Genomic DNA, 109566 nt, shown 5'->3' on the forward strand with positions numbered 1-109566 from the left:
TCAACATAAAAAGGACATGGAACTGTTGGAACAAGTCCAGAGGAGGGCCACGAGGATGATCAGGGGACTGGAGCACCTCTGGTATCAAGACAGGCTGAGAAAGTTGGGGCTGTTCAGCCTGGAGAAGAGAAGGCTGCGTGGAGACCTCATAGCAGCCTTCCAGTATCTGAGGTGGGCTATAGGGATGCTGGGGAGGGACTCTTCATTAGGAACTGTAGTGACAGGACAAGGGGTAACGGGTTAAAACTTCAACAGGGGAAGTTTAGATTTGATATAAGGAGGAAATTCTTTCCTGTTAGGGTGGTGAGGCACTGGAATGGGTTGCCCAGGGAGGTTGTGAATGCTCCATCCCTGGCAGTGTTCAAGGCCAGGTTGGATGAAGCCTTGGGTGACAAGGTTTAATGTGAGGTGTCCCTGCCCATGGCAGGGGGGTTGAAACTAGACGATCTTAAGGTCCTTTCCAACCCTAACTGTTCAATGATTCTATTATTAGTCAACACTAGGGGATCTGCCAATCAAACTAGCCCTTCCCAATCAAAACTATTACATTCTATAGAAGGAGATAAAGTTCCTGTAGCGTGCATAAAGAATGAGCTGGGGAAACCAGTCTGTGTTATTCCTGCTTCAGACAAAGTCAAATCCATTTGTGGGAGTGCTTTTGCTCAAGGACCTGGACGCACTTGGTGGGTAATACAGGAGGATGGGGAAGTCCAGGGTGTACCTCCAGGGGATTTCGTTCTAGGTAAGAATAGCCAATGATTTGAATTGTATCATGTTAATTGCTATATAGAATCACAGAATTGTTTGGGTTGGAAGGAACCTTTAGGATCATCTAGTTCCAATCCCCTGCCATGGGCAGAGACACCTCACACTAAACCACATTGTTCAAAGCTCCATTCAACCTGGCCTTGAACACTGCCAGGGATGGGGCAGCCACAGATTCTCTGGGTAACCTGTGCAACAGTGAACAACTTCTTCCTAATATATCTAGTCTAAATCTACCCTCTTTCAGTTTAAAATCGTTGCCCCTTGTCCTGTCACTACTTGCTTTCATACGGAGTCCCTCTCCACATTTCTCCAAGGTCCCCTTTAGGTAGAAGACCACTATAACGTCTCCCCAGAGCCTTCTCCAGGCTGAACAAGCCAGGCTCCCTTGGCCTTTCTCCATAGCAGAGGTGCTCCAGCCCCCTGATTATATTCGTGGCCTCCTCTGGACTCACTCAAGCAGGTCCACATCCCTCTTGTGTTGGGGGCCCCAAAGCTGCATGCAGCACTGCAGGTGGGGTCTCACGAGAGCAGAGCAGAGGGGCAGGATCACCTCCCTCAACCTGCTGGTCACGCTCCTCTTGATGCAGCCCAGGATACGGTGGGTTTCTGGGCTGCGAGTGCACACTGCAGGGTCATGTTGAGCCTCTCACCAACCAACATCCCCAAGTCCTTCTCCTCACGGCTGCTCTCAATCCAGTCTCTGCTCAACCTATAGTTGTGCCTGGGATTGCCCTGACCCGGATGCAGGACCTTGGACTTGGCCTTGTTGAACTTCATGAGGTTTGCACTGTCCCACCTCTCCAGCCTGTCCAGGTCCCTCTGGATGACATCTCTTCCCTCCAGTGTGTCAACCACACCACACAGCTTGGTGTCTTTGGCAAACCAGCTGATGGTGCATCAATGCCACTCTCCATGTCATCAACAAAGATGTTGGTCCCAACACTGACCCCTGAGGAACACCACTCATCACCATTCTCCACTTGGGTATTCAGCTCTTTGTGTGCAACTATCCAGCCAATTCCTCATCCATTGACTGTTCCATCCACCAGTTCCATACATCTCCAATTTAGAGACAAGGCTGTCAGGTGGGTCAGTGTCAAGCATAATAAACTACTGTATGTCACCCCTACTATAGTTGCTGTAGGCCATATCAATGGTATTACTGTAAAGATTTCCCAGATTAATGAGGAATGCATTTTGATGAAACTGGGAAAACTGCAGCAATGATAGAACCCGAGAAGTGCTTCTGAACTGGCTTCAGCATGCAACAATCCACCGCCATCTCTCTGCTCTGAAGAACTACTGTGACAGATGGAGCCCAAAGTCATGGATTAAATGAAACCAACATACATTTTAGATGGACGGCCCACAGGCAGAGGGAATGATATCTGTGTGTATCAAAAGACAGGAGAGGATGTACTGGAAAATGTGGGACCTGTACATGATGTAAATGGTATGGGGTAAGGGGTAGGTATTGTCCTGGTTTCATCTGTGATAGAGTTAACTTTCTTCCTAGTACCTGGTACAGTGCTGTGTTTGGATTTAGCAGGAGAATAATGTTAACCTCACAGTGAGCTTTAGTTGTTGCTAAGCAGTGTTTACACAGCGTCAAGGCCTTTTCTGCCTGCCACCCCACCCCACCATTGAGTAGGCTGGGGGTGCACAAGGAGATCGAGGTGACACAGCCAAGACAGCTGACAGTAACTGATCAAAGGGATATTACAGGCCATATGGCATCATGCTTGTGGTATAAGCTAGGGGAAAGCTGGCCTGGGACCACTGCTCATGAACTGGCTGGGCCTCAGTCAGTGAGTGGTGAACAATTGCATCACTTGTTTTATGTATTTTAACTCATGGCTAGGATGATGATCTCCCCTCCATTTCTGTCTATTAAACTGCCTGTATCTCAACCCACAAATTCTACTTTAATATTTTTACCATCTTCTCCTCAGTTCCACTAAGGGAGCGGGGAAGTGAGCAAGAAGCTGTTTGGTGTTCAGTTACTCACCACATTAAACCACAATGACAAATGCAACGAAATATGTATAATGCAGCAAAAGTGCTTTATCTGGTTTTAATACAGTTGTTCAGGGGCTACACTAGGTCAAGATCTGACAACAGTGCAACAGCTGCAAGTTTTGGTAAGGAGCAGATGGATCCAGATTGAAGATGTAGACTGCTTGTCACATGAATTGTCCTTACAGGCTCTATCAGTCTGGGCCATGAGGTGACATCCCAGGTTTAAATGAAGTGTTTGTGGTCCTTACAAGCACAACAACACAGAACTTTTTTTTGTTTTGAATGACAAACCACATGAACATTATAATGTACTACATTGACGTTACTGTAAAATAGCTGAACAATAGCATATTCAATCAGCAGCCACAAAGAGAAACAGTCTTAAAATAATTGATACAATCTGGGTGGATTAAGCCATGTAAATACTGAGGATGCATCCACATTGCAGCTGACCTTCCGTCTTAGCCTTTACCATTTGATTTAAACTTTATTGTTGTTTAAACTTTAATTGACTACGTCATCTAGCATTTCTGGACCTGAAGAGTCTTTCTAAATCCAGAATGGCAGTGGTCTTCAACAATAAACAGTGGTTTTAATTTATTGTATTCCAAAGTTTATTGCTGGCAGAAAGCTCAGCAATGAACCAGCTGTGTTGCACCTTTCTTGACCACTGTGTGCTCCCATTCAAAAACAGCATCAAAAGTATGAACAACCACTGGTCCAGGCCCTAAAGAAAAAGATTGAGTTATCATGGAAAATATACTATGGGAGGACATCTGCTTCACTGGAGATGGAACCAAGGGAGGACACCGATCCGGCGAGCGCCACATACATCTTTTCCTGACCACTAGGAAATGTTTTTCATTCTCTGTCTCTCTCAGCCTCCATACCCCATTTCTTTCTTGGCTCCTACACTTCCCTTCTCCTTTCTCTGCCACTCTGTCTCTCACTCTACTTCCTTGTGTGTTTGGCTTTGTATTGCTTTAAATTTTCCTAGAGTCACCATTAAACTGGATGTATTCCATTGGTTGTGGACCCCCCTAATAACTGTATCCCTATAAGTTAACAATGTTAGGTCCAGTTCATCATTGGATATATCTCAAATTTTTCTTTTAATTCAAATTAGTGTCTCAAATTATCTTGAAAAGCAATAGCCTTTAGAAAACAGTCATATTAAGAAAAATGTCAGCAAAACAACTATAAAATTAGTTTTAGTACGATTATTGGCATGGAAAGTAATAAGGAAAACAACTGCCTAAACTGGTTTGTTTGGATTTTTTTTCTTTTTTTTTAGGTAAAAGGTTATTCATCTGAAAAAGTCAATATTTGCAGCATTGAGAGGAAGGAATGGTTTCCTGGTATCACATGCTATTGCATGAATAACATTGAGCATTCACTAAATACCAGAAACTACATTTTATCAGCCAGCTGATTTGCAGGAGACCTAACTCAGAGTCTCTAAGGCTGGAACAAAACTGAAATATAGCCAACGGACTGTAGCAGAAAAAAAGATAGAATCATAAAGTCATAGAATCATAGAATCATAGAACAGTTAGGGTTGGAAAGGAACTTAAGATCATCGAGTTCCAACCCCCCTGCCATGGGCAGGGACACCTCACACTAAATCATATCACCCAAGGCCTTGTCCAACCTGGTCTTGAACACTGCTAGGGATGGAGCATTCACAACCTCCCTTGGCAACCTATTCCAGTGCCTCACCACCCTAACAGGAAAGAATTTCCTCCTTATATCAAATCTAAACTTCCCCTGTTGAAGTTTTAACCCGTTACATCTTGTCCTATCACTGCAGTCTCTAATGAAGAGTCCCTCTCCAGCATCCCTATAGGCCCCCTTCAGATACTGGAAGGCTGCTATGAGGTCTCCATGCAGCCTTCTCTTCTCCAGGCTGAACAGCCCCAACTTTCTCAGCCTATCTTCATACAGGAGGTGCTCCAGTCCCCTGATCATCCTCGTGGCCCTCCTCTGGACTTGTTCCAACAGTTCCATGTCCTTTTTATGTTGAGGACACCAGAACTGCACACAATACTCCAGGTGAGGTCTCACGAGAGCAGAGTAGAGGGGCAGGATCACCTCCTTCGACCTGCTGGTCAGGCTCCTCTTGATGCAGCCCAGGATACGGTTGGCTTTCTGGGCTGCAAGCACACACTGAAGCCGGCCCATGTTCATTTTCTCATCAACCAGCACCCCCAAGTCCTTCTCCACAGGGCTGCTCTGAATCTCTTCTCTGCCCAACCTGTAGCTGTGCCTGGGATTGCTCCGACCCAGGTGTAGGACCTTGCACTTGGCATCGTTAAACTTCATAAGGTTGGCATCAGCCCACCTCACAGGGTCCCTCTGGATGGCATTCCTAATCAGAAATAAAAGCTTATTTCTAATTTTGACTACCTTGTATTGCTAGATTTACACTGGGGAAAAGTTTGATCACAAGGAGTAATGTTCTAAATAAGGCTATACAAAATATTTTCAATGAAAGTGATTGAAAGTGATTGAAAGTGATTGAAAACATTAAGACTGGTGTGAAATACAGCATTTTCATATTTTGGAGATGTCAGGTCAAAAATACTTGTTATAGTTTTGAATACAGAGTTCATGGTCTAAAATCCAGTGACTTACTATTCAGGAATACAGATTATATTTTCATTATGTTAAAATTCTGATGAGAAGTTCCTCCTTTTCTTTACATTCAGGTCTTTCTCCCCCAAACACATTAGGGTACTAAACTGATTGTATTTAGCAGGCTACTGAGACAAACTGACATGGCAGTCTCCTGATACATTTTTTTTCTTCTTGGAAACTGTAGGCATTTTTAATATTTTCAGAATATTTTAACATGAGCATGTAACAGTCTACTGTATCATACTTCACGTCGTGTTTACATGGCATGCCAAAGACACTTATAGGACTGGGTCTGCTGTAGCCTATCTACTGCTCCCCGTACTTCCAAACTGTCACTAAATAATTCTGTTTTACTGTGCAGTGAAGCTGTCTACTACTGAAAACAGCAGGCACTTATTTAAACCTCCATATGTTTCTATATACAACAGAGGACTAATGACTTACTAATGTCTGTGCTGACCACTCCTGAAGTTTACCATTTTTTGAGAAACCTCTGCTCTTAGTAAAAAATGGTGCTGTATAAACAGAAGCTATGTCTGCTCCACTGACATCTTACTACATTTTAACATTTCTCAAAGTCCAGAGTTCTTACACTAAAAGTTACTGCAGTTATTCTTTACTCACTATGGCTTCCATAATGTTTGGTGCTCCTAGGAATAATAGACGGATGCCTTTTGAACCTGACATCACAAAAGATGTGCTCTCTTCACTTGCTAGGGGAGGCACAGGTCCACAGGAGGGGTTCAAGGAAAGTGGTCCACGGCACAGTAATATGCTGCAATACCCAGCAGTGTTCTAAGTCATGTGCTTTCACTCACACAGAGAACATGTAGGCTGTCAGCATATGTCCTTGGACTACAGTAGCTTCTCTTTCTTACGTACAAAATTGAGTCGCATTAACTTTGGCTTTAGCTCTTCTAATCCAGAGCAGAGTATGGTTAACTTCAAAAGAGTGGGAGTGACACAATGTAAAGGGATATTCTAGCTGTTTATGTTTTCATATTAAAAGTTACACAAAGAGAGGCCATGCTACCTCTTTAAAAACAGATAACTTTCTCTTTAGCTGTCATGATTTCAATGGGGACTTTCAATGAAATTCTGGAGAGGTTGTGGAGCCTCCACACTTGAAGATATTCAAAACCAAACTGAAAAAGGACCTGGGCAAACTCCTCCAGTTGACCCTGCTTTGAGCATGGAGGCAAAAGACCTCCAGAGGTCTGTTTCAAAATCAACTATCCTGTGATACTATGAAATTAATATTAAGAAAAGGATTAATTATTTATATAGATAGATTCATTTACTCTGACTTTTCTAAATCTCTTATTTGGAGATGTTTTTTCTTTGTATGTAGAGTCAAAACAGATGTACAGAAGAGATGCGGTTGGATGAGACTGAAGACTGTTAAATTTTAATAAAATTTCACTGATGGATTCCTACAACATTTATGAAAACCTTCCAGAACAAGCATCAGTATTTGCAGTTATCCAGAAATACAGATCATCCTTTTAATTTATACTTTTCAAGTATTGCCCAGTCTTTCCACTCTTCTTTGTTGATGGACCAGTATAGTAGGATACAAGCGTTGTCATGTATGTGTGTTCAACGTGCAAGGTGACTAAGCCCTACCACAGCTTCTTTTGTTAGACCTTCCTTTGTTACACCAGCCACCAGGCATAGTGACACGCAATGCATACTGTAAAACTGCTGATAATGTGAACATATTCTGAGGAGTTTGCTTTTTGCCTGTCAGAAGCAGACATTCATATCCGGGTGACTTCAGTTTTAGTCCTGGTCTATGATATGTCTTCTCAGATACTGTAGAACACGGTCTTTACAGTTAATGATTATAAAAGAACTGAAAGGGCACTGGATGGAGAAAATGCTACAGTCATCTAAAAACTGCCTCTCTATATACTTCAATGTCCATACCCAGTCTCTCTTAAAAGCTCTCTGCTACTGAAATTATTTCTTTTCTTCAGCAATGGGAAAGGGAAATAACTGCCATTTCTATACTACCAGAATAATGAAAAACAAGTTTCAGCTCTGCAATTAGACATACTAAAGTGTAACTGCAAAATCTTCCACAAAAATTGAACGTTAACTCCGTATGAAGCACTTTTGTGGTTGTCTTTCTTGTGTTGCACAATTACAGAGAGAGGAGTAAAAATGTACAGTGCTGATTTTCTAAGGAACTGAGGCTTATACAGTTGTGCTGTCTGTTGTCTCTCCTCTCCAATAACTTTTGAGCCTGCTGGAAAATGTTCAAGTTTGCTGAGGGAATGGAAGGAGGAAGCTCAGCTGAAATATCTTTTCAAGGTTTGTGAATATCAGCAGCTGAATAGCAGACAGGCTGACATACTCTGCTGAACAGAAAACTGCAACTAAATGACTCTTTGAGGGCGGTGGAATGATGATATCAATTTTTACAACAATACTATATTCTCCTCGAAAACGCTGGGAGAGACAACAATTTGAGCCATTCGGCCTTTGCATTTAAGAGGGTTTTTTTGTTAATTATTTTACATGTCTTCTGAGAAATACATACAAATGTCTGAGAATGAACATACAATCTCTTCTAAAATATAGGCAATGGCCACAGGCAATGCAAGGAGTTAAACCTGTTGGATTTTGCCCAGTAGTTTGTCTTACTCTGTATAGTATTTGTAGCCACTGGCTGTTCCTTTATGGTCTAATAACACTGATTTCAGTTTAAGAGCAAATGTAAAGGCGAAGTATAACTTTAGGGCACACTATAAAACCCAAATCAAGTTTCAGAAATAGATTAAATATTTACAGTATCAGTGGGTGTCTGTAGAAATTGTAGATGCTTTCATGGTTGGCATGAAACTGAAATAAAACTGAAACTTAAAACACTTGACTTTAGATCTCTGATTTTGATCTCTGTGATGTGCTAAGGTTTCCTCACCCAACATTCTTTTCAGAGGTAAAGGATACTGGTCAGGTGTGACAGGTCTCTCTATTCCTTTACAAGATCAGTCCCCTTTGTAAGCTGTATATGGAAGACTATTCTTCCCCAAACATATCTCAAATTTCTAGCTCGTGGTATACCTTTATCCACAAGGCATTTGCCCTTTTCCCTAACCACCTCAGACATTGTGGATAATAATCCTATTGTGAAATTTGTCATCTTTGTGATAGCATGAAGGCAGAGGGGCTCATTTAGTGTAATGTTCTGTCTTGAAGACAAGATATGATCATGCAGATCTACATTTGCAACTATTTTTATGTTAAAAAAGATACAACTCTACATGATGACACTTCACAAAAATTGTATACAAAATTCAGATGTATGGAGAGAAAGCAGAATAAGCTTCAATGAAGCATTAAATGCATCAGCTGTATTTATTCTGAATAACATTTTTTCTGATATATGGGTCACAGCTCCTGTTACTAATACAGCATGTGGTTACAATGCAACTCCATTTTATCGCTGTTACATATTTTATAACGTTTGTTTGCTTTTGCTCCAGCAATTATATCCTGGCTACTTCAAAATGGAGTCCCACCTTGTAACTTAAAGCATGGATGGAGTATGGTTTTTATTCAACAGTGCACTCATGTGGCAAAACTTAGAAAGAACATAGTGTATTACTGGATTGGTTATGAGATTACTGAAGATTAAGGACAGGCCTGATCTCAAAACTTGTGAGGACTTCTGGCCTTACATATTGTTAGGCCAAAGACTGACGGGAAAGGGGAAGCCACTGCTTGAGTGTCCTGTAGGAAGAGGCCCAAGAATCCTGCTTGGAAGAATTTTCCCGTTTGATTGACCTAGTGGTACCAAGTGGTAAGCAAGTGTTATTGGCTGAATATCCAGAAGCCACAAAGCTGCTAAACCTGCTGCCAGTCTAATCTGCTTATAATTAATTTCTACTAGAAATTCCCACTGTAACTTGGCTGGTTGCTTTCTATCATCTTAATCATGCTTTTTCCACAGTTGATTTACTTGGAGTATTGTGTACAGTTCTAGTGTCCTCAACATAAAAAGACATAGAACTGTTGGAACAAGTCCAGAGGAAGGCCACAACGATGATCAGGGGGCTGGACCTCACATATGAAGAGAGGCTGAGGAAGCTGGACTGAATTTAGTCTCTGTCTCAAGTACTGTAACTGTGTCGAATGTGTCTGTGGGATCCCCAGTGTATGTGTATGTGAAATTAATAATAGGAAATCAACAGAGTGAAGGAATCTTGAAAAAGAATCCTTTAGGGAGTATTTTGGCACATTGGAAAGAACTGGGAGGGTTTCCTGGGGGCTTGGTAAACAAGAAAACTTTGATAAAATACTGTAACCAATGGTGGCCTTTGTATACTTTGGAAGATCAGGAAAAATGGCCTAAAAATGGAACTCTGAACTATAATTCATTGTTACAATTGATATTGTTCTTAAGGTGACAAGGAAAATGGGATGCAGATATGTTTTTCACTTTAAGAAACCACCTGGAATGACAGACAGAATGCGAAATTCACATAGCTCTGCCAGATCCCCTAATTTTGGCTTTGGAAAAGGACAGGGAAAAGCAGAAAGCTAAGCTGGAGAGATGTTGTTCAGCCTGTGATATTGGGGAAAGATGTTTAAAGTTAAAACAAAAAAGAAAACCAGAAAAAAACCCAGAGTAATGGGGAAGATCTCTGCATCTGTCCTATCTGATATTGATAAGGAAGAATGTCACTGGCAACAAGCAGCAGAATCACATTCAGAGTTAAGAAAGGGTTAAAACAGAATGAACGCAAGGGGAAAGGAGGGGAGCTCGAAGCTCCTGTGTCTGCGTGTGGGATGAGTGCTGGGGCAGATGGACAGGTAGGAACAGACATGTTAACAGACAGGACTGAGGGCTTGTTTGGTAAATGTGGATGGGAGTGAAGGAGGAAGCAGGGAGCGCATATAGGAACTAGGAACAGGTAGAGAAGAAAAAGCTGAGTCATGCTATAGACATGGCTATGGTAGCTGCTTTGGGACAAGTAGAAACTGGTGGAGGGACTAATGTGAGATGACAAGGCAGAGGTGGAGGAGGAATGTCAGGCAGAGGTGAAAGACTGAATTCTCCTATGGGACAAGATCAGTGCACATACTGTAAGGAATCTGGATGTTAGAAGTGAGACTGCCCTAAAAGAATACCCATCAGGTCGCTTCGGTGACTGTATTAGAACTAGACTGACAGGGACCCGGAGAATCTACCCTAGCAGATCCACTGGTAAAACTAAAGCTAGGGATTAGAGAAAATGAAGTGGAATTTTTAGTGGCTACACGAGCAACATATTTGGTGTTAAATCAGAGGGAAAAGAATTTGTTACAGCTGTGGGAGCTACTGACTGCCAAAAAAAAACCAAAACCAAACATCCTTTCTGAAACAGTTGAAGTACAAATTGGGAAAACAAAAAACAAATAGGAATGTATAAATTTTTATGCATGCCAAATTCTCCAAAATCTTTATTAGGGTGAGAAGCAACATTTAAAGAAGGCAAAATGAAATTAAGAGTTAGAAACAATCAATTAATTACAGTTTTGAGTGTATCTTTAATTCAACAGAAAAGCAAACAGAAGGACCTCCCTGAAATAGAAGAAATCCTTAATCAGGTATATCTGGGAGTATGGGCACCTGAAGTTCCAGGTAAGGTGAAAAATGCTTTGCCTGTTAAAGTAGAAATAAAAAGGCAGGGCCTGTCCAATTAGAATAAAACAATATCCCTTAAAATTGCAGGATCAAAAGGAATTAAAAAATCAGTGATAAATTTTAAAACATAGATTATTAACTGAATGTGAATTGGAATATAATAAAGAAATCCAATGGGAAAAGTTGCAGCTTGGTTCAAGATCTCAGAGCAATCAACAAAATTGTGGAGGATATTCATCCAGTAGTAGCTAATCCGTATACCTTATTGACTAAATTGAATAATAATCAGAAATGGTTTGCCGTCTTCGATTTAAAAGACACATTCTTTTGTTTACCATTGGCCAAAGAAAAACAGAATTTATTTGCTTTCGAATGGAAAAATCCTGACATGGGAAGGAAAACCCAATTAACTTGGATGGTATTACCTCAAGGGTTTAAAAACAGCCCAATGATTTTTGGAAATCAGTTAGCACCGGAACTAGAATCATGGAAGCCACCTACTCAGACGGGAACTCTGTTACAATGTGTGGATGACCTATTAATTGCCACAGAAACAAATGAAGAATATGTCCAGTGGAATTATTGAATTTTCTGGGTCTGAATGGTTATCGGGTATCCAAACTAATTCAAACCTGAATCTCCGACTTAGGATATGAAATAACAGGAGGACAGAGAGAACTTGGAATTGCTAGAAAAGAAGCCATTTGCCAAACTTCATGACCGTCGACTGTCAAGGAGCTCAGGACGTTCCTGGGAATGACCATATGGCACAGACTTTGGATCCATGATTATGGTGTTCTGGTAAGACCACTATATGAACTGTTACAAGGAAATCCTCCCTCTATAGAATGGACTGATTCAGCAGAGGAGGCTTTTAGAAATTTAAAAACAGAGTTAATGAGAGCTGCAGCTCTGGGACTTTCGGATGTGACTAAACCCTTTTGCCTATATTCTTACGAAAAACGAGGAATAGCCTTAGGGGTCCTCGCTCAGAAATCAGGACCCTATAAGAAGGCAGTGGCATATTTTTCAAAACACCTGAATGAAGTGAGCAAAGGATGGCCCGGATGCCTAACGGCTGTGGCGGCAATTGTCATGAATATTGAACAGGCTTCAAACTCACCTTGGGACAAAAGATCACTGTATCAGTGTCCCATGTTGTATCAGCAGTCCTGGAACAGAAAGGAGGCCATTGGTTATCGCCTTCATGTTTTTTTTTAAAATACCAGGCCAACCCTTGTGGAACACGATGACATAGAAATTATAGTCACTAATGTTGTGGATCCATCATCGTTTTTGCAGGAAGAACTGACAGAACTACTAACACATGACTGCTTGGCCACTTATAGAGACTGTGTATTTGAGCCAACCATATTTGAAAGAGAAACCTCTGGAACATGCTGACTCTTGGTTTACTGATGGTAGTACTTTCATGAAAAATGGTGAACAGAAGGCAGGATATGCAGTTACCACCACTTCACAGATAGTAGAAGCTAAACCTTAACCCGCAAACACCTCTGCCCAAAAGGCGGAAATAAAAGCATTAATGAGAACCTTGCAGTTGCCTAAAGGCGAAAGGATAAATATTTGGACTGATTCATTCTGAATATACATTTGGTGTGGTCCATGCACATGGTGCCATCTGGAAACAAGGACTTTTGAACACAAGGGAAACTGATTAAACATGCTACAGAAATTCTGCGGCTACTGGAAACTGTTCAACTACCTGAGGAAGTAGCTATTATGCATTGTAGAGAACATCAACAAGGTGACTTTAATCAGGAAATTGGAAATAATTTGGCCAATTTTGAAGTCAAATGGGTAGCTGAACAATCTAAAATCATGTCCTTAATCCCCGATGGCAAACTAACAATTGAAAAATCTAAACCTAGATATTCAAAAGAGGATAGGAAGTTGATTGAAGATCTGAAAGGACAGGAAAACAAAGAGGATTGCATTCAGATACCTGATGGGCGAATTGTAATTCTCTATAATCAACTCTGGAAGCTAGCTATGAGGAACATAACGAAACTCATTGGGGTACTGTTGTGGTTTAAACCCAGTCAGGTAATTCGTTCGCTCACTTCCCCCCTTTCTTGCCCTCCCCCTGCTCTCAGAGGGACGGAGAGGAGAATCAAAAGAATGCAACTCCCACAGGTTGAGATAAGAACAGTTTAGTAACTAAGGTATAACACAAATCACTACTGCTATCACCAATGATAATAATGATAAAGGAAATAACAAGGGAACAGAATACAACACCTCAGCACCAGCCGACCGATAACTCGCCCCCCAAGCCCGACCAAGCTCCGACCGATACCTCCTCCAACCCTGCAGTCTCCCAGCCCTTCCGGCTAACTCCCAGTTACATCCTGGGCATGACGTGCTGTGGTATGGAATACCTCTTTGGTCAGTTTGGGTCAGGTGTCCTGTCTCTGCTTCCTCCTGGCTTCCCCTCCTCCCTGGCAGAGCATGAGGCTCACAAAGTCCTTGGCCAAACCAAAACATCTCTATCAGCTCTGTTCCCGAGCTGAAAGTCAAAACACTGCACTGCACCAGCTACCAAGGAGGAGAAACATGACTGCTACTGCTGAACCCAGGACAGGTACCAACTCTTTATATAAATACTTACACAAACAAATTGTAGTAAGGAATCTATCTATATACACCATAGTTCAATTGGTGATAACACAATGTCAGATCTGTTGTAAGAATAATCCTAAAACTGAAAATAGAAATCAAATAGGGACAATTTGGAGAGGAAGTAATCCACAACAGCAGTGGCAAATAGATTTTTCTGAATTATCGAGACAAGCTATTGATATATGTTGGTGTTAACGGACAGTTTTTCAGGCTGGGCAGAAGCATTCCCTTGTAGAATAAATAATGCAGGACAAGTAATCAAAATGTTATTAAAGGAGATACTACCTTGTTTTGGAGTACCAGTGGCAATTTCTTCCAACCAAGGCTCGCACTTTAGTGCAAAATTGTTACAAGAAATTAGTAAAAAATTAGAAATTGATTGGCAACTACATGTTCCATACAGGCCTCAGGCCAGTGGGCAAGTAGAAAAGATGAACAACAGATTAGTAAAATATGTCAGGAAACGAATTTATGTTGGTACTAAGCTTTACCACTGGCTCTATTAAGAATTCAAACTAAACCTCAGTTGAAAGAAGAGGTTAGCCCATTTGAAATACTATATGAAAGACCATATCAATCCCAGTCTAAAGGAGAAAGTCTTCAGGAAGTGGGAGAAGGCTATCTCCAGCAACTTCTGGTCAATCTGAGAAAACAATTAGAAGAAAGAAATAAAAGAATATTAGGGACAAGAGTGAGAGTTTTGGATTATCCGATTCACCCTGTCAGATCTGGAGACTGGGTTTATATTAAAAACTTTTCAGGAGATCCTCTACAAAAGAAGTGGAGCGGACTGTACCAGGTATTATTTACTATCTTTTCAGCACTGAAGACAGAGGAACAACCTGCTTGAATACATTATTCAAGAATAAAGGAAGCACCAGAGCCAGAGAAGATATGGTGGATAGAACCTTCAGGACCCTTACGTATGAAATTGCGTCGGTCATAATTTGGATTTATGTCATAATTGGAGTACAAGCCTGGGACCAAAATTTATACTTGAAATGAATTGCAGGAATATTAGTATTAATTGTTTCAATATTGATTACTTGTGGCATGATACAATGTTACTTCTGGTGTTGTAAACGATCTATGATAAATTATGAAGATTGGAAAAGGAATGAAATCAAGCATCAGGTAGAAACAGGAAAATATTTCAAAAAGACTCTAAATGGTAATGGAAGTATATAAAGTGTTGCAAAAGAATTTGCAAAAGGACAGAAAAAGGGGGGATTTGAGACAAGAAGGCACAAAGTCAAATGCAAACCTTTGTGAATAAGTAGAATCAGTTCTAAGTAACGTTAAGTTTGATGGCTTTGTAACAGTAGCCATGGAAAATAACCGAGGGACATGTTCCAAAGAAGAAAAAAAAAACAGTAAGAATGCAGCTAGAGAACGTAATGAGAATCCTTGTATAAGACAAACCGCTGTAGTTGGCATAGTTTAAGGTCCTTATGACCTTGGTACAAAAGTAAGTGTAAGAAAAACAGGACATGTAGATAAAGAGTATCTAAAACTAGCAGATGTCCAGGATGGGCTGCAGCTAAGCTAACTGATAAGTAGGACAGGATGATTATGTCTGCAGTGTTGCTGAACCAATTAAGCTGGTGTAAGCGTTACCTACTGTGCGTGCTTCAAAGACTGCCAAAAGTGATGAAGATTGTTGGAGGAAGTAAACAACCCCCAAAGACCACCACCACATTTTTGTACGTATGCGAGGAAACTTTCTAGAAGAATGATGTAATGCATAAGTAGTCTCATGCATATGCATGTATGTACATAATGACTATGTATGATTAGCAACTATATAAGGATGGCTCGTTTAGCAATTTGGGGAGACACACTAGGAGCTATCTCTGGGTCTCCTAGCGCTATAATAAAGAATACCTGCTTGTCAACATAAACTTTCTTGGCAAGTTCCTGGAGATTTCTCTGAATCACTGTTCAGCCTGGAGAAAAGAAGGCTGAATGGAGACCTCATAGCAGCCTTCCAGTGTCTGAAAGGGGTCCTATAAGGATGCTGGGGAGGGACAGCAAGCTCACTGCCCTGGACTTCAAAAGAGCAGAATTTGGCCTCTTCAGGAACCTGCTTAGGAAGGTTCCAGGGGATATAGCCCTAGAGGGCAGGGGGGCCCAAAACACTTGGTTGATATTCAAGGATCACCTGCTACAAGCTCAGGACTGTTGCAACCCAACTAGAAGGAAGTGCAGCAGGAGGGCTAGGAGACCTCCTTGGATGGATAAGGAGCTGCTGAGGAAAACTCAAATTAAAAAAGAGGCTTATAAAAAGTGGAAGCAAGGACAGGCGGCCTGGGAAGAGTACAGCGATGTTGTCCAGGAAGCTAGGGACCACCAGGTTAGGAAAGCTAAGGCCCAGTTAGAATTAAACTTGGCTAGGGATGTTAAGGATAACAGGAAGGGATTCTACAGGTACACAGCAAATAAAAAACAGACTAGAGAGAATGTAAGCCCCCTCAGGAAGCTCTCGGGATAACTGGCTACACAGGATTTGGAGAAGGCTGAGGTTCTGAATGACTTCTTTGCCCCAGTCTTCACTGGCAAAAGCTCTGACTGCACCACCCAAGTCTTGGAAGGCAGACGCAGGGACTGTGAGAATGAAGACCTTGCGCCCACTGTAGGAGAGGATCTGGTTCAAGACTACCTTAAAAATCTGAAAGTGAACAAGCCCATGGGACCTGATGAAATGCATCCGTGGGTCCTGAAGGAGCTGGGAAATGAAGTTGCTAAGCCACTGGCCATCATATTTGAGAAATCGTGGCAGTCAGGTGAAGTTCCTGACGACTGGAAAAAGGGAAATATAACCCCCATTTTCAAGAAGGGTAAAATGGATGACCTGGGGAATTACAGACCAGTCAGCCTCACCTCTGTGCCTGGCGAAATCTTGGAGCAGATTCTCCTGGAAGGCATGCTAAGGCACATGAAAAACAACAAGGTACTTGGTGACAGCCAGCATGGCTTCACTAAGGGGAAATCCTGCCTCACCAATTTGGTGGCCTTCTATGATGGCGCTATGGAACTGATGGACAGGGATAGAGCAGTTGATGTCATCTACCTGGACTTGTGTAAAGCGTGCGACACTGTCCCACACGACATCCTTGTCTCTAAATTGGAGAGACATCAATTGGATGGATGGACCACTCTGTGGATAAAGAACTGTCTGGATGGCCTCACACAAAGAGTTGTGGTCAATGGCTCAATGTCTGTCTGGAGACCAGTAACGAGTGGTGTCCCTCAGAGATCGGTGTTGAGACCGGTCTTGTTTAACATCTTTGTCGCTGACATGGACAGTGGGATTGAGTGCGCCCTCAGCAAGTTTGCCAATGACACCAAGCTGTGTGGTTCGGTTGTGTTGTGGTTTAAACCCAGTCAGGTAATTCGTTCGCTCACTTCCCCCCCTTTCTTGCCCTCCCCCTGCTCTCGGAGGGATGGAGAGGAGAATTGAAAAGAATGCAACTCCCACGGGTTGAGATAAGAACAGTTTAGTAACTAAGGTATAACACAAATCACTACTGCTACCACCAATGATAATAATGATAAAGGAAATAACAAGGGAACAGAATACAACATCTCACCACCAGCCAACCGATAACTCGCCCCCCAAGCCCGACCAAGCTCTGACCGATACCTCCTCCAACCCTGCAGTTTCCCAGCCCTTCCAGCTAACTCCCAGTTACATCCTGGGCATGATGTGCTGTGGTATGGAATACCTCTTTGGCTAGTTTGGGTCAGGTGTCCTGTCTCTGCTTCCTCTTGGCTTCCCCTCCTCCCTGGCAGAGCATGAGGCTCACAAAGTCCTTGGCCAAACCAAAACATTGCTATCAGCTCTGTTCCCGAGCTGAAAGTCAAAACACTGCACTACACCAGCTACCAAGAAGGAGAAAAATGACTGCTACTGCTGAACCCAGGACAGGTTGATACCCTGGAGGGAAGGAATGCCATCCAGGGGTACCTTGACACACTTGTGAGGTGGGCTGATGCCCAGTCACAGCTACAGGTTGGGCAAAGAAGAGATTCAGAGCAGCCCTGCGGAGAAGGACTTGGGGGTGTTGGTTGCTAAGAAAATGAACATGGGCCAGCAGTGTGCGCTTGCAGCCCAGAAAGCCAACCATATCCTGGGCTGCATCAAAAGGAGCCTGACCAGCAGGTCGAAGGAGGTGATCCTGCCCCTCTACTCTGCTCTCGTGAGACCTCACCTGGAGTATTGTGTGCAGTTCTGGTGTCCTCAACATAAAAAGGACATGGAACTGTTGGAACAAGTCCAGAGGAGGCCACGAGGATGATCAGGGGCTGGAGAACCTCCCGTATGAAGATAGGCTGAGAAAGTTGGGGCTGTTCAGCCTGAACAAGAGAAGGCTTCATGGAGACCTCAGAGCAGCCTTCCAGTATCTGAAGGGGGCTTATAGGGATGCTGGGGAAGGACTCTTCATTAGGGACTGTAGTGACAGGACAAGAGGTAAGGGGTTAAAACTTAAACGGGAAGTTTAGACTGGATATAAGGAGGAAATTCTTTCCTGTTAGGGTGGTGAGGCACTGAAATAGGTTGCCAAGGGAGGTTGTGAATGCTCCATCCCTGGCAGTGTTCAAGACCAGGTTGGACAAGGCCTTGGGTGATATGGTTTAGTGTGAGGTGTCCCTGCCCATGGCAGGGGCGTTGGAACTTGATGATCTTAAGGTCCTTTCCAACCCTAACTGTTCTATGATTCTATGACTCTTCATTAGGGACTGTAGTGATAGGACAAGGGGTAATGGGTTCAAACTTAAACAGGGGAAGTTCAGATGGGATATAAAGAAGAAGTGCTTTCACTGTGAGGGTGGTGAGGCACTGGAATGGGCTGCCCAAGGAAGTTGTGAATGTTCCATCCCTGGCGGTGTTCAAGGCCTGGCTGGACAGAGCCTTGGGTGACACGGTTTAGTGTGAGGTGTCCCTGCTCATGGTAGGGGGGGGATGGAACTTGATGATCTTAAGGTCCTTTCCAACTGTAACCGTTCTATGATTCTATGATTTCATATCCAGATATGTTGCAGGAAGACCTCCACAACTTCTGTTCCCCTGATGACAACCCTCCACCTTCATCTTGGAGTGCGAATTAGACTAACTGAACACTCTTTCTGACGTAAGCTATCAGTGGAAACACAAGACAGCATTCCCTCTCTTTTGCACCAGGACATGCTGCTCCACTGTGGGCCCAGTAAAAAAGGCATTCTGACACTGCAAAGTATAATTTAAAATGCAATTTATTAGAGTTAATGCCATAAATAGAGAACTGCTACCTTACAGCATTTCAGATGCGTGAACCACAAGCAGTGCAGCATCAAAAGGCCTCTGATCAGAGTACACCATGAAGACCCTGCCTGTGAAAAGGCTCCCCCATTATGACCATTAAATCTATTAGAGGATTTTCTTAAAAAAAACCCACAACTCTAGTCATCATTTCTCCCGTCAAACAGAAACAATATTCACACATTAACTTCTCACTGTTCTTTTAGATAGAGGCATGATCATCAACACGGAGTGGTGTAATTGCCAGTAAAACATGGGAGCTGCCCGCCACTCCTCTAACAGTGAGCTGGCTGAGTTTATCCTGTGGCCATGGGATACCTATAGCACAACACAGGCCTGCAGGTCACCCCGTTCGTGGGTACACTCAGTTAACTGTTGCACTGATCACTGAGGCGTCAAATGCACAATGGCCCTCCAGGCAGGATCACCTTCCTCCAGTGTGGAAGCATGCTGCAGCTTCCTATTCCAATACCACACCTGGCATGCTCAGGTGTCTGACTTCACAAGTTTGGAGTCTGCAATTCAAGAGATTCTGAAGGATAAAACCAGGTAGTTCTAACATCAATAAGTGATCAGGAGAGATGGCAGGACCTCAGGGGTCAACCTTTTTGCACAGGCTGTACATTGTAGACTGGGGCTGGAAAATGGGGCTAGAGGGGTCTTTTGCTAACCTTGTGGGTCCCAAACTTCTGTCATGTAGCCACAACCTGCAAGGAGGCGTAGCACCTGAGTGGTACCATCCCCACAGCCTCTGCTCAGGCTCCTTCCACAAAAGCAGCTTGACAGAACCATTTATGAAAGCCAACTGTGATCAAACGGAATGTAGGAGGTGGAAATTTCGCAGTGTCCCTAGAATGAGGAAGTGCAGTAAGAACAGGGGAGTGGTTATGCATTTATCTTGCAAAGTCTGGTTTGTTCCTGTCAAGATGTCATGCACAGGGTCTCCGGAGTGATCTCTGCACCAAGTTACCTTGCAGAATGTATGTGAATGGCCCTACAGCCCTGAACTTTTACCTCATACATGTTGATAGGATGAACTCAAAACTCGGCCCACTCATTACTGTTCCCCGGGTGCTTACTACTACTGTGCCGTCCCCTGGAGCCCTGCAACGCTCTTCAGTATGTCGTTGTAGGGGTGATCGGGGCTGGAAGATGCTGAAGAGCAAATGTGAAAGGGCTGCAGGTGCACCCCCAGTACGGCTCACCGCAGTTCCTCACAAACCCCTAACTCCTCGGGTAAGCGCTTCAGGCGGCAGAACCGAGAGCTCTCACAAACTCCCTCACATTAACCGCCGACCGTTTTTAATGCAACACCTTGAACGTTCGGGAAAACCGTTACGTGGGTGTTCGTGTCCTTCCGAGGCCGATGGCTGCCGCGATGCGCCAGCAGCACCACCACTATGCGAAGTAACACCCCCGAGCGCGACATTACACCGCCATCACCGTCCCGTCCCGTCCCATTTTCCCTCATAAACCCGCGCCGCGCCCCGCCCCGCCCCAGGCGCCCTTTGATGACGCCAGCTCACCTGGCGCCCAAGCCCCTCCGCGCGCCGCCGGTCGGGCGCACGCGCGTTAGGTGAGGCGCTGCGTTCCTTTCTTCGACCTGCTCTCCCTTCCCCCCTCCCGCCGACCGTTAAGTGGCCCCGCTGCTGCTGCGCTGCGAGGCGAGGACGGGAAGGGACGGGAGAGGAGCGGAGCATCCGCAGCGCAGACACGGCACCGGCCGGCCGGCCTCTGCGCCTCCCTTCAGGAGGCCGCGGGCGAGTGGAGGAGGGAAGCCCCGTCATGGCGGGGGATGGGCGCGGGCAGGGAAGGGGACGGGAGCGCGATGCGCGGGTGTCCACCGCGGGAGGCGGCCCCTGCAGGCGAGCGCGGTCCCCAGGCGGGCGGGGCCGCACGCAGGCCCGGGCGCGCCCGCCCGCCCGGGGCCTGGGGAGGCAGGCGCCAGGGAGAGGCGGGCCAAGCCGGCGGCAGGCCGCTGCCTCCGCCCCGGCAGCCGAGGCCCGCCCTCCCCCCGCAGCTGGGGGCAGGGCTGAGGTCGTCGCGGGGGAGCGTGGTGAGGGACTGAATAGTGTCTCTCTGCATAGGTGAGCCCGATGTCGATTCGCCGGCTGGGCGAGGGGGAGCGCGGCGGTCCCTAAGTGATGCTGAAGAGCCGGTCCCGTGCCGGTAGTCGCCCCGCAGCCGGCGAGTCCCCGTGCGTGAGCGGGGTGGGAGACATGGACTCGGCAGCGCCCGCGGGCGCCGCGGCTGGACACTTCTCGACGGATACGCCCGCGGTTAGCCGCCTTGGCGGGGAGGAGGAGCCGGACAAGGAGGAAGACGAGGAGGGAGGGAAGAGCGGCGGCTGCTCCTGGGAGCAGAGCCTGAATCCCGAGCTGCAGCAGGGATACCGCATCTTGCGTGAGTTTCTCCTGGAGAAGTACCGGCCTCTGACAGCACCGTTTTTGAAGCCCCTTGCGGATCAGGCATCCATCAGGGAAGAAGGAGCTGGCTCCCTCTCGGGTCGTAAGAGTAGTCACTCATTTCAGCAGTCGCCAGCTGGAATGTGGTTGTTAAAGATGGAAGAAAAATTTTCCAGTGGGCAGTACACGGGGATAGCAGACTTCGTGGGTGACTTCCGGCTAATGCTGGAGACTTGTTACCGACTGAATGGTGTAGATCACTGGCTCTCCAAACAGGCCCAGAAGCTGGAGATGATGCTGGAGCAGAAGCTGGCGCTGCTGTCCCGGTAGGTGTAGAAAGCATAAAAGGGGGCCAACCACGTGCTGTTTACGTAAAGTAGGAAAAGAGGGTGTGTTTGATTATGTAAAAAATACCATTTGCATGGGTTAAAAAAACCCAAACCTCACAATAAAATACTTGAGAACTCTCAGTGCTTACACAAAGAGGAATGTTTCCTGGTGGGAACTATTCAAATACAATTCAGTCTCCTTTGGAGATTCCAAACCTGAAAATACCAAAATATAAAAAAAGTGTTCAGCGTTTCTTGGTTAAGATTTTCTGAAAGAAAGTCTTCAGAAGCGTTTTAAAACTGGAGGCAGACTTGTTTAGACAAGATGTCAAATGCTCTTTTCTTTGTTTTGTTCTGCCAAAAGCAAGTGAAACCCAAGCTTTGCATAAGCATCTGGCTCTTCAAAATTATTTCTACAGTCTGAAATTTTTAATGTCTTTAAAACAAGTAGGAATAAATTCTTGAGCCAAAGTATCTGCTTTGAAATAAAAAGGGTTTGGTTTTTTTTTTCTTTTTAATAATCATAAAATGAAAGATAATGTTTGGCATGTTATCGTCTTAAATGGCAAAATGGAAATTTTGGTATGTTTAAATATAAGCCCGCGGCAGGAACTTGTTTATCAGCCAAAGCAGCTGAAGCAAGGAAACCTGTCAAGGTACATTGTAGAAAGTCCAGCTTAAATCATGACTGAAATGCAGTCTCTCAGGAGTTTAACATAGGCAGAGGGTGAAGGTGAAGAAGGAACAGTATTGAGAAATGCATAAAGCTGTGCATGTCCATCAACCTTAAACTTGCTACTGACACAGTATTGGCCGCCAGCTGGTAAACGGGACCTTGTTTTGTGTAGTAGGAGCACTTGAGAAGTGTGGTGTCGAACTCGGTAACTCGGAGTGAATGTATTCCGTATTGGTGTAGCAACACTATATTTGAAACTGATTTTGTTCAACAACAGTTCTGGGACAGTGTGGGACTAGAAGGGAAGGAGCTGAATCTAACAGAGCATGAATGTTGCTAGTCTGCTTGAGTAAAACTTGATTAAAAAAAAACAGGTCAGAATTCCTGGCTTAAGAGAATTACTGCTGGATAGCTAACCAGATGCAGCCTGAAGATTTGTGCCAGGTTCCCTTTATATGTTGTGCTGACTGTAACATCTCAACTGTATGGAATTGATAGGCATTTTGTGGAGGTCTCTGTTGGATTAGATGCCTACTCATTGGATTTAGTAAGACCTAAGAATGCTCAATGCCTTTTTATTAGAAACTACAGAAGAAAGTGAAGTCAATTTAGGTATTGTCATTATATCACAGTATATGTATTTACTAAATGCAGTTGTCATTCTTTCACAAATGCAGTCTTTATTCAGATAAATATCAAGAAATATTAAACAGGCAATCCTGAATTTTTGGTATTAACTCTTCAGAGATTTGTAAATATTTTTTGTCTGTATACACTCACTTGATAAAAGTTTCTAAGAACTAGATATAGAAAGGATTAGGGAATCTAGAAATCTCAAAATTCTTTCATAATTTTTGTTCAGACAGACTTGTTTGAAGTGTTTAACAGAAATAATTTTATTAGTAAAATGGAATTCAGGAACTACTTCTTGGAATAATCATTCTTGTTTCACTAGGGCAGTATTTTCCTCAGTGAGCCCCATCAAGTGAGTCAGGGTTTGTTGCATGACTCAGATACTGCAGACCATAGAAAAATCACTTTAGAGCTGGAGGTTGGACTTTTTTTGCCTCCTCACCTCAGATGTTTTCGGAGGTGTGATAGAGTGTTACTTCTCATGCCAGTTTTGCTAGAGTACTTTGAAACAGTGTAAGATACAACTTTACAGGCAAATTTATAGTGTTATGCTTTTTGATCTTTTTTAACTTTTAACAAAACCAAACTGCTGTTAAACACACAGCCCCTCTGACCCAAATCAACAAGTGCACCCCCCCCCCCCCCCAGTATTTTTAGATGTCTTCTAAAAATGATAGTTTCTTATCTCAAGTCTTGTGGAAGATTTTCTGTCTGATTTTTTATACCCATTAATATAGGAAGTTAAATCTCCAAATAATATTTACTTACTTGAGGTAAAGATCCACTGTTTTTAACAGATACGAAAATAATAGCTCATGTTAGCATGTTGGTTTTAATTTTTTAAATTTCTGAAGGAACTTTCAAAGTGGAAAAAATGGCAGGTGAAAACTGCTTTTTTTTTCTAAGTATGCTTGATATATGATTGGTAGTGTAGGCACTGAAGTGCTGTTGATAAGAGAAATTATAATTTTGAACTGGCTTGCTCTTCTAGGCATTTGAGAGAGAAAACTTCAATAGCTGTAACATCTAGAGGATGTTATGGGCTGGAAGATGAGAAAGGAGCAGCATGCATTTCAACAAGACGTCGTTCCATGCCTCGCAGTTTAGTAGGCTTGTCAACAGGCATGTTTGAGTCTGTGATGGTTCAGGTTCTAAGACAAGAAGAACACCTGAGAGCAAAAGAGGAAAAGAGGTAATAGGAAGAACTGTTTTGTTTCACTTTTAAATAATTATGTCTTCCTAGTTCTCTACAGGGACTAGCTCCTTAAGGCTTTTCTAGGTGAATAAATGCTGTAGTGCTCTTTGTCTGAAGTTCATGACTAGGACTTCAGTACAGTGCATCTGCAAAACAAGAGATTAATTTTTGATTTACCACATTTTTGAAAAATTTCTGAAGTCATGTAAACTTTAAAATAAATTGGCTGCTCTTATTTTAGGATTATAAAACTTCTAATAGTAACTGCAAGAACCTGCAGCAATTTCCTGTTACTTCAGTCATGGTGTATCACAGCTCTTCTTGGATTGTTTTCCATGCAACAATTAGATTAAAAACTGCCAGAATGCTTAATTACAGTCTAATTCTGTGATCTTGCCACTGCTTTCCTCGCTGTTAGCCAAAAGCAAATTACCACTGCCACTCCTGTTATCTCATTGATGTGGAATTTAACTCTCAGTAATAAATTTAGAATGTGTATAATTAACTTTGGGATTTTGAGGTTTTCATAAATTTAAGAGGTAATTAATTCTAGGCAGTGTTTAATGTTGATTGTGATACAGTTTACTTTGAGGAAACCAAAGCTTGTAAACTTGTATACTTTAACAGTAGCTTGGGGGACTGTGTTTGAACATGAAGCATGATGGTAAGACTGTATTAATTTTAGGAAGCAAGATCTTATCAGCTTTTTTCAAAGTATACAGTTTTGTAGAATTTTCCTGTGTATAACCACTGTCACTTTGCAGGTAGTCCTCATTTTCAGCAGATTTGAGGACATGCAGTTTTGGCTGACTTGACTGTTAACCAGTTATTTTTCTGTAGAAATGAGTGAATTTTGATTCATATTACCACCTCATACTTTGCAAAATCATTAGGATTGTTATTTCTCTGGTAAAATTCTCTTTATTTGTGCTCAGTTCTGTGCTCTAGATCTCTGAAATTCATAACAGTTACGAAAAAGGACATTTTGATTACGTTTTAATTCACCTGTAGAGTCAGGATAACATATTACCTCATGAAATAAAAATTTTGCTTTCGTACATCTTGTTTATGCACTTTTCTGCAAAACTGTTGTAATTAACAGTTAAATGCATTTATCTGGATATACTCAAAAGTCCCAGTGCAAAGGATACCCCCAGGTAGTTAATTCTACACATTAACAGAAGCTCGCAACTAGCTTGTGTCTTTATGTCCTGAAATTTTGTACTATAGCACGTATTAGGAAGCAATAAAAATGTGTCATCAGGTAGCTGGTTGAATATTTCTTTGATTCTGTTGATCTCCTCAGATAATCATGCTTCGGATACCTTCTTTTCTTATTTGCTAGTGGGATTTACCACATTTTTGAAAGTAACTTGAGCCTTTCTATACCAGTTGTTTGCCAATTCACCACAATGCAGATGTTCTAGAAGTACATTGTAGAGGTATTTTATGAAAAAGCTTGGAAATTGGGAGGCCTAGTTAGTAATACATTACCAGTGAAGATCATATCATACAGCACATACACATTTTTAGAGTGTTTTATATATGACTGCATATACTTACAACACTAAGATGGGATACTATTTTTATTAAAAAGTGGCTTTCACTTGCTCTTCATTATAACCAAAATGAAGTTTGCTGAACTGAAATTGCATTTATATCTGTTTAAATCTTGTACTAAATCCGTAAGGAAAATTAAATATTAGATTCTGAACAATTATCTCCATCTTTTTCAGGCCAGATATTGTTACTGCAGAATTCATATTTTAATGTATGCCAGTAGAATTCATGCTATAAACTGTATTCATAGGACTAAAGCACTGCTTTAGTGGATACATATTATTCTGTTGGTAATTAATATTGTTCTAGTTGGTCTTTTATCAGAGTTGTCAAAGAATTAGTGTCCAAATCTGTTGCTGTAATACAGGATATCCTGCATCAGGGTATAGTTATGAGTGACTGGGATGGTCACATCAGATGAGTCTGTAAACTGTTCAGGATTTTAAATTCTACTGTACTGAGCTTTGCCTTCCTTCTGCTCTTTCACTGCTGCTGTTTTTCCCCATAAACCTGTGTGCAGTGTTGTGGAGTAACTTGCCTGTGTGCTTGCTCATCAGTTTTGTTTGGATAGGCAGCACCTGCTGTTTACACAACTTGCAGATGGGTTATCAGGAGCATGCAAAAATGCTCACTTTGTAGCCATCCAGCTGACCACTCAGCATGCATCTACTTTCTAGCTAGTAATTATCTTAGTTTAGACTGCTTAGTCACCTGAGTAGGAGTTACATGCTTTCAGCCCCAGGTAAGTAAGGTTGCAAATATAAGTGCCTTTCTGCAAAACTTAGGCAGATACCTAAAGAAATTGCGTGTTGAAGTCCAAGTTAATCTCTAATCCTTTGCTTTAGATACGCAGATGCTCTTGTAAAGGACTGCCGTCTTATGATGAATAGAAAGAAATGCAGTAAATGAAATCGTTAAAATAGTTTGTGATTATTTCCCTCCCCCCCCCCCCGAATGTTGAAATTGATTTTAGAAGCTTTTATTCAGCTGTGTATTTTGGAAGACTACTTTGAGGTGTGATTTTTATCTTCTTTTCCTTAATCAACTTAATGGAAATCCTACTCCAAATGCTTTTGTTTCTGGTTTTGGGTTTTGGTGGGTTTTTTTTGTTATCTAGGTATTCTTTGTAGGAAGTTCTCTTCTTCTTCGATGTAGTTCATCTACGTCTTGCATAATCTATTTCACAGAAACATAGAATAGTTAGGGCTGGAAAGGACCTTAAGATCATCTAGTTCCAACCCCCCTGCCATGGGCAGGGACACCTCCCGCTAAACCATGCCACCCAAGGCTCTGTCCAGCCTGGCCTTGAACACCACCAAGGATGGAACATTCACCTCCCTCACAGTAAAAAACTTCCTCCCAATATTAATCTAAACTTCCCCTGTTTAAGTTTTATCCCATTACCCCTTATCCTGTCACTGTAGTCCCTAATGAATAGTCTATTCCCAGCATCCCTATAGCCCCCTCCAGATACTGGAAGGCTGCTATGAGGTCTCCACGCAGCCTTCTCTTGTCCAGGCTGAACAGCCCCAACTTTCTCAGCCTGTCTTCATACGACAGGTGCTCCAGTCCCCTGATCATCCTCATGGCTGTCCTCTGAACTTGTGCCAACATTTCCATGTCCTTTTTATGTGTCCTCAACATAATTGATTTCAATTTTTTCCTTATTTAGTGTTTACAACCTCCCCCAACTAATACATTTATCATGGTAGACTCAACATGTAAAAATTGTGAAGATGTCTTTGCAAAGCTAATTTCAGTATTTTGCAGCGGAGAGTTTCTGAAGTGCTTCCCCCCCCTCCATGTATGTATATAAGGACATCTTATTTACTATTCTTGTCAATCTTGTTGTTCTTTTCCTACAGTTGTTCTGATTATCAGAACATTGACTGTCTTACTTCAGTTATCAGCTACATTTCCATGGGGTTCTACTCAGCTGCTTGATTATGTGTTAATTAAGTAACATATTAACATACTAACTTCCATATTAGTTAACAATAAATAATGGTGGAATTGTTATATAATTCGAAGTGCTTGCCCATTGAGAGGCATTTATAGACATAGAGGTAGTTTCCTTCTGAAATTTTTTAAACAACCACTGAATGCTAGGTAATTAACTGGTTGATTTCAATGGGAATAATGTACAACTTTGATTTGTTGAAAATTATGCTAGGCAAAACTATGTCTTTACCACCACTGAAAACATGACTCTGGGATAAATTTCAGACATGTTCATTGAAACATTTAAAAAACTCAATTCTGGCTGTAAGTTAGTCATTTAAATTGCTAAATTGTGAAATGAGGTATGTGTATACAGTCAGTCTAGGCTTTTGCGAGGATGTGAACATGGAATGAAGTGTGTCCTATGGAAAAATGTATGTAAAAAAAGTATGTTGTAATACAATATAAGACATTACAGGTAAAGAATTAAGGTCACATGGGCATCTCCAAATTCAGTTTCTTCTAACCGTCAAATCTTGATCAAATTTAGAATAATGCATAATATTGCTATTTTTATACTTAGCTTTCTAGTATAATTTTAAAAAGAAAGTTTGTAGAAACAACTATTGTAGAATTAAAGCAGTTCTCTATACCTTGCCATCAGAGTTCCAGTACCATACCATTTACCTGTGAAAAATTACTCAATACTCTAGTAGTTCAGAAGTGATAATTTGGGGGCAGGGAGGAAAGTACTATCTAGTATTTGTCTATTCTGCCCTCCCAGTGAAACCTCTTGTTGCAAGTGAGAAGGAACTAGCTGGCTAGATGTGTCTGCTGTCTAAAGAGAGAAAATTACAGGTGGGGAATTTTCTGGACTCTATTCTAGGGGCTATCTCTACTTGGGCATGTCTGCTGAGTTTTAAAGTCAGGTTTTATCCACTGCTGCAGACGTTGTTTTAGGAATATGCTTGTCCTTTGTTAGTCTGGAAATGTCAGCTTGACCTTAAACCTTGTAATAGTCTTGTGTTATTATTGTAAACAAAATGTGTGCCTGGAAACATGTTCCTCATAAATGTAAATAAAAGTATGAACAAAGGGTTTTTACTGTTGCTGTCAGCATAAAAGCCAGATATGTTTGTCCAGAGAACTTCTCAGTGTAAGGTTATTTGTCCTCCTAAATATCAAATGTTTCTCTCTCTCCCACTGTCCTCTGCACTTTCTTCCTTGCTGCACCTCCTCTCTCTACTTCATCCCCCTCCTCCCTCTCAAAAAAGAAAACCAGCAAAAAATGCCCCAGAAAAAGCTATGCCTTTGAAAAGATAGGCAGCTGATAGGAAGACCTCAATAAGGAAGATGTGAAAGTGTGCAATTACTTGTACCGAGAATGGAATGACTACAGATACTGTGATAAAATGACAGCTTTTTTAAAAAAGGCAAACTTTTTGCAAGTGGAACAAGATACGTTCTTCTTTTAAAAAAGATGTCTAAAGTAGTATAATGATTGTCATGACACACATTTAGAATTTTACATTTATTTATATTACTAATTGATGATAAGTTGAAACTGCTTGTGAAGATGGTATTTTTAGATCTACGACCTGTGTTTTTATTAAATGATACTGACATGATTGTTTCTACAAATGTTCCATCTAACTGTCTTCATATTTAAGCATATTTCCGTACTATTTTAATAGTAGTCACAGCTTTTGAAGGCAGCAGGTTATTTGAAAATGTTTTATGTTTAGGAGGAAGGAGGGAATGGGATTTGAGAATGCTTTGAAATTCATTTTTACTTTGTATCATTTCTTCCTCTGTCCCGCTTATTTATTTCAATTTTTTTAAGTTATATTTATTTATAAATTAATGCAGTATTAACACATAGAAATAGAACAAAAATCAGAATTTAAAAAATGCTCACTTTATACAAGCAGTATTGTTGAATCTACTGGTTTATTCATCTGGAATGGCAAATGGGCATTTGTTATTAGACCACATTCATTGTATGTTTTTGTATTAGTGCTGCAGAGTGGGGTTTTATCTTGAGATCTCATCCATTATACAGTAAAATTAATGGTGCACTGAGAGGGTGAAGTTGAGAATTTACTGATCGGTTTGCTTTTACATTTTATTTTTATATTTTACATGAATCTGCTTTTCTGCATTTGATAGTTAACATAAAAAACTAGGTTGCATATATGTGGTATTAAACATTTCTATTCAAATTATATTCAAGCAAATACCTTGACCTTTATTTAAATTATATAAGGTAAAACATTCAGAGGAATCTTACTGTATTATGTGTCATTTTGCATACACAGAGGATGTACGTTTGAAGTTCGTGGTCATGGCATATTTCTCCTGCATCCATGCTAAAATGTTGGCTAAGCTAGGTTTGTCACATTTTTTGCACAGAGATACATAGTTAATGCTTCAAATATACATTCTTAATGCTAGAAGCCACTATTAGCTTCATGCTCAAAAGAAAGATTTTAATATACTATTATTCTTTGGCTAAATTTGGAAAGCTTTGAATGGATACACGACATTTTCTAGTTTTGTATGAAGAAATATAATTGGAGGTTAGAAACTGGGAAATGTAAATGCCAACAACAGGTCACATTAGTGATGTACACAGGAGTTTGTTTCTAACAGTGGTCAGTGACAGAAGCTTCAGAGAAAAGAATGTGAGAAAAATATATGAGAAGCTTTGAAAGAGCTCTAGAAAATGTTTCTTCTAAGTACAGCTGTATCCTAATCCTACCTTTTGGAATCTGGTTATGCCTTAAGGCAAAAATGTTAGTTTGCCATTGAGGCATTAAAGGAGAATCCCTCCTGTTACTGATAAACCTTGATACTCTTGTGATTCTTGCAGATGTCCTATTTTTCACTTTGGAACTAAATTAACATATTAACGTATGTCCTACTAAGTTAGACCTTAAGCTACAAATAATTAATTATCTAAAGTGGAAGCATTTTTGTCATCTTAAACTTGTTGCCTTTAAATTTCATGATAAATTTACAAATAAAAGTAAACAGAAGTACCCACTCTGTCATATTACTTTTGTATATTGCTGTCATGTTTCCTCTTGCTAGTGTTATGTGTGGATTCCCAGATCTTTCAGAAGTTTTTAACAGGCCTCTGATTACTGATGACCTCTTTCTCTGAATACCCACTATTTCTGCTCTATCCTTTTTTTTAGATAGGGGGACCAGAACTGAATACAGTTTTTCAGGTGAGGGCACACCATTTATTAACGACATTTTATTTCTGGTGTTATTTTCCATCACATTCTTCGTGCATTCTGATATTTCGTTCCTTTTTGACCACCATTGCAAATCAACTAGTAACACACCTGTGGGTGGGAGGGAAAATGGCTTCTATATGTGAATGAAGTACTTAACAGTTAGACAGTACACTTGTACACTGAGGGAGTTAGTTACAAGGTAGGTGACACAAGCCGCAGGACAACCGTTTGAAAGCAAGTCTTACCTGAAATTTGTTTTCAGATATTTTTATACAGATATTTGTTGGAAATACTAAATCTTGCCAAAAAACGGATTGGGGAAAGCAGTGCATTTAAAAAAAAAGTATATAAACCATATATTTAAAATATATAAACCATATATGCCAGATATTTTCTTGCCTTTTTCCTTTCTTAAATTAGTGGTAGAAGAAGTAAAAGGCTGTAATAATTTCCCATTTTGTTGCAGTGATGCATTGTGTAATCCAAAGTAAGACAAACTGAACTGTATTGTTATTTATTACTTCAGGACAAGTATGTTTGTCATGCTGTGGTTCTGATATTTTTCTCTCCTGTTTCTTTTTGTTCTCCTGATTCCTCAATTTTCATAAACTTTCTTTTAATAGGCTGAGAGAGCAAGAAAGAAAAGAAGCAGAAGAAGCTAGTCAGAAAGAAATAGAAGAATGGGAACAGTCACTTTTAGCCCAAGCAGCACCTACAAGGATGGAGACAATGTGGGAAATTCCAGCTATTGGTCATTTTCTTTGTTTAGCACAACAGATTTTAAATTTACCGGAAATAGTATTCTATGAATTGGAACGTTGTCTTCTGATGCCTCAGTGTAATGCTTTTTTGTCTAAAATAATGACGTCTTTGTTAAGTCCTCCTCATCGCAGATCTACATTACATCGCAGGCCTCCACTTTCTTACAGGACTTGGGAAGCAGCACTCAGACAGAAAGTACGACACTGGTATACTGTTGTAGGGCAGACTGACAATCCTAATAGCTCCGCAGAAAAACTTGGATTATGTCCCCAGTTTTTCAAAGTCCTTGGAGAAGTTAATCCCTTGGAATCAAAACCATTTCATGAGCTACCATTCTACCAAAAAGTGTGGCTGCTAAAAGGTCTCTGTGATTTTGTGTATGAAACACAGAAGGATGTTCAGGATGCAGTGCTAAGTCAGCCTATACATGAATGCAGAGAAGTAATTCTTGGTTATGACTACTTGGAGAATGCATACGTTCATTTTCCACAGTTCTGTGGTGCAGATGTTCGGATTTACAAACAAAAGCCTTTTCAGGCTCCTGAATTCCCATCTCCTCCCATCAAAGTTAGAAAAGTGTCACGTATTAAATTAGAAAAAGTAAAACGTGAATATGTGAGGAAAAGTAATGGGGAGGTTAGTTCTGGTGTCAAAGAAGAGCTGCTACATCCTTCCAAGGCGGAAGCAGAGAAGACTATGGATTCCATTGTTAGCTGTCCAGAAAAAAAAACACGTTTAGATAGCTTTAGAGTCACTACAGAGGAGATTAACTGTGACATCAAGCCCTCAAGATTCTGCGACATCAAGAAAACTGGTTGCTATAAAGAGAACTTGGGGAGTTTGAGTAGTTCAGGAGAAACTGTTGGTATGGGTGGTCACCTTAGTTCAGGAGAAGTAAAGACTGTGGAGAATGGCCATAGTTTTTCTGAAATGGCTAGAATAAAAGCTGAGATGAGTCCATTCAAGGAGAATACACTGAAAGCTTGCCAAATGCATGTCAATGGCACTCATAATGACAACCAAGACGTAAATTACCAAGAATCTGCTAAAGAAACAATGCTAGAGAAGTCACTGCGAAATAATGAGAAACTAAGTAAGTTGCGAGTGAAAAAGAAGAAAAAGAAAAAAAAGAAGTTGAAGGATATTCTAAATGCAAATCTACAGAGAAAACTTGATGACTTGCAAAAAAAACGTGAGATTCATCTTCATCCATTCAAATCTTACAAAACTGAGATCCAGAACAAGTTGTTTATAATTAAAAAGAAAGCAAAACACAAGAAGCACAAATCTGGTAAGTTAGCATTTTTACCTTTAGTAAATTTAGGAGGATACAGATTTTGTTAGTTGATTATGTTTTATTTTGTGCAATAGAACAGCCTTCATGGATTAGGTTTTTCTGTTAGTGGGAAGATTTCCCATTGCAATAACACAAGCACGTAAAATAGATTAATTGGCTGATTAAACCATGATTCATTTGCAGAATGTATCTTTAGAGAGCATGTCTCATTGGAAGAGTTTGTCACAGAAGTATTTAAGAAAATCTGACTGAGTGGTTAGCATCAGAGAGTGTAGCTTGAAGTTGCTTTATGCTGTCTTGTAGCAATTGTGGAAATATTTCTCCCCTTTCTGGTAATGTTAGTTTATATAAATCACAAAGAAACACAGAGTAATTACATAACATCATGAATCTAAAATCATTTCTACTGGAACTGTACAGTCTTAGGTCACCAGTCACCAAATAGTACTGCTTTTTGACTGCAGGCCTGATCAAATTTCTGCTTAGTCCAACAACTGAGATACAGAATTTATGTAGATGGCATTTGTATTATGGATGTTGGCAGCATCTAGTTAAATGTTTCAGGTAGGTGATACATGATCCAAATTCCAGTTAGCTCACTGGAAAATTTTAAAATTAGGAGAGTGAAGTTGGAAGTCCTTAAGTCAGTTTCCATTGTCGGGTAGTATTTTAATGCTGTATAAAGCACCATAAAGCTTGGTCTGCTGTCCTGTTCATTCAGGGGCTAAGCTATCTGTGCTAGATTTCAGCAGGCTGCTTCAAACATATTTTTCGAAGCAACAGGCTTATTTTCAGAATCAGTGTAGATTGACAGGTAAATACTGGATTTCAGTTAAAAGCAGAGAGCCAAAACCAAACATCTCTGTAACAAAACTTCTTCTAAACGTAAGGGAATTCAGAGATCTGATGCTAATGCATTTTACCTAGAAATTCAATGGAAATTTAAAGCTAAGAAAAGTAATGTTTAGATCCCAAATATTTGTGCAGAATACTCGAAGAAGTGTCTTACCATATAAATCACAACTTCCTCCCTCCAAAAATTTTCAATGCCCACATCTAAACATAAATTTTAAGAGTTACAGTTGAAGTTCATAGGTGCAGTATTCAGCAAAAGAAGTTTATTTTACATTCACTTTTGTGACTGTTAGCTCTGGAAATATATCGCATTCCATTTTTTAAATCAGACAACCACAAAGTGAATAATAACCTAAATTTAAAATAAGGGCTCTCTAATTTATAGAAATTATTAGGAAAAAAAAAATGGGACCAAGTGACTTTTTTTTTTTCTGTGAAAGTAGTTAAAGTTGGCCTTAGTCTTTGTTGTAACCCTCATTTTATAGCACATGCCTAAAAATGTACTTCCTATAAATGAAGCAATGCTCATAGAACAGCATGTGTAATTTTTTAATAGATTTTTGTTTTGAACCACTGTTCTCAGTATTTGAAAGTAGCCTTTGAAGTTAATAGAGATGATATTCACTGTGATAATGGCTTTTCTTACGTGTGTCATAAAAAACCCCAAAAGTTAAAAAAAGTTGCCTGTTTGCCTCCATCTTGAGGTATTTATAGCTAAAAGCTATGTTGTGTTTTTAGAGATGAAGAGACAAATTTTTGAGTGCTCTTAGAAGAACTGTAGATACTGGCAGTGTGAATTTAAACTTTATTCTTACAGAAATGCATCATAAACACCTATCACAGAATGATTGTATTTATAATAAAAATATATCCTATAATCACAGTGAAAATTCTCATATTTTTAATTTCTAATTTTTAGTTTGTAGCGGTTAAAAATTTTTGATCTTGAGTAGGTCCCTGACCTAATCCTAATGTATTTTAGGAACCAGATATGTTTCAAAAGATTTTATGGAACACAAGCTAGTGTTCCATACCCCTAAAACCATGAGAATTAAAACAGTAGTTATTTTAGTTTTAATTTGTGTTTTTTACATGACTGAGTAGTAAATTCAACAGAAGCCAGGAACCGCTGTTTTTTCGAGTTCCATATTGTGTCATAAGAAGCTTAATGTTACCAGATGTAATTTAATATAGAAAATAATTACTGTCTATAAGAATATCTGTAGCTGTAGACCAGTATAAGATGCCATTAATCATCTCAACTTGGTTTTAATTATTTACATTTTCATCAGAGGTTACTGCAGGTACAGCATTACTCCCATTCGTTTGATTTTAGCCAGGAAGGAGATGTGTCAATGCAGGTGGAAATCCAGAAAAGAGTAACAGTTTTCTTTTGGCTATTCTGGTGGTATTTGCACAGTTTTGCAAACCTGTCTGCACATGGAGACGTGTCTCTTCTGTGAGAAATTACGGAAGTTCCTACGGTTCTCTCTACTTGTACTTCTCCTGTGTCTCTCACTACTTGATCTGATGGATCTAATAGTCTCTGCTAGTCATGCTCAAATGGTGTGTTTGCCATTCAGGTGGAGGACATAAAACATTCCTTTTCATCTGCAGGTGACAGACGTTGTCCTGGGCGTGATACGAAAGGATCTATTTCTTTTGGTACTTTCTTTTCCTTTATCTCTTAATATATGTTCAGGCATTTCCCTTCTTATTCTGACTACTGTTTCATTGCAAACTTCAACATCACTGGAGAAAATTTTCCGAAGACTTTGCAGTATTACAAGAAAAGAGCTTTTCTTCCGATGCTCGTTAAGTCTGTTAGTCCTGTAGCTGTTAGGCTGAAATGGACAGGATTGGATTGAATTCATAGCAATGCCGTATTATTCTGTAATGTTTCATAATGTTTAATGCTAGGTAGTATTTCTCAGAGCTGTTCTGCAGTTTTATCTTCTGCTTAGAGATAGACTTATAATGTAGAACAGAGAAAGCGATTTGGTAAAACTTGTTCTGGATTCACAAAAACATTTGATTTAAATGTGATCATAGCCATAATTGCTCTTTATAATGTTCTTTAAAAGTACAGGAGGTAGAAGAGAGCATTAGGAATGTAAAATTTTTTAACAAGCTTGACTGTTGTTTCCTTAAGGCAGCTAAGTTTAACTTTTAGTCACAGTTCGTTTTCTTGTTGAGATAATTTACACACTCCTGATTGCTGTATCAGAGGTATTCAAAAGATACTGTTCATGGATATAGACTGGTTGTGTGGTTTTTTTAGCTGAAAACTTCCTGTAACTATTTTGAGCAAAACTGACTGGAGAACATAGCCACATCAATGAGCATTTCTTACAAGTTATGAAAAGGAAGATGTAATCACTGTATTCAGTCTGTGACTTTGGAACAAGGTCGTGGTTATTACTGTGGCAGCATACTGTGCCAGTTACTGACAGAGTACTGAGTATAGTGAAAAGACAGAATCAGAGTAATTATGTAAACAAGTTGGATGCTACACATTAATTTTAAGTGTTAGATAAATTAGTCTGTAAGTTGTTGAATTAGATTGTGACAGTGGTGAGGGGCTTTTTGGGTCTGGAGTATAACAGCTATGCTGAAGTAAATCATGGAGTACAACAAAGACTGCAGTGCAAGATATGGTACAGAAGCATGAGAATTCTGTGGTTGCATGCTTGAAACAGTGATTGGATGAAATTCAGAACATCTGTAGGGTTGAGAAAATAGGAGGACTGTTTCAAACAGCCAGAGACTGCTTGAAATAACTATGGTGTCCTGAAGCAGAGGTTGAAGTAAGTGTAAGTTGAATCTCTTTTATTCCAACTGGTGTAGAAACACTAATACAGTGCACAGCTTTAGAAGAACCTTGGTGTAAATCTGATACCCTATACTTATGCTCTGAAAGATTCATAGCAGTCCACCTGCTCAAATTCTGTTTCACACTATATTTTATACATTTTGTGAAATAAAAAGTTGCTTGAATGTGAAGAAATCAGTTTAACAGCCTAGCAGCAGTTTTGTAGTGTCTGATGTACTGTGCTTGGTAGTTTAATATTTTGTCTTCAGAGTTGCAAAAAACTTCACTGTAGTGTTGCCTAGCCTCTAGGTGTTGAACAAATAGCCTGGTAACCCTGTTGAAAACATTGAGGTATTCTACCAAGTTGTAACAATGTACTTAATGCATTAAGCTGCAATGTCAGTATCTTCAGAAACATATATCACTGAGGTTTTATTGGGTTTACTTACATTGTTCTGTAAATCAGCTTTACTAATGCTCTTGTTCAGATTTGCTTTGCTATTTTGACTGTATGAAAGCATATTCTGTGGCAGTGCGGAACCTTCAAAAGTCATTAGCAATGCTTTGTTTTCCAGATCACTGTAAGTTGTATTTTCTAAAAGAGGAACTGTTAGGAGCAGGAGAGAAGATTAGCAGAATACAGAGAAAACAGGACATGCTCAGTAGTTGCCAAATCTTTGAAAGCCATGAAATGTGTCTTACAAGTTTGTGAGGTGGAAGCTGTATGACCAGCTTTTCAATTTGAGAACTTTTGAGTGGAGTTGCTGCTAGAATGTAATGAGAAAATAGGAATTCTTGCAGTTGGACAGGGCTCACTTTTTTATCGTGGCACATACTACTGATTTAGTGTTTTATATCAGAAACGTCCGTTTCCCCGTTGATGAATGGGGCTTTACTGCATATGCAGTAGAAATTTCATTTTTATTTAGAATTATAATTAAAATATTTTTTATTAAAAATTGTTTTGTTTTCACTTTGTAATTTAATACATGAATTGACATTAATTCCTCGAGGAGCCACAAGGACTCAAATATCATAGTTCATAATAAACTTACTACGTCTGTGAAAATGTTCCTGTTTTCAAGTCAAAATTATTTGTTATGAGAACTTATAAATTGGTTGTATTGTGTTTGCTGCGGTAATTTACAAGTGTCAAGAGCATTTCTGTGGCTTAGTGCTTTATTTGTCTACATTTCTATGTGCCTAAAATAGGACTAGAAGAGATCTGAAATGTCATTTATTTGTTCCTTTGTCTTCACCTTTAGATGGCAGGACCAACTTGAGATGCCTTCTGTTTAGTTGCATCTGATCTCCCTAGTGTGTTTTTGGATGCTCATAACTAGTGTTGGGACCTAGTTTGTATATTACCTTGTTAAGCCTGCACATGTGTTCAGTGATCCCATCTGTGGAACTTGTTTTGGCTTGAAAGGGAAACCTAGGGCAGCCAGGCATCTTCTGGACCTGCTGAACTTAAATAACGTCTAAGAATTTTTGCAAAGCTGGCTAAGGGACTCTCGGGTAATAAAATGTCGATCTCCAAGGAATCTTAGAACAGAAGTGTTCCATTGATGGTTATTTAAAAGGAATAAATTTGAAAGATCCGTAGATCTGGGTCTGTTTTTATTCCAGTTCAGTTACCTTTAAGCAGAAAAATCCTTGAATAAAATTAATCAAGGATCAGATTTCCAAAATAAAAATGTATCAAGATTTGCTAGTTTAAATTCTCAGACCAAAAGCTGACACATTCAGCAGAAACAAAAGAAATGGTGAGGGATGTCTGCTTCTACCAGTTACTGGCCTTGTTGCATGTAGCATAACCGTACAAACGCTTCATCTGTGCTGCTACAGAGTAGTCATATAGCTTCAACTTCCAGGCTGAGGCAGGCATAGATTTTGTGTTGAGGGTAAAATCACTAAGGGGTTGGACAGACATCAGCTGTGAATGACAACTTCTCAAACCACTCCGCTGAGGTCTTCAAGAGCTCCGTTACATGTAATCCTAGGTAAAGAGACCATTTAAAATGGCTTAATTTACTTCAGGAAGTGATGTTTCTGACAGCAGCTAGATGAATTTTGAATCGCAGCACGTGGTACCTTTTGGAGCAGACAATGTACAAATGTACTTGCTGACTAAAAGCAATCAGAGTTAGGAAAGCACCCCTAAGAAATAATAAAGAAAAAATATTTCTGATAAGGAAGCTTATATGCATGATCTCTTCAGGTCATCTGTTCAAATTTAGCACATCCTTGCTTGCTGCCTCTTGATCCCTTGTTTTTACTTGCCATAATTTATAAACCAGTTAAGAGTTCTACATGTAGACAAGCCAATAAAGTAATTTCAGTACAAAAATTATCAGAGGTAGAAGGGAAACAGTGGCTCAGTAACTAGATTTCCATCTTTACAGTTCTTCAAGTTACATCTGACCTGATCTGGTATTCATGGCAGTCCTGCTTTGAAACAAGGAATCAGACTAGGTGACCTCAAGCTATTCCTTCCAGCCGGCTTTTCTATAGCAGGCCTGTCAGGCTGTCCTCAGTGCTACAGAAGGCCAGGGAGCAGGTCATCCTAAGCGTGATCACACAGTATGTGTGGGAAAATGGAGGCCCAGTTGCATGGGTTCATGAAGGGCAGGTCCTGCTTGAACAACCTGATCTACAATAAGGTGACCCGCCTGGTTGATGAGGGAAAGGCTGTGGACATTTTTCTGCTTGGAACTTAGTAAAGCATTTGACGCTGTCTCCCACAGCATTCTTCTGGAGAAATTGGCTGTTCATGGCCTGGATAGGTGGATCCTTTGCTGGGTTGGAAGCTGGCTGCATGGTGGAGCCTGAGAGTAGTGGTAAATGGTATCACATCTGGTTGGTGACTGGTCACTAGTGGTGTCCTGCAGGGCTCAATATTACGGCCAGTGTTATTCAGTTGATTCACTGATGATCTGGATCCGGGAATCAAGTGCACCCTCAGTAAATTTGCAGACAACACCAAGTCGGGTGGGAGTTTTGATCTACTGAGGAAATGAAGGCTCTGCAGAGGGATCTGGACAGGTTGGATCGATGGGCTGTGGCCAGTGGTATGAGGTTCGACAAAACAATGTGCTGGGTCTTGCATTTGAGCCGCAGCAGCCCCATGCATTTGAGCCGCAGCAGCCCCATGCAATGCTCCAGGCTTGGGGAAGAGTGGCTGGAAAGCTGCTTATGGAAAAGGACCTGGGATGCTGATTGATGGAGCTGAACATGAGCCAGCTTGTGGCCATGCAGCCAAGAAGGGCAACAGCATCCTGGCCTGTATCAGCAACAGTGTGGCCAGCAGGGCCAGGGCAGTGATCGTCCCCCTGTACTGGGCAGTGGTGAGGCCCCACCTCAAATCCTGTGTTCAGTTCTGGGCTCCTCGCTACAAGAAGGACATTGAGGGGCTGATGCGGGTACAGAGAAGGGCAGTGAAGCTGGTGAAGGGTCTGGAGCACAAGTCTGATGAGGAATGGCTGAGGGTTGTTTAGTCTGGAGAAGAAAAGGCTCAGGGGGGACCATATTTAACACTGGAACAGGCTGCCCAGGGAGGTTGTGGCGTCTCCTTCCCTGGAGACATTCAAAACCCGCCTGGACGCATTCCTGTGTAACATTATCTAGGTGTTCCTGCTCTGGCAGGGGGATTGGACTAGATGATCTTTCGAGGTCCCTTCCAATCTCTAACATACTGTGATACTGTGATACTGTGATATTGCTGTCTACAGCTACCTGAAAGAAAGATGGAGAAAGGAGATGTCTTCCTAAGTAGAAGTGATGGGACAAGAAATAATGGCCTGAAGCTGCACCAGGGCAAGATTAGAAAAGATATTAGGAAAAATTTCTTCACAAAAGGTTAGTCAGGCACTGAAACAGGGTGGCCAGGGAAGTGGTGGAATCACTGTCTCTGCAAGTGTTCTTAAAACAAGTAGATGAGGCCCTCAGTGACATGGCTTAGTGGTGGTCTTAGCAGTCCTGAGGTAAAGGTTGGACTTGATGATCTTAAAGGTCTCTTCCAACCTATTTGTTTCTGTGTTTCTATGTTGAAATGTTCAAGTAAAATGTAAATGTTCATTTTAATCATGTTCAAATCTTTTTGTAAAGAAAGAAGACAGTCTAGCTGCTCTATGTTTTTATCCCTTCACATTCTTGCCAGGTAACATTCTTTTGCAGGCTGTAACGAGGAATTCCCATATGATCAGGTTTCTTTTTGGGTCAGTTTGCCAAGAATGCTTATATTAGATGTCTGATTTAGTTTGTTAGGAGGATAGTACTGTTTGCAGTAGTAGCAATTACGTTTTCAATGCAGCTGGATTCATAAAATACATAACAAAAATGCTGTCTTTTTTTTCACATTGTTAAAATGTTTGGGTTATTATTCTAATAAACGTGCTTCTCTGTTTTATCACTTGTCCTGTAATGTGAAGCCTGTGAGTGTTTTTGTTTGCTAGTTTAGGGCTTTTAGAACTTTATTATGTGTTCAGTATGTAGAGTTTCAAATCTAGATTGGTTTATTTATTTTTAATGTTTTAATTTTATGTAGAGTTTCTAATCCAGGTCCTTACCTTCTGTAGTCCTAGGACCATACCATCGAGTCTTGTGTTCCACCTCATAAATGTATTTTATTTCAGATTTGGGTAAGGTGTTCAGGAAGCTCACAGTATAGTAAAACGAAAATAGGATGCTGTAATAAACTGAAAATTTACATGCTAGGCATCTGTGAATAGGGATGTATATATGTGTATATGCATTTGCACACATAAGCAAGTATGTATTAGGAAAAAATTAAATGCAATTGCTGCCAATATTTTCATTAATATAAATAACCAGGTTTGCACATGTTTCTGTTATTACCAAGTGCCTGTAATGATTCTATTTGACAACAAATTCCACATATTTGTGGTTTTGGGGGGCTTTGTTTTGTTTTGTTTTGTTTGTAAGGATTTTTGTGTTTTAGGACTCCTGAGTGTGAGTGACAGTAATTTTAGAGTGTAGGCTTGTTTCGATATATGATGTTAACGTAGAATGACCATATGAGAAACTCCATTATCTTGCATATAGGGCTTGGTGAAATAGCTACTTGATTTAAGTGTATGTGACTTGTGAACCCTGATACTGTAGGCAGTAAAGCACTTGCCTTACCTTCAAAGATGCTTTTAGTTACCTCCATATTCTTATATAGCACAGTGGTTGTGAAGGGCGTTTTAGGAAGGAGTTTGCTTCCTTTTAAAATGTTAGATTTTGCTACAGCCAGAAAAAACAAATCAGTAATCTGATTTCGTTGGTAACTTAAGTCTGTTCATTGAGGGATTTCTAGATATTGCCAGTATTTTAGGGTATTTTCTACTATAAGATACAGATGTGTGGTTCACTTTACAGTGTCAGAGAACAAATCTTGCAGGTAAGATGCTATATTTCTTAAGTTTGTGGCTTAACATCTGAATTTCATGGCTTTCAAAATGGTGTAAATATCTTGTTTTCTGACTTAAATTTTTAGTATGAGCATTGTAGCAGATTTGTTCTTTTTTTCTTTTTTTTTATTTTTTTTTTTCCTAAAAGACTCTCCTACACAGATACTTGTCTAATGTTTGGTTTTACGGGGTTCATTTATGATTCATCATGTTTACATGACTTATCCTAAGCCTAAGACCTAACCCTTTGTTAGTTACAGTTTAATTTTCAGGTCTATATGTAATTTGATTTTGTTAATAACAAGCAGCATTATGAAGCTTTTCTCTTTTAATCTTACAAGGGAAAAAATCGGTATCTAAAAAAGCAATCACAAAGAAGAGGAAAGGTGTCACAAAGTCTACCATACCAGAATTTCAGGTAAATTATTCTGATTTTCATTTTAAGCACTTAAAATCTGAATGTCTGTGAAGTAAATCCTTTAGTTTCTGATAGAGATCTTGGAAATCCTAATGAATTTCCTTCTTCTAGTTCAACTTTTTTAATCTGATTGTGTATTTCAAGTGCATTTCACCTTTTCTTGGTAGAGAAAGTTTTAGCAGTTTTCATTATGTGGAGCTTAGACACCATTTCACAATACTGTTTAAGATCTGAGATACATCTGTTACAGGACAAAACCTGTAAAAATTAGGAGTTATTAACGGAATTTTTACAGTAGATGTAATTTTCTGGGATGAAAATACTTGTGTTTTATATGAGGTGTGACACTGGTGGCCTTGAATTGAAATCTAGCTTGGTTTACTAGAAGGACTTGAAAAAAATTGGTAGCTTCTGGGCTCATCTTGTGTGCTACGTTTAGGCACATGACTTTTAGACCAGAGATCACTAAGAAAAGAGTGCTAACTGTGATAGTGTGGTTTTATGGTACTGTGATGGAAGTGTTACAGTACTTGTGTTCAAAGTCACAATTTATGCATGCATGCATGCACGCTTGGATTGAAGTTCTCCTTTGGCTATAATTTTTTTTTTCACAAACCAATCTGCTATTCTGAGCAATAGACCCACATTAAATCATGACTGTTCCGTAACATCCTCACATGGATGATAATTAAGTGTTTCAAGTGGAGCTAGCAGAATTTCTGGTGATAAAATTGGCTAGTAACAGTCAATGTTGAGAAAGGACTAATATTTAAGTATACACTGATTTTTGGCTATATTCTAATGGTAGGAACTAAAATATTTCCTAGCAGCTACAGAAAGCAGGTACAGTGTCTAAAAATTTTCTTTTTCCCAGCGTATTACCTGCTTGCCATGGATATACATGGTTAGATTAGAAATATTTTTTTACAATATTGAACTGCTGTATTTAGTTAGTCCGTCTAAAACATTATCTCAAACTCAGCCCAGCTTTCTATCTAACCAAGGTAATCTGTATATCCAGCTGTAAAAGTAACGTTCTTATAGTTACCTGTGTAAAATGTTAAATGTAACAAAATAATTCTGTCTCTTTTGGTCAAAGCTAGGTATTACATCTGTTCTAGGTAGAGCTAAAATTGATTAGTATGAGCAGTTTCCTCTTTGGGAAATTTTTAAGAGTTTAACCTGCCTTTTTCAAGAGGGCAGGCATGACTGCTAGAAGTATCTGCCAGTATTAAAGTATATTCGGAATACTAGTCGGACTTTTAGAGCCTAGTAAAGTATGCTTCAAGATACTCTGCTCCGCACTGTGGATGTATAAGCCTTATGAAATTATGTGACCTTGTTTGAAGGTGAGTGTGTATTTTTTAAATGTTTGGTAAGAGAGCTTGAGTGTATGCAGGCCCCCTGAAGTATTCCAGGGAGAGTATAACCGTAGGAATATTACTGTTCATACCTAAACATCCGTTCTTTTGGAAAGAAAGTAAGTAAATGAAAATCTGTAAGTTGTTCTATCTCCTTGCAGGCTACAAATGTTATTAGAAAAATGACCAAAACCACAGAGCACTTTATTTTGTAAGACTAGGTCCTGTAATTCAGTATAGATCCTTACCTGAAAATTATAACTTGATATTAAAGCTGATAAAATTATTATTAATAAATCTTTCAATATGTGTTAAAATTGTTAAAACTGATTATTAATCAAAAAAATCACCCCTTTTTATGTGATTTCAGACCTTATACTGATTTCTTAGCTCAAGGTTGCTCTAAAAGAAAACACCAAAACTCAACACCGCAAAGCAAACAAACCAAAACCAAACAAAAGATAAGGAGATGCAAATTAAATTCTCTACCAAATAAAAAGACACAAAAAAACATGTCTTGTTTTCCATATCTTGAAAATTGTTTGAGAAGTGAGTTTGCATCTTTAAAGAGTAGGAGTTAGTTGGCTGTTGCCTATTTCCTGTTAAGAGGCACTATGAGTTACAAGCTTATCATAACTACTGTTCATTAATGTTTTAAAGAAATGACAGTTACTATATTGCTGTACAGAAGAGACATTAATGTGGGGGGGTTTAGGTTTCTTTTCCGGTTACAAAGTTTAGGATTGGTAACAACTGCTTTGTCTCAGTCTTCCCTCATGTACCTATATAAACCTACCTGTACTATAATTAAGGAAAAAAGGAACATGCACATTTTAAGCAACTGTCTAACTTAATGTTTTCTGTTTAACTGTATTATTAACAATTTCAGGGTTGTCAGCTATGGTTTATATTAAATCTCAAAAGGGGCTGTCTGGACATTTACCACATGGAGCTGGCAGCAATAAAAGAGCAGGTTCATAGGAAATAAAATATAACTTAGAATCATTATACGGTTAAGCTGAAGTTGTTGCATCCCAACTAGAAGGAAGTGCAGCAGGAGGGCCAGGAGACCTCCTTGGATGGATAAGGAGCTGCTGAGGAAAATTCAAAGGGAAAAAGAGGCTTATAAAAAGTGGAAGCAAGGACAGGCAGCCTGGGAAGAATACAGGGATGTTGTCCAGGAAGCTAGGGACCAGGTTAGGAAAGCTAAGGTCCAGTTAGAATTAAACTTGGTTAGGGTCGTTAAGGATAACAAGAAGGGATTCTATAGGTACGTAGCGAATAAAAGACAGACTAGGGACAATGTAGGCCCCCTCTGGAAGCTATCAGGAGAACTGGCTATCCTGGATCTGGAGAAGGGTGAGGTTCTGAATGACTTCTTTGTTCGGTCTGCACTGGCACAGCCTCTGACCACACCACCCAAGACTTGGAAGGCAAATGCAGGGACTGTGAGAATGAAGACCTTAGGCCCACTGTAGGAGAGGATCTGGTTCGAGATCATCTTAAGAACCTGAACATTCACAAGGCCATGGGACCTGATGAAATCCATCCGCAGGTCCTGAAAGAGCTGGGAAATGAAGTTGCTAAGCCACTGGCCATCATATTTGAGAAATGATGGCAGTCAGGTGAAGTTCCTCACGACTGGAAAAAGGGAAATATAACCCCCATTTTCAAGAAGGGGAAAATGGATGACCCAGGGAATTACAGACCAGTCAGTCTCACCTTTGTGCCTGGCAAAATCTTGAAGCAGATTCTCCTGGAAGGCATGCTAAGGTACATGAAAAACAACAAGGTACTTGGTGACAGCCAGCATGGCTTCACTAAGGGGAAATCCTGCCTGACCAATTTGATGACCTTCTATGTTGGGGCTATAGAACTGATGGACAGGGGTAGAGCAGTTGATGTCATCTACCTGGATTTGTGCAAAGTGTCCGATACTGTCCCACATGACATCCTTGTCTCTAAATTGGAGAGACATCAATTTGATGGATGGACCACTCGGTGGGTAAAGAACTGGCTGGATGGCTGCACGCAAAGAGTTGTGGTCAATGGCTCAATGTTCGTCTGGAGACCAGTAACGAGTGGTGTCCCTCAGGGATCGGTGTTGGGACTGGTCTTGTTCAACATCTTTGTCAGTGACATGGACAGTGGGATTGAGTGCGCCCTCAGCAAGTTTGCCGATGACACCAAGCTGTGTGGTTTGGTTGATACTCTGGAGGGAAGGAATGCCATCCAGAGGGACCTTGACACGCTTGTGAGGTGGGCTGATGCCAACCTCATGAAGTTTAACGATGCCAAGTGCAAGGTCCTGCACCTGGGTCGGAGCAGTCCCAGGCACAGCTACAGGTTGGGCAAAGAAGAGATTCTTCCCCTGCGGAGAAGGACTTGGGGGTGTTGGATGATGAGAAAATGCACATGAGCTGGCTTCAGTGTGCTCTTGCAGCCCAGAAAGCCAACGGTATCCTGGGCTGCATCAAAAGGAGCATGACCAGCAGGTCGAAGGAGGTGATCCTGCCCCTCTACTCTGCTCTCCTGAGACCTCACCTGGAGTATTGTGTGCAGTTCTGGTGTCCTCAACATAAAAAGGACATGGAGCTCTTGGAAGAAGTCCAGAGTAGGGCCACGAGGATGATCAGGGGACTGGAGCACCTCCTGTATGAAGACAGGCTGAGGAAGTTGGGGCTGTTCAGCCTGGAGAAGAGAAGGCTGCATGGAGACCTCATAGCAGCCTTACAGTATCTGAAGGGGGCTGTAGGGATGCTGGAGAAGGACTCTTCATTAGAGACTGTAGTGATAGGACAGGGGATAACGGGTTAAAACTTTAACAGGGGAAGTTTAGATTGGATCTAAGGAAGAAATTCTTTCCTGTTAGGGTGGTGAGGCACTGGAATGGGTTGCCCAGGGAGGTTGTGAATGCTCCATCCCTGGCAGTGTTCAAGGCCAGGTTGGACAGAGCCTTGAGTGGCATGGTTTAGTGTGGTCCCTGCCTATGACAGGGGGGTTGGAACCAGACGATCTTAAGGTACTTTCCAACCCTAACTATTCTATGATTCTATGATTCTAAGTTAAGTATGAGACCTCACTGAAGTGTGTAAAAATTTATGCTATAAAAGGTTGGCTGAAGTAAACAGGGGCAAGTGTGGCGCATCAGTGATCTGGGGAGTACACTAGGTTTGTATTTATAACTTGATCCACAGATTAGATTTGGTTTTATAATGATAAGTATTTCATTTATAAATTCTAAGAAATGGATCATGGGAGAATCACAAGCTGGGATAGAGCTTGGTCCCCATGTCTTTTCTACAGAAGTCTGGGGAGACTTCCTGTCTTTCCTCCTGGAAGTTCTAGGAGTCAGTGAGGGTCTTTGAGATCACTGAGGCTGAACACTGAATTTGGACGTCCCCTGGAATACTGAATACCTGAAGCTTCCATTGTATTCCATTGAAAAACAGGATGTTTATTGTCTGAAAATTAAGCTCATGTGTAGAAAATACTGTGCCTGATGTGAAAACATCCGTATTGTAGTTAGTATATACGTAACTATTTACATGACTTGTACATTAATGGAAATATTAACACCCTGAATCTTTAAGCTACCATGTTGTGTTCTAGAGAACAGGCACTATCTTTCACTGCCTTTGGTAAGTCATAAAGGGAACATTTTCCTCCTCCTATCCTTTTTCTCAGTATAAATGATAAGAAGGCATGTTCTTCAAGAGCAGTATGTGAAACTACAAGTGAGCTGTCACAATGTGACAGAAAGATTAGTTTGTAACATTAATACCTTTCTTCTTGCTTTGATGTTAAATTACCTGTTAAAACATAACAAACAATTTAGGAAGGCAGTGTTTGCAGAAAATTGAATTACTAAATTCAGTGAGTTAACAACCATGAACAAAGAACACTAAAACATTGAGTCACATTATGAGAAATAGCACCTAGATTCCATATTAAAATTATCATACAAAATACACTACACTTTTTCATTACTATTCTTCTCATTTTTCCTTCAAAATGCGGGCTTCATCTTGTAAGATAGGAAATGTTAACCAAGTGAGAGAAAGTACAGAAATAGCTTCCTGCCAATCAATGTGCAGCTTTAGTACCTCATCTCAAATCCTTCTGTGAATGAAGAAATACATGTTTCTCCTTGAACATTTTTATAGTGGTTTGCGGTACAGTATTGGAGTATTTCAAATACTAAACTCATTTGACAATAAATCGTCTTAAACTGAGCTGCTGTTTCCTTCCTTGTTTTACCAGCATATAACTGATACACAGATGTTAGCTTGAAACATACACCTCCTCTGATGAGAATTGGGACTTAAAGATTTCATTACTTTTTATAGTCACCCCAAGCCCCAAGACAACTAAAAGTGATATGTTTGTATTGTGCTCCACACTTCCGCAGTTTGGATTGGTACACACTTAACAGTTTTGCAGATCTGATCCTTACATCTCATGTGAGTGTCCCAGAAATGAGAAATAGGACTGGGACCTGTGAAAAGTTTGGCCACATTAATTGTGTGATGATATATAGGAGCCTTTTTATGGTAGAGGCAAAGGTACAGTTGGTATTTCCAGGACAGCACTGAGCTAACAATAGTGAAATCACCCTTCTCCTTGCTAACTCTTGCCTTTCTAGAAGAGGGTTCTGAGAGAGAAATTCACCCACATCTAGCAAATGAAGACAGCATCTTTTTTGGTTCATAGTTCTGCTTGATTTTTGATCTATGGTACACTGAATTAAACGTATCTCACAGAAGAAAAAGCATTGATAAAATATAAAAACTGAATTATCAGTTATAAAGTCAAAGGAGTGGATTATAATTGCATAGGGAAAATCTTTATCAATGCTTTTATTCTGTCAATGGCCTCATGTGACTAACTTGCACCTTTTTGTGTGTTAATACAGTATCATAGATTTCTTGAAGGCCAGATGGGAAAATAAAAGCCAGTATTTGGCTTCCAGTTTACATCTTATGTGTTTGGACAGGCACGCATGTTGAACCTAGTAGAGTTACACATAGTAATATTATTTTTTGTGTTAAGAGAGAAACCTTTTGCAAGTTAATGTTACATAACATTGTCTACAGGAAGACAGTGCCAGAATCTTTTCTCATTTGCCAGTTTAAACTTGACAAATAAGAGCACATAATATATGGCAAATAAATAAGGAAATTGGCACTGTCTTGCTGTAGACAATATATGCTACATTAGCTTTCGAAAGGTTTGTCTTTTCAGCCATGTGGAACACTATAAACTGTGGAAAATACTTATGTAATATATGATTATGAAAATAATAACCGGCATGTATGCATTAGACACTTCTGACATTTATGTGTTTTGCTAAAAGTGTTAGTTCTGTGTTTTAATAGTAAAAGTAAGTTTTTAAAATATTAATTTGCTGCAATTCTCAAACTGCATGTGTAATTAAAGTAAAAATACATTGTTATGAATTACTTACTTGGAGAAAAAATTAGTAGTTGTATGCTAAAAGAATTTTTGTGGGTTTGCTGCTTTTTTTTCAGCTTGGATTTCGTTTTCTGAAACTATTTCAGCATGTTTTCGGTATTAATGAAAACATTTCCACTTCAGGGTGTTTAAAAATAAGCAGGTCTTACTATACAATAAACTGAAAGAACCTATTAAGTCTTTAATTGCCCTAAATGACGGTAAGCCAAACATACAGATACTTTTGTTTGACAAATCCTAAAGGAAATAATATCCATGTTCTGAAAGGGAAAATGTAAAAAGCAATTTTTAAAGACAGGAATAAGAAGAATATAATACCTTTTCAAAACATAGGTAGGTAGATTTGACAGACATGGCTAGGTTATACTCCGTGTAAGCACATAAAGGTACGTTCAGGAAGAAATTGTAAGAAGTGTAATTATTTGTCGTCCAGAGCTAGCTAGCTTTAATTCACCAGGGAGTTGTTTAGTACTGAAACCTGTTCCAGCTCATTACTATACTTGAGACAAATTTGTGGTAGTCAGTCACAGGAGTTTTAAGAAATACGTGCATTTTGAAAGGGAAACCTCCAGGCAGACATGAGCCATGTCTGAAGAATTTGTTTCTGAAGAATGATTTTCTTACTAGATTTTCTTCCTTTCATAAAGTCCTTTTTTTTTTCCTTCTTAATGTTTGAAAATACTGTAAGAAAAATAAAAACCAAATGGTGGCACTAAGCGATAACATGTGCTTTTGGATTTGATTGAACTTCATTGTGCATTTTCCAAGTCCCACATTACCAAGTGTTTGTGTTCATTTGTTTTTTAGCTTATTTGCACTAATCTTGATGAACTCAGGGAATTAATCACAAAGATTGAGAATGAACTCAGAGATCTGGAGGACATTAAAAAGAAATCGGTATGTGATATTAAAAGCTTTCTCTTGTGTGGGTATAAAACAGTGCCAGTTGTTTGCTGTGGTTGTCAACTGAACATTTTATGCCTGTTCAGTAACTGCATGAAGCCTCATAAGGTTGATACCTGGAGACTGTAATTTTAATCTTTTCTGTATATAGTGCTCTGTTCAAAATGTTCTTATATAAGTAAAATTTATAAATGTGTTAACACTTTTCACTGCCAAAATATGTGTGGATAGTGGTTATACCTTAGAAGGAGCAGTTAACTTCTAATAAACGTGATCATTCTGCCCTGATGACAATCTCTTACCTAAAAAGCAATTACAGGATAGAATTCTTATGTCTCCTTGTGCAGTGCTGATAAATCTTGTGAGCTGACTCTTAACGTTGCTTATTATGATTCCTAACTCCTTTTGTTTACAAGTAAGTTATTCAAATTGGCTTTATTCAATTTCTATTCAAGTGGGTTGAATAAAACCCAGGAAAGCATGTTATCTGGCTTTTGATACCAGTTTGAGATACAAATTTTACCAATGTACACTGGATCACTCAGTCTGTGCACCTGAAAACCTCAAATGAATAATGGTTAGACAAGAGAACCCAACACGTTTGGGATTTTGTAGGAGGCAGTGATTCTCATCACGATGGTGGATTGTTTCAAATACGTGAATAGTACTCGTTTAAATGGTCCTCTACATCCAAATTATACTTTCTTTCATTGCAGTTTTGTTTATTAAACCTTTGGTAGGCATTTCTGTGGCATTTCTGTGAACAGTAGCAGTTAAAAATACTGCTTTTTCTATATTTTAGTAATTAGGCTGCTAATTTCTGTGTGTCTTCAGTCTCATGCAAAACCAATGTTTTCTTAAATTATTTTAATGGGGAACAGAGATATGCTAGGTGAAAAGCAATATAGATTAGGACCCCAGTCAGTGAGACACTTAGTGTAATAGTTGTTAAAATATCCAAAGGAGTAAAACTAGACTTAATCTGAAATTATTTTGTAGTTGCCAAATTGCAAATTGGTTATATGTTAAGATTGTCAGAGGTTATCAGAAGGGCTATGTCAACAGTAGAAGAAAGTGCCAACAATGAGAGTACATATCAGCATATCAATAATGTTAGTATAGATGGGACTTTTAGTCTGCTAGTAAAACTGTACCAACAAGACTTCTTCAAGGGTAGACAAATGCTAAATATGTCATAATTGCTCTTTGGACTGAAATCTGATAATGTCATTACGTAAATAAGTTGCATGACTTCAGCAGGAATACTATGTTTAGTTCTAATTGCACCGTCTTAAAAAAACCCACTTAAGTACAGGGGAGTTAAGATACAACTCATTCAGCATTCAGGAGCTGTGAGGTAAGGACAATCTTTCTGTGTGTTTCTATAGTTCAGGACTCCGGGTCTCTAAATACTTGTGTGGTTAGAAATTTTATGTAAATTAAAAAGGCTGTAATTTATTACTGAAGTGATGATAAGGAAACAGTAAAGTGTTGTTTTTTAAAAATTAATTATCAGGCAGACTTCATATTCACTTTTAAACACACAAATAGGTGTTATGTTAGATCAATAGTTAGTAAACTTGCTTTGCAAAAATGAGGTTTTATTTTCAAGGGAATTCATTACAGTTTCATTTTGATGTCTTAATACCATGTACAGCCAAGATAGATACCGTAAAAAATGGAGGAGATCAGAATTTCATTCTTCAGCTCGGACTCAAATGACAGTGGCAGTTTCAGAAACATCCAGAACAGAGTTTGTTTCAGCTTGTCTGAAGTGCCTAGTCTACTAAGTAAAACATTGTTCTAATTTGGCGATGGAAGTTTAACCTAATATGAAAACTTAATGGTATTAATTTTGATGCTGTTCATGGATGCCTTTCTTGTTTTGACCTGAAGATGATGGTATTCTTACTACTTCATGATAACTTTATTGATCTTTGATTGCAGTGATGACCTGCATGAACTCATAGGAATCTCTTCGTGACTAACCTGCTTGGTAATTGCATTTTCAGTAGTTGTTTGCACATGCTACTGAGAGAAACCCTTGAGGCAAGCTTTAAAGCTTATGATACTAACACATATTAGAAATACTGCTGTCTAATTATATGAAGACTCTAAAGTATAATCTTTTTCTTCGTCCTAACTGCCCTTTGTTTCCTAGGAGACCATTCTAGAGTACATAAAAGGAATTCCTTCTCCAGAACTTGGAAGTACTGGAGGCTGTAATGAAAAAGCTGAGCTGTAAGACTTCTTTACCATGAGTAAATATACTGTTCTCCTGCATTTTTTGTAGGTAGTTGGACCAGTTGTATCTGTCACTTCTCAGAACATCAGCTTGAGCCAAAAAATGACCTGAGAGATTTTTAGCACAGAAAAGTTTTGTTTGGCAAGTTAAAAGCAAATTAGAACAATGTTATGTAATTGCAAGCCATGGGTAATTTTAACTGCAGGCATTACTGTCAGTTTCTTCTACAATAATGAAATAATAAGTCTTTTGGAAAGGTTTTTCACTGGTTGATTAAAACAGTTTGGTTATATACTCTTTTGAACACCTGTATTGTCTTTTGAATTAGCTGTGAGTTGTATTTTTCTATTTAAAAAGTCTTGTGCTTTTGCTTGATGACTGGTGAATTTGCAACATTGATGAGATCTGCTTTGTGCCAGTTTGCCATAAGTGTTTAGAGAGGAAAATTAAATTTTACCTCATTTATTTAAACAGAAGTTCAATTCAGTCTTAGTGTTATCTCTTCCTGGACTGCTTCACTTTTGAACTCCAGCTATAGTTCTGAAGCAGGTCTGCAATTTCATATGTTTTCAACTGACATAAGCCAAAATACTGCCAAATAAATAATTCCTATCCTGTCTCTGGCAGCTTATGTTTTCTGTGCCACCCCATGAGAAAAGGTAGCAAAATTCTTTCTTCAGCTGTATGGTTACTCTGTGATAAACTTAACCACTTTTACTGCTCCTGAGGTATTTGTAACCCAGATCAGTTTTCTAGTGAAATTTATCATGCAGTTGCTCAAATACCTTTGCTTGTGTTCTGCCATAGTTTGAGGGGTCTTTGTAAGAGCAGCAATGAGCATATGGGGGCAAAAGAAAGTGGGACTGCTTTTGACACAAAAAGTGCCATTTTGTGGCAAGTGAAGTTGTCCGTGATACTGCAAGAAGGGGTGCTCTAAAAAGTCGGTCCCTTCAGCTACTAAACAGTTCCTCTCCTTGCCACTTACTATGCTGAGAAAGAGAGAGAGAATAACTTAGTTAATTTAACTACTTAACTGAGTACCTGACTGTAAGTCAGAAAGAGGGAGGTGCAGAAAAGGGACTTGAGGACTTGAGTCTAATGCTCTATGCATTGTCTAGTGAAAAGGTGGAGGATGCTTCCCCAAGGAATGTCTAAGCTGGACTGTCTTCTAGCTTTGGAATGTTCCATAGGACATGTGAATTGAGATCCTTTAAAGCTGTGTGATTAAGAAGTACAGTAAAAATGGAATTAATAGAAGAAATCCCCAAGGAATCTACCATAACAAGAATTAAATTCTACTAAAATTGATGTCTGTTCTGTTGCTAATTCTGACACAGGTAAGATGTGGGGAAAGTCAGGAGTAAGTAGACAATTATAAATATGAAATAGAACATACTGGCTAAAAATTCTGTTGAGATTTTATTGTATTTTTACCTCATGTTTGCTGAAAATTTAGACTGCATACATAAGTGTGGAGGTTCAACTGAATGTGAGCTCTTACAAATTTGCTAGATCTAGCAAATTGATCAAGACATGCAAAGTAGCCTAATTCCACTTGAAAATCTACTTGCAGCAGTATTGATGAAAACCAGTTTTGACAAACATATGTACTGATGAATCATTTAGCCAATTTATTTAGTGTACTTAAAGGCTTCTGTGCACTATATGAAATTTCTTTTGTGAGAAGGGTTAGTAAAGTAGCACTTTCTATCCTGATTAGTATGCAAGATAACAGCTATCAGTTTCTATCATTTTAGATCACATTTTTCGTTCTCTCCTGTGTCAGGTAAAATCAGTGGGAGTTGCAGAGTAAACGGAAATCTCTACTCCGTTTCAGATAATCAATGTCTTGTGTGATCTGAAGTCACTGGGTTTTTGCATGAAACTGTTAAGCCATTCTGTAGATCACTTTTATGTATTTATTGCATATCATAGCAGAACTTAATTTTTTGTTACTGTTTTTCAAATTCTTTCTTGCTATTATGTACTCTGAAACTGATGGGATTGTGGATATTTCTATCAAATAGTGAACTTTGGGCTTTTTTGCAGATGTCATTTTGCAAGCTGACTTTGTAGTATGCATATGAACTGGGTTTTGACATGAATGCTTAATTCTAGACCCTGTCATGATTATATTGAAGCATAGAGTATCTTGGAGGAACATAAACATTGAAAGATTCCTTGTTTACTGAAATGCAGGTATTTACATTGGTAGCGCCATTGGATTTGAATTACTCCCTGCAAATGCAATTGGTAAGTGCGTAACCATCAGGGGAGTGAAAAGGGAGGCTGGTGCCCCAGATTCCCACACTTACGTTGACAAGGTTAAAATAGATGAAGGACAATACCTTCCTGAGAAGTACGTTCTCTTCCCTGTGGGGAGAGAAGTCAGACAGAGTGAAGGGAAGGAGAATTACTCAAAAGATACCAGCCAGGTGCACAACTAATTAGAGTCTGGAGAAAATGTATTGAAGATTCTGTTGGATTTTAGTGATCTGTAACACATTGATGTTCCTGACTTTGTAGCAAAAGAGATGAAAAAAAAATAAAGGTTTTGGGTTCTGCTGTCTTCTAATATTGTTCCTGAAGGTCTTAATTCGACAGCTGTACTTCCCAAGACGCGAATGTTTTTGTCTGTATCAGGGAGGTGAGTCAGAAGGGCTGAAAATAAATGGAGATTTTCTGTACACCTGCAGAAATATGTATTTTGTAGTGCACCTGAAATATTTTCATCTGTAGGATATTGAGACTATCCACAAGAATATATTGGGGCAGAATGGAATGTAATATTTTCTGTCTGGTTGGGTTTGGTTTTTTTGGAACTCCAAACAGGCTGCTGTTAAATTTGTTCATAGGAAGTAAAGATACTCTCAGTAGCAAGAAATTTACTATTTAGTTGGATTGGTTTCTTTACTTCGTTTGTAATGTTTAATAAGACAGTATGAGATACCATTTTAGCATATAGCTTCATGTGATCAGATATCTAGATGCAGATTATCAGCGCAAGCTGAAGTCTTAAAAACAATAAAAAAAGTTTGATGGCTGCTATAAGTTATTTTTTCATTAGTTGCTGATAAATGCTCAAAGATAAAACTGCTTAAGAGATGTCATAAGTGGATTTATCAATTCCTGCACGTCATTGCTCCTGACTGTATTCAGGAGCAATACAGTATTAGACTTCAGACAACATCAGAGGTTAGTTGTTGATAGGTACTTATAGTATGTAGCTTGATATTGCTGAAGATAGAACAGAAGATACTGAGTTTTGGGAACTTTTACTGTAGAAGTCTAAGCATTTTCAAAATGAAAACACTTTCAATTACAGATCATTTGGTATAGTAAAACACGTGACTCGTCAGGACTGTTATTCACTCAAAACTGCCATGGGAGTAAGTGTCTGAAATTCTGGTATTTGACCACTAAATAGGTTAGTAAGAACATATCTGAATTGAACAAGTTATCAATTTCTTTTCTTTAGGTATCTGATGTCCAAAGCAGCTGCAGATCGTCAGCTCCCTCTCTGTGTAATATCACTAGAAAATGCTAGGCTGGTGATGTCACACATACCACAGAAACCCACTGCAGAATGGAGCAGGCATATTAAGGGTAAGTTTTCTCCCTCCACCACCACCCCTTTTCAACAATATTGCATGGTTTTATAAGATTTCTAATTTATTTTATGTCCCTGGGATATAAGGTAAAGATTAAAGAAAATCTTATAAAACTGCATAATATTGTGGTTGTGTGTGCTTATTTAAAAACAAAAAACTACCCTATAAAATTCAGTCCTTACCCCATATATCCGTATCCTGGCTCCAGTCTGCTTTGGGGTTCCATGATGAGTATGACAGTATTGTGTATATTGGGGCATCACGGAGAGTGGAGTCAGCATTTCCTGGCTGCTCTGGATGTCAGAAACCTTATTTTAAAAGGTAAGCATTCAGTCAAGAATGTGTTGAATGTCTCTCTGAGTTTATATGGAAACATTCCGCACATCTCTAAAATGTATTTTCATTGTGTTTGTGTTTTTAAAATCTAGTTGTAACTTAACACAGCTGAAAGTCATATGTTATAGTTGTCCGCACTACAAGCGGTTCTGTTCTTAATTCCTTACACTGTATTTACAGAATAGCGTTTTATTTGTCACTTACCTGGAACAAGGTGGTACTAAGTTCTATTCAATGTCTTTATCAGTGATGTGGACAAGTGCACCGTCAGTAAGTTTGCAGACATCACCAACCTGGGCATGAGTGTTGATCTGCTGGAGGATAGGACGGCTCTGCAGAGAGATCTGGACAGGTTGGATCAATGGGCTGTGGCCAATGGTATGAGGTTTGAAAAGGCAAAGTGCTGGGTCCTGCACTTGGGCCACAACAGCCCCATGCAATGCTCCAGGCTTGGGGAAGAGTGGCTGGAAAGCTTGCTCAGTGGAAAAGGACCTGGGATGCTGATTGATAGAGCTGAACCTGATTCAGCTTGTGCCTAGACAGCCAGGAAGTGAACAGCATCCTGGCCTGTATCAGAAATAGTGTGGCCAGCAGGGCCAGGGCAGTGATCATCCCCCTATACTGGGCACTTGTGAGGCTGCACCTGAATACTATGATGCCTTTATATGAACGCTTGTTATATGTGGAATAAACAAGAGGAATTAGAGATGTGTGCACATCTATGGGGATATGATGTAACTGGTATCACAGAAACATGGTGGGATGGCTCCTATGACTGGAGTGTTGGAAGAGAAAGTTACAGGCTCTTTAGGGAAGACAGGCGCTGCAAACGGGGAAAGAGAGTTGCTATTTATGTCAGCGATATGCTGGAGAGTATGGAACTCTGCCTGGATACAGGTGTGATCAGTTAACAGAGAGTTTGTAGGTAAGGGTCAAAGGGAGAACAGCTATGGGGGACATTAGTGTGGGGACCTATTACAGGCCACTTGATCAAGAGGACTCTGTGGATGAAGTGCTCTGTAGACAGATAGAAACAGCCTCATGCTCTCAGGCCCTTGCCCTCATGGGGGACTTCAACCACCCTCATATCTGTTGGAGGGACAGTACAGCCCGGCACAAGCAATCCAGGAGGTTCCTTTTGTGTGGAAGACAACTTCCTTCTGCAGGTAATAGAGGAGCTGACAAGGAGAGGTGCCATGGTTGACCTTGTGCTCACTAACAGGGAGGGGCTGGTTGGAAATGTGATGCTCCAGGGCGGCCTTGGCTGTAGGCATCATGAGATGTTTGAGTTCAAGATCCTCAGGTTCCATTGGCATATAGTCCTAGAGGGCAGGGGGGCTCAAGACTGTTGGTTGGTATTCAAGGATCACCTGCCACAAGCCCAGGAGTGTTGTGTCCCAACTAGAAGGAAGTGCAACAGGAGGGCCAGGAGACCTCCTTGGGTGGATAAATAGCTGCTAAGGATACTATGGAGCATTCACAACCTCCCTGGGCAACCCATTCCATAAGGAAGAAGATCTTTACTGTTAGGGTGATGAAGCACTGGAAGGGGTTGCCCAAAGAAGTTGTGAATGGCCCATCCCTGGCAGTGTTCAAGGCCGTGTTGGACAGAGCCTGGGGTGACATGGTTTAGTGTGAGGTGACCCTACCCATGGCATCTGTCTTCATACGGGAGATGCTCCAGTCCCCTGATCATCCTCGTGGCCCTCCTCTGGACTTGTTCCAACAGTTCCATGTCCTTTTTATGTTGTGGACACCAGAACTGCACACAATACTCCAAGTGAGGTCTCACAAGAGCAGAGTAAAGGGGCAGGATCACCTCCTTCGACCTGCTGATCATGCTTCTTTTGATGCCGCCCAGGATACGGTTGGCTTTCTGGGCTGCGAGCGCACACTGCAACCGGCTCATGTTCATTTTCTTATCAACCAACACCCCCAAGTCTTTCTCTGAAATGCTGCTCTGAATCTCTTCTCCACCCGCCCTTTAGGTATGCCTAGGATTGCCCCAACCCAGGTGTAGGACCTTGCACTTGTCATGGTTAAACTTCCTAAGGTTGGCATCAGCCCACCTCACAAGCGTGTCAGGGTTCTTCTGGATGGCATTCTTTTCCTCCAACATACCAACCGAAACACATGGGCGCACTCAGTCCTGCTGTCCATGTCACCAACAAAGATGTTGAATAAGACTGGTCCCAGCACTGATCCCTGAGGGACACCACTCATTACTGTTTTTCAAGATGCAAGCAGCGGTACTGGTATAGTATATTACAGACCGCATAAGAACATAACTCAGTGCACACCTGAGTTAGAGGCTTCTTATCTATCATCACATGGTACCCTGCAGTCAGTGGTTGAAAGGGGTATTTGGAGGTGTCCCCACCTTGAAGTAGGACTGTTGTCAGTGCTGTATTAAGTCATTGGTGACCTGACTAGCCCGGTTTTGAAAACAGGACAGAAAAAAGGAAATTCAGCAGCTCCTCCGTGCAGCCTGTTCCAGTGCTGTATGTTTCTGATGAAAATATCCAGCCTGAACCTCCTAAGCATTGGTTTGTAGCTGTTTGGTGTTTGCCACACAGACATTTGTAATGGCAAGTTTATTATCTGTAGAAAATAGTAACTGGGGTAATGGGAAATAATTCACTAACATTTGCTTAAAATTATGTTGCTGTAATAGTTGTATTAAAGTTATTTTGAAGTAGATACTGAGCTTTCCAGAGGTTACATACGGAGGACACTGTTTTTGTTAAAAAACAGCTCTAAAATTCAGAGGAATGGTTAGGGTTTTTTTTCATTTTTTGTAAACAAAAAGACAAGTGACTTGTATTTGTTCTTCTAGGAAGTGTTAATAAAGGCAGTACATTCTTGAAGTTTGCTCTTGTTTAAACCTTCTGCTTATGTCTGGTTATTCAGTGCATGATACAGTTACCACTTCAAAGTTTTTTCAGTGATCGGCTGATACCTGATTCATAAGTACTCATTTTTTTCTACTTAAGCCAAGATCTTAAGCCTGGTTTAAAGATGAATCTCATAAATCAATAATTTCTTGTTGTTCTTAATCTGTAGTAATTACATAAATATCTTTATGCTTTTACACATCTCATTTTTTGCTATATCAAATGCATGTACAGCATTTCTGTATTCTGATAGTGGTGGCATTGTTTATTTTTGCCATTTTGATTTTTGTTTTGGTACAATCAGCTAATGCTTTGTAGTATATTAATTCATCCTTTTGAAACTGAGAAATGTTTTGTATGTCTTACAGAAAAGATAAAACTGTATACATAATATTCTTTCATATGTTAGCAATTAATTCTTTTGACTGCTTCATTAGGATGTGATAGCAAATGCTTTCACAGGCCACAGTATATACAAATGCTGTTTTCTGTTGCAGTGCTCAGTATCAGGTTTTATGGGGCAGTGCATTTACCGCTGCAGATGTGACTGGCTTCAAATAAGGGAGATAAGAATACAGTTTGCTGGTTTGTCTTATGTGCTCAACACTAACCATTAAGGGGTAATTGGCATAATTTCCTACTTAAAATCTTTGCTTTTATGATTTTAATTAAAGAATGAAAAGAATAGGTATTGTGTTATGTAACATGTAAATTATTATCCATAAAAAATAGATACCTGTTCTTCAAACAAGCATTCAGACTGATTGATCTTGCTGTACATTGGACAGATCTGTTGAAATGTATAGAAAGGAATTGCTCCAAAAGAAAATCATTATTGCAGACTGTTGAAAGGCAGCTGTGTCAGGCTTCATCCAGCTTTTCCTGCTCTGCATTTCTTGGTGTGGTAGACCACAGGAAGCTGTGAAAGATATGCGCTCTATCAAAATAAATAAATTCCCAAGTCCTGCTTCTTTTTCTTGGAAAAGAGGTCTCTTCATTGTCTTATATCCTTTCTGAGAATTAAAGAGATAAAATCCTCACATGTAAAATGCGCAGAACTAGTAAAATGGGAGAAGTACCAGAGTATGCTGCTTCTCTTTTTCTAGCTGTTATGTATATATGAATTGTTCAGTCTTTTATGTAATAAAGTGGAGAAAAATTAATGGGAAAAAAAGTACTTCTAAGAGTATCTAGAAGGGTTAAGAGATGTACTCTGCAGTGTTATGGCCACCATGGTTGTGCTGTATGTATGTATGCGCGTGCTAATTGTCACTTCACAGTGTCTTTTATCCACATTCAGACTTTCCAGACTTACGAAAACATGAATTCTTCATTGAAGATCATAAGATCACATGTATCAGTTTGGAAAAGGAAGTAATTTTTGATTATACATTTGAGTTAAAAGCTGAAATCTTTAATGTTGGAAAACTGATTTCTACTGCATAGTCTGTTAATTCATAAATGATGAATTTGCAAAACTTTTCATAAAAAAAAAACCCTTATAGAGAACTTTGAATAACATACAAAATGTAATGCAAAAATTGTGTGAGATTTTTTCCCCGAAAATTGTAGTAAATTGTTTTTGCAAACAATTACAATAATATAAATTGCATCACTTATGTTAAATGAGATTATGGTAAGACTTTTCTATAGGAATTCTTTCTCTATTAGGAGTATGCATACATGGTTAGTTTCCTTAACCTGTGTTAATTAAGTAATTTTAAACACATGGTATGTTTGTTGGATTGTACTTAAGTTTCACCTATCAAAAGTGAACATCTTTGCAGTATTGCTTTTTTAGCTAGGACATTATCTATAGTATAAAAAAGTAAAAGTCTTACATAGGTTAAGGCTAAACTGTGAAACAGTATTTTCTTGCAGCTGTTTTCTTCATATGCTGTATTAGTAAACCAGGATTATTGTAATACTAATAAAATATAAGAAGGTTCAGGTCTAATGCAATGATAAATAAATGTCATTTATATTTGCAGGGAAGATGGTACCACCGGAAGCAAGCAGTAAAGGAATTGCATGGTACATTGATACGACTGCTTAATGAACTATTACCATGGGAACCAAAGCTAATGAAAGCATTTCAAAGAAACAGGTAATCAGCTGGTCTTTTTTGTTTTTTTTTTTTTAACAAGAGTGTATGGAGTAGAAAACAGCAGAATTCTCCTTTTAAAAACTAATCAATAAGTTAGCTTCTCAAATAAGTGAAAATACTTCGAGGAGAGCAGTGAGGCACTGGCAGTGCTTTATTTGGAAGAATTATTTTATGTTCCAGTCTCCAAAGCTGACTAATAAAGTTGAGCTTAACTCCCTAATATTTTTTCCCCTAAAATGCTTAATTGTGCCTATTAATACTTGCAGTTGAGTTAGGATATATATTGCTGTTTATTTGGTTAAGAGGTGCTGAAAACCTGTGTCTAGAAAACTAGGCTAGGGCATCTGTCATGGTTTCAGTCCAGCCAGTCACTAAGTGCCATGCAGCCTCCCTCTCACCCTCAACTTTCGCTCCCTAAGCAGGATGGGGAGGAGAATCCAAATAATATAAAATCCCTGGGTTGAGACAAGAACAGTTTAATAAAAATAAAGTAGAATGTAGTGATAATAAAAATAATACCAACAATAACAACACCAATACTAGGGAACAACAACAACAACAGAAATGAAGTCACAAAATACCAAGTGATGCACAATACAACTGCTCACCACCTGCTGCTCAATACCCAGCCCATCCCCAAGCGGTGGTTGAATTTTGAGTGTGAAGGAAGCAACTTACGCAGTTACATGGTGCAGAACTTTGTCTGAAAAGTGTAAAAAGTGCTATGTTTAAAAAAACCAACAGTGTAGCACCAAAGACAGTAAACATAAAACTACTACAAATTGGTTCCTAAGTAGCTCATTCCATCAATACGGTGTATGAATTAAAATCTTTGTTTGGAAATCTAGGATGTTGTTGAACGTTTTGCTTTAAATAATGGACTAAAGTACAAGTTTTGCTTTTTTTTTTGTTTTTTTTTATTTTTCTGTTCATTTTCCTTAGATGTTTATTTCTTCTCGTTCGTAGCAATTCAAACTCCTTTTAAAAATGTGGCAGATTGAAATCCTGTCTAAAAGTATTACTGTTTCCAGTATGTGGGGTTATCATTTATGCAGATTGATTCAGCAGTGTTAGCTGAAGTATTTCATAGCATAACTGTTTGGGCAGACATTTCATATTACAGCTGTTTGGACAGACACATAGCGTACCAGGGAACAGCTCCAGATGAATAACAATCTCTACAGATTGTGGGGAGGAAAGAGAGTTGGGTGGAGGAAGGCAGCAGTGTAGCACCAGTTACAGTGGTGCATAAAGGTATCATGTGAAAAGAAAAAAGCAGTTGAGTAAAGATTGCTTATGCTGGTATGAACAACAGCACCACGAAAAGTCTGGCTGCAGTTGCAGTGTCTATAGGGGGTCTCAACCAGATACTAACATCTACTAACTGAACGACAGTGTTGGCCTTCTAGGTTGTGAAAGGCTTGGCAGAGCTCCTTCCTTCTGTGTAAGGCCTCATATGGAATAAGAAACTGGAGTTTACCCTCCTTAATTTTTTGATGTTTTCAATTAGTACGAGCAGTCTTTATGATCAAAATCAGGTTTTTTTACTTCCCTTCTGAAAGGTCCTCTGGTGTCTTCGAAATTATGACAGAGTATAATGTTGAATGGTATTTGAATAGCAGCAGTGTTTAAAAGAAAAGGTTACTTTTGTCCACTGATCATATTTGTTCACTAGACCCACAGCAGAAGTTCCTCAAAAGAAAAAGGAAATTCCCATCCAGAAGCTTTAGTAGTTGCCTAGTGTCATTCTGTAGTTCCTCTATGTCTCAGCTTCATGCTCAAAATCCTAATGACTGAATCATACAGACTTCAAGGTTTCTGTCTCTCTGTGAGAGTGTCAAAGCTGTGAGTAACTATTAGGCTTTATGGATCTTAATCAGCTTCACCTGGGCCTCCGTCCACATCATGTTACATGCCCATGGCTAGGATCCCCATTTCAGGTCATTCTGCAGCCTTCAATCAGTGCCATAGGAATACCAGTTTCCCACTCAGCTACAGCAGTTACCTGCCTGGCCACAGGTCCTACAGATCTGGATTGACCCTCAGACTGACCTTGGGCCTGTATCATCACTGTGGACCTTCCCTGAAATTACTCAACCAAGTCCTGACCCTCAAGGTTATCACTGGACTTGATCCTGAGCTGAAGCTGCAAATTGGCTTCCCAGCTTGACTTCAGACCTGTCTCAGCACCAGTAACTTGCCTGCTGATCTGGGCTCTTGATTGAGCACAATTACCACCTCTAGGCCTGCCCTGCTCCTTCATTCAGAGGTACTGGGATGGCATCCTGGCTGGTGAGGCTCATGCCCTGCCAGCTATGACTTCATAGAATTATAGAATTATTGAATGGTTAGGGTTGGAAAGGACCTTAGGGTCACCTAGTGCCACTCCTGCTGCCATGGGCTTCATGCTTGGCTCTTTCCTCTTAATTCCTTAGATAGCAGCTGGCCGTTGCTGCACTCAGGGCAAACAACTTTATTTTAATGCAGAAGAATGGGTAGATTTGAGGTATTATTCTTACTATCATACAGGTTAGATCCAGACTAAATTATATTTCACACAAGGTGCTAATTGCTGTAATGTATTTATTCATTCACTAAGTAATCTTCCTAGATATTGTATTGGTCACTAGCTGAATCCTGTAGTTCACTGTATATTAAAATACTCCCTAAATCTCACCTAAACAATGGTTTAGAAGAAGGGATAATGGAAATATGTAGCTGGTTAGGAGAATCAAGGTAAATGGATGTGTTTCTGAATAGTGTTAGGTAAGTAAAACAGCTATGTATTTGTCATGTATGCATTTTTTAGTTGAGTGTGAGCCTATGAATGTAGGTAGCAGCCGTACTAATGGCCCAGATACAGGAAAGTTCTCTTAAAAGAGAAAGTTAACCTTATGGTCCCATAGCTGGGCCAAAAGCATGATGCATGTAGGAAATAAAAAACTTACTTAATTCTCTATTTGGGGTTACATTCAGAGGAAGGAGTGTATTTGTTACAGTTAATGCACAAGTCCATACAGATTCATTTGTCACAGTGCAAGATGAAGGAAAAAACAGAAGATGGATGTAGTAAAGCAGTGATGGTCATACTTGTCTTTTGGCCTATTGTTTAGGATTTTATTCTTATGTGGAATTCTTGCGTGGAATAGAATTTAGTCTGGATCTAACCCCCATGACAGTACGAGTAATATCTTTTGGCCTGTTATAAGATTCCATGACATAGTATTCAGCTTTGGTGAGGGAAGGGATGTTATTGTCACTTCACATTTTCTTGGTTTTGGAGACTTGCAGATAGAGCTACCCTGAAATTTTTGAAGGACACAGGCAATTCTACAGTAACTTTTTTGTGTGGCAGCAAATACAAATTAAAAAAAAAAAAAAAAGGTATGGTTTTTTACTTGTTAGTTTCTTTTTTATTTTCAAGATCTAGATTGAAGAAGGACTATGATGACTTTAAAAGACATCCAGACCATGATAAATTTAACAGAGAATTGTGGACTAATGATGAAAGTGAAGTTGATTCTGGCAAAGATTTATTTGCAGTAGTATGTGGTAAATCTTCAGAATCTGCAGAATATGTGGAAGTTTCCAAAAAAGATCACCCCGACAATGGTAAGCATTTACTGGAATTTCATAGCTTGAACTTGATTCACAAGCTTCATTTTTATGTGATACTTCTACCTTACCTACTACTGTGATTGTATTGAAATTGCTCATGATGTGTGTCTGACAGATGTAGACTAGAAGAGGCCAGACATGACCAAGATGAAAATTCTGATTAATGCAGGTTGTTGCCATTTTTGTGTTTAATTATTTCTGTAATAAGATAGTAAGCCTGCTCAAAATTTATGCTTATGATGGGTTGACTTTGCTGACTACCAGATGCCCACCCAAGCTACTCTGTCAGCCCCCTTAACAGGACAGGGAGAGAAAGTCAGATGGGAAAACACTTGGGTCAGGATACATACAGGGAGATTACTCACCAGTTACTGTCACAAGCAAAACAGACTCACTTGGAGAAAAATAATTTGATTTATTGCTAATTGAAAATAGAGCAGTAGGATGGTGAGAAACAAAGACAAAAACTGAAACATCTTCTTCCACCTCACCGCACCGCTGTATCCATCTTCTTCCAGGCTCAACTTCATTCCCAATTCTTCTACCTTCTCTTCTGTCAAGTGATGCAGGCAGGTTGGGGACTGGGGGTTGAGGTCAGTTCATAATACTTTGTCTCTGCTGGTCCTTCCTCACACTTCTGCCCTGCTTCAGTGTGCAGTCCTTCCCTCACCTAGGATACAGTGCTTCATGAACTACTTCAGTATGGGTCCTCTCCACAGGCTAGAGTCCTTCAGGATAAGACTGCTCCAGTCTGGGTGCAACATAAGCCACGGGTTCTGTCAGAAGCCTGCTCTGCTGTGGGCTTTCAATGGGCTGCAGCTTCCTTCAGGGCATATTCACCTGCTGTGGAATAGGGTCCTCAATAAGCTGCAGTGTAGCTACCTACTACAGCATGGTCCTCTGTGGGAGGTGGTCAGCCTGTTTCACCAGCGTCTTCACAGGTTGCAGGGGAGTCAGTTCCAGTGCCTGGAACACATCTTTCCCCTCTTCTCCCCTGACCTTGGTGTCTGCAGGGTTGTATCTCCATTTTTGCTTAACATCTCTTTGTCACACTCTCCAGCACAGCATTTTCCATGAGGCATCACCAGCTTGGCTGACAGGTTCATTTATGCCCTGCAATGGATCTCTGTTGGAGCCAGCTGTGTCTGGCACAGGCCCCTCCTGCAACCCTGCACTGCCAAAACCTTGGCAACACCTCAATGCACAGCACCTCTGTCCACCCGGCACCCCTGCCTGCATCATGGGCCCTCTTATGTACTTCAATGTCTCCCCTGCTCACTGATTGGTGATGCTTGATGGTTGATATGAAACGTGTGGCATTCACACCCTTTTCCCACAGGCCCCACACACTTAGAACTCCACCTGATATGCCCAGTCCCCAGCCCCATCTGTTTGCTGGCTAATCTGTCTTGAAGTTTGCCAGTCAATAACATTCACTGTCCCCAGGTACACTGGATTTGGGGAAGACACAGACATCCCCCAGCAGCTGGCACTACGTACATAGGCTGCACTTCTTGCTCTGTCCTTGCACCTCTCCTTTCCGCTGCACATCCCTTCATGAGTTTGTATAGCCCTACTGATTACCTCACCCCTTCCAGCCCAGTGTCCAAGACCTACCCTGGAGAGTCATACCTGTTGCAAACTCCAGGTTAATCTTCCTGAAAGGGGCACCTGCAATTTCTTGATAGCCTGTCAATTGGTGTGATCGGTGAGGTTGATTTATTGTCGTTATCTCCATGGATGTTTTGTTAGATTGGTGTCCCTGTATATTTTTTTTCTGGTGTTTCCCTTTTTCCCCTCAAGATGACTGCTGGAATAAGCGTTCTCACACTCTTAAATGACTTCATCAGTTACTTTGAATGACCAAGTTTGGTTTTCCTCACGATCTCCAGTGCTGATGAGGTTTATGTCCTTGCATGTTCTTGTTAATTACTTCCTCCTTTCTTTATTACCATCTTTTCTAATTGAAAAGGTTCTTGACCAGATGCCCTCAAAGAAGTAGGCATTCTTTTTCGCACATATCCTTATACTTGCAAACTGTGAATTTGCCTGAACTAGACACTATACAATTGTTACATAGAAGTAATCAGTCACAAATATGTAAAACATAGTTTCTGTTTTAATATCCTTGCAGATGAAATGAAACTATTGGAGATGAATTTACCTGCAGGACAAAACAGATTTCTGAAAAAAGAATCAACTTCCAAAGAAACTCAGAAGACACTGCCCAAATGTATTAAACGACAGTCCAAGCAAAATAGTTGTCTGGATCAAAGCATTAATGAGCTTTCACTGAGGAAGAAAGCTAAGCTGAGCACTAATGAGGCTGGGGTGCAGATTTCAGAAAGTAACCTGCAGCCAGATAGTTGTTTGACTGAGCCGAAACAATTTGAAGGGTCAACTCCAGAATCATTTTCCTTGACAGATCCTACAACATCAGTGTCAAACTTTCTGAAAGGGACCAAACCCATCCAGGCGTTGCTTGCCAAGAATACTGGGAACAAAGTGACCTTAACAAATCAGCTGTCACCTCTCACAGGCGTAAGCGTATCTACTTCTGAGAAGACAGTTTCACCACCTTTGGAACCATCACTGATAAAACCAGCATTGTCCTGCCAAACTAGTTCAAAGACTCCTTTACAAATGGTATACAAAATGCCAAATGTCCATTGTGTACCAGTAGATCTTCAGAACAGCTCTGTGAAAATTCAAATGCAACCTGTGATGGACCCTAAAACTGGAGAAAAAGTTATGCAACAAGTTCTTATTTTACCTAAGAATTTTCTTATTCAGCAGAAGGAGGGAAAAATTGTGTCCAAGGACATTCAGTCACTACATCAAAAATCATCTGACCTGCACTGTACAACTTCATCAGAAATATCGAATGTCAGTGTTTCTTTAACATCTGTTCTGGTGACAGGCCCTGCAAATGCTAGCACTTGGTCACCTAGTACAGTTTTTAACAAGGATATTACCCACTTGTCACAAACGACTGGTCCCCTAAACACTGCACAGCCACTGGCTGCTGTAACTTCAGCAAGTAACTTACTATCATCAACTGTTAAGGTGAGTCAGACTGAAACCAACAAAATCAAGGCCACAGCTTCAGCTGCCACATCCCCTGTATCTTTGACTTCACCTACTCTTTCAACAGCTAGCCAGTCTTTGATATCAGCAACAGCACTAAGTGGGTCTACAAACACTACTTCCACCTGTCATATTCTTGCACCCCAGCAGACAACTGACTCCTTTGAAACTAGGCAAGAGCTGAAGACTGTGTGTATAAGAGAATCACAATCTATTCTGGTCACAACACGAGGTGGAAACACAGGAATTGTTAAAGTGCGAACAAACCCAGACCAGATTTCACCTAGTTTATCTTCTAGTTCAATTTTCACTTATGCACCTCAACTTCAGGCTTTTCTTGTGCCAAAAACCACAGCATTATCATGTTCTTCTGTTCCATCTGTAGCAACAGCCACATCTGGTCTCTCACATACTGGACAATCATCTCTTTCTGGATTTGATCCCTCAACAGCTGCTTCTGTTAACATTCCAGCTTTCCCAACTGATTTTACCCGAGCAACAGAGAAGAATATCAAATTGACATTACACCAGCCTGCTGTTGGAGGCACTTTAGGCCAAGTAATAGGGAACTCTAGCTGTGTGTCCTCTCCTTCTTTGTCCTCCATTTCATTAGCCAGCAATTTGATGTCAAGAACTCCAAACAGTCCTCCTAGTGTGACTAGCATTGGACAGAATAACACTGTTGTAACTCCAGATTCTTCTGTGCTGCAACAAGATGATACTAAAACTGTTATACAGTCTGAGTCTTACTCAGCAACAACTGGAGATTTAATCAGTGGTATACCAGTCCAGAAACTTACAGTACTCACAAATCCACCCATCTTCTCGCCCTGTGGGGCATCAGGAGTCAGTATTATACCCTCTCCAGCATCTGCTGGTGTTAATGCTCCAAAGTTTATTTTCATTAACACACAAATTGCTAATGGTCCATCAACCACCAATCTAGTTGCTGAGTCACTGAAACATAACCTCCCTTCTTCCCTGAGCAAAACCTTTGTTAGTGCCACAGAGCAACCACAGTTGGTTCTGATCCCATCTACAGTAGGAGCACCAATAAGAATAAATTCATCACCAAGTATTGCTCAAGTAAAAGATGTGAAAATTGGACTAAATATAGGTCAAACCATTGTAAATACCAAAGGCAATGCACAACAGGCTCCACCAGTGAATATATTGCACTCTGCCATTTCTAAGGGAGAAGACAAAAAGAGCATGGACTTGGGGCTATCTTTGACAGGTAGTAGTACTTTGGTTCCTGTTCCAAGTTTTGTGAGTCGAAGTGCTGTGTCAGTTTCTGAATCTGTATGTGTTACAACAAAAGCTGAAAGTGCTCTTACAGTAACAACAGCAAATGCATGTGTAGAATCTGTTTCAGTAACATCAAGTGGGACTTCTGGGACACGGCCCACTGTCTTGGTTGGTGGAAATGATCCCTTGAGAATAAGGCCAGTTATGGGTAGTCAGCTGTGTACATCAAATATTGGAAATACTGTGGGTATATCAACTGTGAAAACAGGACATCTTGCTTCATCTGTGCTGATTTCAGCAACACAGCCACCAGTATCTCCTCAAAACTTAGCATCTGCTTTGCAATTTCCAGTCATTAGCTTGCCTGGATCTATAACCACGCCCCACAAAGTGTTATGCACAGTTCCTCAGTTAGCAGCAGTTCCAGCTCCTCCTCCAGTACCAAAAAGCCAGTTGCCTACACTGCTTCAGTTTCAGTCATCAGGAGTTTCAGCTGCTATGCCAAGTAATGCAGGTACTCACAAACCTCAGAGCGTGTTGCCCCCTCCATCACTAAATACAGGGAAAGTCATTAGTTTTCCCAACTTTTCTTCCCTGCAGTGCCAGCAGGTGCCTCCCAGTGCAGAGAAACAAAGTCATGCTTACACTTGTGCTTCCACGATTCATATGCCTGCAGCTTCACCAGCTGTAACAAGCAAAGCAGGAAGTCAGTTGTATGAACCTTGCATTCAACAGAAAATAGTCATTAACACCTGTATGCCTTTGGCACCTGGAACTCAAATAATGATTAATGGTACTCGTTTTGTTGTTCCACCACAAGGCCTTGTAGCTGGCAGCCATGTTCTTCTTCTCTCTTGTAATACAAAACAGACTCCTCCTTTAACTATTAACCATGGTCAAGAGGCTCAAGATGTACCAGTTGTTAATCCAATAACTTCAAAAATTATGCTAGCACCAAGTAATTCATTAAGTTGGCAGATACCAAAACATCATTTGAAAAGCTCCACAAAAATTGTGAACTCCTTTGGGTCTGCAGATGCATTACCCATTGTACATGCAACACCCCAGATACTTACTACTCCAGCTAACTCCTGTACTCCATTGTCTGCAGCAACACCATCTATGTCTTCCGTGATAAAATCTCCTGTCAATGTAGTAGCTGCATCTTCTGTGGTTTCTGCCATTCATTTGCCAAACTCTCATTTACCAAGCAATACTTCGGTGCTTCACTTAGACACTTCTATCAAAAAACTGTTGGTCAGTCCAGAGGGAGCAATTTTGAATGCTATAAATACTCCAGCATCAAAAGTTTCTTCCATGTCTTCAGCACTGCTTCCTGTTGTTGTATCCACAAGCAGAAATCCTACCACTGTCTTCCCTGCATCTCAGTCATCTTGCCTTGATAAACCTGACAAAGCTGCATCCTGAATTTATTGCAAATGAGCCACTTTGAAAATTTGGGGATTCTTCTGACTTTGAAAGTTGTAACTATTGAATAATTTCTTATGTTGTTTGAAACAGTTGATTTACTAAAAATTACTTGAGATTACAGTTCTTTCCTGTTTACCTGTGGGGATTAAGAAGAAAAGTTTTAGTTTGTTGGGAATTTTCAGAGTTCTTTAGTAAAAAGGTCAGAAATGAGTGACAAATTCATTAAACATCTTAGTTTGGAGAAACCTAGCCTTTTGCACATGTTCCATCATACAGTATGGACTGTTTGCCAGTGTTTATGACAGTATATGTCTCCTTTTTATTTGTCAAATTTATTTTTTATTTGTTCCTGTAAAAAATATTTATGCATTGTAAAAATGCAGTCTATGGTATAGAATTGTACATATTCATAAATTCCTAACAATCTGTACTAAACTATATGTACAAAGAACTCTGCTGTCTTATTTATGTTTTGTTTACATATGTATAGTTTTTTAAGTATTTTAGTAACTTTGGACCAGTGTACTGTTTAGCAACAATGCAGAAGAATCTGCATATAATAAATCAAGTTGCTGTACTGCTTTGTGTTGGCAATAGTTTAAAAATGTGTGTATCTATTGCAGCATGGCAGAATACATACGTATATCATCCTGCTTAAAGCAGGTACATCTCAACCTTTGGAATATAGTAGAATGAAGTTATTTAATCTCTTCTACTCTTCTTTGTTATTTACATCTCACATGATTCAATAGGAGCTGGAAGGAAGGCCATCTTGATCCTCCCAATACAGGGCAGGATGTAACCCATACTTCATTCATTCTTAACAAATGTTTGGTTATATTGCATAAAATCTCCAGTGATGTGGTAAGGCTAGAAATCATTTCCCAGACACCAGTCTAAGTCACACTGGTTGCTGGTTAGGACTACCATGTTTTGTCATAAAGCTCATAGATACGTTCATTATTCTCTTTTTTACAGCCCTGTATGTATTTCCAGGGGTCTAGTAACTGTAAACACTCTGTAATCTTCCATGTAGCCATAACAAGCTGTCCATTTTTTTTCACCAGTCATGCTTTCTAGATTTGTAATTTTTTTGTTTAGTTTTTAATTGTTCTGTCTGGAAGGATAGTACTAAAACATCACACAGTATTAAAAGAGGCCTTATTAGTGCTTTGAGTGGGAATAATTCACATATTACATAAGTCTTCCCATTTTTGCACTGTATTTGTTGGCTTAGGTTCAGCTTTTGATCTGATGAAACCCTTGGGTTATTTTCTGCAGGTCACCTGAGTTCACAGCTGCCTGCTGCAGTGTTCATGGAAATATAAATGTTTTTTGGTTTCCTTTGGGACTTAGTCTATACTGACTTAGCTGCCTGTATAGGAGCTCTTATTTTATGATGATTTTTATGATGATGATTTTAGAAGTGCTGTATTAAAATCTGAAGGCATAGTCTCCGTTAGTTGCTTGAGAGATCCAGTCTCAGGCTGAACATCTTTGTATGTGTAGGATTTTTTTGTTTTTTTTTTCTTTTTTTACACATTAGAAGGGAAGATTGTAGAACTCCTCATGCATGTTAGTTGCCTTTTTAATAGCTATGGCTTTAAAGGGGGATAAAAGCATACATACCGTTACATAGCAGCATTCTTAGACTGATTTTTATCAAGATGAAGCTTCAGCTTTGCTTTTCATCCTGTTGAGTTTTCTCCTTCCTTCCCCATTTGCTATACAGTTTGGATCTTGAGTTGTAGAATTAGACCACAGCTTACTCCCTCTGTTTTGGCTTCCCTTCATTTTTCTCTGAAAAGTAAGCTGGTAACTAGTTAAGTGGAGTTATGTGGAAGTGGGGGAATAAAGGCATGTGCGTTCCGTAGTAGCTTTCCTGTCTGCACTAACTAGAAGCTTTGAATTGGGAAGTTGCCTTTCAGTAATCTCCATCTTATCTCAGGGTTAGGAAAGATGGAAGCTGTCAGTTTCAGGGAGACAAAAGGTTGGTTTTTATTTCAGAAAAAGCTGCCTATTTCTCATTAAAGGTAATCAGTTTTGAAGATGCATGGCAGTAAGTACTTCCTGTCTGCTGGAGTTTACAGTATTAAGGCTTTTTAAGTTTGACTGCGTTTTGCAGTTGAATCTTGCAGGTGAGTTTTCCAGAAGAGGAAGATGGCAAAGAATGGCAGTTCCTTCATGGACATTTTACGTACTCTAAAACCATATATACCAGCAACACATTTTATTTCTATTTCACTGGTTGAACTTTGGAACTGCCTTTCTTGGATTTTTCTCTTCTCTTGCAATGGCTGATTTTCCTTTTAATTTTTATTTCTCTTTGTTGTCAAGTGAATGTCTGTATTGTCTGGAAGGCCTAAGACTAGGTTCTACTGTTGCAGGCAGCCTGGAGAAGAAAATCTTTGCATGACATTTTTCTGTGTGCTAATGCAGTAGAAAGTTTTATGCTATAATTAACTCTAATAAAGACAAAAGTTAGAAAAAAATCTTAATTGAGGAACTTGGAACTCAAGGTACTTGCCTGAATGATTTCTTAAGAAATTTCTGAATTAGTATGATAATGTTTTGTAATTGGTTTATAAATATTTTATAATTTGGGATTCATAAACTTTGCAACATGCAGAGTTTGATTAGAATTTTCATGGGCTTTTATTCTCTACTGGACGCATGTTCAGATCCCAGATACTACTGGAGAAAGGCTTGAGACTGTTAGGTAATGAGTTTGCATGATTCATTATTTTGTAAAAACAAATTTTAGTCATTTTTTTGAATAAAATTCCTCTTTCCATCATTCTTCTCTGATAAAATAAATGTTGGTCAGAGTAAGAATTTCTTTCAAGTGAAAGCAAATAGCCGTTGACAGTTTGCTATGTATCTTTTTTCCTCTGGACCAAATATATAGTGCTACCTATAGCACAAAAAGAGCTGTAAAACAGTAGATTATAGTCCCAGAATGAAAAAGGTGTATTTGATGAAAATGAAAAAAAATCCTTGATATTTACCTAAATTAACATATTCTGCACAATAGCATCACTTTGAGTAGAAAATGACATCCATTTTGCCTCACTGTTCAAACCCATGCGTGTGCTGCCATTTTCTTCTAGGGATTCTGCCTCTACACTATACTAGACACAATTAGGCTTCGCATTAGGCTCCTTATGTGAAGTCATAGGATTCATAGAAGTACCTGTTCAAACCAAGTCTGTTATCATCAAGTCATTCAAACCCACTCTGATTTCACTGACATAAAAAAAGAGTACAATGGGGAAAATTAATCAGAAATTCTTCTGATAAGCAAGAGAAGAGAAACTTACTCATGTAGGTAGGTCAGAAAATTACTAAAAGCTGGCATTTGAAGGGACTCCATAGTCTCATTACAGTTTGTTTCATAGCTGGTTTTGCTTTTTTGTAGTAGTGCAGAACTTGAGTAGCCCAAATTGATTTTAAGGTAAACTAATAATTTTTATTAAATATGAATGTTTGTTATGATGAGGCTGTTTCCTTTAAAAAGAACATCAGAAGGTGCTCACAGAAACTTAAATTCATGTGTCCTGTTCTCTAAAATGCACCTAAAGTGTGTTTACTGACTCAGGATTAGTAACACCATTATCAGACTAATGGTCCGTCTATCTATCCGTTATGTCTCTTGAAGCAGCCAACCGTAGCAGTCTGGAGCATAATAACAGGCCTGAATATTGTAGGATCTACTAATGTGTGAGCCAGTCTCCCTCAGACAGTTGTGATTTTTTTTCGACTTAATAGCCCTCAGTGTATATTTTTTTGTTAAATTGACCAATACTTTCTAGAATTCATCTTGAACACAGATGAACTGTTACCGTCCACAGCCTCCTGTGACAAAGAGCTTTTCGCAGTGTGTAAATAAATGTTTGTTTCTGAACCTGGCACCTGCTAGTTTCATTTGGTGCAAATAATATTTGTATTGTAAGATACATTAAGCTTTTGATCTTTATTCATTTTTCCATGTGGCCTATGTAGACCTTTGCCATGTTGGTTGTCTTTTCTGGAGTAAAGAGACATCATTAATTATTTCTTATATGGAAATAATCAGTTATTTTTATTGCTGTTTGTACCTTTTTCAGTTTTACTATATCCATGAGATGTGGGATCAGAATAATGCGTGTTCTAAAAGCACTACGAATCTATTTGGCAGTGTTGTGATGATTTTTCTCTCAAGAATTATTTCAATTCTTGACTGTGATTTAGCCTTGTCCTAACTTTTTCATAGAAATAACAGTTGTAAACCAAATACAATTTGATCTGTAAATTCAATCCATCGTATAAGACTATACCAGAATAGGATGGCTCTTCAGACCTGATCTTTAAGGCAGATTATTGAAACCAGTGCAAGTCTGGCACTCTCCTCCCTCCGTACATTTTCTACTTTTGTTTGCTTTACCTCTCTGAGAAATGTAGAAAGACAAACTGCTATAATGATTTCGAACATGATTATATTTCTCATTATTTTTGTGCATAGAATGCAAGCTTAAGTCTGTATGTTAGGTCCATGATCATCTTAAACAAGTTTGCACACAAATAAAAAATGGTGAGTTGTTGAGGAGGCCACTTTTGCAAACATAATACAGATTATCTTCTATTTTAAATATTTTCCTTGAAACTATAGTTTGTTGTAAAACAAACTTTAAGATCTTGATAAACACGTCTTCTTTTTTCTTGGCTATGTATAACTCATGGGCACTTAGTACCAGCACATACGTTGAGATCTTATCCACATAATATACTGGTATTTGTAGAATTATTCCTCACTCCCTTGTTTTTAATCACATGAAGCAGTAAAATAGAATATCGGAGAGGGGTTAGTCACTGGGTATTATTATGTATCACAGGGTGTCCTGGTTATAATAAGGAAATAGTGGAATTATGGTGGAATCAATTAACAGTGCATAAAAGGTAGGTATTTTTAGCATTACATTCAGTTTTAACTAAGGAGAAGGAATTGTTTACATCTATTTATAAAAAACTTAATCAATTCAAATCAGCAACATGGCAATACTAAACTTACAATAGTTTGCTTGAGGCAAACTGGCCAGTATACTGCAGTTCAACTACACGTTATGCTTTCAAAACACTGTTCTTGCTTATGGAGTGCTTTTCTGCAAGGTGATCTTGGAAGGACCTTTAATAGGCAAACTCTTTCAGGCAGGGGAGACCAGTATGAAACCGTTTCCCTCTTTCCGTGGCCCAAGAAATTGATGCAAAACTATAACCTTTTTTTTAAAAATAGCCCATATTTAAAGTGAGTTTCTTACTTCGGTGCGTGGAATGCAAGTGATACAGCTGGTACAGCAGCCCAGTCTTTGTATAAGCCACACCTTTGACTTTATCTCACTGTGGTGGCCAGTAGAAAATGCTTAGCAAAAAGAACATGAAGTAGATCAAGTGTGAATGTATACATACCGGTATGTATACATAGCCTCCAACAGTAATCCCAGGAGAATTGTGTGAACTCAGCCTGGACTTGTGTAAGAAGAACAGATTCTGCACCAGGGATTTTGGTATTGGAAAACGGTGAGCAGTAATTCAGAGAACAGAAAAAAAAAAAGGACATAAAAACATAAAATTGCTTCTCCAGTTTAAGTGGTGGTAGGAGAGGTGCATGAACCCTGCTAGAAAGCATAAGTTTTGAGCGAGGAATTGACTGTGAAATACTGTTTTTGTCCTTGCTGTTGGTGAGGCCAAAAAATGAGGTGTAGAGGATGCGGACTGCATATCCTGGGGATTACAAATGTAAGACTCTGTCTGTGTCAACACCAGAAATGTTCAGGAAGAGATTTCTGGAGATACAAAAAATGAGTAATTTATTCCAAGGTAGGCACATGATACCTTTTAATTCCTTACAAGGACTGGCCCATGTGACTCCAGCAAGAGTGGAATTTACTGCTATCACCTGGCAAAAGTTTTCTGGGGGAACTAGAGAAGACAGTAACGGTGGCTTGTAGCTTTGGTGTCAGTAGTGTTGACACATTGAATTCTACATTCTCCCCCTTTTTTTCCTGGTAGAATAGGGCTCAGTAGGCTCTGGTTCTCTTTGGATGGGTAAATTTGAGAGACCGTTTAGGGAGGATGAGGATGAGATGGACAAGGGTCTGTCATTCATATTCCCATGAGCACAAGGCATTTAGGAACATTGCTACCCTCAAAAGTGTGGTCTTTCATATTTGCCCAAGGGTAGAACCTATGTGGTCAAAATGTCTTGAAGAGCTAGAATTTTGCAGCAAAGGAAGTAATAGTTGTTTCTGTTCATTAGAAACCAGCCAACACTTGAGCCAAGGACTTTCTGGGGAAAGGAAGTAAACTGTAAATTGGAGGATTGTGTAAGGATGCAGAATACAAAGGGTCAATTCCAAAAGGTGCACAAGGGCTGGTTTTTAGCTGTCAGCATGGATGTGTTGTGTAAATAGTAGCTGTAGAAACCTTTTTAAAGTCACCCCTGCTGCTACTTTACCTTTATTAGTGTACATAAAGTTCAGTGCTGATATGCAGCCAAAGGACAACACTGGAAACTTTCAAGCGCTTTTCAGATTTAATGGTCAACAAAATCTGTTCAATGAAATGGTGTGAACATACAACAGCCTTTCAGTTTTGTTGCACAATAATGTGCAGTCAGCAGAAAAGTACACAAGTAAATGCTACTTCTCCAAAGCACAAAGGATTTCATTAACCTTTCTTTACGTAAGAAGTGAAAATAAACTTGCTTTTAAAGGCAAGAAAAGGTATTCTTAAGTCACATAAGTACATGCACATACACCAGCAAAATAGTGGATATTTTACCAATATTAGACATAAATATGAATCAAAATAGAATGTTTTGTTTAACTGAAAAATTACAAGCAATATGGTTAATACTAGTACAGTTTTTGAGTCCAAGATAGTCTGTCTACATTCCCAACTGCAGCAGGTGTTTAATCAACAGAGATTGTTGAGATCAATGTCACCCGATTGTCTTGTCAACCAGCAGCATATGCCAGTCCTGTTACACTGGTCTAGTGAGACTCCAATAAACCAGTGCTTCCTGCAGAAAGTCCTTGGTACTTTCTTTTACCATAGCTCTCTGATGTGTGCAGTATATACGCTATGGCTCTTGTCCCCTTGAATGTTTTGCTACATGTCCTGGGTTCAGCAGTAGCAGTCATTTTTTCTCCTTAGTAGCTGGTGCAGCGCTGTGGTTTCGACTTTCGGCCTGGGAACAGAGCTGATAACACCGATGTTTTTAGTTACTGCTCAAATATTTAGTCTGACCAAGGACTTTGTGAGTCTTGTGCTCTGCCAGGGAGGAGGGGAAGCTGTGAGGAAGGAGAGACAGGACACCTGACCCAAGCTAGCCAAAGAGGTATTCCATACCACAGCACGTCATGCCTGGGATGTAACTGAGAGTTACCCCAAACGGCTGGTTCACTGGTCTGTTGGGCTGGGTATTATCGGTCAGCTGGTGGTATCGTATTCTCTTCCCTTGTTATTTCCCTTGTCATTATTATCATTGGTGGCAGCAGCAGTGGTTTGTGTTATGCCTTAGTTACTGGACTGTTCTTGTCTCAACCCATGGGAGTTACATTCTTTCGATTCTCCTCCCCATCCCTTCGGGAGCGGGGGGAAGGAAGAAGGAGGGGAGTGAGCGAGCGAGGCTGCGTGGCTGACTGAGTTTAAACCACACTACATGGTTCAGAATGCCAGGAATATTGCCCTTGTCAGCACCGGCTGCATTTTGTCGCTGTGCTGTGGCTGGGATGGCTGACCAGTATTCTGGAGTCTTAAGACTATATTGAGGCTTACAGCCTCATCAGGATGTAGATGATCCAGCAGGATCATACAAGGAATCCAAACACAGACAATGCAACTGCTGCTGCCATTGTAATTTACCAATTTGACCAAAACACACTGTGTCCATGAAAGGCCTTGTTTCCAAGTTGTTCATTGTATCTACATGATGGTTGCATGCATAGCTGTAGATATTGGTAAGCTCCTCTTGATCAGAAAAACTTTGATGCTTACTTCTCTCATGGAAGCCATTTAATGCAAACTAGTACCAAGCAGAGCTTCATTCTCCAGGTACAACCAGACACCTCACTTTGTCAGCATCCCAGGGGAGAACCTAAACTGCCCATGGGTTCTTTATTTGCTCATTTGGTGGAAGAAAATAAAGCACAAATACCATGTTTGTTGAGAATTATAGTTGTAATACAAGACATCTTATAGCAGCCTGATTGGAAAGTGGGTAAAAAAGGAGGAACAGGAGATCTTTGACTTTTGCACCCTTTCTGTACAAAAATGACCATGCCAGAGAAAGCATAAATCAAAATTTTGGTGAACATTTGTTACTCTGGGGGCATATGACTGTCTAATATGACAGCTTTTCATGGAAATTTGAGAACTCTGCAGTATGTTCTGCATGTGTGGTAGCTGCAAAGTTTCTCTTCCTTCTTAAGGGGACAGCCCTCCTAGAAAATTTTAGCTTGTCTTTAGTGAATTGCAGTGTGACTGAATGTAATTCCGAAAGTAATTGTAATGTAGCCCGTTCTTGCAGCATGCAACTTTGGCAACTACAGGTCTCTGGCTTTCAGATTCTGATCTGTCCTCTGTTGGTGTTTTTTAATGGATCAGCAGGCAGCCTCTCCAGTGTATCCTCATTCAGTATAGAGTCAGATTGAAAAATGGAATGTGTGGGAGTGTTTAGCGTAACTGATGAAGCTTCCACCTATATAATACAGACTTCTATGAAGCTCTATTTCTTGCTCTTATTTCTATGCACTAATTAAAATCTGAGACTACTGTCTGTGTCTATAAATTATAGAACACTGCTTTCACAGGGAGGAAAACTGGGAAGGCTGAAAACTAAAGATGGTTTCCAAGAGAGCTTACCTATCCTTTAAGTGTCTATAAATTAATGTCGGAGTTCAACAGTTCCAGCTCTGGCTGCTGAACAATTACAACAATTTGGCCTTATGTAGTTCTGGAAATGTTTCTACTTGATCAGTGTTAACTTTCTCATGAGCTTCTGAAATGGCTGGTAACATGCTTAATGCTGATATGACTGAAAAATGTGTGGGATCAAGTAAAACTGTTTGAACTCTAAGTACTTCACATCTTTATAGTAGTTCATCTTTATAGAAATTATTTCTTTTCTCAGCCATGAATGCGTATGTCAGCTCGATTCAACTGTGGCACCACACAGTCTTCTGAAAGGATGTTGCCTTATGATAGAGCTGCGGAGTACACAGTTGCTAAAGATCATTAGCCTCAAACTTTAGCTTACCAGATCTGCAAAAAATAGTCAGCCATTGTGTTCTACATCTCTGGAGCTGACTAGTTATAATCTGGCATTTTGTGTATTTTCCTGTGTATTTTTCTTCTTATCACTAAAGAAGTCCACAGAATTTTTTCCTTGAAGGTGTATGTTGGAAATTACTCATATTTCTAAATACAGATTTCTAAATACAAATAGCTACTAAATTTATAAAACCAGACATATTTATTACCCTCTAACAAGTACCTAATTTTATGAATTTGTATAAGCTTTTATTAAAAAAGAAACATTTCCAAAAACCTATGTCTTATTATTTATCACCATAATATTTATCATGATGAGTTTGTGTAAGGCAAGTAAGTCTCCCTTGTATTTAATTTTTTGTTTGTTTTAAAGTGCTTGTGTCTGCCTATTTGATAACAAAGAACTGGATTTTTTACTGGTAACAGTTAAATGGTTCACGAAAATAGTTTTCTTCTGTAACTACTTCTCATTTTAACAAATGTTCAGTTTTAGCTGCCTCCTGCTTTGAGACATCAGGTCTTGGGTATAAATATGTTGATCAGTATATAATCTGGCAAGTAAACAATAACAAAACAGGCTAAGTAAACAGTAACTTCCAAATGTGTGTAGCCTAATTTGTTTGTATCACAATTCTTTGTTTACTATTACTGCTAGTGTTCTATCAGCCTGAAAGAATTGATATCTTGGAGCCTGCTGTCTCCTGTATTCTTCAAGGAACATGGGCTTCACACATTTTCTTGTATTTGTTTCTTCACATTAGAAACAGATGACACATAAAGCTCTGCATCTGACAAGTTCTTTTACTTTCTTACAAGACTGCCAGAAGGAAGCTAAATGTCATCATCACTATACCCAGTGACCTGTATAAAATAACATGGACTCTAAATAGAAATTCCTGGATTGTCTGGATCATGTTTGGTGAGGAATTATTTCATTGCAAGTACATAAACAAGTGATGTGAGGTCTGCTATAAACATAGTTGCTTTTTGCTGGTTAATGGAAGAACTGCTGGTAGGGAAAATGGTTGTTCTTTGTCACAGGACATGTAGTCAAATGATTTTGTCTGTTTTATGACAGATTCTTGTACATTACAGTCTAGGGAATAGTTTAGAGAATAAGTGGGAAAGATGAAAACAGCACTTTCTATTCTGGTTGATACTCCTTGGTATGTACTTATTCTTGGTAGATCTGTGAAGGATGCAAGATCCCCAGACTTGAGTACAGTGTATTATCTGGTGACAGGAAATGAAAAACTTCAAACAGCAGCACATTCAGATTTATTGAGGCTTTTCAAGAACCAGTTCTGTAAACTGAGCAGCAAAAATTCCAGCAACTGTTAGTGAAAGCATGTGATGTTTTTCACATTATTTTAGCCTTAAGAAAGTTAAGCATGTGCAGGAAATTAAGAGGGAGCATGAAGAAATCAAATCGGTTTAAGAAAAAACTCTAAGATAAATTAGAGTTTAAGATCTCCTATTATGGTGAATAAGGTGGAGGTGAGTGATCTGCAGCGATTTTGTCATAAGCTGGTGGAGCATCAGGTACCTGTGGTAAGGAAAATGTGTGTGAAAGACTGAAAAAACAGGTAGAAGGAAATTATGACATTAGTTTTTGCTAGTATGGTCTTTGGTTTTCATTCAGATTAAATGAATATTGTTTGAATCATTCACCCAAAGAGAAAATTTTTAGTGTTAAAAGGACAGGAATCTTAAAGGATTTTTTTCTATTTTTTAATTGAAAATTTTTAATTAAAAATTTCAATTTTTAATTAAAAATAATAATTTAAAATTATTATTTCAATAATATTGAAACTTTAAGAGTTATGACACAGGTACATTGTCTTATTTCAAATGGTAACAATTTGGACAGCTTATTTAAAATTGGTTGTACATTAGCCTTTTCCCTATTCTAAAACTATTAAATACACCATTGACATATATCTTTATAAATTAAGTTACTTTAACTTTTTTAAAATTATGGGTTTGACTGTTCTTCTTTCCATAATGATTAGAGGAGCTAAAACCTTGAAGCTTTATAATGTTCCCTGATAATCTTTGTTGGGGTATAGTGTACCAGATACAATCCGTCTGTTGTTTATCAGAATGGCAAAGGGGACACCTGCTCGCGAGGTGTTTGTCTATTCAGTACATTTCAGAAGTGAGGTGTTACAGCATTCTAATAGATTGCATAATGATCATACAACTTAAGAATAAAGGTAGGTGAAAGGAGAGACTTTTTTAAAAGCAGAATTTTCCACAGTGGGCTTAGAAACCCCTTTTCCCAGTAAAAAAAATAGTTCACAATAATAGTACTTTTTAAGTTAATGTAATGTAGAGGCACTGAAAACCTAATATAGAGAGCACACCCCAAGAAATAAATCATTGTTTACTAAGATTGTCTCACCATGTTTTACTGTGTTGTAAATAAATGAAACTTACCACAGAATTAAAGTTTCTGTACTCCTGCAGAGCCATTTTGCAGTCCAGCGTTGTTCCTTCACCTACTGCGGTTCGTATTGTGCCCACGCCAGAACTTTTGCTCTGTGACAAATAATGAGGAAATACGCAGAAGATGAAAGAAAGAAGAAAATGTGAAGTTGGAGTAAATTATGCAGTGTTTAATACTTGACAGCACATTTACACTATGGATTAGAATCTAGGGTTAGGGATAGACATAGTGCCACCAAGTAAGAGGGGTTATCTAACTATCTGTTCTTCCTGTCTCTGCTGAGACATACTGTCTCTCCTGTAGTATTCAATTGCATTGCCAGAAAAATAAGGATCAAACTTTTTAGGTCCAGGGCTGCTGTAGGAACTGACCTGCTCACATACCTGAATGCTATCTCCTTTTTATCCCACCCATTTCTTTCTTTAATTTCCAACCTTATTGTGTTCTATTCTTCCATCATTTCTTTTGTATCCATTCTGTACCAGTTCTCCCCTAGCCAAAAAACCTAACAAAAATTTGATTTTCAAAACCAAAAAGCAGCATTTTGCAAAGAGAAGGAATTAAAAAAGAGATTGTGTTTTTTTTCCCATGAGGTACAAAGCAGGCATGAAAGAATTCTGGTTTGCTTTTCAAAGGAGGTGGGTTTTTTTTCAGTATTACCTTCATTTTTGAAACATTTCATTATGAAAACTTATGTTTTATGTATTCTGCTAGTTGATACACGTTTAAGATAGGTCACTGGAAAGGTAATAAGACAAAGTTATCAGAAACAGCAATGAAATGGGTTTGCTGACTTAAATGAGAGGTATGATTTTTAATTCCACGTAGTCACATCTTTTCCAAAATATTAGAATAACTAAAATATATTTACTGTAAAATATATAATTGGATTAAAAGTGACCTCTCTTTCATAGTAGAGAGAGCAGAACTTCAAAGATAAAGCTTTGAGACTTCTAATAACAGAAGTTACAAGATGGATTGTACCTTTTTTAATATATTTTAAGAAGACACTAAGTAGTGTTTAGAAAGCAAACCTCAAACCTGCCCTGCTTTTTTGTACATGTTAAAATTGCATTTTGACTTTTATACAAATAATCATGCATTGCCCATACACTAACATAGTATTTGCTTACTTACCTGTAACAGTTATTTTTCTGCTTTGCTTCCCAGATTTACTCTAAATATATCTGTCCTTATTTAGGGGTAAATCTTATGAGCAGTGAATATGTTATTTTTATTTAAATGAAAATACACAGAAAACATCTTGGGTTTGTGTGTTAAATATAATACTACAATTAGCTGCATCCAGTGGTGTGTTGGGCAAAGTTGGGCAACTGGTATCATCTCCCTCTGCTCCTGCTTCTTCTTACCACTTTGCCTGACTGTCAAGTTCTTCAGGGCAAGCTGTGTTTCACATTGTGTTGTTTTACCTGTGTATATGTCAGTGTATATACTGCCTGAGACAATGATGTCCTATTACAGACTCGATGTTCTCAGCACTTACATAATGCAAACAACAATAATACATCAAAATAATAGCAAACTAGAACACAAACTGCCATGCTTACCCGTAGACTTTTGTAGCCACTGCGTCTTTTGTAATACCAGCAGCCAAAGATAAATAAAATTGCCAGCACCAAAAAGAAGAGTCCAATACCCAGGGCTCTGTTGGGAAAGCAAAACAAAATAGCACCAGAACTAGGTGCATTCATCTGGGAGCAAGACTGATGGGAGCAAGTTTGTAGTTTGTATCAAGTATCCTTTTATCAGGGAAAGGAATGGAGCATAATTCACCTCAGAAACTGGACGAAATACCAATAACTTTAGCCAGTCTCTACATTAAGCAGTTAGCTTAATTCTCTGATATGTTCTTAAGCATTTTAAAATGAGGAATGCATTGGTTCAAAGATAATGGTGTAACAGTGACTACTGCTTCTAAAAAAATCCCTGCATTGCAATAATGGAAGACAATGTGAAATTAATAAATGCCACACCTGCAGAGGCACAGCTCATGTTCATTTGTTAAATTTCTCTAGGCAAAAAGTATTGAGAAATGTACCCTAATTGCATTATATTGCAACAGCTACTGGTGACAGGAGGGGTTTTTTTGGGTATGTGAAACATTACGCAACCTCAAAACCAGAGCAGGAAACTTTGAATTATTCATAGAGCTGTGTAATTCTTCAGTTCTTGTTCCATGACATGCCCGGCACAGTACCAGTGTCACTGGGTCATTTTAGGGAACTTAGGCTTTGCAAACTGTGCTGTAAGACATCCTTCCCACTGCTTACCAGGGACATGGGAGAAGCAGCGCAGCACAGTTCCACTATCTGTCAGAAAACAAGCTGACAAAGTAATTGCAAGTTTCCTAGTTACAAAAAAAACCTCCTCCTCCCTCGTAAGACATATGAAATTCACTCCCCCTGTTTTTTGTTCTTCACCTGTTCAGGAACAGAAGAGTCTGCAAAATGCTTAAAGGGAACAGAGGACAGTAAAAAAAAAAGACCACATGAGCTGGGACAAACCCTTCCTAACACACTTTTACATATCATCTGTTCAGTTGCCCTGCAGGGTGTATTTTTGCCAGGCTTTTCCATTGGGACTGAGGAGTTGGGTATGTGACTTATCAGAGACCCTCTATATCTATTTGCTATCATTTTCACTGACTCAGAGTCTTGTGAAGGAGTGATTCCTTGTGACCCAAGAAGCCTGAAAGGAGATGCAAGCAGATGGCAGAGCAGGATGTTTCTTCATCTGAACTGCCCAACTGCTGTTTGAAGCATAAAGCCCCATGGACCCAAAGGGATTTTTCTTCTTCACAAATACCTGAATCTTGCAAGTTGCTCCTGCCCCTTCAAGACTTTGTGTTCATCTGTTCAACCCAAGAACAGAGCTCACGGCATCGACTTGCTTCCTGGTGCAGTTGTGTTGCAGCTGATCTTCAGACTTACAAGACTGGTCCACTGGTTTTGTTCCTGTCCCCAGCACAGTTAAAACTTGGAGGGACTGCTTCTCCAAGCAACTGCTGCCTTTCTTACATTCTACATATACAAAGTGCTTTCTGCTTTTCACGTGCACTCTAGTTTTAGCTGTTCGTTAGCCTTTATCCCCTCCCCAGGATATACCTAATTCATGGAGTTGGTGATTCTAACTGTGTGTTTGCCATCTAACTCCTTCCTCACTTGCTTAAGAGGCTAGTATGAAAAGCATGTATGCAATTTCTTGCAATTCCAGTTAAAAATGGAGCTGTGCTATTAGGAATCTGTGCTTATATCTGGAATGCTCCTTTTGATACTGGGAAGAGAGTCACTTTTCCCTCACATACCTAGAAAATCTGCTTACAATTGCAGCCACTGGAATTCATAGCAGTTACAGGTGAAAGTGCTTAGTTTCAAGTGTTGAGACATAAGCAGCCAGCTTTTGGAGAGCTGAACTACTCTGAAAGCACTATGAGAGAACCTTCTCCTTTGTTTATTCTCTCTGTCTAGGGTTGAACATGGAGAAACAAGTATCTTGCTGTATGTGTGTGGCACAAGTCACCAAGTTTGGGGGCCACTAACCCACTAGCAGAAGCACATTTCACATAGACGTATCCCAAGCACATTGGAAATACTTATCTAAAATAATAATATATCCCCAGTGCCACAGTGTGTATAATAATCAAAGACCAAACATATTTTATTGTCAGACAAAACTAACAAAATATTAGCCTGAATTAGTTCTGCTTAAGTGGAGTCTCACCAAACAATTTACTGAGGGTCACATTTGTATGGCATTGATGTCTCCATCTGCTTTTTGATGATATTTTTCTGTTTCTCTAGGCTTTTCACTTACATGATTCTTTAGGGTGAGACAATGTCCCTTTGAGGTCCTGCAGAGAGGCATATGGATCTGGAGATAAAACTCAGTGAAAAAGATCACCTTGCAACAGCCTCAGAAGAAAATTCTGAATAAGTCTCAATAAACCTGGTAATTTTATTGTAGAGGATAATGACTTATCATCATATGATCAAAATCTAGATTCTTGAAGTCTGATTTTTCTTAACCTTTGAGGGCTCTTAATGATTCTGCAATGACAAAAATTACCGGATAGCTAAAATGTACTCCATATATATTCAACAGTGACGTTTTCTGATAATATTTTGTACATTTCTTTCAATGTAAATGTTTTTCACCAGCTTACATGCTAACATAGGTTTTGCTTTATGCTTACTCTTCTGCTGCAAGATAGCCATGTCCTTTCCCTCTGAAAAAGTTGCCATCCGTATGGTGGTTTCTTCCGGGCATGTTGTGAGCTTGGTCCTGCTCAAGCCTGCAAGATGGAAATACAGTGCCTCAGTGCAATGATAAAGCATATTATCAACTTTTTTGTTTTAATGGGAGCATTCTAGGGAGGCAGGACAATCGGATATCGTCAGAATCAAGTAGATTCATATACATATGCGACAGTCTCGATTTCAAACTCAAAACTGCAACTGTAGTCTATGTTTGAATAGCTATACTGACGTCAAGGCATTTGCACCTGAATGCAACAGAGAAGAATTTGGCATGGTTTCTTCAGGTACTAAGTGATGGCTGACTTCTGAAGTGAAATCTCTCAGGAATATAGAAAGAAAGGCAAATTACCCAGACAAGAAAAACTATTCAGAAGAAATGAAATTAAAATTGTCCTTTCAAGTCGTGGAAGTAGTTGTTTCTTTATTTCTGTTATTGCCTGTAAACGTTCCAAGGGCCACATTTTGAACCAGCATAAACACTCAGAGATCTGTTGTTTTTCAGATGGTTATACTAATTTGTGTCTGATGACAGTCTATAGTTAGATGTGCAGGGAATTTGTATTATAATCTTAATTTCCAGTCTTAATGTAATAATCATCCAGCTAAATGTCTGAACAATTAAAAATCTTATTGATCAAACAGTAAAGAAGAATTACAAAAATAATTTTTCTGTCATTTAAAGAGCAGAACAGATCCTACTTGATAGTATCCAGCTTATCTGCCTACCTTACACAAGTAAAGTACAAAAAGCGTGTTAAAGTATATAAAATCTAAAGGAAACAGAATATTTTCAGAGTTCCCTTAGAGGCAGTTATATCTCTTCTCAAGCACAGTTTTGAAGCAACACAGAAAATTTTGCATAGAATAAAAAATTACAAATCTCACCTCTTTCAGACGTGTATTCTGTCTGTTAACTGAAAGGCATGAGCAGCTTTCTTCTCCTTGACTTGCTCTGTTTTTTCTTCTTTGATCTGTTCTCTTATGACTATCACGAGTTTAAATTCCTCTCAATACAGCTTCTGAATGCATTAATTAGCATGAAAGAGGCAAGGAGACGACTTTTATTTTTTTTCCTAGAGTCTGCATCCTTCCCTCCTGACAAGCAGCTCAAAAAGTTTGCTATGTCTTCATTTATTACATATCCTCTAAGAAATGGCTCAACATTGTTTTACCTCCCTAATCAGTACAAGCTGCCAGAGTGGGTTGACTACTTCTAAATTCAAATCTGTTTTGATTTAGGGATGATTATTTTGTGGCAGAGGGCTGGTGATTTCACATGTTTAACTATAGCTCTGTTTATGCACACTTTCTGCACTGTTTAGCACTGTGGAAACCAGTATAGTTGGGGCAGAACTCGTAGATGGATGCTGTTATTCATGATAGAAGTGTTTAGATTAAAGCAAGTGCAGTTTAATTCTGTACTGGTAAGCAGCTGCTGCAACAAAAAGAGAGTCTGCCCCATGAGCTGCAGAACTAACGAAGCCTGTGCTTCACTTTTGTGAACTGCCTGTGCTCATGCTGCAGTAATTCCATTTACAATACCAGGCAAGAAAAGGCAGTCTGTGACTAATTCTGAGTCTGGGTACTGTGTTAGTTACTGTCATATTAAAAAAAATCTAAAAAGGAGAGCCACGTTATGCTTGTCATTTTTCCCAATTAACCATTAATTTCCTGCCACTTTCTAGGGTTTTTTTAAGTTTGAAGGACTCAAACTTAAACTTTGAAGTTTTCATTTATTTTTGAAGCTGTGAACCTGGCTCCAAATGTGGTTGAAAATGGCTGACAGATTCAAAAGTTTACAGGAAAGAACAGAGAGTGTGAGAGATCAACAACCATTTCCCTAGGAAATCAAATGAGAAGTCTTGACATCAATGTTCTTAGCTAGTGCAGGGCTAGGAAGAGCCAGACCATTTATCTGCTTCTACGCTTTGCCTAACTATGGTAAAAATCTGATCTGGTTTTGGATATGTTTTCACGGTGGTGCCCAGAGTGACAGTGACAGGGCCAGAGGCAGTGGGTGCAGAGTGAAAAACAGGAGGTGCCCATGAACATCTGGAGACACTTTTTTACCATGAGGGTAACTGAAACCTGGCAGAAGTTGCCCAGAGAAGCTGGAGAGTCTCCCGCCTTTGAAATACTCGAAAGCTGTCTGGACATGGTGCTGAGCAATGGGATTCAATTGATCATGCTGGAGCAAGGGCTTTGGATGGCATGGCCTGCAGAGAGCCCTTTCAACCTCAGTCACTGTGTGATTAACACCAGAAGGATCTAATTGTTTTTGCTAGACCCATTAAAGTTTGAAACAACACATTTTTTGCAGAAGGAAAAATAACGGGAGGAAGAATGATAAACATTATTAGCATAAACTTGCTCATTTGACCAAATGTTTGATTGTTGCTCTGATATTATTCCAGAAGAACTCAATAGAGTTTCAAAAGTGAAAGAAATACAGAGAAAGTTTCTGTAGATACCCATGTCTGTAAAACGGTAAGTGTATGCCATCAAGTCTATTAAGTTCCCAAGCAACAGTAACTTCTGTAGCACTCTGAAAATCCAATAGTGTTTATCATAAATCATCTGTTTTCCCACAGAAAATCTTCACTTCTGGGAGAGGATGATGGGTACCTTTTGTTCTTGTCAGAATCAAACTTCAGACCTAGAGAAAATCCATGTGACACCAGAATTATTGCCTGCTCCTTCCTGCCTCCAGCACCGGCAGGGATGGGGCAAAATGTCAATATTTTGTATTTGACTGGGTATTTTGTGTTCTGAATGACTCTTTTATTAATAGTCTAACAAGGAAGGAAAAAAAGATCAACTTTCTCATGGATATGCGGTGCCATCTGGTATGTAGATACACGATGATGCTATTGAAGAATTGGATGGAGAAGATGAAATATCATGTCCTGGTCCTGATCTCAGTTTTTTTTACAAAACCTTATTTCTCCAAGGCAGTGCTGCTAGCTCTGTCAGTGCTTTAATTTTGAGTTTTATGGAAATTTCAATGGAAAGGCTCAAGTATTTCAGTGCTAAATCTACATTAACAGTAACAAAAGTACTGTAAGATCGAATAATGATACTATATGTTTTCAGTTGGTGCTATAGATCCTCATTTCTCCATGGTTTGGTGATTAAAGTAGGTATTATCTGGCTTCCAGGGCAGACCATTTCTACTAGAGGTCTGATTTGGAGCTTTTTGAGAAGAAGTTGTTCCTCAAATTGCTGCTGCCTCAACTGAGGCACCTCCAGGAAGCAACATGTTGTCCCGTGGACTGCCTTGTACAGACACCTTTAATGCGTTACTGTGCTGAAAGCCTGGTTCACGAATCTAAGTTCCCCCTCAAATGATTTCAAAGTGAAACTGTGGTCCTTAGTGTCAGACCCATCTCCCTTTGCTCCATCTCTGAACAAAGTACAGTAAAGAAGAAGTGGTAGTCTTAATCCTCTAGTAGCTATGCCAAGAGGATGCAATGAATGCAATGGTGCTTGTGTTCCTGTATCTTGTTTTTCCAAAGAAAAAGGATTGGGTAGTTTTCTGGCAGTGTTTTTCTGCTGCTACTTCGTCCATGGTTGACTGCAAGTTCTGAGGCCAGCTGATTGTTCAGATTTATGGGACTATTTCCATGAGATGAAAGATAACCAATCATGGGTGTCCCTGCCCATGGCAGGGGGGTTGGAACTTGATGATCTTAAGGTCCTTTCCAACCCTAACTATTCTATGGTTCTATGATTTTATGATTCTATGGGTGAGAACCTTTTGGATGCAGTTGGGCACTATCAAAGTGAGGCACAGCTATGACTTTCCTTGCATGTAATTTCAGGAGGCCATTCAAGAGAATGATGGCTCTTTCTGAAGCCTCACAGTCCTGTTTAGCCCAGTGAGCATCTAACTGGTTTAGGGTCAGAAACTCCTTGCAGGTAAGCTGCTGATTTAGGTCTCTAAGGCAATCTCAGAAGCTCTTTGTTTGAAGAAACTGAATATAGGCAACACTGACTACATCATTAGCAGCTTGGAAAAAAAAACAGCCCTTTGCAAATAATTCCTACAGCAATAGTCCAGTGAAGCTCAACTTGGAATATTGCTGAAGTAAAAGCAGTCCCAAAATTAATGTGAACACTAAGACTTCTTTTATGATATTAAACAGATACATAGACATCAGCTGACAAGAGTGACCGCATGATCAGTTCCATTTAGCAAAAAGGAATAAAAGAATGACTTTTTTTGTCTCCTTTCACAGTGTCACAGAAGCCTGTTCAGACTGGTGGGGTCCTGGCAAATTAATACTAACACTAGGTGGTACTTCTGTGCTATTAAACAGATACACAGCCATCAGTTGTACTTTGTCCCAAAGCAGAGGCACAGCTGTGGAGCAGAGAGGAATATCACCTCCCTTAATCTGCTGTATGTTCCCCTGTTCACACAGCCCAGGATGCCACCAGCCTTCTTTATGGACTGTGTCAGATGTCAGGGCATAGCAAAATACAGGGCTTGTAAATAACTCATGTAAAGAATTTCAACAGAAACTTGGAGGTGGAAGCTGCATCTATTAAACATCTCTCCATTTCTCCACCCTCCAACAATTCCCATTTCCTTTCACTTTAGAAAATGAAGAGTTATTTTAAATTTTGCAACACTGCAGAAGACTGGAGAATAATACTTTCTAGAAGAATCTAAGTTTTTCAATTAACAAGATTGAAAAATGTTTTGTCAGAAATTTCAGGGCCTTGTTATAAGATTTTGCCCACCCAGTTGTGTCCCTTCCAACATGTGTTCCACAATCAAACCCTTACAGTTAGTTGACTTATTAGTGGTTCAGTAATTTTCCTGAAAGTTAAATTAAATTTTTGAAATAATTGATACTCTTATGAGACAAAAAAAAAATATTTTAGGTAAGTGAGTTACATTTAAATTTGACTTCACATGTTAAGTGATTTAATGGTAAAAATTTCTGAAGTTCATAACTAAGGCAGCCATGGTATTTGTAATAGTTGCAAAGCTTTCAAGTGCTATGTTTTTTCCCTTTTACTGTTCTGTGTTGGTTTTTTTTACAATATGACCTAACCCTTTCTCTCTTCTACATTTTCTCTTCCCCCTGGTAAAATAAAATGAACCAAAACACTGTGATTTGGATACATACTTTTTTGAATCTCATAAATTGCATATTTGCTCAGAGAGCCTCAGGATAGCGAAATGTGGGACTAAAGAGGATCTCAGGAAGTCATCTAGGCCATCCCACTGTTCTGAAGCACAACTGAATATATTTAGATTCTCTCCCATATCTTATCTATTTTCTAATACCTCTGTTTTCATATTCTCCCTATAGTCTGTTTCTATGCTTAACAGGCTACAGTGAAGATTTTTCCCCTATTACACAACTTTGCTTTGCTGCAAATTCTATCAATTACTAATTACCTTAACAAGGAAAGGAATTAACTTTGTCTTTTTTATCTCAATTTATTATGGATTTGAAGGCTGTTCTCATGCTCAGTAAAACATTTGTCTTCTAAATCAGACAAACTTAATTTCTCACACTTTTTCTTTAGGCTGCTTCCTTAACCCTTCTCATTCTTATTCTGCTTAATTCTTTGCAACTTATATACCTCTTCAAGTTGAAGCCTGACAAGCACCATTATCTTCTCTATCTTACAATAACACAGGAAGACATTTACTGTTATTAATACAGGGTTGCATCTGGGATTCTTACTTGGTTTGAAGTCCACTGTAGCCTTATGTCTTCCTCTGTTTTTCATCAATCGTTCTCCATTTTATGCCTGTGTGTATTGTTTTTTAGTTCTGATACTTCTATTGTTCATGTAACTTTCCCCAATTATCAGGTTTACTTATTTTTCGGATTCCAGCTCTGCTCTGTAGAGTACCTGCCTTTAGCTCAAACATATTTTCATGTACTCTTGCTTTCACATCCAACTTGTTTACTGGAAGTACTGAACACTATTTCCCTACATTGAACATCTGTGATGATGACACCTCTTCCTATTTGATAGTTATGGCTGCAGTCTGTGTTTGGGGTTTCTACCTGCTGCATATATGTGTCATGTGTTCATTTAGACCACAGTTTCCCTAGTTTGCTTATCACAGCCCTGGGGGACTGTGTTGAAGACTTGTAGTCAAAATGCAACTCCAACATCAAAATAATATGCTAATGGTTACTGGTGTGGTTTCCTTGCAAGCTAAATGATTTTCTTCCTCAGTTTCAAACATTCTGATCCAAAACTGCCATCATTTTATAAATCCGATTTATATTGAGTTCAGAGAAAATACTTCCGTATCTCCTGAAATGCTGTAAGATATCCAATACAGTCACACCACTACATCATGTTATTGATACCTTTTGGTTTGAAGTTTCAGGAGATGGAGGGTAGAATAGTGTAACATCGAGTTTTCTTGTTTAGTATTGGTCTGGGTCCCTTTTTCTTTTCTCTGTTGGAGCTGATCTAAAGTAACTAAAAACACAGCTGATAGGATAAGAGTTGCTCCTGCCATGTAGAAGCCTGCTCTATAATCTCCAGTCATGTCCACGATCAGACCTGAAAGAAACAAATAAGAGCATTATGGTTGATAGAAAGCAGGCTTATGTGAATTATCTCAGCAGTGTGAACACATCCTCTCACAAAGTGAGTATGCTGACTACATCAGCTTTCTACATCAGGAGTGCATGGAACATTACCCCATTATATCGTTTTTAAATCTGAACACAACTTACATCTCATTTACTTTGCATATGTGAACTGCTACAGAAATAAAACACTATACAGTTTGAAGCACTTTCCAACCTAAACCATGGCAGACAATAAAGGCAGAAAAAAACTAATCATGCAGCTTTGTGTCTGAGTAGCCCCATGTTCTGTGGTGTAGCTGCCACCGGTTGCTATAATTTGGAACCATAACAGTACAGCATGAGAGAGGTTAAAGAAGAAATGGAGAAGCATCTGCTGGAGACACAGTTGGAGAGGTTGCCTGAAGCGTTATGGGCTTTCCTGTTCATTATTTTACAAAGAGTCACAGATGTTAATAAAATAGTCTGGGGTTTAGGTAGTTTTAAGCCAACCAAAATACTGAATGCAGTACTGCAGCAGTATATGTAGTAGAATTGACTGCTCTGTGGGTATGATGGCAGGTTCATTTGTGGGCTCATGAGGGCTGCTTGCTTGGTCTTCCATTGGGAAGTTTGTCCACATTAAGTGTATTCCCTAGTCCCCATTCCCCATTTGCCTAACATCAGTCCTGTTAGGCAAAGGAGCTCTGGATCCAAATCTTATCGATTTTACTTTTAACGAAGGGGAGGAGAGCTCAAGGAGCATTTATGATTCCATCCTCTTCCACACTTTCTTTTTAGCTTACTATATATACACAAAGAGGTCACAAACTAGTGACCAGGCATTACATAAATGTCTTGTTACTTTTGTATTTTATTCAGATATTCCCAACGTACTTCTGGAATTGCTCTGATTCAAATTCTCTATAAATCTTCCTGGGTTTTATTTTTAAAAGTGACTTAAAATGTTCCAGCATTCAGTCTAACCCATTTTCAACCCATTAGTGGTGTCATTACCACAAAAGTTACTGTAGTGCATGAAAAGTGGTCTTTGGATTAGAACTCAGATCCTCGTTTTACAAGTCACCCTGGTAATTTTCCTGCCACATCATTTTGTAAAGTCTCTGCAGCTTGCAGCTTGTTTGTCTTGCTTTTTCCAAGATGATTTTGTTTCATTGCCAGCCCATAAATCCATGTGCTGTCTCATTGTCTGCTTTCTCTTCCCACTGTTTTTATGTGCTGCCTGCCCCATTTATTATATTGGTTAGCTCAAATGCTGCATGAAAACAGCAGGCATCCTTGTAATATTTTCCTTGAGGCACACATAGCCTCATGTTTCAAGCTGTTCCACTTGACGCTCTGTAGAAACCCTCCCAACAATACCAGCATTTATGCAACATCATTAGTTTCAAATCTCAGTTTCTTCTCTGAAAATGTGGATCTGCTGCTTGTCCCAAGGTTACACTTTCATAGCAAGACAATGGGAGTCCACTAAATGGGATTCTGTGGGATTCAGAAAGCAGAAACACCACCATGTGAACTCTGCCATTTTTCCCTGCTTTATGTTGAACAGGTATCTCTAAAATCACAGATAAAATGGGAGAAAGATATTTTGGAGAGGAGTTAAATTGACTGTTTTTATACACTTTTTGGTCCACATAGTCCTGAGGTATAAAAGGGGAAAATTCGGGTCCAGATACAGATTTTTTCAGTTTGGGTCACCATTCCCCTTTCTTCTTGTAAACTGTATTTGGCAGAGTATCATCTTAACTTACCAGCAAGAGGAGGTCCCACAAAACCTCCAGTGCTTCTAATGAGCATGAAAAGCCCTAGAGCACTGTCAAAATCTGGCATGCCTACAACATCTGCTAGCACTGTAATATGAATGGCGACTGTTGTACCAAAGAAGAATCCATAGAAGCCAGTGAATATTGCCAAGGACAGGTAACTGTTAGCCAGTGGCAACAGCATCAGGGAAGTGCTGATCAGTGTAATTGTCACTGTCAGCAAATGAACAGTTTTGGTAACGTGGAGATTGGCGTACCAGCCGCAGAGCAGCCTGCCTGCAAAGTCCACTACAGCTAAAATGGATAGCAGTGATGCAGTCCATGAGTCGTCTATTCCGAGGCTGTAACTAAGTGGAACTAAAAATAAGGGAGGAACAAAAAAACTCATAGCAGCTAATATGCCAAAAATGGCATAAAGTACAAACTCCGTTCGTCTCAGAAGCATCCAGTTGAAGGTTTTGTTTGCGGTAGGAGACTTATCTTCTTTGTCTATCCTAGATTCGCCATTGCCAGGTGGTCTCTCAGTTTCATAATGTCTAGCCTCAAGGAGGCAGCTGCTTGCCAGGGGTCGCATCAGTATTCCACAGACACAGATATTGAGTTGGATGCCACCTATGATCAAGAGAGCACCTTTCCATCCATACTGACTTATCAACCACTGGAAAAATGGCCCAAACATGAATGCAAAGACACATTCTCCAGCACTGGCAATAGCACTGGCCAAAGCTCTTTTCTTGGAGAAATAATGGCTCACAATGCTAATGGCTGGTATCCATGAAAAGGAAATCCCAAGTCCTGAAAAACACAAATACAAATAGCAGCAGTCAGACACTGTTGAGGTATTTTGTGAAGGTGGAAATTAAATCAAGCAATGCTCCTACATTTGCAAAGTTGAAAACTGATAAAAGAAAAGCAACTTTACTCTTAGCAGGAGCATGAGCTCCATTGTACTATTTGTAAGAGTCTATTTGTGGTGTGTGTCCTATAAGAATACATTGTACACCCAAACAAAAAAGCAGGAGTATGAGGTGTACACTTCTATATTCTTATTATGAAAAAAACCCAAACAACATTAGCTTGACAGGTTTCCCACTGGGTGAGAAATCACATGGCTATGTCATTGAAACTAGATGGATCTCAGAGTGTCTGTGCTATCCTAATAAGGCTGGTACTAGATCAGATCACTGGGTTAAGCTGAGCTGTATTTAGGGTAGAAAGTGAGGGAGGATGTGAAGGAAGTTGCTGTGTTACCTCTGTTTGCTCTTCATTTTCTTGCCTGACTGCTTTGACCGTGCTTCAAACTTGCTCTAACTTACGCTGATTTTAATGGCTGCCTAGAAACTATTTGGCAGCCCAGGACTGCCAAAGGGCTCAAATTCCAGACATTTTCTCAGGCATCCAGCATGGAACTGGGAATGCTTTATTTTATTGCCTGCCAGCTTCACTTCCTGTTCCAGGAAAATCTGCTGGCTGTTGGAGACAACTTTCTGGCCTGTTTTTACCTATAGGAAAGAAGGGATTGGAATCAACTGAAAGCTTGGGGGTGTGTACAAAACAGATTATTTGATAGAAAGCACAAAATTTGGAATCTTTATGTTTCCATGTACTTCACCACTCTTTATGTTCTTTAAAACTTCACAGAATTCTTGGCTCTAAGTGAAAAATAAAACACTTTCAATTTTCTGGTTGCATATAATATGCAGGTGAAATTTACTAACATTTGATTATCCACCTTTTTGGTCGTTGCAGGTTTATAGTGCAAATTCTTCTTTCCAGAGTGGGACATGAGAGAAATTACCTTTAAGGGGGGATATTGGTTCTAGTCACTCATAAAATCAAAATAGAAATCAGATTTTCAAACTCCTACCATTAGTACCCTCAAATGAGATCTCTGAGCTGCTGGTGAAAGAAATTCATAAAGCCATAAAGTCATACCCTGTAGGAAGCCAGTTGTTGCGTACATCCAGACCATGTTGAGTCCAAGAAATCCCAGTGTCATTCCTGAAAAAGCCAGGAATCCTCCAGTGATCACAACTGCCCGATGGGTGTAGCGTGCACAGAGCGAGCTGGCAGCAGGGGCTGAATCAGCAGCAAAATAGGAGAAAGATAAATATGTTAGGAACATTAGGGTGATCAACAGGACTGAATAATCCAATAAAGCTTCTGGAGGAGACAGGGGACAGGGGTGGTCAATCAAGACTTTAATATTGGATTCTTGCTGGCAGCGGAATGACTGTCCCTGTGGCAGAGATTTTAAAACATATTCAAAGTATATGGGTGTTTTAAAGGGAAAGAGCATTTCAGTACCTTCATTGCAGAACAGTCCTTCTGAATTTCTGTAAGGACACAACTAACAACATGACAGCAGTTTGTGTAGTGTTTTAGCAGAAAGAAATACCCCGTCATAAGAATCTCCAAGTTAATTCATAAAACAAAATCGTTATTGATAGAGTATCAATGATATGGCTGGCATGAAATTTTCTGGAGAAAACTTTATCTTTTAGAGCTTTGAAAAATCATCTGTTCACAGAATTTCAAATGTTTTATAAAAGACAAAAATTGAGGTTTGTTTTTACTTTACTATTTAGTTTCTTAAATTTTTATTTCAGTGGTGGTTTCCCTGCGCAGACTGCAGGAACACCTCAACATGAGGGCAAAGTTGCACCAGGTACAGATGTAATCTGGTACAGCAATTCCAAAGCACTGGTGCCTAGGCACTGTCTGGAAGCACCTGAAACGTTAAGGATATTTTCGCATAATTAAGGACCAGTTGTACTGCCTGGTATTTTGCATCAGTGAAACAAAACCAAGGCCATCACCGAAAGGCTCTCGGCTCTGCAGGGATAGTTTCAAACTCCAAGTATGGGATGTTTTCCATGGCCATTAGAGGGCTCTCAAGAGTCACTTGACAGCACCAGTTCTCCGCCGGGTTTCGTGATGCAGAGTCAGCTCCCTGTTGTTTGTTAATATTATGGAAATTGGAGCTCGGGGATAAAATAAAATCCAGATAAAGAGGATCACGCTTATAAACTTAAGTAAGTGCGAAGACAATGAAGAAAAGGCCGTCAGAGTTTTTGTAGTCGTTTGTAGGGGCAAGTTGTTGTACATTCACCTGTGTTAAGATAAGCAGGAAGAGAATTTGGTAACTAGGACAAGTGAAACAAACCTGGCAGAGAGATTATTAACGTCTGCAAAATCTGCAGGACGTACATTGCCTGATAACAGGTAGCTGGCAGAAGTTATACAAATCCCAAAAGTGTCTCGTCAGCATTTACAACTAAAATGCAGTGATTTGGTAAAGATATAAAAAGCACAGTGGAATTCAGTCATGGTCTGCAAGATTAAGTGGCAGGAATGAGCCAGGATAAAGCATGTACAGTTGGAGAAACATACACCTATGATGAACAAAATGAAAGTAGACTCAGGAGAGATCGATGGAAGATCCTAAAGACAAGGGAAAGATCTGCAGCTGGAGCAGAAATACTACCAAAAAGCAATTTTTAAAATACAGAATGAGGAGAAGAAATAGTCAGAAATTGAACATGGGATAGCAGGAGGAATAAAGAAGCTAGCCAATGAACTGGAAATTGAGAAGATAGGTAGGGTGCAGAGTCTGAATGTATTAAGGGCAATATACAGAAAACTTATAAAAAAATGGAAAGGAATGATAAACACAGTGCAAAGACAAAGGTGATGGATGTACATCAACACCAAGAGAAGGCCTATGTGTGTGATGAGGAGAATCATTGCTGTGGTAAATTGATCAGCCTGTTGCAGGTGCAAACCCCAAAAGTAGAAGTATGTGCTCTCCTTCCACACAAGACACAGAACTGCTGCTGAAAGGATCCAAATGGGAAAAATTAGTAATTCACTGGTCATCCTTGACTCTGAGTCAAATGACTCTGAAGGTTTCCCAGAGGAACATATTAAGAAAGACTAAGCCAGGCCAGGAAAGATGCTCAAAGAACTGGAGGTTCCGGTGATCTTCAGCAGACAGTATTCTTATCCCTATAAATGAAGCAAAGGCAGGAGAAGATAAGGAAAATTAACTTACAACTTGCTAGGCAAATACAGTTTTGCTGGTTTATGGTTATTATTTCATATGCCTTATCCTTGATACATTCCTATGGATATGTATATGTAAACATATATTAAAACAAAACAGGACTTTGAGTTCTTTTATCCTTCTGTGTTGCCTTTTTTTTTCATGACGTTCATATGACAAAATAATATAACAGTAAGTCTGTGGTAAGTCTAATTTTTAAACCAAATTGATAGATTCCCATTTATTAATTTCTCTGTGAAAATTAATAAATCTGCAAAGTAGGTGAAAGATTAGGTTTTTCATTATTTGTGATGAATTATTTTTGTCAGGATGGATCAAGCTCTTATACCGCAAATTAAAGATACCAGTTTATGGAAATGACAATCTTTTCAAACCATGAGTTAATTTAGTTTATTACTTTGACTTTTAATTAACTGGTTTGCTCCTCTGAATACCTTTTTCAAAGAAAGATGAGTTTCCCATGGTCTTTGGAAGTACTGAAATTACAAGCAATAATACTGATCGGTGTGAAATGAGTAGGATGCACGTAATTATAAAGTGTATAGGCAATGAAGTGTCTTCACAAACAAAATTATTATAGCATTTATTATGTAAGGATACTTACCTATTACAAGTATGTACCTACATGAAAGTATGTAGACCAGACCTCATGAATTCTGTACAGCTCATGCCTGCATGTGTTTGGAAACCTCACCAAATGGTGAAGGACCCTCCGGTTTACAAGGGCACAAACGACTCTGTAAACAACTAAAGTAAGAATCAAATGCAGTATGTTTGATATGTTTCCCTGCTTCATTTGGTGAGGGAATTCATACTGATCCCATAGCTCTTTGCCTTTGATGGGGATAGTTCACCCTCACTTCTTACTCTCTGCTTGCATGGTCTTGTCTTCCTTATGCCATGAATGAACTGATTTTTATATTTTTTTAGCTCGATGAGGTTTCTGTTAGAAAATTCTGTCACTCAGAATATTTGTAAGCAGGGGGAAAGGAGAGCCCGAACTGGTGGTTCTGGAAGGAAGCGGGATCTTGGTGAAGACAAAAAGGCAAAGAGTGGGAAAGCAGGACTGAGAGTCACCGTTTTGGTAACAAATGGCTTATCTGCTAGGCAGAGTCACAATCCTTACATCTTAAAACACTTTGAAAAAGTGACAGTTGCTGTGAGATCAGTGAACTTGCACAAACTGGTTTAAGAGCTTGATCCAACAAGCCTTGCATTTCTGAGGATTATCTCCAGTGAGTTTGATTCAATGCCTGTGTAAAATTGAGTCATGAGTCTATGTACATGAAGTTCTTTAAGGCAATCAGGTTCCTGTGTATAACCCATTTAATGTCTGAGGCATGAATACACTTTTATGAGAGGAAGCAAATGCCAATTTTCTGTAGAGGCAGAAGGAGGAAGTATTGGCCTTACATATTTTAATTTTGTGGGTTTTCTTAAGGAAGCTCTTCAAAATTTCTTGACATTAAAATAAAGTGCTAGAGGAGCATTTCTACCTACCTCCTAAATGAAAGACGGTAATAGTTACTGATGTGATCCAGGAAGTGGTACTTGCAAGTTCATCAAAGTGCTGCTGGATTTCAACAAACAACAGACCGAAAGTCTTGAGGACAGCAACAGTGAGGCCCATCACTGTGAAGGCTGATGCTACCACAACCCATCCATAGCCACCATCTGGTGGATTGCTGGTTTTGGCCTGCATCTTTACTAATTCTCAGATCTTCTCTCAGGATATTTTGCTGGGGTGAGGGTGGTGAGTGAGGATTTTTAAATCTGCAAATCAGTAGAAGAACCAGTGTAAAAGAAATCAATTACAAGATTCCAGGAATGGCTTGCACAAGTCATTACCAAGTGAAAATGCAATATGCACTTGTGTGATTTGACTGAAAATATTATGTGGGAAACATGCCCCAGGAGACAGAAGGCAGATAGATAAGAAAAAAAATTAAAAAAGATGAAGGAAAAATATTCAGGTAGGGAGAGAAGAAAGAAAGAAGCATATAGACGTGGAAATAGGAGAGATGACAATGGGATAAGAGATTATGCAGACACTAAGATTTTCAAAACTAGTAACTTCAGGAACCTTATACCACTCACTTTTCAAACCAATGTATTATTGTAAACAACTAGAAAATTAATTGCCTGATAGGATACCACACTTTGTAACATTTTCTGGACACTGCAATAAACTTTATGAACTTTAAGCCATCAAGGCAGTTGTTTGTACCCATTAGCATCTTGTCATAATTGTGTCCATTGGTAAAGAATAATTACATTCACTAAGTTGCTCCTATGCATGATATCACTAGTGCGAGAGAACAAGAGGTAGAAAAATAATATTCCTAACCTGAAAAGGGTGGGAAATCTGTCAGTTTCAGTCTTCTGAATATCCACATAAATGGAAATAAATGAAAGCTACTTCACTTATCTGGAAGTTTAAACCTAGTGGGCTCCCCATTCCTGAAATAGCAGCCTTTCAAAGAAAGATTTCGCTTTCCGTTTGGCAAATACCAAAATGATATTTAAAACCAGAAGAATTCAAGTTGAAGGTACTGACTAGGGGTTCCTCACAACCTTGATACTCTAATCATTGCACAAGTTTCAGATATACTGCAAACCTGTTTTTTCTGTTTGTGCTTGGTCTCTAAAATCCCAGGTGGCAATTCTGAATAAAGAGTGGGAATATATAAATGTAATACCAACTCTTGTTCCTGTAAGCCGTGCTCTATTCAGAACCAGGACAATAATTTCTTAGTAATTCCAGTGTGAATAGGATGTGTGTAATATAAAAAAAATTGTATTCTGCATGAAACTGAATGTTACCCTTGTCTCTGAGGTGTGTATTAGAGAACTAGTATTAGACAGGTACTGGATGTCTGAACACTAGATGTACGCTATGGAATTTTGGACCTCCCTGCCATGTAACACTATGGATACTAAAAGTTTACATGGAAATTTTAGATAAATCTGTGATGTAAAAAACTACTGAGGATTACCAAATGGTTAAAATTGGTCCCTGGCTCAGGAAGTCTTCAAGCTGCAAGTAAGTCAGACACTGGGAAGTATCACTTTATGATTAGCCTAGTCTTAATCTTAAACATCCCCCTTTGGCCTGACCCAACATAGCCATTTTTATGAAGTAATTTGCAAGGAACGCTGCTTACAAATTTAGGGTCCTCAACATTTGAGCATTCACTTTCTTGGTTCCAACATTACAAAGCATTTTTACTGAAATGGGGCACATGCTTCCTTGTGAAGGCATCTAAATAGGCAAGCATATATTACTAAATGCAAAACCGAGAGTGTATTTCCCCTTAGAAGTTCTGTGACAAACTCAGAGTAATCATGCAGTACAGAGAGGATGTAGGATCTGGCTGAAGGAAGGAAACAATCCTACTCTTTTCTTGTTTCTTCATGGGCCTTAAATTCTGAACACACATGTTGTACAAAATGCAAAAGATAAAAAAAGACAGGAAGCAGTTTTGTTGTAAGAGGGAGAATGTGACCTAAAGATAGCTAAAGATGTACTATACTTAAAATTCCCTTTCCTGTAGGCAGGTGGGAAAAAGGGAGAATTAAGGGAATCCACAACATTAGAGATCATTCAGTACAAAGCAGCAGACACTAATCCCATGATTTGCTCCACTGAGGTACATGATCTCAGGAGGACTTAAAACACTACAGCACTGTGTGGGAAAGAAGCCATCAGAGCCTTGTAGGCATCAGAAGAAAGATAATTCTGCTGCTGTGTCTGGCTCAAACTCCAGACTAACATGTGGCACTGGACATATTTGCACAAGAGACACAGCCAGACAGGTTTATCAGTTGCACAAGGTCTCAGACAACTTTCTGAAAATCTTGAAATTCAGCCGCAAGAGACACACTGCCTTGTGGTTGATGTTCATATGGAGAAATCTGGTTTTTGTTCCTCCGGTTTCTGGGTGACTTTGAGAAAGTTGTTTGATCTCATTTGCCTCTGTTTTCTCAGTTGTCAAATGCAGCTAATACTTTCAAAATTCATTAATTTTGTGAGGCTGAAAACATTAATACTTGTATTAGTGCTCAGATACTATGAGAAAATACAGAAGCTAGATCAGGCAGTATCCATATCATCTGATATTGCTGGGCTTAAGTGGCATGGTCATAATTTGCTTTGAAGCAATGAAGAACGTAAAAAAGGATGCAACATTCAGGCTTAAAAAGCCTCCCTAGGCAGAGTGATACTGATACTACTACACTCTGCATGGACACGCCTGGGCAAAGGATTATGATTTCTGCCACAAAACAGATGATAGAAAAAATCCTGTTACTTACAAGGCAGCACCCAGACTAAACAGGCATGATAAAATCTGCTGTTTCCTGACACCACCCACCTCCCGTCATTAGACGAAATCTTCCCTAGTGGGAGTATAAATCAGGCCCTACCACTCACAAGACTTAAATGAACAGTCTTTCCTGACCACAAATAACATCTTTCATGTCACAGCTCAGAATTCAGCCTCTAGTCTCTTTTAATGATCACAGTATTACATGCAACTCCAAAATTAAATTACTATCTTAGTTGTGTGATTAATTAATGAGGTTATCTCCCTGGAGCCCTACAGATTTGAAAGCAGTGAAGCTACATTCTGTAGAGAAGAAAGCATAGATTTTGCAATGGGTGGATATGTTTCTCACACCATGCTCTGCCTTCTTCTGTCATTCACTTGCAAGTGAAAGTTTACTACAAACATGTAATTAGGCAAAAAAAAAAAACCACCACAAAAAAACCTAACCTGAAAAAACACCCAGGATCTCTTTTCGCTCTTGGCTAAGAATAGTAGCAAATGGTAAGGTTTTAGTATCTTTACCCTCTTGTCCCTGAAACCAACCTTTAAAAGAACGAAGGAAAAACCTGTAGGGATACTGGCCTTCCTTTTGTGCTTGACCACACACAAGATCCCTCGAAGAATGTAAAGCCATGCCTAGAACCATTAGCATTCTGCCTAGCATCCCACTGCCTCCTACCTCTAAGCTTTCCCATGGCAGTTGGAATGAAGGTCCTTTGAAAGAGAGGTTTCAGCCAGAAAAGCCATAATGCTGTTATCTTTGCTTGGTGTGTGCATTAACAAGAGCAGACAGCTCTGCCAGCAGTATCACTCCCCTTACGGCAAAATTTGCCAGCAAGGACATGCAGGCAAAGTGTACCCTTTATCCTTGCACTTTCTACACAAGCTGCAAAGGTACTTTCTGTGGCACTGGGGGTGTTCCTCTATCCATGCTTTCAAGTTCCCCAAGCTATTTCTGCTTTTATCCATTTCAACATTGCAAGTTTTACCAGACAATAATAAAAGTAAATTCTATGAAGCTTATCTGACAGCTTGTATTTTAGGGTGCTGTATAAACTTGTGAAGACTGGTACTTGTGTTACTTAGTTCTCTTATGTTCCATGATCCAGTTTGCTTTTTTACAGAAAAGCAAATGAGTTTTATACATTTGCTGCACACTGAAGAACAACTTGGTGGTGGAATCAATAGAAGACTCATTACCATGAATCCGTGTCTTCTTGTTTTCATGCAACTCATACATAAGTCTTCACAAATAACTCTCTCTTATAGGCTGAGTGGACTCCCTGTGAGCTGGTGATATTTAGCACTTTGAAGAAACAGTTTCCCCAAGAAGACAAACTCAAGCATTACGTTTTTTCATGTTAGGGGAAGAAAGGTGACTTGTTAGTGGGGGGGTGGTTTGGGTTTCCACTACAAGCATGGTACTTTACCTTGCAATTGGATTTATCGAGTAAAAAAAAAAGAAAAATAAAAAAAAAGAAAAATACACTTGATATGCGCAAAGGCAAAAGGCTACCAAAGGCTGATAATGGAACAGGATCACCAACTAGACTACCTTGAAGTAGGAACCATGCAGCAAAATCAACTACATAAAACTAAACACAAAGCAGACCTTTAACAAATTTACAACAGATTAATTTAATTTTGGTTTAATTGTTGCATTAGAAGAAAGATGGAAAGAAACATGGAAATAAATTACAATTTATGCTGAAACTTCCTTTGCACATGTGCCTTGGTACATACCCATGGAACAGGTTTATTCCACCCAGATATCTTCTGGTCTTCATCTAACACTCAGACTAACTCTGCTGATGCTCTCATGCTTCAGATACAAGAATCGTGCTAGTTAATGGTCTTCAGACACAAACTCAAGGAAGCTCCTAATAAAATTCTCCGTTCAAACTTCATCAACATCATTTAGTAAGAGCCAGTCTAATGAATATGATCTATAACACAATTTACTGACAAAGCATGTAAGGATGGAAATGAGGGGCTGAATGCTCAGAGCAACCAGTTTGAAGTAACAAAAATAAAGTATTGCATAAATAAATTACCTTATTCAGGTAACCCAGGCTTGTATGAGATATGAAGCTCTTCTTTCACCTTCCAGTTATATTTAATTGTGCAGCGAACCACCAGGTCATCTTACTCATTTTACCTTGTATACACAGTCTATCTGAACAAACCAATCTGTCTCAGTTAGGATGCGTAAGCTGTCAGATTTTATAAGATTCCTCTCCTTCCCTCCCCAAAAATCATTTGACTCCACCTACATTCAGAAAAAGAAAGTTTGGTCCTGACTAGACATTAGAGAAAACAAAATTAGGGATGGGTGGGAGGAACAACAGAAGGAAGGAAAATTTTATAATATACCTGCACTGTACTTGTACCAGATTTGGACTGCTGTTCACAGTTTTTATTGAACTCAACTGCTGGGTCAACCAGAAAGTTCAGATGTGTCAGCCAACCTTAAACTCCAGTGTTCCGGGGCAGTTACTGCCAATGTTTGTTCAAATATTAAATTCATTTGTGGCTTCTCTATGATAGTGCTGTTGGGCAGACGTTGCCACAGCTGAGCCATCACATACCCTTGCAGCAACTACAGAAATAATAGGAAGCTTGAATATGCATTCCAGGTCCCAAGCCTGCAACATGGATGGTCAGAACCTTTCACCAGACCAGAGAAGTTCCTTTGTTGTGTGATCATTTTTTTAAGGGCCTCCAATCCCTTACATACCACTGGATCTTGTAAACTGGTAGTTAATTGTAACTGATTTTATGTTTCCTAACACTTTGCCTTGCACTAACATTGTGATGGCTATAGCTTGCTATTGTAACAGTCGGGGGGAAGGGTGGGTGGTTGCAGTAGTTTGTCACTTTCTTGTAATCTTTTTATTTTAATGCTTGTGATCTTACATGATGACTTGATCTGTAATCAATGCAGTTTGTGTGTGCTAAGGGGAAGTAGGAATGTATGGACTTGTAGTTGACTTGCATAACTAAGAAACAGATGTATTTCATATTTTTTGGCATTCCTGCAGGGGGAAGTCAGCAGGTTTGTGTGGTGACATTCTAATTTTCTTTCACTGGGAGGATTCTCTAGGACTGCTTTGTAGGGCTGGAGAAATAAAAGCATGGCAAAGAAAAATTATGGGGTAGTTTTTGAAGTGTATTTAAGTGTCCACTGCTGATAGAAAAGTTGCTGCCATCCTTTCCTCACCTTCCTGATACCATGTGGGCTTTTATGCACCGAACAAGATGGGTAAACTGACCTAGCTGGGCAAACATTGTGCTGAGGGAGTTCCTCAGTTCAGAGAAATTCATTGTGTGCCTTCACAATGCAGAAGGCAAAAAACCAAAAATGTCCAAGAACAAAAGTTAGCAGATGGGGCTGCTTAATCCAGATGAGAAATACACACAATTGTAGCACAATTACTATATTCACACACCCTGTAGAACTGTGAGCCTAGAAACTCTGTCTTCCAGACAAGTAAAGGTAGGTGACTAAGATGGTGTCAATGAGGAATGGTAACTGAATTGTGGACATAGTTTAAGACAAAGGTTCAGAGTAACTCTTCAGCAGTGACACTGCTCATGTCTCCTTTCCTCCTTCCTCCTCATGCTGGAGGGAGTTCCGTGCTATATGCTGCACAGCTTCTGAGAAACCTGGGAGGCTGTGAATGGAAAGATGTCTCTATGCCAGATTTTCTTATACCCTGATGCACATAAACTGGATTGGTATGTCTGCTTCTTTTACAGGCTTGCTTTCCCTCCTTGCCCTGGAAGCCTTTGTTACCTTCTGCAGCCCCACTGTTAAAAATTAAACTATGTAACAATTGTATGTGCACAGATGGAAGACACTAAGCTTTACTGTGCAAGACAGAGATGCATATGACAGCAACAGTGACAAATAAGACTACATTTCATACACAGAGTAGTAAACCGGATGGAGACAAACAGCAATCTAAATGGATTTTGTTGATCACAGCAGAGATGAAGCCTCTCCTGACAACCTGCACCCGTGTTGTACCACTCTGTCATGGTTTAAGCCCAGCTGTAAATCAGAACCATGCAGTCTCTGTCTCACTCCCCCCCTTCCCCACCCACCACCCCCCCACCCCACCGGCTCTCGGAGGGATGGGGAGGAGAATGGAAAGAATGCAACTCCCACAGGTTGAGATAAGAACAGCCCAGTAACTAAGGTATAACACAAACCACCGCTGCTACCACCAGTGATAATAATGATAAGGGAAATAACAAGGGAGGAGAATACAACACCACCCACCGATACCCAGCCCGACTGAGCAGTGAGCTAGCCCTTCTGGGTAACTCTCAGTTACATCCTGGGCATGATGTGCTGTGGTATGGAATACCTCTTTGGTCAGTTTGGGTCAGGTGTCCTGTCTCTGCTTCCTCCTGGCTTCCCCTCCTCCCTGGCAGAGCATGAGACTCACAAAATCCTTGGTCAGACTAAACATTACTTATCAGCAACTAAAAACATCAGTGTTAGTGCTGTTCCCAGGCTGAAAGTCAAAACCACAGCACTGCACCAGCTACTAAGAAGGAGAAAAATGACTGCTACTGCTGAACCCAGGACACACTCTCATTGTGGCTTCTTCCCCTAATATCTTATTTGAATTTTCCTTGCTGCGGCGTATGACTTTGTCCTTCTGTCATTTTCCTGTGACTCTCAATCGAAAGCAAAAGACAATTCTTCATAAGCCTTCTGCAGGCCTACAGAGGGTTCTGAAGACTGTATTCCCAGTTGCACTGAACTTCTGAAAATACTGCAGCGTAGAAAATGAGGTATAATGGTGAATGAGGGAAGAATAGTTGCTTATAACTGCCAATCCTAGGAGCTACTAAGTAAAGATATGCCATGTAATCAAAATTACAAGATTTCCATTAATAGTTCAGACCCATTTTTTTTTGTATTCATTTTAAATGCATGAGATGTGTTAGCATTTGGGAATCAGAAGTTACATCAGCAGTCCGTTGAGAAGAAGCCATTAAATGTTAACAATCTCAATGGCTTTTCTTGTGTCTGGTGAAATATATGGGACAAGAGCAGTATTCATTCTCATGAAGATCCCTGGAAAGACTTTGCTATTTTGAGTTTGTTACTCCTGAAGAATTTTTCATTCCACAAGTACTGTGTGGAACAACCAGTCAGACCGTCAGATTAGGTTTTATTATTCTGAAATTATTGGAGATTATGTGCAAAGGAATAATGTTATGGCCTGTCATGTCTGTGGCTTAAAAACAGAATGGTCTTATTGATAGTACACTGAATGTTCACTTCTTACAGTCCTTCCTAATACATATATTTAATCTTTAGTCATATTGTTTAGTTTGGGTTATCCAGAACTACTGTAACGAGCTACCACTATAGCAGCTTTTGATTAGCTGATGAAGCTAAAATATTATTTTCACAATTTTCTGTCAAAGTATGTAATCTTTATGCTACACCTGCAGTTTTGTACAATACTTCTCCCTAATCATCTACCATTTTTCTCCACATTTTACATTTCAAAATTAATTCTAAGCCTCCCTCATTTTTCCTTAATAAGAAAACAAAAACCCAACAAACTGTAGACTACACTTTTGTGAATGTTACTTACATTATTTCCTGTTTTGTATTTAAGCATTTTAGAATACTCTTTAAGAGAGCTTTCCATTCATACATTGGAGAAAACAGTTTATTCCAGGTGGCAAGAAGAGTCACTTCTGTTCAGATTTAGTTTGTCAGCTCAGCTTTCACTAAGTGCACAGGCTAGCTTCAGCTGTAAGTGCTTGAGTAAGCACAAAATATGTTCATAAGTACACTGCTACATGAATTACTTGGTGTGAACGAAAATGAAAATCTGCCTGGAACATCTGTACTTCAGAGAATAACAGTGATTCATGATGAAGAAGAGATTATGCTTAAATTCCATC

The 109566-nt window shown here is 39.5% G+C and overlaps 3 protein-coding genes across 5 annotated transcripts; 1 reads left to right on the forward strand and 2 right to left on the reverse strand.

The window, feature by feature from the left end:
• Positions 1 to 20959: 20959 nt before the first annotated feature.
• KIAA2026 (KIAA2026 ortholog) lies at positions 20960 to 71436 on the forward strand. Of its 3 annotated transcripts, XM_057401184.1 has the most exons (8): positions 20961 to 21732; positions 24036 to 24236; positions 31609 to 33038; positions 42467 to 42543; positions 50187 to 50276; positions 61360 to 61475; positions 64900 to 65087; positions 67228 to 71436. In XM_057401184.1, the coding sequence occupies exons 1-8, from the start codon at positions 21146 to 21148 to the stop codon at positions 70854 to 70856; spliced, it is 6318 nt and encodes a 2105-aa protein (XP_057257167.1). In that variant the 5' UTR covers positions 20961 to 21145; the 3' UTR covers positions 70857 to 71436. The 3 variants fall into 3 exon arrangements, with proteins under 3 accessions (XP_057257169.1, XP_057257167.1, XP_057257168.1); XM_057401186.1 differs by lacking the exon at positions 24036 to 24236 and having other exon boundaries at positions 20960 to 21732; XM_057401185.1 differs by lacking the exon at positions 50187 to 50276.
• A 10209-nt stretch (positions 71437 to 81645) lies between these two features.
• MLANA (melan-A) lies at positions 81646 to 88557 on the reverse strand. The gene is made up of 5 exons (XM_057401187.1): positions 87780 to 88557; positions 86831 to 86929; positions 84186 to 84282; positions 82608 to 82709; positions 81646 to 81714 (listed from the first exon to the last, which is right to left on the reverse strand). The coding sequence occupies exons 2-5, from the start codon at positions 86902 to 86904 to the stop codon at positions 81646 to 81648; spliced, it is 342 nt and encodes a 113-aa protein (XP_057257170.1). The 5' UTR covers positions 86905 to 86929; positions 87780 to 88557.
• Positions 88558 to 93231: 4674 nt separating this feature from the next.
• Positions 93232 to 101141, reverse strand: LOC130594917 (monocarboxylate transporter 13-like). Its single transcript, XM_057401180.1, has 4 exons — positions 100802 to 101141; positions 97171 to 97314; positions 95224 to 96030; positions 93232 to 93440 (listed from the first exon to the last, which is right to left on the reverse strand). Exons 1-4 carry the CDS (start codon positions 101001 to 101003, stop codon positions 93232 to 93234), a joined length of 1362 nt encoding a protein of 453 aa, XP_057257163.1. The 5' UTR covers positions 101004 to 101141.
• Between the last annotated feature and the right edge of the window lie 8425 nt (positions 101142 to 109566).

The sequence above is a fragment of the Pezoporus wallicus genome, unplaced genomic scaffold, assembly GCF_028554395.1.
Source record: "Pezoporus wallicus isolate ANWC-B61680 ecotype Strahan unplaced genomic scaffold, APGP_CSIRO_Pwel_v1 contig_8208, whole genome shotgun sequence".
In the NCBI taxonomy this organism is placed as follows: Eukaryota; Metazoa; Chordata; class Aves; order Psittaciformes; family Psittacidae; genus Pezoporus; species Pezoporus wallicus.

Coding starts and splice junctions, on each gene's coding strand:
- KIAA2026 (XM_057401184.1), top strand. CDS start 21,146: ATGCTGAAGAGCCGGTCCCGTGCCGGTAGTCGCCCCGCAGCCGGCGAG. Junction 42,544..50,186: donor CTACCATACCAGAATTTCAG/GTAAATTATTCT, acceptor TTTGTTTTTTAG/CTTATTTGCACTAATCTTGA. Junction 50,277..61,359: donor AGGACATTAAAAAGAAATCG/GTATGTGATATT, acceptor TTATATTTGCAG/GGAAGATGGTACCACCGGAA.
- MLANA (XM_057401187.1), bottom strand. CDS start 86,904: ATGCCCGGAAGAAACCACCATACGGATGGCAACTTTTTCAGAGGGAAA. Junction 84,283..86,830: donor GGCTATCTTGCAGCAGAAGA/GTAAGCATAAAG, acceptor CTTTCCCAACAG/AGCCCTGGGTATTGGACTCT. Junction 82,710..84,185: donor GTGGCTACAAAAGTCTACGG/GTAAGCATGGCA, acceptor TATTTGTCACAG/AGCAAAAGTTCTGGCGTGGG.
- LOC130594917 (XM_057401180.1), bottom strand. CDS start 101,003: ATGCAGGCCAAAACCAGCAATCCACCAGATGGTGGCTATGGATGGGTT. Junction 97,315..100,801: donor TACCGTCTTTCATTTAGGAG/GTAGGTAGAAAT, acceptor CTGCTGATTCAG/CCCCTGCTGCCAGCTCGCTC. Junction 93,441..95,223: donor TGTGGGACCTCCTCTTGCTG/GTAAGTTAAGAT, acceptor TGTTTCTTTCAG/GTCTGATCGTGGACATGACT.